This window comes from Numenius arquata, chromosome 5 (genome assembly GCF_964106895.1).
Source record: "Numenius arquata chromosome 5, bNumArq3.hap1.1, whole genome shotgun sequence".
NCBI lineage: Eukaryota > Metazoa > Chordata > Aves > Charadriiformes > Scolopacidae > Numenius > Numenius arquata.
The window spans coordinates 37,516,785-37,660,963 of NC_133580.1; the positions used below are offsets into that span (position 1 = coordinate 37,516,785).

The following is a 144,179-nucleotide window of genomic DNA, read 5'->3' on the forward strand; positions in this document are numbered from 1 at the left end:
GAGCAAACTTCACAAGGGATTCTCTGCTAGGCTGTTCTTCCAGTGTACTTTGCACTAAAATAAGTACTTCTGTTGATTGGGGAGTTCAGCCCTGTAATCAGCTGTGGAAAAAGGGTTGATGATTTACAGACTTCTGAAGGAAAACTGAAAGCAGATATCCTCTACGAGTCCAATGACTAGGTCTCAATCTCATCATTAATCTAAAACTACTCAGTGCAGTTGTGGACTGCTGCTTTTTTTTTTAAACTGGAAATAGGTTGAACTGTGCTAAAGTTTTCTGCTGTCTTCCACCCTCATTCACTTACCAGAGACTGCAGAGACACGGTTATAAACCTATGTATGAGACCGTGTAGCCTTCTCTGCTGCTGCTTTGGGAGAGACTTGTTTGTTAGCATGTTTGCATATGCAACATTTGACCAGATTTGCAGGAAAAAATTCCCAACCAGCTAACCAAGCTTATGTTGAAAGGTATTTAATATGAAACCAATGAAGTTTATGTAGGTGCAAATTAGTTGCCTGATTTCAAAAGCTGTTGTCCAGTTGCGCAGAGAACACAGGAAGATCTTAACGGAGAAAGTGACTTGTCTCTTTGAACCTCAGTTTCTCACGTGTGTGATGTGTACGCTGGTGCTTCTTGTTCCACATGGGGATTTTTAAATGTATAAACCTTTAGTGGTAGGGGCAGGTACCAAGTGTAGGGGAGGAAGGACTAGAGACAAAAGTTTTATCAGTATAGGCAAGTGCAATAGCTCTAGAAGGCATATGTACTTGGCCTTGTAATAGGGTTAAATGACTGATAGATAAGATATGGTTCAATTGTGGAAAGATTTACCTCCTAAAAAGGTTTTGTTCTGGTGTGGCAGAGCCAAAGCATGGATTTTGGAAGTAGAATTTTGAAAGGACTGCAGGAGAGGTGTATTTGTACTTGTCAGGACTATCACATAATGGAGTAATACCTTGATCGGGATTTAGCAGAGAGGAAAGGCTAAATTATTGTAAAATTTTACCATGAACTGATTAAAATAAACAATTAATTTTGTTGTTAGTGGCCTCCAAGTTCACTTCTACCCCTTCCTCCATGAAACAATGTTTTGTAAATCAATTTATCTTCTCACCTTTGGACTCGGTATGGTCAGGCTATTTGTCCTGTTCGATTGGAGTTAGTTTTACTTCACAGGGAATAATGTGATGTTGCAGTTACTGTGGCGCACTTGATCTTGCAAAATAATCAAGAAAATTTACTAATCTACTAGTATAGTAACACAATCTGCTTACCACAAGTATAATGAATATATTCTTTCTTCTACTGCTATAACCAGAGCCTGCTAACTTCAGATTGATATTTATCTTAAAAGATAGTATCTCTTCCAATTCAATTACTTTCCTTTTTTAAATAGGCATGCTGTTTTTAGGATCTACTCTGTGACCACTTAAGTTGTCAAAAGCTTTGTATTCTTTTTGAAACGTTATTACAGAGTTTGAAGTCTTTGAAGCCTACACAATCTATTAGTGTTTTGCATTACTAAGGAAATCCCAGTATCCCAAGATGCTTTCCAAACTGGAAATATTTGTTTCCTTAAGGGAGTTGATTTGATGTTAGAAATCAATCTGCACATTGCAGTCTGCTTGTTGCTGTCTTGTTACTTTTAAATTAGAGATGATTAAAAAGCCGTAGTATTTGCCACTGTGAGGATAATGTCAGTGTTCTCCCACTTCCCTTAAGCTTCTGATCCAATAGCTGGGCTAGATGCAACTGAACTTAGCTCTCGTCAACTTGATGTTTGCTGCAGGCAAGTTTTTTTCAGCTAATGATTTAAATTTGGTATTTTTGTTCTTCACTTGATGCTTTGTACAATGTGTTTATGATGACTTTGTGCAGCAGAAGTGAACATTCAGGATGAACTGTTAGACTGAATTTTACTGAGATGTTACTGTTTATCACCAAGGGATGAATGATTTTTTTTTTTTTTTGTAGTTGTTATTAAAGATGTAAGTGGCATTAATCTTGTGATTGCATGTATGTGCAGGTTTTAGTTAGAGAACATAAATGCTGGAGATTAATTTGCTGTTTAAAAGATCTTTATCAAGCAGTGGGGTAGTGTTTGTGCCTGTAATGACAAATCTAGTAAATGGACCAGGCAGGATACATGCAACATCAGCTCAAGGGAACCCTCCTAAAAGTTTTCTGTGGTTGGTAGCATAGACGTTTCTAGAGTTAACAACACTGAAGGCCCTTGCTGTTCTGTTCTAGTGCTATCTAACTCTGGAAAAGATCCAATTTGAATCAAAATGCTGGCAGCTGTTAATGACCTGTGTATATGAGAATTCCCAGTGTTGTAATTTGAATGTGCCCAAATCGGGACTTGGAAATAGTAAGAAGCTCTTAAATCTTAAGGTCCCTTCCAACTCTAACCATTCTATGATTCAATGAAATAGGACCTTAGGGGACTTTGTGCAGCAGTTGAGGGGACACACCTGCTTGTCTTCAAGACTTCTTTTACATGGGCTATATCTGTTCTTTATGTACAGTGGCTAGACTTAGGATATAGATGTGTAGGAAAAGATGTCTATGCTACGAGTGCAGACTGTAGCAGTTACCTGCTTAGGCATCTGCTGTTAACAGAGGCAGGACCTGACGGTTCAATAACATAGCAGTGGTTATAAATTCTTACATAAATGTCAATAACTAAGTAGCACTTTTGTGGAAAGAGCTTTTGTACTGGACACACAAACGTAACAGTGGCTCTGTCACTGGATGTCTTGGCATCTTGCTGTATTTTGAATGTGTGGTGAGAGATGTACTATTTCTGTTTGCTTTAGGCGTTCTTACAGCTGCAGAGAAGTAGGGCAATATTTCAGGAGTCTATAATGACCGAAGCACCAGTATGGAACCTCTACCCCAAAAAAGTATGTTTAGAGAGCTACAAGACAGAAGTATTTAAAAGAGGGGCTCGTGGTGAGGGAATGAGTACTGTCTTGAAGCTTGTGGAATAGGGTCTGAGGCTGGGATAGGAAAGATGCATGAGGAAAAAAAACTGTGAAGGCTGTGGAGGACAGAGAATTAGAACCGATTAGAGGAGAAGAGAAGGTAACAGGTTAAATGTGTGGTACATCCTAGAGCTCTGCATGCATCTCAAGAGTCTTACATGGCTGATCTTTCATTTTTATCAGCAGTCTTGAAGAAAGTCATAATCTCCCTTATTGTTGTTTACTAGCTTAAATAGTGGAGGCTGATCTGAAGTTTCCAATTCTACCCTTGGTATCATACCAGTGACAGAATTTGTCATGCGATATCTAGATGTGTAGTATCAGTTTCTTTTATTGAAATTCGTAAATAACATGCAAAGTCTACACTGAAACAACCTCTAACTTGTAAAGTCAAGCAACTCGTAAATTCCAGAATTGAGCTTGCCTCTGCTTTGTTAATTAAGTTCTCTTGCTGCACCTTATGATACCATCTTTAATTACACAATCACATTAGTTTTTCCAAAGCTGCTTGCTTCACTTCATGCACAGGACAGATCTGCTCAGAGGGTGAATCGGGGCTGTGCAGTGAAGGACACTTTTGCCTGGAGGAGGCTGCTGAACTTTTACAGCAATGGGAAGATTTCTGTTTGAAGGAGAGGGCTGACAAAGAGGAAGCGGACAGGTTTGGATTATTAGATACGGTATTAGGCAAACTACTTAGAGCAGGCTTTTTTCTAAATGGTCTCTAAGCATACAACTTGATTTTGGAGTGGTTTTTGGTAGAAGTGTTGAGCTCTCGGAGCTGCAAGCAAAAGTCACCAGAAGCAGTGCATTGAACATATAATGGTACCTACTTAATTCAGTAATAATTAAAAAAACCTCAACAGATCCTAGGCCTCTGAATTGGCTTCTCAAATCTACTTGCCTTTTTTTTTTTTTTATTATTTTTTTCCTGTGCAGGTACATCACTGATGTAAAAATAGTACTATTCATTTTTACAGGGCTGTTTATGAAGTAGCAGTGTACTGGTAGGTGCCTTCAAGTAAATGAGCATATGAAGCGAACTGTTGGCAAAGAGAGCGCTTGAAAGCGTAATGCCAGTGTGAGCTTGGAAGAGGCAGGCAGGTGAGAAGAGGGAGTGGAGTAGGGGGGCAAGGAGTAGAGAGACTTTGATAATGTTTTATAAGGGATTACTTTTGTTCCCAGTGTTGGCAGGCTCTCGTGAGCTAATTCTCACTGGTTTTGCGCAATGCTCTCTAGTGTATCTGGTTCCAGGTGGTTTACTATCTGGAGAGTAGCTTGTATGGAGCACCAACTTCGTTCTGGAAGTAGTATTACCCAAACAGATAAACCATCCAGGATTTATACTGGCTTCTCCACACATGGACTGTTTTATCTGCAAAAAGGATGAACTATATCGTGTTAATTGTAGTGCGTGAGAGTTTAGAAAACCCATAGGAAATGCATCTTATGTGCTGTAAGAAGCAAGGGTTGCGATGGAGGGGGGGGAAGGGGACTCTGATTGTGCAGCTGAATCTTGAACACATGAATTATACATACTTAGATACAGGGAAATGCATAACCATCTTTTGATTTTCTGTGTATTTTTGGACATTTTGAAAATGGCAAAAATTGCTGCTACTTTTGAGACACTTTGCGTGCTAACAGTTTCAAGAATATAAGCAGAGCACACATGCAGGGAGCAGGGATGTCCACTATAGAGAAAAGATTTTTAAGATTATATGCAGGGAAATACCTACTGTACTGGCAAAAAATTGCTATATGGGCTGTGGCAACTTATGGTACAGAAATTTCCTCATATATTTCACTAAGCCAATGAATGTCCAGGGGCCCTGGGATCCTAATGAAGACTGGAGAAAAGGAGAGCGCTTCAAAATGCGGTCTGTAATGAAAATAAAAATCGACTATGATTTATATGAGTTGTTGGAACTTGTAGTGCATTTGTTGTCTTCCTGAACTCTTTGTATGTTGGTGGTGTGGAGATTTGAGTGGGGTTTTTGGGTTTGGTTTTTTTTGGGGGGGGGGAGGGTTTGGTGTGTTGTGTGTGGGTTTGGTTGGTTTTTTTCTTTTTTTTTTGCTATGGCCCAAAATTGAATTAAATTAAAAGCATAGTTGGTTTGCAAAAGCTCATGGAGGGAAAAAAAAAAAAAAGAAAAAAAGAACTGGGGACTGTGTGACTCAAGGTGCTTGAGGGAATAATATGTTCTCTTAAGCCTCTCAAATATCTGGAAGATAATCTGCCTTTATTTTATTTTAACTTTCCCCTGCAGGTGTGCAACTACTTTAATACTCACATATCTAGGATATTAAATAATGGATGAAGAGAATGTTTCAATGTTTGGTCTTATTCTCATAGTCCTTTAATATGACATTTCAATTTATTTGACTTTGGATACATGAAGGTTTTATCTTTTATGTAGTTTGGTTTTGATTACTTTGGTATTGATACGGAGGCATCCTTCTACTTGCATATGGTGTTCTGCAGATGTTTTCAAGTGTTTATGATATGCTTTCTGACAGAAAATTTTACGTATTTGTAATTATATCTATTCATTGAAATGTTGTTTAAAAATATATGCATACCTGTACTGTTTTTTTAACCTGTATAGCCTATGCAATACTAGTTACTAAGCAACTCTGAAAAGAGACATGGTCAGATGGCAAAAATATAACGAAAATTAAAAATGTAGTGACATATGCATAAAATGTTTACTGCATGAGCTTCTGTTATGCTTATTTGTTTCTGTGGTACCTTAGTTCTGTTACTGATCTCAAAAGTTTGTGGATTAGAAACTATTATCATGAGGAAAAGTTTGAGAAGATGGTTCCATATAAGATGCTGTAAAAAATTCCATGCTCAAACTGAATTAAAAGAGAAAAGGTTTTACTGTTCTCTTTAAGTATGTTCTTTTTTTGTTATACACTATAATTTGATGTGCATAGGTATGTGTTTTGTTTTGTTTTTTTAAACAGATTTCTGTGGATACCAAAGCTCAGAACACGATATCAATCTTATCATGATGCTTGAACATCTGTAGCGAACTACAGGATTTTCAAAAGAAATCCAGCATGGCCTAGTTGGCTTGACCTTTGGAAAATTTATAATGTCCTCTGGAACCAGTATCAGCAAAAATCGGCAGGCTCCGAGCCTGCAGGGTGTTGACCCAGAAACATGCATGATAGTGTTTAGAACACACTGGGCACAGGTAATGTTAATTAGTTTTATTGATTTGAAGTAGGCTGCATTAATAGGAATTTGCTTCATTCTTACATTTGGGAAAATCCTGAGTTGCTCAGGAAAAAACATCTTTCATGCTCAATGTAGTAGATAACATTAAAACATTTTAAAATGCAAAGGTAATTGACCTTTCAAGGTATTATTAGCCGTTACTAATTACACTTTGAACTCCAGATTTGCATCTAAAAGCGAAGTGGTAGGACATGGTAATCTTTTCGAAGGCCTAGATCTTACAACTGCCTTTTCCTAGTGATTGACTGTGACTTGGACCTTGCTGCAAACTTCTGTGCTTCCTTTCCTTGTGCTGGGTGAGGCTTGCCTAGCTTTTGTAAAGCATAGCAGATGCATGGTACAAAGCTGTATGCAGTGTTGTTTATTATGGATAGATGTAGATTATGCATTTCAGCATATTCTAAAAATTGTTTGCATGTCATCAGGATTATAATTGCTTTTAGGTGAAGATGTTTTGCTCCGAGCACCGTAACATAAGGTCTTATTTGCTGCAGTAATATGAATAACTAACAGTTTATGTAAAATTGATTTCTGTACTGCTGTTTTTTGCTGGTTTTTGGCTATCCTGAGAAGCCAACCAGACGAATGCTAGTGTTTCTGAGATGTTTCCAGTGTCAGAGGAGCCATCGTTCAAGAGCCACCTTTTTTCACTTAACTCTAATGATGCTGTCATGTCAGGGGAGCTGCTGTTCCTTTACGTTTTTGTAGCAATTATCTCCACAAAAGGGCTAAAGACAGTGGTTGTTTCACAGACAAGGAGCCTTATTGATTGCATGCAGAACAGAATTTAATCCAGGGGTATAAGTGCTGGGATGACAATTGTTACTCAGTCCTAAATCTGTATTGTATGCTACAAGAGTATATGGGCATCAGCGGCCATTTGGTAGCATGTAAGATGTGGCAAGGAAAGATCAGCTCTGTGGGTTTCTGCCACTCTTACTATGGCAAGTCATCTCATTATATTGATACCCCTGAGCACAGTTACTCTGGCTGAAGAGCAGACCCTTTGATTTCAGTCCTCTGTGACAAAGAAACTTATTGGAAACATCATTGAAACTCAGTTTCTGAAGGCTAAGGGAACCTAGTTTATCCATACTCCAGAGAACCCCAAGTTTTCAGCAAAAAAAGCTTATAAAAGTGAACAAAAGCATTACATTTTGGCCTCGTACATGCCAAATGTGAAACTTTTAAATTTAGAAAGCTTGACAGTCAAAAACTGAAAGCATAAAAAGAATTTGGGCTTTTTGTGTTAAGAATTTTGATGTTTTTTTTTCCTTATAGGGATAAGTGCATATTTTTAAAAAATATATTAAAATAACAGATCTGCATTTGTTTCTCTTTAGGTTCTGAAAATCTTAGAGAAGCATGATCCTTTGAAAAACATTCAGGCAAAGTACGGGGCAATCTCACCTGACGAGGCCAGCACTGTTCAGAATTATGTGGAGCACATGCTTTTCTTACTAATTGAAGAGCAAGCAAAGGATGCCTCAATGGGGCCTATTCTGGAGTTTGTGGTCTCAGAAAACATCATGGAGAAGCTTTTTCTTTGGAGCCTACGTCGAGAGTTCACCGATGAGACAAAAATCGAGCAACTCAAAATGTATGAAATGCTAGTAACGCAGTCTCATCAGCCTTTGCTACATCACAAGCCCATCTTGAAGCCTTTGATGATGTTGCTGAGTTCCTGCTCGGGAACAGCCACTCCAACAGTGGAAACAGAGTTGGTCGTCCTCTTGAACCAGCTCTGCTCTATAATAGCCAAAGATCCTTCCATTTTAGAACTGTTTTTCCACACCAGCGAGGACCAAGGAGCTGCCAATTTCCTCATATTTTCCCTGCTGATTCCCTTCATCCATCGAGAAGGAACAGTAGGGCAACAGGCCCGTGATGCATTGCTTTTCATAATGTCTCTCTCTGCAGAAAACAAGGTTGTTGCAAACCACATAGCAGAAAACACCTATTTTTGCCCAGTAAGTTGTTCTTCAGTGCTAAAATGTCTCCTCTGTGTTCTTCTCATGCTTTTCTGTAATTTTTGATAAAGATGTAACACCTTTGTTTCTGCTAGCAGCTATTTCACAAGTTATAATACTCTTTAAGCCAGCCCTACTGCCAAACGCAATCTCGCTCCTTGTTTCCATACCAGTGCCTTGTGCTTTTGGGCCAGTGCAAGTGTTTTTGCAGTCACACAGTGAATTGAATTGGGAAACTGGTGGAAGTTATAGCAGAACTTGGTGGGAGGGAAACCTCCTCTGTCTCACTATGAGGCCCCTGTGAGATTCTGGGGGTGAAGGGAGTGGGAAATGGAAACAAGGTGTTCTGAGGCTGTTGTTTCTGGTGGCAGTGCTAGCTTAGGCGGACAATGCTTGCCACGCTATAACATCAGTTCAACAGTTAAAAAAATAAGCGTGACAATAGCATGTTATAGAAACCTTGTGTTTTTACAAGATAAAAGGGAGACTTGCTCTTTGCCACAGAATTGGATGTTTCTATGGCCATCTCGGGCAAACTACCATCTTCCTATGTTGTAGTCTGTTACAAAACTTGATAGTAGAATCATGGAATTGTCTAGCTTGGAAGGGAACTGTCAGATCATCTAGTCCATCTGTCAACATAACACTGACAAAACCATCACTAAACCATATCTCTAAGCAACACATCTACTTGCCTTTTAAATACCGCCGGGGATGGTGACTCAGCCACTTCCCTGGGCAGCCTGTTCCAGTGCTTAATAACCCTTTCAGTATAAATTTTTTTTCCTAATATCCAGTCTAAAAGCCTTGCATTGTTAGGTCTGGCAAATCACTCTTATTACATGAATAGAAAATCTTTGCTGTTAAACAAGTAAATAATCTAATTTAACAAACAAAGCTGCCTTACTGCAGTTTTGAAGCTAAAGCAGAATGAACAAGACAACATGTGCTGCTTCATGCCTTATGACAAAAATCAGTTTGAGATCTGCACCGGATGGATTCAAAACCAGATATCATTCTGTAGAAAAGTTGATCTCATGTGCCATTTTTTTGGACTGATTCTTTTATCTTCTGTGTGGCTTGCATTTTAGTTTAGTAAATGCCAGAAAAAATGAAGTGAAGGGGAATCTTACATACCTGCTAAAGCATTAGTGCATGACAGCTATTCCAGCTGTGGGTTTCTGTTTACTCAGATTGCTGTGTCCTTTAAGAAGTAGGTTTCCTTTGCCAGTTGTAAATATTGCACTGAATTTCTTGTCCTGAGAGATTCCGGTTGACCTTGTTTAATAGATGCTGCTAAAGAATGTGAACTTGATTTTCAGACTGTCCCTGAGACAGATACCATTATTGGATCCATGCTATAACTTCCATAATTACATCTTCCAATTAATTAAAAAAAAAAAAGGCAGCCTTTCTACACAGAAGATAAAAGCCAGCTATATTAACCTTCGAACAGCAGGGAGCCATGATTGACAGTCATTCTAATTAGGAAGGCTTCTTGTCAAAATGTGCTAAAATCAGACTTTCTGAACAGTAATGAGACTGGCCTAAGTCTATAATAAAAGTTTATTGCGGTGCCATAGAATTAGCTCGCTAGCACAAAGCCTCTCTTCTGAGTTTGTATGATGAGCTGAAGGAACAGGTTTTGTTCTGGTGGAAGATTCTGTAGGTGTCAGTGGCATTGCTGTGCACCACTCAAATCAGTGCAGACGTGGCCTCAGCTGCTTTGCAAAACAGCTAGCGCAGTCCTGTGCTGGTAGGAGAGGCATTTGGGTGGCACTGTGGTGATGCTGACTCTGCTTCTGGTTGGTAGCACATAGGGTTTTCTTTACCGTGCCTTATTGCATAGTACAGACATGCGCTGGGATGGGGTGTGGCCATAAATCTCTGCTGCCTCATATACCCGAATCTGTTAGATCTGTGTCAAAGTGAACCTGAAGGCTTTCTTGATACTATTTTTTGAGCTAACTTTGGCTAGCAGCTTTTTAAAACTAGGTTGTCCATGATATTAAGTATTAAAGCAAGAGGAGTTACGGCTCTGCGATGTCCTTGAAAAGTTGAGGCTGCACAGAGATAGAAAGACTATGGATGTGGGAGGAAAGGGAATTATTAAAGGGAAGGAATTGGCCAGATAGCAATTGATTATATATTAATGACACATTTTAATTATATAATGTGTCTGAGATAACAAATCATGTACTCAGTCAGTGTCTTCTGTGAGTCAAGAGAAAGTAAATAAATCAAGGAGACTGGTTTGCAGAGAGACTCGTGACTCGGTGAGAAAGAAACTGCTGGAGGTGCTGGTAGAAGTAATGAGCATGTAGGGTTCACTTGAGAAATGTTGGGAGAAGTTTAAAATAATACTGCTCTGGGTAAAAAAAAATAATAAATAAAACCAATCTTGCCCTTCCAGGATGAGAACTCATTCATTTCTTTCCCTTTTAGATTTTTTTTTAATTGATGTTTATCATTTTACTGATTAAAACTCCATAATGTAGTCTATATATGCGCGTTATTTTATATGCCTGCTTATAGAATGTGAAGAGTTCTGTGAGTGATTCCAAACAGTAATCCTGTTTTATACCATATACTTCTATGAAAATTTTCAAATGTTTTTTACCTAAAGAGGTGAAATTGCTTCCAGTGGCTACTCTCTGTCTCAGTGCTTTAGAAACATCACAAAGAGCCATTTGTGTTGTACTTTATAGCAAAAATAAGAGCTTTTTAAACCTTGCAGATTTTAGCAGCTACATCTGTCACTTCTTACCTCAGTAAGTCAGGCAAACTAAAGAATTCTTCACTTCAAGACATTGACTGATTGAGTTCACTGCTCCTTTTAGTGGAGAGCAGTATGTTTTGCTCAAGGTTGGTTTCTTGTGCTTAAGGACTAAACTTCCATATGAAGGAGAAATGTAGATAGTACACAGCTCTGAAAATCAGATTGTTTGCTGAGAGGGTAAGTATGCGTTTATGAATAGCAATTAAATTTTAAGCAGACAATGGAAAATCAAGTGTGCGTTAATTAACAGGCTACAACACAAAAGAAACACAAGTTCTGTCTTCAGAGTTTCTTCCTTCCTAGGACCGTTTGAAGCTTAGGTTTGTGAGTGTAAGCGTGTGTGTGGTTTATGTATAGGTAGTTCTTAGGCATAGTAAGTTCTTCCTAACTTTTTGCTTTGAGCTCTTCCACCATGAGAGAGAGAAAATGCAAAAAAGGTTTTGGTTATAGAAAAATGTGATTGTATAAATAAAGCTTTGCTCAACGGCTTTAGCTTCTTACTTTTTTAACATATCTCCAGCATCTTTATTTATTTATCTCTGTATATATGTGTATAAAAAAAGTAGCACGGTGTGCTAAAGCAGTGAATTTTCCACAGTATTCCCCCTCCACTTAATATTTGGCTTAATTATGTATGTCAGAATAAATCCGTCTTCAAAATTATGTGATTTAGGAATGGAAAGCATCCAGAAAGACAACCTTTGTGTAACTGGATGGGTTCGCAGTTGTAATTGGTTACGCTTGTGTATGATCAAAACCTGAATCCGCTTCCCTGAATTCTTGGTCTTTGACCTGCACATTGTCAGCTGTTTGTTTTCTAATAGATAAACCACTTGTGTTTCATCTGAGCTTTGACTGTCTAGCCCTGTAGATGCCAAGCAGCCCTTTGTAGAAAGAGGAAAGATTCTCTCAAGAGCCTGTTGAATGAGAACTAAAAAGATTTCCATCAGGCTGAGTCTCAGTGATTCCGTTAAAATGAGGATCATCTTAAAAATTCTGCTGAAGTTGTGTAAAATCATGTCGGAAGGATAGGAGTTGTAACTAATATTTAGAAAGCTTCCAGCTTGAAATAACTTTAATAATTAAAAACTTGATCTGAAACTACCAATACTCTACATATATTCAGTAAAATTTAAAAAACCTTTTTGGTAATATGCTTTTTAAATTGTAACTGAAAATACAATCTTGTGCTTCAGTGTTATATTCTACAGAAGTCATCTGTAAGCCTTACTATGGCTGGAAAAAATGTCTATACAGTAACTTATTTCAGGCTTTTTTATTTCTTCCCTTCCAAATAAATAAGAAAGGAAAAGAAGAAATTACGAATAGTTAGAATAATTTTTTTAAGAACAGCTGAGTTCAGGTGCCAAGGAATGAAAGTCAATATATATCTATGGTCTACCTGAGGCTGAATTTCATTTTTCATGATGGGGGCACTTTCCCCCTCCATTTCTAATGTTTCATATTTCTGTGTGGAAACACTTCATATAGGTGTGTGTAAGCAGTAACATTCGAGTCACCAACGAAAAATAAATGACAATGATGGCTGCTTCTGGAAGGGACTGAAGGAAGGCGTAAAATGATTTTACACCTATTTTAAAAGAAAATAAAACTTTGGAATAAAAAAAAAAAGGCAAGCTGCTTTTTCCCATCACTTTCTCCTAAATACCTCTTGAAAGAAGGATATTGTATGGAAGGCCCTTCAAAATATTCATGTCTTTCTGCCACAAGACTCTTTCAACATGAAATTAATCTCAACACTTTTATGTTATTAAAACTAGTAAGAGAAACAATTTGTGGCATTGCCATTCAAGCAGATAGACAGTTGGAAAGTCAACTTGTTTTTCTTCTATTTTTGAAATACAGGTGCTAGCAACAGGACTAAGTGGCCTCTATTCATCTTTGCCTACAAAGCTGGAAGAAAAAGGAGAAGAGTGGCATTGTCTGCTGAAAGATGACTGGCTCTTGTCACCAGCCCTTGTACAATTCATGAATTCCCTTGAATTTTGCAATGCTGTGATACAGGTAATGGAGCAGAGTTGACCTGTCCTTTTGAAGTAGGAGTTTTTTATATATTCTGCAGAAGTTTGTAAATTATAGAGTATATTTACTTCTATTAATGGCATGGACATTTAAGTTACGCTAAAGTAAGTTGCTTATAAAATTAATGCTTTGTGCTGTTTGTCCTGGTTTATAAGGATGAATTAATAGGTTCTTTAGTTTTCAGGTGACAAGTGTTTCAAATGAAAGCAGTAGAATTTTGTGGTGGCTTGATATTTCATTATATAATTGGGACGATTTTTTGTTTTAAAAAAATAAGAGTTTATTGTGTTTTAATACAACTGTTGATACTAGAAGTAAATTGAATGCCTTTACATATGGGAAAATGTAGTCTTTATATATTTAAGCATTGAAAAACATTCTGTCTTTGTCTAAGCTCTCATAATAGCATACAAAAGAAAATAGCCTGTTTTGCCTGTTGGCGAGTAATGCATAAAGAAAGCTTTCCAAACAGAATTTAGGTATATTTCTAGAAATATAAATTCATTTTAGATGGGCCTGGTTTGAATCCATTCTCTGTTCTTAATGATTATTTCTTGGCTAGACTTTTTTTTTTTTTTCTGGCTTTGATCCCTTACTACTTTTTTTTCCTCTGATCTAAACAGAAAATGAGATTTTTCTCTTTTTATGTTGTTTTTAAGGCTAGAAAACCCTATAGAACCTTTGTCCAGTATTTTATGAAGCATGATATAAATTCTACAGAAACTGTAGATTTATGTGTTACTTGAAGAAATGTGCTGTACACGATTGATAATTTAGTCACATTTACTGTTAAATAAAAGATCTTTTAGTGAGATGTGTGCAAAATACAGTAAAGCAAGTGATTGACTATTAAAGCATTGAACAAGCGAAAATAATAGCAGCTGTCATTCTTTAAATGCAATATACAAGATTTTTATCATGCATGCTTAAACATGAAAAGGAGACAATATTCATTTTGGTGTCTAAGCAGGATTTTTCTACAGATCTACATTTGCAGGAGGTCGTATTTGACACCTTTTTTTTTAAAAAAAAATTGATACAAAGGTTACCACAGACAAATTAAAGAAGAACATATTATTTTAAAACTGCTTTTCAAATAAACTCAGAATGGTTAAGGATCTTCAGCTGACATGCAGAAAGAGAAGTTTCTGACTGCTGCTTGATTGTGTCTTTATAGTCTTTCTTCAGCTGAACTGAAAGCTCAATTACTGCTGGAATTTTTGCTTTGTGCATGGAATGTTTTTCTTGGTGTGGCTTGGTCTGTGTTGACCCAAAAACTTTGGCCAGAGATTAAAAAGGGACATTGTAGCCAAGACCTCTTGCCATTTACTACTTTTTCCCTGGATCATAGCATAGGAAGGGCAACCCTTTTTCTTCCCCTGTCCGGAGTGAGGGCTACAAATTAAAGGAAGTCTGGAAAGAACTGCAAGTGAGAGAATGTATTTGTGGCCACGTGTAGGCTGTGACATTCCAGTCTATGTGAACTTCAAACAGAATATATTAACTCAGAATGCTTCTGAACGGAATTTCTTTTTTGCTTTTGTCAAATTTCTTTTAAATGCATGAATTGATAATATGAAGCATTCATTTTGTTTTCATAAGGAAAACATAATGAATGCTTCATTATAAAAGTAGATTTTTAACTTCTAATAGCAGTTTGTTTTTTAAAGCTCCTAACCAACCTATTGAATGAATAATACAGGTTTTGTTTTCATTTCTGATTGTTTTGCAATGGTTGGGAGAAGGGCATGTGAACGGTATGTTCTTATCCAATAGCTAGAGAACACTTTGGTTTACCTACTCTTGAATCATAGGAAAGCAACTGTTTTGTTGTTTTGCTTCTTGTATAAGAGGACAGGTTAACAATGGCAAATCCACCTTCAAGTGACCCTGACAAAGTTGCAATAGCTAAATTTAGAATCTCAAATCTTCCTTTGATGCATGGATATACAGACTTTTCTGTCCATCCACTCATCTTTGTCAGCATACAGGGAGATTGAAAAGCCCTGTTCTCTAAATTTGACAGGCTTACTGTAATTAAGCATAGTTTGTGTATTTCTTTGAAGGAGGAAAAATCTTTAAGAACCTGAATCGTAGGGAATGCTGGTCAGAAGGGCAAATGAACACGTCTTCTTAAATGGTCAAGGGTTTTGGTAGTGCATAATATACAGTAGTCTATGCCCCATCTGTTTTAAAATCTCGCTGGAACTGTTCTGTGTCTTTCTCTTCCCCCACCCTCTTAGGTGGCACATCCCTTGATACGGAACCAGCTTGTGAATTACATTTACAATGGATTTTTGGTACCAGTAATGGCTCCTGCGCTCCATAAGGTCAGCGGTGTATGCAAGCATGATGCAAAATAATAATGGACAAAAGCATTATGGATAATCTCTGTGTAAAAGATACTATTAAATGTACTGTCAGTAGTGACTTCCATATAACTGAGTAATTTTCTATGCTAACTTTCCATGTTTTCATTCCATACTTTTTGTTTACACTGCACAGATTATTAAGCCAAAATATAGGTACTTCTGAAAAAGTTTAAAATTCTTTTGTGAAATGAAGAACCAAAATATTTTTGTTGTGCTGGGCTGACATGTCATCAAAAAAGCAGTGACCTTTTAGACAACATTTCATCATGGCAGAAGTTTCTGTGAGGATTTTTTTTTTCCAAATGAACATTTTCCAAAAGGAATATGCCCACAAGAAAAATATTTAGTCAAGAAATATTACGCTAATGTTAGCAAAGTTCGTTTTGTTTGCTACTTCCTTATCACAGTTGGTAGAACTATTTTCATAAAGTGGAGAAGAAATGGAGTAATTGTAATCAATTTTGTAATGTATTAGGGTGCAATTTGTGTTGCTTTGTAGAAAAAAAAATCAATTTTTCTTTGAATTTTAGGGGTTATTTTTTTGCAAGATATGTCACTGATGTTGGGGAATTAATTTTTTCTTTTTGTTAGGCTGCAGGAAACTATATCTCCAACTGTTGCAGAACATGCCAATTAGCAGTCTTCATTACCCTGTAAAAAGAATACCTTGTTTGAGGAGAAAAAGTAGGAATTGCTGAAAGTAAAAATCCACCAAAAACTGCCAAGAGAGGACTAATAAATTACTTTTTGAAGGTCTACTAATTCTTACTAAGCCTGCCAAGCAGAAAGCACTGCACCTGTTCCATCTTCTGGGAGGCCAGTGAAACACTGTACCTTGGTTTCTAGTCTAGGGCTTGTCTTGGCAGTGCACACAATTCTTCATGGTAAGTAGTTGCTTACCAAGGAAGTAATAAACAGTATAGAATCTTCTTCAATTATTTGACAGACCTCAAACATTTGGGAACTTGGCAAGGGCTGAAATAAAATTTGGCTCAATCCAGATCAAGGCGGTAGCCTGTCATTGAGATCACCTCCTTACATGGGAGTAATTTTTTTTTATTTCTGTATCTTGTTTTAATCCCTTACCAAGACTGAGAAATAGAATCAGAAGTGAAAAGCTAACCAGCTTTAGGTAAAGGTTATGGATAACAAGGGAGATATCAGAATGTGACTGTGGGATTCTGGTCTTAGTGGATATTGTTTTTACCTCTGAAGTATTTAAGACAAATTTTAGGTTATTTTGAATGCTACCATGCTGCTGAGTGCCATTCTTATTGGTCAGTCATACCAACCCCATATTGGGTTGATTATTTCCCTGGTGATGTTACTTAAATCATTTAAAGCATGCTGTTCTGATTGTTTGGTTTTTTTTTTCCATGTGATGGTAACTTTGTTGAACCTCATTTATATACTCTGAAATTGGGTGAAATCATACTCTTGAAAATGGAGGTGTTGGTTGCTAACATATGTGAGTTTCAAGCCTAGATCTTTCCTGAACCCTGACATTCTGTTTGATGCCTTGTTCTTCCATTAATAAACCTTAGCTTGATTAGTCTTAAGATTGACTTTTTCCTCTTTAAAAATTTACTTATGTGTATAAACTTCAAATGCATTTAATGGAGAAGATGGATTGCACCATCTAGTGGATCTGATACAAGGCTCTCTCATATGTGAGACCAAAACTCCATAGCAAAAAGAAACAGGTGAATAGAGGCACATCTGACCTCTTTAGTCTTTCTGTGCTGTGCCTCCCATTAATTTAACAGAAAATAAATATTTTACATCTTTGTTTTGGGACAGATGTCTATGCGTTAAGACAGATAAATATGCTGTAACAGCTCTTCCATACATTAAAATAATTTCTAGTTGCCATTGAAAACATTCATGTGAAGTTAAGGAGTAGGCTTTGAAAACTGTATCATCCATTTGGGGACTTTAGGTTAAGAAAAAATTGTGAAGGGCCAAAATGAGAGAAAGGCCAGGTGCGCCATGGTGGTTTTTAAATAAGTTTTTTCATTGAACATAATATGGATCTTGATTTTTCTTTTAAACTCAATGAAGTTGGTTTGGTGTCTGAAAGTCTACTTGTGGCTGAAGATTTTAATTTCATTCCAGTCATTCAGTTTGGGTTGTTCTGTCTCGTTCTGGCTTATGAGTTCAAATACAATGAATAATGGAGCATCGTATAAATACCTGATTAGGGAGACAGATCTGTGGAAGGTTAAAGGGAGGGGTGGTAAGAAGAGATGATAATTATTGGTCCATCTTTCTAAGGTGTTCCTATGAATCTTATTTCTGGAATTTAACAGGTATGGAACAGCTGCTTCTGATAACTCTTGTTGGTAGACATGGAAGAAAGGAAGGGAGTCCAGACCTCATGTGGCATTCAAGCCTTAACATCCCATATCCAATCTGGCACCCATGGTTATACCTTAATCCAAAAATTGGAAGGGAGATGAGCTTCTGGCTCTGCTCTTGAATGACTATTGGGTAGGCATACTACTTCAGACCTGTTCTCTCTGTACTATACTCTGTTTTTTCTTCAAGTAGTAATCTTTTGAGGAAAAAATTGCTCTGCAGCAAGACAGACTTTCATTTATTGTTTGTCCAAAGACAGCTCCAGTCAAGGATGGAGACATCTAGGAAAGAAGTCTTCAATCTTTGCTGTTCTCAATGTGATAGAACTTGATTTCTGTTTAAAACAGCAGCAGCAACATAAACAAATCATGTTAACGTGACTTCCTGTCTAATCATCAAATCAAATTTAGTTGATTCAGGTATATAAAATATGCCAAAAAGTTGTACAAGCGCTGTTAGATAAATTGTGTAGCTAATACCTTATTAACTTTTAATCCCTCATGGAGTAACAGCAACATCAATTTGCCTTTGCAACTGATATATTCAGGTATGAGCAAAATGTCTGGTATGAGGTTTACTCACTTTTAGATTAAAGCTAAGCCTATATTGTAGATGATAGGTGCTGGCTGGTTTCTTCCTTACTTCTGTCTCTTCACTGAATCGCAGAATGGCTGAGGCTGGCAGGCATCTCTGGAGATTGTCCTGTCCAACACCCCTGCTCAGAGCAGGGTCAGCTAGAGCAGGTTGCTTGTGGATGTGTCCAGTTGGGTGCTGAATATCTCCAGAGCTGGAGATGGCACAACCTCTCTGGGCAGCACTGTTCCAGTGTTTGACTACCCATACAGTAGAATAGCTCTATCATCTCTGCACCTTCCCAGCAGGTGTTTGCATGCATGGATAAGCTCATGCCTGAGCCTTCTCTTCTTCAGGCTCAACATTCCCATATCTCTCAGCCTCTCTTTGCATGATAGATGCTCCCATCCCATAAGCATCTTTGTGGGTCTTTGCTGGACTTGCTCCAGTATGTCAGTGTGTCTCTTGTACTGGGGAGCCCAGCACTCTAGATGAGTCTTACCAGTATTGAGTAAAGGGGAAGGATGCCCCCCACCAGCCTGCTGGTAATACTCTTAATGTAGCCCAGGAGGCTGTGGGTCATCTTTGCTACAAGGGTGCATTGCTGGCTCTTGGCCAATTTTTTTTTCCACAAGAACCTGCAAGTTCTTTCTTGCAAAGCTGCTTTCCAGCCAGTCAGTCCCCAGTGTATGCTTGTGCCTGGGGTTATTCCTTCCCAGGCACAGGGCTTTGCGTTTGTGTTACTGAATTTCATGAGGTTCCTGTTTGCCTCTTTCTTCAGACTGTCAAGATCCCTCTGAACGGCAGCACAGCCACCCAGTCTGTCAGCTACTCCCTGTCTTGTAATATCTACAAACTTGCATGAGGGGGCACTTCATCTCATCATCTTGGTCATTAATGAAGATATTAAATGGTATTGGCCCCAGTGTAGACCACACATCACTGGCCTCTAGCTGGACTTTGCATTGCTGATCACAGTCCTTTGAGCCCAGCAGTTTTTGATCCACCTCACTGTTCATTTATCCACTGCGTTCTTCATAATTTTGTCTATGAGGATGTTGTACAAGAGACAGTCTCGAAAGCCTTGCAAGATCCATAATATCAGCTGCTCTCCATTTGTCCATCGGGCCAATCATCTTATTGTAGAAGGCTGTCAGGTTGGTCAGGCTTGATTTCCTTTTTGTAAATCCATGCTGACTGCTCCCAGTCACCACCTTCTCCTTAATATGTTTGGAAATGGTCTCCACGAGGTTTTAGTCCATGCCCTTTCCAGGAGTCGATGTGAGCCTGACCAATCTGTAGTTCCCGAGATTGTCCTTCTTGAAGACTGGAGTGACATTTGCTTACTTCTGGTCCTCAGGAGCCTCCTCTGGTTGCCACAACTTTTCAAAAACCCAGAGTGGCCTTGACAGTTGAGGATGCAACCGATCAGGCCCCACAGACTCAATATATGTCCGGTTTCTTTAAATATTCCCTAACCTGATCCCTTTCCTCTAAGGGTACGTCTTCCTTGGTCCAGACTTCTACTCTCATCTTAGGGACCTGGGATTACCGATGGGAAATCTTGACAGTAAAGACCATGCTTTTCCCATGCTTTTTCCATGTATTTTGTCACTAGGTCCCCTTCCCCATTCAGCAGTGGGCACATGTTTTTCATAGCCTTCCTTTTGCTGTTGAAGTCCTCCTCCAACTCCAGCTGGGCTTTGGCTTTCCTAATCCTTTCCCTGCACACTTAGGCAGTTTTTCCATATTCCTCTTGGGTCCCCTGTCCCTGATTCCATCTCCTATTTTTTATGTTTCAGTTTTGTGAGGAGGTCCTAGTTCGTCCATGCAGACATCCTGTCTCCTTTCCTTGACTTCCTTCTCTTCTCCCAACTTAATCCATCTGACTATCAAACAAAACTTCTGGTAAAAGTAGCATCAGAGTTTCAGTAAGTAGAATTTCAGGAAAAATAGTTCCATATTTCAATATGTGGTCCAAAGCTTTGAGATATGTATATGTGTGATCTTGAAATGTCTGTAACATTTATGGAACTATGTAGTAAGCTCTACCTTTTTTTAAAATTTTTGCAGCGTGTTTACCTATAGGTACTTACTACGTACACGGTTCAGCGTGTGAATGAAACACTACAAGAGTGTTGAGGATAGAGATGTGTTTCTATGAAAAAGTCAGGGGGTGGGGAGACCAACATATTTTGCTTGGTGTGATTTTTATGGCTTTATCTGAGGAAGCTAGTATGGAGTTGAAAAAAGAATTCACTAGTTCAGGTTTTTTTCCAGTTAAGGAAGTTTCAAATTGATGGGGCTGGCTAGCTAGCTTGAAATAACCTGTTTTTCACAGTAAGCTCTGTGACGGTTATTTACATAGCAGATAAACTGCAATGTGCTTAAATAAGCCAAACATTCTCAAGTTTATGACTCCCTAACTTCATTTCTTAAAGATAAGTATCCTAAATATAGCATGTTCTTGTAGCCTAATTTATACCTGCTCTGTGCTAGTCTGTTGTCACTTTGCGTGGGTTATCCTACCTACACGTGTAATGAGTGACTGACAAATGTGTTCATATCTCAGAAGCTGCACGTTGCTGAAGGAGTAGTCAGAGCCCAGATTTGTATCATATAGCTGGGGATATGCATTAACTGCCTCTGCTGGATAGCCCTGTCTTGGCCTTTGGTTGTCTGGAGTTTATTGTACTTTTTACAAGAGTTGCCTCCCTTACTTCGGATGTCTGAGTTTCTTGAGACATTGAAAAAAAGTGATTCAATGACATTGTTCAGGGAGCTTTGTCTTTATGCAAGGACACAAATTCCTTATTTCTGTACAAATTCAGTTAAAAACAGAAGGAATAAAATATTTTGGCCATCAAAATGCAGAGCTGAAAAAAAGTTAATTTAGTAGTTTTCTTTTTGTAGTAACAATCCATGATTTAAATTTTTGCCCAAACCATATTTTATGCTTTCTGGTGTAAGTGTCTGGGATCTGAGAAAATTAAGACTGTGGCAGAACCTGTTCTTAATTTGAGACTTATTTTTTGGTGGCATGTCAGTTACAACTTGACATTATGCAATTCTGTATGTCTTCCCTAGGTTTTAGTACTTAGGAATAAAAAAATACTTGTGAGAAGGTATAATTCTGCTCAGGCAAAGATTCATACCATTAAATTTGTGGCGTATCTCATTGGTGATTTCTTGCTTCACTTTCAAAACTAACTTTTTGGAGCTCTGTCAAAAAAATATGAGATCTTCTGGGGCCAAATTGTACAAGGGTCCAAGTAATTAAATCAAGCTAATTTTCTCTTCAGTTAAAACCTGGTTGAAATCCCAGGGTGAATCCAGAATAACCCTAATGAAGTCTAAGTTCTTCTAGAGGTCGTATTGTATTGTTTTAGGCTTAGTATATTTGGTAGTAGAAAGTGCTTATTTACCTTACACTTTTAGGTAGTTGCAGCACTTTTGTAGAAATCTGATCAATGAAATCTGTTTCAGAAGATCTGTAATATGTATATATTTTGCAGTCAAAACCATGGACTAGATAATTATGAGCCACACTGTGATATATATAAATATTATGCTACCTTTGATACAACTCAGATTGGTTATATACATCTCTTTCCTGTAAGTGTTAAATTAAATTAGAATTTAATTTTCATTTGGCTTTCAGACAATTTGGGTGACAAAAATAGCTATTCGGAACATCTTGAGTGTTTATGTAATGTGTGTTGTTTCAATTTATTGAAGATAGTGCTAAAAATTTGACAAATTATGTGATAAAAGCAAATTTTTAATGTCTTAGCATTTAGTGCTATACTACATGGCATTTAATTGCTAACTACGATATAATTATTTTTCTACTTGGAAGGCTTGCTTTAATCTGAATAATGGAAAATTGTACCAGCTTTTTAGCGTAAAACGTTGCTGTTGGCCAAGTGAACAGAACCGCTCTGTGGAAGCACTGGCACGGTCCTGTCAAAAATGCTCTGTCAAATGGACCTGGGTTACATTGCGCACTAACCCATCTAAACGAAAACCTCTAACATGGTATGCTACTGGGATAATTCAGTAATACTTGCGTGATGATTGCACAGCTCAGCTAGGGGGAAATGACCTGTAAATTATACTCCGCAGATTAGAAGGAGCATCTTTATAAATATCCTACGAGACTGTCGGTTCCCATTTAGAAATAATAGCATCTTTCACCTTGGTGAAAAGCGTTTGGACAGCTGCTGTTACAGGTACAAGCCAAGTGTTACCGGAAAACTTTGAATAGTCTTATGCTTTGGAGAAGCCCGTCAATAGCCACAAAACTTAATTTTACTGACTACGGAGTGGATATATGTTGAAGGTGCCTTTCACTTCTTGCATCAAACACTGCAGTTGAGTAGAATTTTAGCCTGGTATAAACTAGAGCCGTTTATAAACGCAGGCTGAGTGAAGTTGAAGCAGTTCTGGTTTTCTGGTTCCCTCGGTGTGCAAACTTCCTCTGTCCCTGATCCCACATGTTGCCTCTGTCTTTTGCCAGGACAACTGTTCCATTATGGGAGACTGACTGAGTTTAAAACTCACCTTTATTTCCTGGATAGTTTTAACCTGAATCAATTCCCTGAGCCAGTTCACTGTGCGGTGAATTGAGCCGTAAACCCTTCTGCCAGTATATAAGCAGGGGGCAAGAAGCTGAAAATGAAAAGAAAGGAGAAGAGAATGTGAATGGTTAGATTTTTTTTTTTTTTTTATCAGTGAGGTGGGCTTATTCAGGTTTAAACTCCTCGTGGACCTAGAGGATAAGTTCTTACTAGAACGTTCATGGTCTCTTCATAGGAAATATGAAATCCTTTTAAGGAAGGGAAATGTGAAGGAAAGGAGTAATCATGATAGCTGTATTCCTATAAGAGGGCATGAAGCTGTAAATTAGAAAATATATTGTGTGGCTCCCAAGGGAAAATAGCCAGTAATAAAGAATCAGTGCAATTGGTCTAACATAGTGAGTGTAATATATTAAACTGAACTCGCAATGACAGTAATTTCTGGCTCTTTGCTATTACTTGGCACAGTGACTTGTAAAAGCTGGATCTCTTTACAGTGTTCTGCCTCACCATCTAATCAGTCATCAGAGAAGGCAAGAAAAGATTTGTTAAAAATTATTACATAATTAGATAAGGGTATTACAAGGCTAAAAGTGGCTTTCTGTTTTCAATAATCTCTAATCAAATATCTGTCTGGCAATGAAGACTCTCAGGTAGTCCCTCTTGTAGCAGATTACATTTTAAAAAATATCTGAGGCAACCAGTTGTTATATAGAAAACCATGTGGATGAGGTTTTTAAATGGTATCTTTAGACAGACACTTTAAATTTATATGTATATTGAAAAAAAAATATTCCAACAACTTTTAATTGTTACCACTGTGGATAATGAAAATAGAAAATGTAGAATACTGGTCTGATTAATGCAGTTAATCAGGAGCAGAGATATTTGTGGTCTTTAGCATTAGTAGAAGGGATCTAATGCAAGGAATGATACTGGTGGGTTTTTATTTTTGCTTTTTGTGGCAGTGGTGGATTTTAATATTGCTGAAATATCTTTATCAAAAACATAGTTTGAAATTTACTTACTTAACAAAGGGCTTTTCTAGAAAACTACCATGTCTTAATTTTATTCATCTCCCTTTGTTATGATACTTTTCTTGATACCTGAATTATCAGGGGTGAAGAATTTTCAAATATCAGATTTGTGTATGTGTGGAAGTTTTGGCTTGTTTTTTATCATCCTTTCAAAGATGTTCAATTCTAAGGGCTAGCTAAAAGCTTACTTGGACAAATTATACTGTAATCATTGTTTACAATGATAGGAAGTTTTTGTGAGCTGCCTCAGGATCGGAGTGTAGTGGACGTGCTTGACATGGTTAGTAAATGTTTTGTTCTTTGGGAACGTTTGTTCTTTTGTTGTTTACCTAGGTACTGATTTGAATTTATTAGAGAGGATTTCCCTGCTTTCCCTAAATCTGTCTCGCGAGACATTAGATTAAGGAGAGACAACCAGCAGGTAGTCTGAATGAAGCTTAATGTCGCGGCTTTGGTATCTTAGAAAACAGAGATCTTCAATAATAACTGCACAAATTAAATGACTCTCACTTTCAACACAATGTATTATGTATAATGCAGTCTGTAGAAGAGGTTTACAGAGTTAAAAAGGGTTTTGCTAAGGCTGGATTTTGCCTAGTGTAACTGATTTCTCCAACTTCCTTCTGTAGTTAATTGCAAAAAAGCGAGTTCTCCAGAGGCTCCTTCAGAGCAGGCTAATGTGTCCCATTGAGCAAAAGGAAAATTAGCCTCATGGAGCTAAAATTAGCCTTTTTGAATACTTCTCTAGGTGCCTCAAATCTTCCGAAGTTACACTTACTGTCGGATACAGTAAAAGGGAGACACAAACCCAGAAAGCAAGGTGGCATAATCAGATATAATTGTGAAAGCACAGATGTCTGCTTGACGGCTTAATTGATCTTTTTCCTAAGCTGCATACATGGCTTTCGTTTCAAATGCCAAAAAGCAGTATTTTTATTTGATTTCATCTTGTGAGGAAGCAGAAGGATGGTATCTATGCTGGTTCGTAAGGACAAGTTGCACACAAAGGTGCAGTGAGAGAGCACTGGAACTTTTAGACCACGATAGTATTAAAATAGCTTGTACAGCATTAACTTGCCTGCTTTTTGAGTGTCGCACAGTGAGCCGTGAAATAGATCCTAGTTTCATTTCTTGCAAAAGTTTGAAGGCAGTGCATTTTCATTGAAAAATTAAGAGAGTCTTACAAATCCATTTAAATCATGATAAAACTTAGTCGTCTTCCCTCTTTCTCAGAAAATGATTAAGCAGATTCAGCAACCTCTTTCCCAAAAAGAACTAAAAATGAAGTGTAATGTGGCACCCTGCACAGAAAACCTCGATTCAAACAATTAGGATTTAACAAGGTTATAAGTAATTCCTCTGTGAACTGTTTGGGCTTGATTAATCATTGGTTGCTCCTTCTAGCTCTGTTTAGTGGTATCAGTGAAGTGCTGGCAATGGTAAACATGATTTCTTTTTTGCCTGGTCCCCAAGCTGTTTGGAGCACTGAACACACTCTCAGAATTGAACATTTCTTTTCTAAAGTAGTCTCTAGGTGGCTTTCTTCTGCTCTTTGTTTCATTCATGATATACGCTCTGAAAAGAATATGATGCATATGTAGGACGAGTTGTCCAAAGAGCATCCCTTTCAGAAAAAGGTCACTGCCCTTGTGAATCTGCTGGCTTTTCTTGCTTTCATTTATAGCTTCACTATTTTATACATATACATAGGCCCATTCCTCTGCTGTCAGCCAACATCTGTGAAACCCGCAGGCCAAGAACATGCTTCCTTTTCCCCGTAAGGGTTGAAGGAGAAGCGACACAGAGATAATGATGTATTACTTCTGTCTGGCCTTTCCTTGGCAGAGGGTTTAAACTCTTCGATGAACTGTATGCTGTCATAATGATGTCACATGATGGATTTCTGGGGCTTTGCTTTTTACAGTTTGCTGCTATAAAAAAACCAAAACAAAAAAGCTAGTTCTCAGGGCAACAGTCAACAGCTTTCATCAGAAAGCCATTCTGTTTACCCCACAAGTCCCCACACGTTTTGACTGTTGCAAAAACCAAAAGAATCTTGGCTCCAACCGGAAGCAATTCCCTTTTTTTTTTTTTTTTTTCCGCAACCCTGGCTCATTTTCTGAGCAAGTTTTTTGGTAGTTGAAACGCGTCGGTAGTCCTATAGAAAAGAGTGTGTATGTGCGTAAGCACGTTTGTTTGATCATATGTACAGCAATACAGAATTTGAGTTAGGGCTATAGCCACAGTGCTAATTCTGGCAGTTTGTAGCTTTGGGGTGCTTAACCTGGTAACTTTTTTTTTTTTTCACTTGACACTTGTGGGGGAAGGAGGAGGAATGAATTCATAAACTGTATTCTGGGTTGGAGTATATGTTAATAGATACCATTTTGTGAAAGAACTATACTCTCTTTTCTGGTTTTGGTAGCACTGAACATACAACTACAGATCTAGAAAATATGTCTGCCTGTTGCTTGCTTAGCCTTACAAAGTTCACAGATCCCGTGAATTCCTTTCACTCTTATATTTTAATGCTTGATTTTGACCAGCCTTACTGCAGTAAACCAGGAAGGTGAACTTATTTCCCATCCTTGTGAAAAATTTGACTCTTGCTACTTCACTGGTGCTTTGTGAAGTAGCAACGAGCTTGTAGCCCACTGTTTGTGTTAAGGAGGGTGTAGCTGAGTATTAGAATAAAGCCTCAGAATGAAAGTGAATCAATTCCCTTAACTTTAGAGCTTCTCTGTGCTCTCCTCATTGGTGCCTCCTCTCCATAAGGTCTGCAGGCTGTATACAGCATTCCTGTGTTCTGTGTAACCAGCCAGAAGCAGCTTGTGATCTTAAATGCTTTAAAGAGAATGTTTGCAGCATGACATTACTGTGTACGTGGCTACCATGCAGCATAATGGAACAGGGATTTTAATATTTACAGCATGTTACGTAAATGCTGCCCTTCTGAGTATTTTCTAAATCCTCTTAGCTCCTAAGTGACAGCTTTGATTCTTTTTTTTTAATAAAATCAGACTTTTCATTTATCCAGCTAAGTTTGGTAAACAAAAGATGTTTAATGCTTCCTTTCATATAGGCAGATTCTTGTATTTAAGGATTTATCTTTGTGCACTTTAAGCTTATTAGGTTCCTGGGTAACTATTTTTAAAAAGCTGACTTTGCAACAGCAGTGCATGGTGCAGAGGTGGCCTTTGGAATTTTCTGTGCTTTGCCAGTGCATACTGTGAATAGATAAGCTCCAAAGGATTGCCATAAGCAGAGCAGTGTGGGCTGTGGTATGCAAATGTCGTATGGATATTTGAAATGTTTTTTGATATACAAATAGTCAGTAGTGAAGGCTTTGGGTTTTGGCTTGTGTGTGTATGTATGTGTGTGTATATATATATATATATACACACATACTCCTTTTAAAAATTGAGTGAGATGAGGAATTGTGCTGTGGGAAAATAACAATAAGGAAAATTGTGGCAAAATTCTGGATAGCTACGGGGATTTTTTTCTTTAAAGCTCTAGAACCAAAGGTAGTTTGCACTGTGCTTTGATTGTGCTTGTCATTTATTTTTAATAAAGTGGTAGATGGAGGTATTCACAACATCTGAAAATGCTTCTGAAGGATGACAGAAGTGTGATGCAAAAGACCTGACGGGCAGAAAGGTGGTTGGGAGCTTCTAACTTGATTTGGCTCTTTGTATTTCAGTATGTGTGAGATTTGGGGTGTCAGTTTGGGGCAAGTTTTTTTTTTTTTCCTGGGGAAGCAAGACAGATAAGAAATAAGTTCAAAATGCCTGTGAGTCATTCAGAAACATACTTTTTGCAAATTTAAAAGCAAAGACCTTGATTTTTTTGTGGCAGTGTTATGTATGGAGGCCTTGAAGTGTTTGCCAGGTATACTGCAGAGGCTTGATGGATATTTTGTGTGTGCAGTATGTTTGCATTTATGTTATTTTTGCTTGTAGGTGACTGTGGAAGAAGTGATGACTACTACTGCATACCTGGATCTCTTTTTGCGTAGTGTTTCAGAGCCAGCTCTCCTGAAGATTTTCCTCCGTTTTATTTTGCTGCACCGACATGAGAATGTGCATATCCTAGATACGCTTACTAGCCGAATCAACACACCATTCCGGGTAAGACAAGCAGGAATTTCGTTCAGGTACCCAGCATGGATGTAGGTTAAGTATTTAAACAGGAGATTACATATATTCAGTATCTGTTTAACTAGGAATTTTCTCCCCCCACCCAAATGTGTGATTTCTCCACCTCCTCAATTATTTTTTGTGTGTGTGATGGCATTTATCTACCACTATACTAAGTTGATAAATGTGTGAGGTAGTTTCACGCATACAGGAAATGAGATAGAGGGAGATGAGAGCTTCTGGAAGTCTGGATTCTGTTAGATTTAAGGTAAATTTGGAAGCATTTTTATTCTGGATACTGCTGAATCAGTGCTGCTGTAGATAACTTACCCTGGGACTTATAAATATACTTGTGGTGACGAGCATTTTTGATGTTTGGAGCTTTGGCAAGCAACAAGCGTTTTCAAATAGTCCTTGTGGGAGATGATGGGAGCCCTACAAGGATGCCTCCAAATTGATCCAAGTTGTGAATTGCAGTATTGCCAATATATTGCTCAGGAATCAAGTCTGTATCGTTGTAGCACATTTGGTTAACTGTGATTGTGCCTGCTTTCTTCTTTGAGTAAAAGAGGGCACTTTCTTGCTCAAGTGATCAGATTGCTGCTTCCTGTTCTTTGCCTTCACTCCCCTGTGTAGTAAGATTTATCTCAAATTTGCAGTAAGCCCCTTCTCAGCCTAGGCACAATGCAGCACAGTGGCTGGAGAGCTACCCGACAGAGGCGGTAGAGTCACCTTTGCTAACAGTTGGATCTTCTGGCAGAAAAAATGACTACTTGTTGTGCTGGTCTACCCTTCTGAGCCTTGCTTGACTGACAGTCTCGGCAGAATCTTGTGCGATGGATGAAATAAAGAATATTGTTTTAGTCCAGGTACAAGAGAAGCCAGAACACCAGCATGTGCATTAAATTTGTGTATTAGGGACAGTAGTTTAATCTGAAATTTGTTTTGAAATGTGAGTGCATGCAAATATGGATATATGTTGCTGTTACTGCATCTCTAAGATGGATTAACTCAGAAAACTGAAACCGCTTCTGTCAACAAAAATGCAAATGCTGTTGTCTCTGCTAATCATTAATTACTGTTCCATAGGAAAACGAGATGGGAATTGTAAAGAATTCTGCAGCCCTGAGCAACTCAGGATCTCAGCCAAAATGGTTCTGTGATGCTAAATGAGTTTTCTGCAGTATAGCTTGGCCAAGTGCATAAAGCCAGAACTGCAGTCTTCTGTGTTTCCGTAGCACAAAAGCTGCATACGTTATTATTGATGAAAATACTTATTAATAATTCACCGAGTTAAACCTATATACAGACAGGTGGCCAAAAGGACTTGTAAAAATACTGTCCTCTTTGTCTCCTAAGCATATATTAAATCTTTTCTTTTTACAAAATACAAAAATAGAATGGCTTTACTAATTCAGATGATTCCTGATTTGCAATATGGTTGCAGAGACAAGTGAGAAATGTTTCCCTACAAACTGAAATTTCCTAAATACAGAAAAATTTAAGGCAGTAGTAGTTTTTTGGAACTTTTACAGCATGAACAAAAGTTAGACTTGGCTCTCAGTAAATTTCTCAGAGGAAATGGGAATTTCCCTCTGTCCTTTCATGCAAGGATCTGGCTTCTTCCAAAAGCTTATTTTGAAGCTCTTCAACTCCTGTTCCTATTAAGAACTTCAGTTCCCTTTATTTCTTCTTCTCTTGCCCTTTTACTTTCTTCATCTATTTCTGTAGACAGAAGATCTTGGACAAACTAGCACCTTCCTGGTAGCTCCTAGTACAATCAGTGGACAGTGGTGACAGCAAGAAGTTCGAGCTCCTCTTTGCTTCACTGCAAGCCAGCTCCTGAGCGTTCCTTGGTTCCCTTCTCTCTGCCCTTTCCTTTTCTCTTGTTCTCTGAGTGTTAGTTCAATGACCAAACTAGGGAAGGCAATCAAAGAAACTTTTGCTTTTCAGAGGCTGTCAAGTGAGGTTCACTTGAATTTTGCTGTTTAACTGTTCCACAAATACACCTACCAAGTAAAGGAAAATACATGTGTGTATATGTGTTTTCAAGAAATACACATATTCATCTAGTCTTGGTCACCACAGGCAGCAAATCATATTGTAGGGGAGCTGAGTTACTCATCAGAAAGAGAGAACTGGAAATGGTGAAACAAGGAGTCTTTAAGTTGATGTTCTTGAGAAGGCATGGGGTGGAGAGAGGAACGTAACAATGTGCTGCTGCAGAGCTAGAAGAGAGCATTGTGATAGTGGGAGTAAGGGGAGTGACTGCAGAGAAGAGGAGGAAATTCCATAGTGTGGAAGAGAAGCCATGCCCAGGCAGGATGCTGGATTTAATCCTGAATGAATTACAAAGGATGCCCAGTGACTGAAAAAATGAGGTAGAGAGATATCCGTAGCTTTTCCTTTATTTTGCCTTAATCTGTTTCTTTTGTCAGCTACTGAAAAGTCCAATTAATGTGATATATTAATTGTTTCAGTTTACATAATTAATATAAGGAGAGGCAAGATTTAAACACCAACTTGAAACTCTAGCAGAGGCTCAACTTCTGCTAAGTCATTCTCGCAAGGGTCAGCCTGGTCCTGGAGTCTAAGCCGCTGTGAGATACTGTTTCCAGGAGAGAGCAGTGCAGGAGAATGTGTCCAAGAAAATATGTATTAAAAGGCAGGGAGATGATGGTTCTGTGGTCCATGAAAACCCATGAAAGCGTACAGCTCATGCTTCTTCCATCTTGGACATAACTGTGTGCTCTAGCAAGCATCTGGCAGGTAGAAATATATTGTATGATAGCTTTGCAAGTGTTGTATGTCTAATTAGCGACCAAAAGCACCTGTAGAAGTCCCTGGTTCTAGGCTGTCCTAAAGCCAGTGTGAGTGTGAGATGCCTGTCACAGAAATGGGTACGATTTTTGTCTCTGCTGAGTGTGACTACTGAAATACCTAGTTAGGGCATATTTGATCAGACCTTTGCCAAAAAGGCAAGCGTGCAATTCCAATGAGGAATCCTATTTTTCTTTCCTTTCTCCTGCTCTCACAGAAGGGATCTTCACACCTTGCTATGGTTCCCAGCCGTTCAAGTGACCTATGGTGGAGGGATTTTGAACACTCCATATGGAATAGAGTCTGATAAAAATAACTTGTTTGGTCCTGGTCTATGTCAGTACGTTAAGCTATATGTATAGAAGCATTCAGTTTCTTAATGTGTAGAACACTAATCATTCGTTATATTTAGAGCAACAGAAACTTGGTGTGGATATAACTTTTCTTTCAGAAGAGACCTTTAGTTGATTCAAATTCTGTCAGAGGTAAAAACTAACACACTGTCGTGGAAGTTACAGGGTTCACTTCATACTGAGTTAAATTAATAAATTTGAATAATATTAAAGAATAATAAGGGGTAAATTACTGCTTTTTTTAAAAAATAGCTTATTTGAAGGAAAATTCTGGATTCTATTTTGTTAAAATGTAACATTACGTGTATAGCTCTAGACAACTTTAAAAAAACAAACCCATAGGGGTGCTGACAAAATGAAATATCATACTAACAGTGCCTTATAAAGCATGATGTTCCAGCAGAGCCATTTTGTAATGTAGTATGCAGGGACGATTGCAAAAGTACAATTTCCAGATGAAAAACTGACAACATTTATCGTTTTCCAGCTCTGTGTGGTCTCCTTGGCATTGTTCAGAACGCTCATTGGCTTGCATTGTGAAGATGTGATGTTACAGCTGGTTTTAAGGTAAAGCCCGAACTCCTTTTTCCATTCTTCATCCTAATTCTGGGACGTACAGTCTCTGCCTATGGATGCAGAGCTGGATGAGGGTACTCCAAGAGAGCAGAAATCCAAGCAAATACAGAGATAAGAATATTTATGATCCTGACAAAAGCCTACCAGACCTGAAGAAGTGTGATTTACCTCCTGTGATCTTCAGGAGCAAGAGATTTTTCTTGTGATTTATTTCTATAAAAGTGAGAGAAGAGAAGCTAAGAATATATTTATCACCTCCAAACTGCTTATTCCCTGCTTCTAAATGTGTAATTCTTCTCTCCTGTATGTTTTCTCTAGTGTATTATACACTGATACAAAGCTATAGACTTGTTTGCAGCTTCTGCCTTATTTCTTCTTGTTTTCCACCTCTTTGATTCCTCTCTCACTGAGAATACTGCAGGTTCCTGAACAGTTGTAGGTAGATTGTTAGGTAGTGTACCAAATGCATCGATTATTTTTGCTTTTAATTGATAGTTCTATGTGTTGCTTCAGACTACTCATAATTTTGGTGTGTGTATTAGATGAGAATTGGTTATTTGTTTGGAAATATTGGCATAACTAAATTGGGCTTTTAGCACCATAGATCACATGAATGTTTCAGATACTGTCTGTCCCTCCACCCATGGGCGTTAAAGTGAAATTCCCTAATCTCTGGGTGTTGTGCCTGGGAATGCTATTAGGACCTCTGCGAACTCCAGTATGTTGCCATTTTAACAGCAGTGGAGTGCTGTATGTAATCTTCTTTTTGTTTATTTAGGGAATCCTTTAGAATTTGTTTGCATTTTAAATGGCAAAACAGCAGTCCAGTTAACACTGAGGCTCTTAATAAAATGCTCTTAAAAAGTTGAACAAAAGCACTCTAAAGAAGACTGTGCTTCCTCTGTTCCTTGTACTCCCCATAGCTTATTCCCTCCTCTGCCTGAGAGCTCAGTCTGTACCTGGTGCATTAGAACACCTTGATGACCCTTCCCTCCTTCTTGCTGGCTGCTTGCCTGATACATGTAAACCATCTCTCTCTGGATTTCCCAAGAAAACAAATAAATTAAGGATTCTGAGACAGAGCTCATTCATAGTGGGACCAAACCACCTTGCTGGCCTTTGACATCTGCCCATCCCACACTTCCTCCATCCCTTCTTACAGCAAGTTTGCTCTGACCTGCAAAGGATTGTTCACTTCCCCATTCCGATGCCGCTGACCTCCTATCTCTGCTTGTCATGACAGTTCCTCAGTCAAACCGCAGCCTCGCAATATAACGAGTCAGGGTTTCATGCCCTTGAGAGGTTTAGAATATGCATCACTGTCAAGATTATTGTTACAGTTTCTTTTGATTTGGAGAGGGCAGGAAGGTGGGAAGGGAATTTTGTATCTGGTTGCTTTCTCCAACATGAAAGGATGATGAAGTAACGCTAGACACTGCTGTTTCAGGTATCTCATCCCGTGTAACCACATGATGTTGAGCCAGCGGTGGGCTGTGAAAGAGAGAGACTGTTACTCCGTATCTGCTGCAAAACTGCTTGCCCTGACACCGGTCTGCTGCTCCACTGGGATCACCTTGACACTTGAAAGCCAAGAAAAAGATTATATCCTATGGACAAAAGCAGCACAGACTAAAGGTAATTGGTGCTCAGGGGAAGACCAGGTCATGAACGGAGTTTGATTTGGTAGCAGCTTATGGGAGGAGGTGGGCAAGAATAAACTGAGCAAGCCCAAACTGGAAAGTTTATTTAATACCATCCATGTGTTCAGGTCTATTGAAATCTTACTTTAACAGCTATCTAACTTGAATATGCATTCATGAAAGTAATGTACAGATACATGAGTGCAACTCCTGCTGCTTCAGAGGGGTCAGTGCTGTTTTAAGGTTTGAATGCAGGCTGGTCTCTCGGACATCTTGGGTTGCAGGAATAAGTCATTATGTTTATGAGCAAATCTCTTAATCTCTATGCTTTGATCTTCCTGCCTTATTGGGTGGTTGGGACTAAAGACTCTACCTGCCATGTCCTAGTGGCTGCCTTGCTAGAGAACTTCTGAGTTGTTTTATTATGTCATGGTACAAGTAATCTTCTTTACTTTCAGATTCTGGTAGACGCTCTTCTGAATCTACTTGCATTGTGGAATATGGAAGAGCTGTGGACATCAGCTACTTGCAGTATTTGGCAGAAGCTCAAGAAGCCATCCTCCAGTGTCTGAAAGATTGTAAGGTTTGGTCAGCCTTGTATGATGGAGTAAATCCTGATCCAGACACCTTTATCCAAACGCTTGCTGAGGAGAACGGTACGGATGTGGAACACCCCATGTTTCGGCTCCAGCAAAGGACACCAAGCATGTGTAGCTCCTCTCAAGTAACTCCATTTAGTGAAAAGATGCAGTTGGAGCTAGAATGGGATGACAGCTATGACACAGGGATTTCTCCTGGTTCTGATGTGAGCTCACCGCAACCATATGATGACCTGGGAAGCGCAGAGGTGCAGCCACCTGCAGAGCCACCAAAACACATTCAAGAAATGAAAAAAAGTGCCATCATGCTCATCAAAGGATCTTACATAGAGGAATCAGACTTTCAGGATGATGTTATGGTTTACAGGTTATGTGCCCAGAAGGATACTCAAGATGATGACAACTCCAAGGAGCAAGCTTCAAATGTAGCCAGAGAACATGAGGTCCAAAGCCAGACTGTAGTCAATGGACCCCTTGCAAAGAGCCAGCTGGAAAAGGACTCGGATGAGCACAGTAAGAGAAATTCAAGCTTGACTCAAGGTGCAATGAAAGAACAAATAAACCAGAAAATGATGGAGATTGATCCACAGCCAGACTTAGAGTTGAAGCTTTCTCCTCAGGAAGCAGATCGTAACTTAAGCGTAAGACTGCTGAGCACAGATGGTGAGGATTTCATTGCACAGTATGAGAAAATTATTAAGGAACTGGATCCAAACAGTGCAAGCTTGGAGGAGCAGAAGTTGGATACTCCTGACCCTGTCTCTCCTGCGGAAGAGGAGGAGGACTTTGAGAATTTCTCAGCAGACACCCCTTCTGCGGAGAGCATTTCATCTCCCTTTGGACCAAAGGAGGATGTCTCTCCCAAGCATGCTGCCAGGAGCCAGAGTGCTCCGTTTACAGGTGGAATGTCCTGTTAATTCCATACGTAACAAATATGCAGGCAGGCACGGTGATTAAAGGTGGCCAAATGAGCTCACGCTGTGTGGCACACGGCGCAAGCATAGAGCAAGAACAGTCCTGGCACTAGTGAGGGTATTGCCCAAATAGCTGACACCGGTCCAAGGAGAGTGAGAGATCCAACGTGAAAGTAGAGCAGAGCAGTCGGTGTGGTGACAACAAATGATCGTTCCTCCGGGTTTTTTTTTTGGCTGCTCGTGTTTTGTAATTGTTTAAAACCTTGAGCAGGGGTTATGTTGTTTGTATGTGAGCGCTCCATCATTCCTAGAGAAAGCCTTTGCAGTTGAAAGGGAATTGGAGTAACTGGTCTAATATACAGAGCCCAGGTAAAGAATTTGTTTTCCTGGTGGCTTTCATCTCTGATGCCATGGATGTGGTATCACGTTGCCATGTTTTTTTCGTCTCTGCTATTTCACATTTTAGCACGCGGTGGCAGCACTGGTGCCGTGTCTGTACGTGCCTGTCTCCATGCTCTGCCCTGGCATCCTGTTCCTCCAGTGTCAGGCCTGCCCTCGCTGCTGGTGTGCTTTCCCCTCTGGTGCCAGGCAGCAATTTAAGCTTGGTCTCCGCAGACTGTCCAAGCCATTCAGGAATGACAGTGCTACCGGAGGTTAGAGTGGGCTTTTGATCTCTGCTTGTACAGCTCCTAATCTTTAATTAGGTCTCCTAGATACCACAGTAATGCAAATAATAAAAAATAATAGTGTATCTAGGTTTCCTCATCCAAAACAAGACCTCTATAAGATGGCATCTCGTTCATTTGAAAGCTGGGGGAAAACACTCATTTGTGTCCATTGAAATGCAGCCCTTTCTGGTCAGCTGCAGCCAGCATGCCTGGCACTGCTTCTTAATTGAAAAATTCAACCTGTTTTTCAATCAATTTGCTATTTTTGCTGTGGTGGCAATGTCCTTGTACCAGACACTAATCGCATTCAAAGCTTTTTGTTTCCCATTATCTGCTGTCAAATGTAGTTCAAAAACGTTGTCTCTGTCTCATTCTTCATCTAGTCCCTCCCTCTATTTGTTCCTTTCCAAAAACCCTACATCAAAACCAGCCCCCCCCCCCAAAAAAACCCTACAAGAAATCCCACAACAGAGAAAAACAAAACAAAATAATAATTAAAAAAACCCACCAAACACAAAAAGCCTTGATGTTTGCTGCCCATCCCGTGACGGCATCCCGAAACAGTGAAATCAACCAAAATCTTTATCACACACATCTACAAACATAATACAACATTCCAAATGAAATGTATTATTATATTTGAAAGACACTGCAATCTCAAATATAATAATACATTTCATTTGGAATGTTGTATTATGTTTGTAGATGTGTGTGATAAAGATTTTTGGTTGATTTCACTGTTTCGGGATGCCGTCACGGGATGGGGCTTCTCTCTGCAGAATCAAATAACCAGACAGTTTCCTACACCCAGTAAGTGTCAGCAGTGCAAAGATGCTCTCTTCAGGCCCATGAATCTATGAAGAAAAAGTCCTATTGGTGTCTATGTCCAGTTTAAAAGCATTAAACACTATCATCCCTGTTTTTCCCTGAGAAAGAAAGAATGTAGTGTTCAGAACAGGAATTTTTATTACACACACCCCACCCTCTGCCTCCCTTGCTCCCTCCCTCCTGCGCCAGTCAGTGCTTGACTTCATGGCCACATAGAGATGCACAGTCAGGCAAGGAATAATTTTTGAATTCTCATCTGTTCACCCTGTTTCTTGGGGGAAAAGTCACTCTGCCACTGAGAATTTTTTTAATATATCTTGGTAACCTCTCTTGCAGTGGCACTGCAGTAACAAGTACTGGCTTCAGCTTTACCTACTCAGTTTTGAAGTCTGACCTAGAGGAGAGAAACAGTGATATATCTCAACTCCTCCTGAAATCCCTCTTGATACAGTGGAGCTCCCACTGCACTGTGGTCCTCAGGAGCTCTGTGAAAATGTCTCCATGAATGTGAGAGGGGAAGCTGTAGGTTATGTTGGGACAGGAGAAACTGTATCTCAACAAAAGGTTTTGGGGGTTGCTCTGTTGGGTGCCCAGGCAGTGGGGGATTCCTTCAGGATGTGATATCAACATCCACTCCGCTGGCTGACATGGTGGTTGAAAGGTAGCAGCCACATAAAGCCTTGTCAACACTGGCCCTCCTACCTTTGCTCTTGTGAGTGGAGCTGTGCCGGCATTAGCCATGATAGATGAGCCTTGAGGAAATGCTAGCTTTGTACTTGCAGTCGCTATAAAAAATGATAGACTTCGACCTTTAGTGATGCTCTGTTAGGTGAAGTGGCAATGTAGACACTTCTGATTTGATCCTTACTGTTGCACTGGCCCAGAATTGATTTAGCCTCTGCCGTAGTTTACAGCAGAAATATTATATATATCTATACACTGGAACAGGCTGCCCAGGGAGGTGGTTGAGTCACCATCCTTGGATGAGTTTAAGAGTCATTTAGATGTGGTGTTGGGGGATATGGCGTAGGGAAGAACTTTGTAGAGTAGGGTAGATGGTTGGACTCGATGATCCCAAGGGTCTTTTCCAACCTAGATGATTCTATGATTAAACTGGGCTAAGCTATGCCCAGGTAGCCCAACTGGCAGCCATTTGCTAGCTGGGGGGAGCTGGAATGGGATGGGCATGCATCTTGTGCCGGGGACTAGGGTGGGATGTTCAAAGTTCGCAGTGCTGTGTCACCCAGGGATTCCTCTGTGTGGTTTCCCTCGCTTTTACACAGCCAGAATTGGTGTGGTGGGACTGGGTGTGAGATGAGGGGTGTTGCTAACACACTTGGATTAGGTCACTCGCACAGACTGCCTCAAGCATCTCACCAGCTCAACCATCTAACCACGTGTATTATTTGGTTAAAGTCACGCTCAGCTTTGCAAAGGTTTCTTAAGCTTGAACACTAAGGGTTTATGTACTTTCTTGGTAAATGCTTGTGTTTCAGTGCTTATCCCGCAGCATGAACACACAAACTAAAGCTATTATTTAATGGTGACATTTATATGATAAAGCCTACATCTACCAATGATTTCACTTATAAATCTATTTTAATGTCGTCTTTGCTTTGTGTGACTGCAGTACTGAAAATGCCTTTTCTTGTGCTGTGAACTATCACAGGTCTTGATTTTTATGTTTAGAGTAGCATTTTCCTATTTTCTTTAGAAAAGCACAGCTTTTTGATAAGTCAAGAAAGCTAGCTATCGTTTACTTTACCCAGTCCTTTCACAGAAATCAGGCATAAGTGTAAAAAGGGCAGATTCTGTTTGCGTTGGAACGAGTGGTACCGTTTCAGTTAACTTCAAGGGGAGTAGAACAGTAGACCATAACATACTGGGCTAAGTCCTTATTGGCACACGTAAAGTAGAATAGTTAAATGGCATGTTAAATATGCCATTACTGTAAACTCGTCGGCTAGCTAGCGAAAGTGTTTCTACTCACGAAAGCTTTTAACACCTCTGTTAAGTCTATTTTGTCTGTTCAGATACAGTTTGGGTTTTCTCCTTGCTGGCTTTAATTAGCATGTGGGAGGTCTGGTTTGGTTGGTTACTATGATCAAAATTGCTTTTAAATGCCTATTATCCTAGATTTTAGGATTTTATTTCTGTGAAAACAAAAGCATTGGTTTCTTCTTCTTTTCTTGCAGGCCCGTTCATCAGCGTAGTGTTGTCGAAGCTGGAGAACATGCTGGAGAATTCCTTGCATGTAAATTTGCTGCTTATTGGGATTGTTACTCAGCTGGCAAGTTATCCACAGCCTCTTCTTCGCTCCTTTCTGCTCAACACCAACATGGTGTTTCAGCCTAGTGTGCGGTCACTTTATCAGGTATTTGACCACAGGCGTTAGTCATGCCCATTGGAACAGTTATTTTTGGTGTCTCGTTAAACCTTATGTTAGTTCTTTTCATTTCCACCTGTTGCTTTCCCACCTGTCTGAGAGCCTCTCATCTCATTTCGATCTTTTAATTACGTTCGTGCAAAGAACTGGAAATTCTGTATGACCGTAACTTTTGTCGTAACTCTTATTTTAATGCGGCTACAGAAGGCCTGAGTCTGTGGCTGCGCTGGGAGCAAGGGAGGAAGAAGTAACTGTTACTGTTGTTTTGGCAGGTGCTGGCATCTGTGAAAAATAAAATTGAACATTTTGCTTCCATTGAAAAAGACTTCCCAGGTCTTCTCCTGGAGGCCCAACAGTACTTGCTTTTTCGTGTGGACATGTCTGATGCTGCAGAAGAATTGCTAACCAAAGGTAAATGTTAACCGCACTCGGAGGAGCGCTGGGTGGAACGACTCACCAGTTACCTCTCTTGTTTTCTACAGCATGATTAAAAGTAGGTTGTGGTGCGTTGTGAATATCATTAACCAGATGTACCCTTCTGACTTTAACCTGATGATGCTCTGTGGGCCACAGTGTATGGATCTATTTGGATATTCTTTGCTCTTTAGAAGCTTTTATTTGCTACAGAAAATGTCTGTTTAGAGGAGTAACAAAATCAGCTCTTGGCTCGCTGTCAGTTTGGCCGTAAACAAACTTGCTTTCCAGGCATGAGGTGAGATGGCATATGTGCATGATTTCATTTTATTTTTAGCCTGACCTTCAGCTAGTCATTGGTTCTTTTTTGATAAATGTTAGGGAGGACAGAAGTCTGGAATGAATTGGTTTCTGCAACAATTGAATAAGGCTTCATATCATGGTTTGGGATACTACTGAAGGAGATAGCCCAGTTTTCTGGCTAATATCTTTCTTGAATGAAAAACAAAATAAAAAAAAAAGTTGGGTGGGGGGGTATAAAAGCCAGGACACTTGGAGAGCAGTGGGGAGTTAAACAGGTGTCATGCCAACAAGGCAGCTTTCCAGGGGACTTCTGTAACATCTGCTGCTTCTCAAGTACAGCGCATGCTACACCTGTCTTGACAGTTACCAGTATTTGCAGGGACGCGGGGGAAGCAACTGAAAATAAGCAAAATGAAGAGTCTTACGTTCTAACTAAGAACTCTCCAGATGCAGCGAGGCAGCTGGTAGAGTTGGGGCCCTGCCCTGGGGACCTGCTTGTTCTCAGCACGCTGCTGAGCAGGCAACGTTGGGTGCAGGTTTCCCTTAAGAGTCAGCTTCCCACGCGATGGGGATGTGTCGAATTTGGTGAGAGCAGTGACCGCAGTGATTAAGAGCTGACTCAGCAACAGGGATCAAGAGAGGCTGCATTTACAGGTGTGTGGCCTACTCCTCTTTGGGTGTCATTAATAATCACCTGCTCTGCCTATGCCTCTGGGAAGTTGTTGATACTTCCCTTGGATTTCCAGGGGTGTGGAAAGCAGGACTCTTTATGTGCCATTTTAATTGTGTTTTCATTTTTCAAGGCTTTGAATAATAATTTACCTAGTTTCTTGGCAGCAAGGTATGTGTTTCTAAGGTTTGCAGTACATCTGGTCTATAAAATTATGATCTTGCTAAGGCTGCTTCTCGAAGAATTTGTCTGTGGAAGGCGCCTGCGGTAAGGAGCTGTGTATTGCAAATGTCGGTAGCATTTTAGGCTCTACATTCTGGTGCTATAGGTTAGAAAGCCTTACAATTAGATGGTATTGTAGCTAGCATGTGGGAGATGTGATTAGGAGGCAACATTTAATGTCCTGTTTTTCAGCTGCTGGCAAAAAGAACTTTTATATAATCCACTCCCGATGGCATTTATTTATGCTTCCTGTTTTACGTCAGTTTTCTTCTGTGGGCTTCAGAATTTGCCAGGTTGACTCATGCTGGTCATTATTTAGGAATTTGAAACAAGGCTGCTTAGTCACACTGTTTGTACATTTTCTTCTGCGTTGTGGCAACTGCTGCAAAGAAGGCACCTCTTGACAAATAGATGGAGAGTAAATAAATGTCTGGATAACTGCAGACTTGGTTCTCAACAAGACCGGTGATGCAAGTAATCAAACTGTGATTCTTGGGGCAAGTTGGCTCAGTAGTCCATCAACCCGTGGTAGTTCATTATATTGATTAAGAAGTGCAAGGTAGGAACTGCTACAATAATGGTAAATGAAAAAAAATAAAAATAAAATGAGGAACTCCCGGAGGACTTCTTTGCATTAGCTTGAATGCCACTTTTGAGCATCATGCAAATTAGATGTTCCTACTTCCCAATGGAAGTGGTGAGTAACCCCAAAGTTTTCTTTACAGGTCTGAGCATCACTGACCTCCTACAGAATTCACACCTGAAAGACGGAAGCCAGACTTAGTGGGGGACACAATTGTAAAACCTTAATATTCGAGAACATTTCCTTTCTCTTGACACGCTGATGGTCTCTGAAGGTTTTTGAGCAGAGATGGATGATGTGTTATTTTCTGCTCGCAGTAGTATGTGGTTTTCTTAAACAGCAGCTTGGGTTCTGGTTAGATACGTAGAGCTGTCGTGATGTAGAACCCATATGAAATGCTGCCCTTCTTTCAGTGCATTGGTAATAATACCTCCAGAGTACTCATTTTCTCAATTTCTCAATTGTATGATTCAGTTTGCATCCTGATCCTAGAAAGAAGTGGACAATCCTGGTCAAAGAAGAAAATCAAATCTCTTATCCCTAGACCAGCTTTCTGTGCTTTTTTTTTTTTTCTGCTGCTTTTTGATTTTCCCCCAATAAGCAGTTAAATCTAAATGAAAATGTGTTTAGGGAAATACATAAATTTCTATGCTTTTTGAAGGGAAGAGTTAAAAAAAAAAGCTTTGACAGTATACTAGCATTCTGGTTATATTGGCTAAACGATTTAAAAAACTTAAAATATTAATTATGAAACATTTTGATGTTAGAAAAATCTAAAAAAATCTTCAAGGGAAGCTCAAAACTTTATCTTTTCATTGTAATTCATAATTTAAGTTGTTTTTCCTCCCACAGTCAGAATTTTTCACAGAACTGAAATTCCTGTACTCTGTCTCCAGTAGATAAAAATTTGTAGAATAACAATATGAATGATTGATAAGTCTGGAGTTGGAAAGGTTTTTTGAAACAGGAGAAAACTACTACCCTGTTAGATGATTAAGATGAAATTTCCTTTCGAGTATTTGGAAGTGTACAGTAATTCCCCAGTGCCTTAGGAGAACTACAAGTAAGAAGGAAAACATGCAGAGGGGTTGGGCAGAGGGGTTGCTCTGCTGCCTGGGGTGAAGTGTCTGTGTCCAGCTGCAGGTCCCTTCAGCTGCTTGCAGAGGTTTTCCAGAAAGGGTGGTGCAACCTGAGACTGAGGTGTTTTAACATAAACTGCATGCACTTCAAGGGAAACCTCTTCCTCATGCAGCCATGTGGCGTTTGGCTTATCTGCAGTACGTGAGTCAATATGACAGTCCTTTCTTATTATTTTTTAATGATTTACTTATACAGCTCATGAGAACATCCCCTGGTAAGTTAGACGGGATTTAGGTGTCTCTACTTCTGGCCTCAATGACACCTTATGGCAGCGAGTTCTGCAAGTTAATTTTTCTTTGTAAAGTATTTATTTCCGTCAGTGTTAAATTTTGTCACCTTTGTAGTTTCACTAAATTAATTATCATTTAATTAAAGTGCATTTCTGCTTCAGGTTGAAACAAGGAGCAATTGATTGAAATTTAAGTGCTGCTGTCAGTGTAATTCCATGCGTCCTGATGCTTGAGCCCTGATCCTCTGAACTCTGGCAGCAGAGATCATATAGCAGGGCACACGGTGGTTTTCACTTGCTCTTTTTTTAACGTTTGGTTGCTTTACAGGGAGTTAAAGGTAAGCTGTAACTGTAGTTAGTGGTGTTACAGCTGTAGAAAAATCAAATTTTCAAATGTTTTTTTTCCCTTAGTTTCTAACCTGCTTCAGACTCCCACGGTGATGTGATAGCTCGGTCTCAAACCCATTTACACGGTGGTTCACGGGGAGAGGATAGAGATAGAGAAAGAGAGAGAGAAGTAAAGTCCAAACAATATTTTGATCCAAGGGAGGGCTAGAGCACAGTATCGCTTAAATTGAGCCGACTATGCTGGGTCTAGATGGGTAGATATTATCTGCTATTTCATAAGTTAAATCCATATTACGCTTTCCCTCGACTCCTCTTCTGCCCACATATTTCTCTCATCAGAGCTGGAACTGAATAATATATAACCTGGGGAAAGATAGCTAATAAAAAATGCAATATAATCAGGCCACGTAGAACTTTAAAATGTTGGATTAGTGGAGTATCTCCCTGCCTGGTCTGGGTGCTGCAAACTACAGCTCTGAACAGCACAATCCCTGTAAACTGGCTTTGGACACTGTACAAATACTCTGTGTGCTTAATATACTGAGTCTTTTTCTTTTCCTTTTCTCTCCTCTCTTCCTTGCTTTAGGTAACGTCCAGCACGGCAGCAACGCGGGGAAAGGAAGGAACATCTCTGAAGCTTACCCGGCTGTACTGCAGCCTTTCCTGGGACAGAAAGGAAAGAGAGGCCTGGCTCATCCCGGCCTTCCCGCACACGTGAGGAATGCCGTACTCGCAGCTGCCCTTTTCCCAGAGTTCCTGAAGGAGCTGGCAGCACTTGCCCAGGAACATTCCATTTTATGTTACAAAATACTAGGGGATTTTGAGGATTATTATTAGTGGGTTTTTTAAACAGGTTTTAAAAAAAACTTTTGGAGTTTAAACAGATTTTTAATGCAAAGCTGCTTACAAAAGAAGTTTATACTTCAATATTTCCTGAAAATACTTGATTCGAAGGGGGAAGAAGGAGGCAAAATGTTATTCCACCTTACCTTATTTTAGGCCTTATAATTTCCCTCTGTGCTACATAAGTTATTTGAGAGATTTCTGATACTGCTCTTATTGCAGCTTCCTACTTTATCTCCTCCTTTTTACACAGCCACCCTTCTTTAGTGTCACTGATTCCTGTTGAATTTCTGCAAAGACACTCGTAGGTTGGCTAAGAGAGGCAAACGTTTTAGCTTTTTCTGTTCCAGAAATACTCTTCTGGATAACTTGTTAGAGGACGGTTTGTTTGGAAAAACATTGTCCCATGGGGACAGTTCAGGGTATAGAAATACACACAAAACTTGCACAGACCCCCTCTACGTGAAGGGTGGTGCTTCTTCATGTCTTTGTCCTCTTCCCCTTTTCCCTTCCCTTCCCCTGAAATGGGGTTCTTACCAATCCCCATCTGAAGCCCTCTTTTTAACTAGGGGCTCAGGTTTTTTTGAATTCAAGTGATCTTATGTGTATTAAACCCATGACTAGCTGAAAGCAGGTGCTGGACCCTACACATACCATGTTGCCTTATGTTGTGGAGAGATCCGCAGTTATCAGCTGTTGGTCTTTGAAGTCAAATGAACTGTGTAAGTGGCTGTGGATTGCAGACTGCCTGGAATTTTCCTTGCAGTTTCTCAGCATTCTTTGATAACTGCTGCATTGCTACCTAAGCTCTCAAGCATGCCTTATTTAGTAAGATTTGCACAAAGTACAAAACAAAATGTTTCTATGCAAGCTGTAATTAGTACGTAGTTTGTTTTATGCTTATTTTAATAAGCTAAAGAAAGGTACTCAATATCTTTCAGTAGTATTAAAAGGACAGCAGGCTGTTTTTGTCGTCTTTTTTTTTTTTTAATGAAAAAGGTTGGCTTGCTCCTGAAAGCTGTTCTGTTCTAATGTTAATTTTTTGGGGTAAGGGAAAGTTAAATACTGTTTGTTTACTTTTAATTTAGGTGTTGACTTTTCCTAATATTGCACTTTTGGGATGGTGAGGGAAGGACCAGACTATTCACCAGCTGTAGAAAAGGAAGGAGTAACAGGGAAAGCTGTCTGCTGGTGACTAACTGCTTGAGAAAATTCTCTTCTGTGAGTAATGGGCTTCATTAGAAGAACCCAAACATGATGAATTGGTGCATCACCGCTGCATTTCATCTTATCTTAGTAGCATAATTGTGCTTCCAGTGTGCTGTAGTTGGCTACATAACGAGGGGCTTAGTTCAAGAAAGCCTTAAACCCCTTTGTCCAGGAAAGAAACTAAAAGTGACTCCAGGAAATTGGAAGAAAAAGAAACCAGAAAGAACACTTGCATACATCAGTTCTCCTGCTCGTTGTAATTCTGTAATGTGGGATGCTCCAGTTAATCGCATCCTGATTTTGAAACACATATTCACCGAGATCCCAAGGGAAAACAACACATTAAAAACAAAAAACAAAGACACTCCAGAAGAGTCTAATTAATTACAGATCAGATTCCTGTGGAATTTGCAGTGCAACTTAAGTTCCTAAATCCTTTAGATGCTTCAGAAAAGTTGTACCTTTAATCTACAAGCTGTGAGGTGCATTCGTTGTGTCAGACTGCGCTAGGCTATTCCAATGAAAGAAAACAATCCCAAAGCGTACCTCTAACAAAGTCACCTCAAGAACTTCTCTGGGTCCGTCTTCACTTGTGTGCTGCACAGTCTTCACTTCCGTGATGGCTGGGGGTCGTGTTGCTTCCTACCTGACTCTCTGGTTTGCTTTCACTTCTAAGTTGTTTATTTTTTAGGCACGATTGCATTGTCCGCCCTGTAAATCATCTACTGACCTCCACGTGGCCCTGTTTCACCTCACAAGCTTCCTTAGAAGCTGAAGCCAAGGCTGGGTTTTTCTTTTTAAATCTCAGTTGTACAGGTTTAAAAAAAGCTCTTTCTTTTTCTCTTTTCCCCTGCATTATTGTTGTAAAAGGGTGATGGGCAAATTAAGATTTTTAATTTTTTTTATTTTTTAAAACCGGTCCTAGGACATGGTGGGTTCTCCCCCCACTCCCCCGTTCCCTCTCCCACTATTACCAGGAGTGCTGTCTTTCACGCTCTACTCGCAGGCCTGGCCTGAAGGCGTTCAGGGGTGGTGTGCGTGGGAAGCGCTGTAGCGTTGTGGGTGCAGGGTCAGTGCTCGCTCTGCTCCTCACCTCTGCTGGGAGGAACTTTACGCAAGCAAAAGGAAAAAGTACCGAATAAGTGTGATGAGCTAACTTTCAGTGGTTCAGAAACAAATGCTAAGTTGCAGAAGCAATTCAGTCCTTTTTCACACAGACTGTTTAAAAAGGAATGAAAAAGAGAATTTATTTTTTTTTTAATTTTTATTTTTAAATAAAGAATTCTGCAGACCAGCACTCAAGGCAGTAAGGTTACTCTGTGAACGCTCCCTTCCCTTGGTTTCAGTCTAACAAAAGAATCTTTATTTGCTGGGTAGAAGGGATTTCTTTTGAGATTGTTAATTTTAACTGGTGTTTTCAACAAACGTACAAAGTCACGGCAGTTTTCATCTCAGCAGGTCTGTTAAGCTACATGGGGGTTTTAAAATGTGGACTGCTCAAAAAGGCACCTGTAAATTTGAGGAAGGGAAGGATTTACCTCACAAGCTGTAGTAGGGCTTATGTTCTATGTGGGGTAGGATAAAGTCAGCCTTTGAAATGTGGAGTCGTGTGGAAGACTTCTTGCTGGAAGGTCACAACTCTGTGTGTGCGCAGTCTCCCCTTGTAAACACGAAATCTGTCTCCCGGCTCCCCAAAAGGAAGAGGTGGACAAGTGCAATGAGCCCGGCTCAGGACTGTAAACATGAGGATCGTACGTGTAACCTTATGTTACGTGGTTCCTGAGCGGAGCCAGACTTGCAGCTGTGTCTTACTTGTGACAGGAGCATCATGTCCAGCGCCCAGTGAAAAAAAATATTGGCAGGATTTGCATCTTCCAGTCCTCAAAATGCAGAACCTGTGATTTAGCTTGAAAATGTTGATCTTTTGAGATTCGTTACCTCTGTGCATGTAAGTTCTTCTTCACGTTTAATAAGCTGCTTCCTTCCAATTAGATGAAGTGTTATCCCGTCTCTCACCAATGATACATCTTTTTTTCCAAAAAACCCGATATGCCTCTGGTCCAAGTGGTGGTCCAGCTGGTAGGTCCCCAGCAGACACAGCGTTGTGCTGCTCTTTCCAAGAGTAAGCAAGTGCGCTGCGGTCTCGGTTTCCCCACCCTCACGCGTGTGTGTGACTTCAGCAGTCCCTCTTCTGCGCGTTGTCTCAGCATCACTCACGAATGAAGTGTCTTGGGGTTGGCAGATCTATTCCAAAACCTGCAGGTGGTGGCTCCGTGATACCAAAGCTAAATTTCCAGTCTCCTGCTAGATGTTTCAAACTGTGAATGCCACATTTCCAACGATGTAGCCTTTGAGTGTGTTTTTAAGCTGTTATGCTGTAGCAAGGAATCTTTCTGGCAACTTCAACCTGCTATTTTTTATTTTTTGCAACCGACCTATAAAGAAGTGAACATTTTGTGTCTTAAAACAGTTGTGGTCATTCTCTTTTACCTTCAACAATTTCTGGATGCCCTGTGGATTAGTCTGAGCACACACACATATGGTTTTTATTAATTGGGCTAAAGCACTCGGCAACTTTCATTCAAAATAGCATCACCCTTTGCACGTGCTGATCTTTGGACGCGTACGGTCAGTTGCGGTTCACGTGCTGTGTAACTGGCCCTGCTTTACTGCCTTTTTATTATTGTGTTCTAGGCATTTTTCTTAAATTTGATCTTTTCCATTTGTGCCCTGAGGAAAAACATGGAATTTCAAATGAGATCACGTTGTTGGTGTTTGCAGTTTTGGATGCGAGAGATGTACTGCCTTTTTGGTCCAGGTAACTTCTGACCTGGGTTTGGAAGCGCGGAACTGAGAGCTGCTGTTCTCAGCTGTATTCCGGAGAGAGGAGAAAACTCCCAGTAGCAGGCATGGGCTGTCCCTCCCCCGGACCACATCCTTTGGAGCATCCGGTTCATAAATTACTGATTTCCTCTTTCATGGGGGTTTGTCACTTTGTGAAAAGTCTGAGGGATTCAGTGGTGTCACGCTGCTGTACCCACTTAGCGCATCCGCCTTTCAGATGCGATTTGATTTATTTATTTTTTTTTGTAAGATCAGTAAATTTCCTAGAATGGGAGAAAACACGGTGTGATCGGGGTGGAGCTCGGGCACGGCAGGGGCCGTGCTTTGGCCTGGGAAGGGGAGAGGACGGGCAGCGACCCTCGACAGCCTTTCTGCCCCCAGCGCCGCTCTAATTGCTCTTTGGCCCGGGCAGGACGCCCGAGTGGTCTGTTCGCTCCTTCCGAGAACAACATTTGCAAACAAACTCACTGCATCCCGCGGGGTCCAAGGGTTTCGGTTCAAGAGGTTAAGTTCTATTTACCCGGAGAAGTAGAGCATCTGGCGCAGCGCAGAAGCGTTCGCTGCCCTTCTGTGCGCTCTGCCTGTGCCTCGCACGAGGGGTCCCACTTCAGGAAGGTGGTTTGGTTTTTTGTTTTTTTGTTTTTTTTTTTAGCTCCTCCGAAGTCCCAGGGTTATGGAGAAAGGGATGGGAGCGGTGTGATTTCCTGCAGTTAAATCATGTCATTGGAGCATTTGAATTGGTAGCCGCAGCTACTGTTTGAGGGCAGCTTCATTTAATAAGCAATTTACTGCGCTGTATTTACTGAAATTGCTGTGTCACGCCTGCAGTTTTTGTGACGGCTCCTGTTACATTTGTAACATTTTAAGCTGCATCTGTGGTTACCAGTAGAATACTGGCATTTTCCTCTTTCTTTTCTTTCACCTCAGATAGCTCTGACACAATACGGTAATGCTGCCGCTGTGTCTGGATCTGATTTAGATAATTACAGTATGTTCTTCCTTGCACCTTTTGAGCATTATCAGCAGAAACGGAGGGTACATGACACTCGGGCTGCTTACGTTAATGAGCAAACTGAAGGAAAAACACCGCAGATTAGCAGGGGGCACTTGCCTCTGTGTGAAATGCGGTAAGAATTTACATTCCTCTCGCTCTGATCTACCGGGGACTAGAGAGAAAAAACTCAGCACACCTGAAAAATGAATATGACGGTGTCCTGGGGTCACTGTCCGAGTGGGCAGCACTGATACGTAATGTTTTGGGCCAAAACCGTGCGAAGGAGGGTAAAAATTGCTCCTGGTTAAGGTGGTGTGAGACTTGCATAAATAAGTGTTCAGCTGATAGGACGGCGGGGCCAGCTGTCAGCCAGAAAACAGCCACCGAACGCAAGCCTATCTCAGTGACTTTGCTGGCGGTGAAAGCCCAGCTCTGACTAAACATACTTTGTTTTTGAGGGGCCCCCACCTTTTCTAAACGCATTGTGGCCCAGCGTCACTGTACTTCATTTGTTATGTGCTCAGTTGGAAGCCTCTTATTTATGAATAGCAGCATTACTTGGATTCTCAAATATGTAGGTACTTAAAGTGGCGTTTTGTTGCTGACTGGGCAAATCTTCTTTTTGTTCATTGATTATAATGGTTCTTGTGTGGCAGCTGGATTAAATTAAGACTGAAGTCTCTGGGCTAAAAGCCCTGATGGAACTTTTGTGCAAAGGCTGCATTTCTCAACCAAATAACTTTCGGTGGCGCGTGGGCAGACTGCCCGCATGCAGTTACGGACTGGGGACTAAATACCTGCAAACTTACGTTTCTGACGAAGCCAATCCCACAGCAGCTGTATTTTATCGCAGTCTACTTTAAAAATAAGTAGCTTGGATTCAGACCAAAAAATAATGTGGATGAGTCAAATCCAAGACAACTAAACTGTGTCCAGCTCAGTGCTGCTGTGTCAGTTTGGCCAGAGCTCAGATGAAATGCCGTCTCCTCCTCAAAGGAGAGGGAGCGGCTCCGGGTCTCGGTGTCCCTTGCTGCAGCTTGACTCAAGGACTCGTGTCTCTCGCAGTGTCTCTCGGTGTCCAAGCCCAGCTTGCCATTGGTAACTGTGACCAGCGTCTGCTGTAACGCTCCAGAGTCACACCATCGGTTTCTGAGTTTCAGTGTGGAAAAACCTAGTGGCCTCTGAGACCAGTCTGAAAACGCGGCCTCTCGAGCTTTAGAAATGAGAAGGTAAAATATGATTTGCTGATGGTTATGCCTCCTTGGTGGGTGTCGGTGCTTTAGGTAATTAAAGTTGTGGCTGATGCGACCGTATGTCAGGAGAATTTTTGCGTCATGCTCACACAAAATGCCTGTGCATGGAGGGAGCGTTCCCTACGGTGAAAGTGTTGGCCTTCGAGCGCTCTTTAGGACTAGCTCATGGTGGTGCGACCTCTGCAGCTCTAAATACTGAACCCAGCTCTAGGATTTTCTCCAAAGGCTGTGAGGAAAAGGCAATGGATGTGGCATAAATTATTGGCTTCCTGTGTAGGTGCTGGGGTAACCTGGGGCCCAGCACAGCTGTCACCAGTCTTCTGGGGGGAAACGCCAGCAGGTGAGATGGAGTCATTTGCAGGGTGATGAGTTGGACTTCACACACACAGATAAAGGGGAGGGACAGCAAAGGTCAGGCTCCATCTTCATCTCTACGTACAACTGGTCAGCAAATGCTGCAGACAAACGGTGAAATGCCTGTACGCCCTACAGGAGCTCCTCAGGGTCTGGGATTAGGACAGTCGTGCAGAGCAGACTCCGTCAGTGCTCATGAGGATCATGCACAGCTGTGCCGCTCACTAACCTCTACCACCTTCTGCATCTGTGTGGCCTCTGGCAGCACCTGAGCATTTCTGTTGGTTTGCTTTATTGCAGGTAAAATTCAGAGCATAGGGCCTGATGTGGGGTGTGTGTTGGAGCAGAGTCAGAAGAGAAGGGGCGCTCCTGGAGGCTTTGTGTTCCCACTAAAGTCAATCCCTAATTACTGATCTGGCTTCATCCAGAAGCTCTTCTAGTTGGAGTTTGAATTTGCTATCGCAATGGGCAGAAAAAGTCACAGCAAATCACAGGTCATGACAACTTGGGATTTTCTATTTTATTGCCTTCCTCAATGCTGTTTAGCAATAGAATTGGCGCTCTCTCTGTTATCTGAGAGTTTCCAGCTTGCGGGGGGACAGGGATGACTTGTACTGAACATCCAACCCACTGCAGGCAAGCTGCTAAGCACCTAGGTCAATAAATCTTGACCTCCTGTCTGCTGTAACTTGGTTTTATGTGGCCATTACACGAAGCAGAATCCAATGAACTTTGGGGTATTTATAAACAGCGCTGCAAGGAAGATGCAGGCAGCAAGGGCAAAAAGAGGACCGGCAGGCTATTCCCTCTTCTCCCTCAGCCTCTGAGAAGGGAGTTGAGTAAACACCCCATTTGTTTTTCTTCACGTGGAAAAAGCCAAACGCTCTACACGTGGAGCATACCCCCAAGGCCGTAAATGGCGGCGAAGGTGCTGCCGAGGTCAGTGGCTGTGAAAGTGTGCAGGTAGAGAGGGGCTCAGAAGAGAAAGGGGAACGTGGCAGCGCCCCGACCCCGCGCCGCAGAAGGGGAGTGGAAAGGGGCCGCAGTGAAATCGCAGCGTGAATACTCGAGCTGTAAATTTTTTCGTTAAGGTTCCTATCATATGCTTCTATTTTTAACACAGTTAAAATTAAACTCTGCAGCCAAGGCTGAGCGCTAGAAATTCTTTCTTCAGTACTTCAGCATTGCCAGCGTCTTTTTAGACAACTTTCTTCTCCTCTTCTGCAACCTCGGCTATGGGATACTTCAGCTCTCCAGGATAGTAAGTATCATCTCTCCACCCTCAGGAGTGACCTCCTAAAGGACTTCCAGCAAGGAGTAGATGAGAGTGACACCAGACGCTGTCATGACAGCTTTTAATTTGTGAGCCTTTTCCCTGGCCCTCTGTTCGTGGACGGTTACTGCTGAAAATCTGCTCGGAACTGTCCTTAATTCACCCCGCCCAACGCTGTCGCACAGATGGCATCTGCAAGCAGGAGAGCAAGGGAGCGCTGGTGCAGCTTAAATAAGACTTGCAGGTTGGGGTCAAAGCCTCAATCTTCATTCTTGAGTTCCTCACCTCAATACAACCAGGCTTGAAACAGCCTCCTGGTCTGCAACACGGTGTGACATCGAACGCTTCATAGTGGGGCTCTGCCTTTTTATCTGGCGGACCCACCTGTCCTCTGGGGGGGTTTATTTGTCTTTACAATAGTAGGTTTTAAATTCCTTGAGGCTGCCGCTTCTGTCTTTTGATGTGCTCCATCAACTACTGCTGTACAAACGTAAACCAAAGGTGTTTTGTGCAGCACAGAGTTTCCTCGTGGAGCATTTAGAATTTGCCTTTAGCTCCATTTAGGACAGAGAGGAAGGTGGTGGTTGCATTGAGGCTGCTCGATCAGGCCCCCGGCTGGCAAAAAGGGATCCGGTGTTTTGGTTGCATTGGTTGGATGAAAGGGGCGTCAGGGTGCCTGATGAGCCCCTCGGCGCTGCTGCAGCGGGAGCCAGCCCTGCTCAGCTCTCTCATCTCTCGGTCCTAGCGCTGCCACCGCTTCAGAGTTGGTAGCTCCTATCCCCACAAATGTTAAAAATTTGACTCATCATCTCAGTCTCGCTTGACTCAAACCACTTTTTTTCTGTCAGAAAGAAACTGACCTTTTGTGTGTGTCTGCGAAAGGTTTCTTTAAAAATTTTAGAAGTGACTTTCATAACACAGTGCAAAATTTATAGACTATAGCTGCTCTTCCCTTCCTTGGAAGGGGAAGAATATTACAGTTATCCCTTTTTAATCTTTCTTGTTATCCATTGTGTCTGGCAGGTGGAGGTGAAAATAGATGGAGATTTACAGTGCATCCATTTAAAGATCTAATGCTGGACTCATCTAGAACTTGGCTCATGATGTTTAACAGATTTTGTACCATATTAGCAAAGTGTAATTACATAGGAAAGAGGGGCTAAGAAGAAATAGCCGTTAAAAAGACATTTACCAGCAGTAGCCGTGCCACAGCAGTGGAGATCCTTCCTTCTTCCAAACACAGCTTAATTCCTACTCTTCTAAATACATCCAAGGCCTCTTTTTCAGGAGGCACCCACCGGGAAGCTCAGCGCAGCACCATCAGCCTGTGCAGCAGAAAAGCATTAACCTCAGAGGAGCACCTTTGGGAAACAATCGTGTTTTTCTAAACTTGAGGGACTACCTTTAAATTAAGGTTCAAGATTTCATTGCAAAAGCCCTTGTGCCTTTTCATTTCTTGCTGCCAGGGCAAGAGTTGAACAGAATTCCAAAACTGGAAGTTTGCTGCATAATCTAAACCTTTATTGACTGAACATTTACCTGAAAACTCACACCACTTCTTGCTCACGACTTTAAAAGTGATAGTAAAAGCCTTTGTGTGAAGGTCAGGTTGCATGAAAATCAGGGGGAGGTTGGTTTGGGGATTTTTTTTGGGGGGGGGGGTTGGTTTTTTGGTGTGTTTTTTTAAGGGTCACGGTTTGATTGCACCCACGTTACTCCTTTTTGTCAGCTGTATGACTTTGGAATTGTAAAGTTATTTTTATGTGAATAACGGGTATATATTTTATTCATTAAATGTATTTGAAAACCACAGATTCTTTTTCTTTTTTTTTTACCTTCTAATTAAGAGTTCCCACTTGAACGGTGAGCCGGTTTGTACAGAACCAGCCTCCCCCAGTCCCACATGAGCGGCACGACTCAGGAGCATGAACTGCTATCAAACTAGTTTGAACTAGTGTTGCAAGCACCACATCTGCAAAAGGTGACTGAAGTCCCAGGACTGTACCTGCTGCCCTCCTGTGACACCATCTGCCCTGCAGGCACATCCTAAAGAACAATTCTGAAGAAGTGTCTAAGGTCTGAGATAAGATGTGATCTTTAAAACGTATGGCTTAGCAGCCTCCAGAAGGGATTTAAGAACTTCAAACCCCTGATACTAACTGGGATTTCTTTCCCTAGTAAATGTAAATTTGATCAGCTGCTTCTAGTTGTGTTTCCTGTTAATGGTTTGATCAGCTGTAGTGGGTTGGGACTGGGCAGTTAAGTCTAGGACCCTGGATTTGAGCGGGTACTTAAAGGGAGGAGCTGAAAAATGGAAGAGATTAAAAAAACCACACAAAAACCCCAGCATAAAATACTCCTTTGGATTCAATAGTGGAGCAGACCCTGGAATCCAGCTGAATCCCACTCAGTCTTCGTAAGTCAAAACAGCATGTTCAGTTCCTTCCACGAAGAGGTGCAGTGCCAGGTGGCAGCAGAAAGCCACATGCAGCCCTGGGCTTGGGCACGTAAGAAGGAGAAGGCAAGCAAACAATGTGACACTAATTTGTAGCTGTAGGCATGTCTGTTTGTGGCACTAGCCTCGGGCACTGAGTTAAGGAGGTAGCGACTTCCATCTTTTCCCCATCCCTCAGGAACCAGGAAGAACGATAGCAGTGGATGGTTTTTTTTTCCCTTCTGCTAGGCAGGAGGCACATGTCATCATCTTAATTACCACTAGGTGTTGTAATCATTGTTACTAGTGTGCTCTCACCAATTTACAATGAGTTGCTAGCGTGCGCCACCAGACTTTGCATTCAGGATCTGTGACCTCCCCTTCTCGCAAAAAGGCAGCTAAAAAAGCCGAGTTTACACGTGCTTTATTACAAAACTAACCCACAGAGCTCCAGCGCTCCGCCTGCTCACACACACCCCTGGGAACTTGCTTCCAGGGGCTGGGTGGAAATCACATTCCCAAACGTCACACTGAAGGGAGAGAGATGCAAATGACTGTTTCATCTCCTGCTATTCTTTTGCTCATCCGCCTTTGGCTGCAGCATCCAGGGAAGGCCAGGACGAAATGCCGCTTGGGCTACAACCAACGGTCCTGATGATGCGCGAGGAGGCACCAAAGTTCACTTGCAGCGCAGCAGACGGAATGAAGCGCGCGCTTTCTGTAGATGCTTGGGCGGTTGTTCTCTTGTGGCTACTCTGACAGCTTCTTCTCTAGTAACTGCTTCACCAGAACTGGGTTGGATCGTCCTTGTGTTTCCCTTTGTACCAGGCCGATCAACTTATTTAGAACTTTTAGATTTCCTGCCTTTATCGCCATAACCTTTAAAGAAAAACAAAACAAGAGACAGCATTGTTACGTGGAAACTGGAAATCTCACTCATTCACAGCCAGGGTACGAATAATTTTGTCCTTTGGACCGGTGTTGTAGAATGCTGTATTTTGGGCTGCTATTTATAAAAACTGCCTTCAGCTCCGCAATAAGCTCCTGCTCTGCTCCCATGAGAGAGCAGCAAGTCCCTCCAGCAGCAGGGCCTTACAACTAATAGAAAGATCGCCTTTTATTGAAAGTAAGAAAACATTTTTAGATTTTAACAGCGTCTGCAACTCGAACAGCGACTTCCTGGAAAAGAGCCAGAAAAGTGAGATGAACTTCTTTTTGCTAATAGCATCTACCTTTTTACTCACTATACCGTTCAGTTACAACAAGTAATTTGCATCGAATCACAACCTTATTGATAACATTTGTGAGATCCTTCAAGCTCAGATGTAGGTGGTTTTGTAACAGCATGTTATTTCCTTTAAGCAAGGAATCCTTTGCAAGGTGGCAGTTAATTACCTGACCAGAAATACGACCTCCTATCAGACAGTGCTTGATGCACCATCATCTGCAAAATAGCACGGGCCGTATTTAAAAGCTAAGTGACGACACTGAAAAACACATTGGAAGTGTCACTTTCAGGCATTTCTAAAGGAGATGTCACCGCTGAAAGACAAGCTTCCGGCCTTCACGTTGTTTGTGCGGCAGGGAAGACGTTCTCTACGTTGTCAGAGTTACTGGGCAAAACACGATAGCTTCAATTAAACAGGATGTCATATTTACAGACATTAAGGCAAGGATTGCGAACATATGAACCACCTACTGTGCCAACACCAAGCACAAATGCAAATATCGCTACTCACTACGGTATCCGAATTATTGGCAGTCTAAAATCTTCTCTGTAATGTCGCAATACGGAAAGGACTCTTGACTCCTGATCTGCTAGAAATCACCTACGCGGGGCAGAGCTCAGAGCAATCCAGATGCCCCACTTCTCATGGAGCACTCAGTATGGGCTTGAGCAACTGTTTGTAAGTTAGTTCATTTTAAAGAAAGTTGCTATCTACAAGCAAGGCATACTTTGTTCTTTCCCCGTCAAGTACTCAGCTAACTCTTTGGTGAGGTAAGCTCTTGCAGCAATTTAAAGCAATGAATTACAGGCCTTCAAAGCAGCTTTTGCCTTAGCAAAAATCACCTGGAAAAAGCAGGGAAGTGTGGCCCTTCTACTGCTTTCGGCTCGACTAAAACAGTGGAAAACAAGAGAGGAATTACATACTCCGAAAAAGCATTATTATTGAAATGGCAGCGTAGTTATGGACCTTCGGCTTCTGCAGTTCCCAATCAGTTCTAATGTTCTTTCTATCCACACTTGTGCTTCCGAACCAGTCTGAAAATACAGCAGCACTTTTATCAGGCTCTGCAAATGAGTCACTCTGATGGAGGTCACGCCGACCTACTGCAAAGCTCATTTTCTTTATCAAAAGCTCTTGCCGAGCTGTTAGCATCCCCCAGTGAGATCTGGGGTGGGTGGTATTGTTCTCAAAAGATGTTAATGTTTTTTTCCAAATGGCAAATGTATCTAGACAATGTTTATATTAGAAGTCAGCTATTCACTTCTGCTTTTACATTTTTGCTCCAGAGAACATATAAGCACTTGTTTTCATTTTGCTTTTTCTAAAGCAGATTTTAGACTCAGCCAAGATCCCTTCCTGCTCCTCCCCTTCACGATCAACACGGGTGGATTTTTTTTCCCCTTTTTCCCAGTTCAGACCTTGTTAGACCCAGGAGCCAGGCAGAACTGCTGCATCTTCTTCCAAGGAGATGGGGAAGAGCCAAAACCCCATCTTTCCTGCTGCTGCCACAGCCCAGCAGCAGAGCAGCCGAGCAGACAGCAGCTCTGGAGCCACTGATACCGCTGCCGCTGCCATGGGGGTCCGGCTCCTCCCCACCCCACAGCCACCATTGGGCAGGAAAGCCAGCTGGACTGGGCTCTTTGGCAGTGGAGGGAGACAGGAACACGGCAAAGAGACAGATCCAAGTAAAATTTCTGCCTTGCCAGCTCTGATACAGTCTCTAATTTCATAACTAATCTATGCCTCGCTGGCAGATAACTTCAATCTCCAGCTTCAGAACAGTTTAAGAGCGTTGCCCTAATATCACAACACATGACATAAAAATCAGAGTTATGTGGCCAGGTGGCCAGGTGAGGTTAATGGCAGTAGAGCTGGAGAGGGAAAGAGTCCCACAGTTTTCCTTTCCTGCATTAAATTTTTATGGTCTCTCAGAATGACTTAGCACATTAGCCAGACTGGTAATTTCTTCTGCTGATCATTTGGTGTGTGCTTCAATTTCCAAAATAACGTTTAGTAAAATAAGGAAGGAGAAGAAAAGCCTGATAATATCCGAGCAGTAGCTTTAATGCTCCTACACTGGCTCCAGAGTTCAAATGACAATCAAAAGGAAAAAAAAAAAAGGCCATTTCAAGCCCCTTTTTAGTGTCACAGAGTGCCAGAGTGCACAAGCTTCCCAGCACCATCATAATCACCTCATTTTCTTGTCCATCAATCACCGCCTGGCAGATCTGTTCAAGCTCTTTTTGATCCTGTATCAGTTCAAGTTTCTTTTCTTTAACAATTTCAAAAGGAGTCTTCCCTTCTCCCTTCCACAGTTCCGCAAGCACCTGAAAATCACGAGTAGCTCAGGTCAGTGTCTTACTTACCAACGTTGTTTACGTGCAGTATTTCAGTTACTATCCAAGAAGTCAGATTTTAGTTAAAGCAAGAGCACATTGTCTAAACATGAACAAACCCGGGATTTAAACCTGTGCCGCGCTGAAAGAGCTCTTGTAGCCTCCCTCTTCTTCTGCATCCTGAAATAAGACAAAGCATTTTCACTCTGTGTGAGTGCAGGTTAATGGTTCGCAACCGGTCCTCTGCAGTCTACCCCCGTACCGGGGCCTGCCCGCTACTCCCAGTGATGGAACCTGCACAAAGAAGTTTGCCCGGTGCAGCCCCCGTGTACCTTTGCTGGGAGAGGGGGGCACCGCAGCAGTGTCGCTGCCTGCAAGGCTGCCCCTCAGGCAGTACTCACCCTCATCTCACATTATTCACAAGAACTGCCTGAGAGCAGGAAGAAAATGCATTTCCATGAGCAATGTCTCTGCCCGGGAACTGGCGATTAGCTGACTATTGTACCAAGTCCAATCCCAGGTAACTCATCCCATTACCAGCCCTCATCAGCCAGCTGTAATGAGGGTACGTATGACAAAGCAGAAGAAAAATAGCGCCGAGCAGAATGAATGCAGCAGCTCCAGCCCGTCTATGCATCACCTCCAAGTACTGGAATGCTGGGTGAACCCAGGCCTCCGGAATAATCACTTGTTAATGCTAGTGTGTTTTCCTATGCTGTAGCTGGGCTATCGCCCTGGAATAAACTTGAAAGAAGAGAACATTTATAAAAAACCAATTTCCTTGGGCAGTCATTTTCTGTATTCCCTTTGCTCTTATTTCAGAGCTGTGGGAGGAGAGAAAGAAAACCATTATTAAAACAGCTGCTTGTGCTCCATCCTGAGCTGAAGATATGATTGTATGTTTGGGCCATTGCTGTGTACCAATATGGAAATGGATGTCACATCAAAATTTCAGCATTAAATACTCACTGCAGGATGAAGAAACTGGGATGGGGAGACGAGAAGGGGCCTTCAAGCCGCATGTTAAATTATCAGCAGGGCAGCAAGACAACTTAGGGAAAATGAAGCATGAGGGATGGTATCTTAACTACCCCAGCAATTTTCTTCAGCAGGAGGAATTTTCTGGTACAAAAGACCTTCAGTTAAACAATTCTGTACCCACATCAGGTATTTAAGAACCACGCATTGACACAATTCCTGCAAGAGGAGATTTGTTTGCCAGCGGTACCCCAAAGCTTTTTATGGGATCTTATCCCTCCGCTGGAGACCTTGAGAGAGGGTAATGACACGCAGCTGTACTGCGGCAGCTGCAGCTTGGGTTTTCCCCTGTAAGAGGGTTAAAGGCAGATCACAATATTAAAGGTACTGATAAGCAGTCAAAGTTACGACCGCTCTTATAGGTAAAGCTTTCAGATGTTTATATCTAAATAAATCGGTGCAGTATACAATGCCTTCTACACGATCTTCCTTCTAGTGCAGTACTTAAAAATCATCATGCCTGGAATACCCCTAGAAAGAAATCATCCAACTGAGATTCTACCTGTCTGCAGCCACTCGTCTTTTTTTTTTTTTCTGTTGCACTCCATTGCAACCCCCTCCCGCTCCTTCCCTGAGGGACCAGGCAGGAAGCTTTCTGTCCTCAAGGCCACCTGAGGCACCAGGAGGGTGCATCACCCCTCAGAAGGAGCTTTGTCCTCTTTGCACAGCACAGCCCACAGCAAAACACCCTGGAGAATCTGAAGCGCTGCACAAATCGGGGGCTGGACAACGAATAAGCCTTATCACTCTCCTGGGAAAAGGCAGATGTGATTTTTAGGACTGGCAGGTATTCAAGCAGGATGCCATGGGCTGCAGGAGGGGAAAATCTGCAACAAACAAAATCTAAGCAGCCGACCATGGCGCAGTTACCCAGGAGCAACTCGTACATCAGCCTGACTTAGATCAGGGGCAGGACAGCTTGACAGTCAGAGATCCAGCTCTGATTCCCTGCTATTCCTGTGCCAAACATCTCCTGGCACTGAGAAAAGCCTGCCCATTAGAAACCTTGAAGGCACCAGATTTTCCCTATGACATCTGCACGGTGTGTAGTTTTCAATTTGGTAACAAGCGTCTCCACTTAGCTAGTGGAGCAACAACGTTATCAAGGCCCTCGCTTGTTTACAGGTATGTAGAAAAGCAGAGAGTGATGTGGCCAAGACCTGTCAAAGATGCACTTTTAAAAATGTGTTTCTCCACTTGGCAAGGAGTACAAATCTAAAGAAAGCAGTTTAAAAAATGATTTCAACTCATTTACACAAACTGCCTGCACCAGAACAGGAGGATCAAATTATGAAGTCTCCAGAGCCAAAATGAGAATCTCAGGCCTCATTTCCATTACTGAAATCTCAGTAGTTTCTACTATTGATTCTTGTCTGAGCGTGATTAGATTTTAATGATGTTCTGCTGTCTCTACCTACATAGGCATGGCAGCAAACCATTGGTCAAGATGAATTAATCAGGACTTCCATGTCTGGCTGCCACCGGCATCATATCAAACATTTTGCAACTGGTGAATGTGCCAGCTGACTGCTGTGCCTGAGAACGCTCCAACTGGAAACCCTATCTGCAGTGATTTGCTGCCAAGGGTGGGGAGAAGCAGCAGGCAGTACCACTCCAGTCAGTCCTGTGGGCATCTCTCCTTCCCGCTGATGGAAAGCCTCGATGTCTGGCAGTTGTCCCTCAGCCTCTGACAAAAGTGAGGGGCAGGCTGGGTCCAGTCCTCCAGATGGTATAGCCATAATTGTCAAAGCAGATGGTTCTGTTTAGGTTTGTGTACTGTACTCATTTCCCTGCCATCTACTTTAAAGTAGGGGTGCCAGGTGGGTCTGTTGAAGTTATTCCTATGTGGGTGAACTGTGCAACTGCAGAAGCAAATGAGACATGGGGTCTGCTCTGCTCCATACCCTGCTACAGATCCCGGATGAATGTGTGACAAGGGTGTCCACGTGGAGCTGCTCCAGCGCGGCTCTCAGCAGCACAGGCCAGTTTCTGCTTCTCCGGCCCAGGAACCAGCCTCCTCCCACAGTGCTGTAACTCAATGGCAGGCCCCGTACTCACTGCCAGCCCTGCAAATGATGGGACAGACTGGTTTCAGCCCCTCCCACTGGGGGCTTCCAAACAGTGCCTCTGGAGTGGGCCACAGCAGGTGCCCCGATCCGGGACACGCTCACTCCACACCCCTGCATGCCGGCAGAGCTGGAAGCTGCTCCCCTTTGCACAGGCACACCAGGCTGAAACTGCTTCGGAGACCTCTGGAGTAGGATGCTATATTTGATGGCAAGTTGGGCATGAGCTCTGTAATTATCCAAGTGCTAATTATGGAAGCACACAGTGCCCCTTCCTTGGCATATGCATCCTACCATACAATGTTCTGTGTCTATAATCAGCGCTTACAGCTTTTATCTCTCTGTGTTTTAGTGCCTTATACAGCAGAGACCGAACACAGAACCTCTTAAAAAATTGAAACTGTTAAGAGCTTCCTGCAGCGACCACGTATGTGTGTGCATGTCTGCACACTCACCCCATCCAACGCTTCCATCCTTTCTCGTTGGATCTGTCTCCTACCACTGCACGTCATTCTCTCCCCCGCCCCAAGTGCTGCAATTCATCTGCTGTTGTGTATATATAGCCCTTTCTGCCCTCGGGCCATCCAGTATCTCTGCCTACTGCTGAGAATTGTTATAAACATTTGTTATTCTTCCGACATCCAGGCAACCAAAATACTTTTCTAAATGTGGCAAGGTTTCTGCAGTTTGATAGCATCACTCAGGGATGGCAAACAGTACTGTTATTTCTCTGTGTCCAATTTCAGAACAACGAGGACAACATGCACATTACAAGGAGCTGGTAATTAAACAAGAAAAGCATCTCTGAAATTCTCGACATTTCATAAGCTGTCAGAAGTGCTGGCACACAAATATATCACAAGGCAAGAAACTCCCATAGAAGAGCGTTAGTACCCTCTCTCTACCTCCACAAGGAAGCTGAGAGTTAAGACGTGAGTTCTGAAGCTTCCCTTTCAAACGCAGACACCAAACTGATGGGTGGGCCATAACCCCGCAGGCACAGAACCGCTCTGTATTCCAATGCTTTGCCTATTAATGCTTTATCTCCTTTTTGAAGCTTTTACTTTTCCAATCCAAAATTTCCAAATGCACATGCCTGAAGTCAGGCACTTAAATCCTTATTTATGACGCCTGCCACAGGCTATTCACAGGGGCAGACCAACAACAAGACCGTGTTAATTAAGAACCACATGTAACTCCAAAAAGGAAAACAACAAACCAGGAAGTTTAAGTGTCTGTCTCCAAGTAGGGTAAAGAGCCACATTTGCAACAGTTACACTTGGTTCATAACCATGCAAAAAAAAAAAAAAGTGAACCGACTTCAACCCTATTCTAAAGTTGTACTTGGATTAAATCACTATGTGCCAAAGATGGAAACCCGCCCTGTGTATTTCAGAGCTTGAAAGTAGACAAGGCAAGTTAAATATCTTCCTTGCAAGTTAAATATATTCACTAACAGTTTCACTGACGAACACCTGAGAAGAAGCAGTCATCTAATGTACTTATCTAGAGGGTAATAATTAATCTGAAAAGACAACGCATTCCACAGAAATGAGCTGGCAACAATTTCAGGTGAATGACAGATTATTCTCTATCACAAAAAACCTCCAGATTTTGTCTATAGACACAGCAGTCACCATACCCATCATAAGCAGTTCATAATTTTAGATACAAATCATCAAGAGCTGAGTTTTCAGACTGTCCTAAGCAAGATGATTTTAAAAAGGAGGAGGAACTAGCTTTACCATCAGTACTTGCTTGAGAGGTCCATGATAGAACTTGCTCCAAGAAGCAAGGATAAAAGAAAGGCCAGACTCCTCCACTTTTGACTCAGGGGTACACGAAAGCAGAACTCTTTTGCCACTACACTCAGGTGAATTATGTCCTTTTCCACATGCTAATGCTTGGGAACGTAGACCTGACTGTCCCTCAGTACCTACTAACAGATACTCTCAGTTTAACTGTAAATCCTGGATTAGCTCCCACTGGCCTTTCACTCAGATCTGACTCAAACTGTGAAACTGAGATCATGTTCAGTCTGTTCAGAAGCAGGATTTATTTAACTGACTTCAGTTCACATTGCTTAAATCTACTATTTGGCTTGTGCCCCCTTCTAACACAGAATATGCAGATCTATCTGTAAAATTATCTACACGTGTGGTGTTTTTATCTATGACATGTAGACAGTCGATACAAAATTTATCCTTCTTCAACACTCTACATAATTTCCAACTGACGTACCTGATTATAAAATTGCTACGCAAACGGAGTAAGCAGCCACAGATTCAAAGTATAGTAAAATCAAAAAGGTACTTACCTGCTTTGCTGCTGTAGAAGAGATTTCTTTTTTTTCTAAAAGGTTGAGAAGGTCAGCCATGAGAATAGAACTGACTGGGCTAGGGAAAAAAGGGACAGAAGTTACCTCAGAGAATAAGGTGAGTAATACTACATCTAGGCTACTGTTGCTTACCTAAAGATCACACAGCTTAGCATGACAAGCTAATATTTTTCCTCCCCATACACTATATTCAACTTTAGTATTGATTGCCTGATTATGCCTTACCACTCTCATACTCCAAAGAAGGCAGACTCTGATTACTACTCTTAACTACATGGTTCTCTTCTCTGCAAAGTATTTGGTTAAGTTCATTCAGCGTGACAGCATCAAGGCCTGCCTATTACTGCCTAGCCTAACGAACTTCACAGATAATAACTAAAGCAGAAGTGACACGATACTATTCATGGTACATGAGAAAAGGATCACTTTTGTTTCACTGCTGTAGTAACCAAGAAGCCTGACCTTTCCTTTACTGTGAGGGAATGTTGCTTCAAATAACTGAGTAGGACATTGAGAATCCAGCCGATCACTTTCTTCGGTTTCATCTGGGTCTGTTTTACCACATTTTCAAAGAACTCTGTTAATCCATCTTCATTCTGTTTAAGAAAAGTTAAACGCATCAAAAAAATACCACAGTGCGAACACGATTAATTATACAATTACATCCGAAGTATAAATACTCAATCTGAAAGTAAACTTGGTTTTGTGAATTCATTCTAAAGTCACAAGACTTTGGAGTAATTTTGTTAACATCACGGCAAACAAACTATGTTACATCTAGAACAGGTATATACAGCTTATCCGCCAGCCTGTTTCCATGGAACTTCCAATAAACAAGAGATCTTAACTCTTAACTCCTCCCTAAAATTAGCATTTGGGGAGAAGCTTTCTCATCTCCTCATGTGTTTTGAGTACGTATAATGTGAGAAAATATAATGCTGCAATCGAACAGGCTGTTGTGCTATCTTTTACAGAGAAGAGATTTTTCCTGAAACTGCCTACAGATTTTTCACTCTTGATCTTGCAATCACTTTTATTTATTTTGTATTGAAGGAGTAAGTTCAGCTTGCATTCACCCTTCAATGATATGGAAAGGTCATACTGTAAGAAGCAGAGTTTTATTTTTCTAGTTTTTTCAGAGAAGCTATGTAAGCTTTTCCACAGCACCCTAAATGCTCAGAAGGTATGACAGTAGGGGATTCAATTTATAGCCTAAGTGAAATCTGAGATTGTTTTTAGAAGAACAGATACTGCACAGTCTGTTAAATGCTGCGCTGTTTGTCATCAAGGCACTGATGGATCTTTAACTGTAGCACAGAACTCACTAGGTCTACTGAAGGCTGAAGAGATATTAAGTGGCAGCTTCTACCTTTTCAAGGAGGAATCCAAATCCAGCGTGCCACTGGACTTCTGCAGTGTGTGGCATAAACGCACAGGAGCGCATGCCAGCTCTCAGAAGTTGAGAGGTAACAGTTTGGAGACAGCCAAGGAGCTATTCTAAGTATACTGGCATCACAGCAAAAACATTTCCCAAGCACACACTGACTGCAGCCAGATCTCTTAACAGTTCTAAGCAGAAAGAGCACAGGTATACACTAAACCAAAGCCTAACTTTTCCACTCAAACACATCCCATCAAAAGTCTCATTTGCCCTTGTTTTTAAAGGTAATTTATCACCACCACAATACAGAATTTTAGACTTTTTCCCCTCAAAACTTTCAGGACACAAACTTCCAACATCTGTAGATATCACATTTTTCACTGGTAATGATGTATGGCTTTTGAGAAGACTGGAGACTACTGCTCTCTGCTCTGTGAAACAGAACAAAATGTACTTAGATTAATGGTTGATCTGCTGTAAAACTAGCGTGACAAAAATCAGACCCATCCCCTTTACCTTGAGACTGTGAGCAAAGAAACCAAGTTCTCAGTGCAGGAAAGCCACTGAGGCCTTTTGTGAACCAAGGTAAACCTTGTAACTCCCCCTAGTTATCCATCTAATACACACAGATCTAATTCCCTTCTTTTCCAGTGTTCTTACAAACTCAACTAGCAGTTACTTTGTAATCAAATTACGTAAAATCTAAGGCTAAATAGACTAGAGGAACAAATTTGGCTTAAAAAAAACAGTAAAGGAATGACATGATTACCAAAGTACAGTAAACTTGATTTAAAACTGCATGTGTGTTAAGTGGAATTACTAAAATGATCCATTACTAAATACTGTACTCTTTCTAATTCACCTCAGGTTTCAACAGCACAAACAAACACTGATTATTTAAACAGCAGGTTCCCTTCCACAAAAACACCTGTCCAATTTAGGTAGGAAAAAGTAAGCACGTATAAATGCTGGTTTCTTTACACATGCTGCAGGTTTTACAAACACTCCAGGCGGAGTAGGTCTGGCTACAACATCATGCACATGCAAAAAAAATATCTGCAGATGCCCCATGTCTGAATGCAGGCTACACAGCTCAGATGCAGCACGTCCAACGCTTCCATCGCGTAAAGGCTAGAGAGCCTATCTCTAGCAGTGGGGCACATTCAGATTTCTGGGTACCAACAGCCTGGCTGGAGCTACAGCTCTGACCCTGCTGCCAGACCTTTGAAAATCAAGGACAAAGATACCCAGCCTTCATATTTTAATCAGATGATTTACAAGCAGCAAGAGCAGAAAAGCCCAGGAATACTCAGAGAGACTGACACATGCTACCAGGTACCGAGCCCCATACTCAATACTCGTGCATGTAAAACCGGACATAGTCCCCAAAATTTCTTTGCATTTCGTTTTAGGTTTTTTTAAAGTGACTCTCATTTTCTGTAGCCAAAGAGTAGGAAAACCCAGCAATGCTAGACTGAAATGAGTAAGGCAGGATGTCAAAACATCAGAACGACTGACAGAAATGAAACATCTTCCTCATTTTCCTGCCATATTAGAAAAATGCGAGCATAACTTGAATAACTTCAATTTCTAGATACTGTACTTCTTGAACGTGACTTTAGTTTGTTCTGCATTTTGGTCAACTTCTTCATCCCAACTATCCCAAGTTCATTCCAACTACCAACACAGACATCCCTGTGCCTTGTGACAGATCTGAGCTCAAAACCACTGTATGCTCTAACATACTGGTTTACAGGAACGCTAACTGACTGTTCTCACTTAATTCTGAATAACATATTTTAATCTTCATAGAAGGAACACCAGAAATCTGGAATTGCAGCACCATGTTTGTGATCCAGGTCCACTTGGTGCTCCCATTACACATTAAATATGCTGTAACTTATTCATTAGAGTCCCACCGGCATGAGATCTGACATATCAGTATTTCAACCAAATGCAAATTTCTTTCTTAAACATGGTTTAAAATGATCATTTAACTGAGATGGCAAAAAAACTAGTGGTGGAGTGATTTCAAATGCTTTTTAAACAGGTTTAAAAAAATACATTATTTTACAAAATACCATGGGACATTCGGTCTGCAATGCAAACTTATGCTTTTAAAGACCAATAATGTTTCCCCAGAACTGAAGAAGAAAAACCACATCAATGTTCACAAATAAAACGTCTTTTTTTGCTTTCTTATCCCCATTTTCACCATCACAGTTCCCACAATAACCAACTGTGAGGTAGCAACTGCTGTAAAAATGTGCAAGATTGTCAGGAATAAAAAACCAGAAAATCTAGCCTATTAAAGCAGACAAGCAGAGCAGTCAAAGAAAGTTCAAACTTTTTCCCACAGCTTCTTATAAAATGATTTAAGTTCTAAAAACAAGCATAGATTCACCTGAACGCTGTCCTGTATGAGGACGGCATGTCATAAACAAAATGGTCAAAACCAGCTTCTACAGCATCCCACTTTTGACTGTTTGAAGGATTCACCAATGTAATTGTTCCACCAAAGCAATAAGCCAAAGCCCAAGTGGAGCGGCTGCTTTTATCTGAGTAAGCAGAGGAACAGTAAATGCACAGGAAGGCTTGGAATTCTGATGAGAAAGGAAGTGATCAGACTGATTTTTTCTAATGCTGTACTGTGACAACTGATGTATTTTTTAGTTGGACCTCCCCGGACTTCAGCATGCTTTTTGAAAACAAAACATCACATTAATGTCAATGCCAATACATCTTTCTTTTTTGTCTCAACAGGAAGCAAGACAAAAACATTATAATACCATAACTGGCAAAGTTGTTAGAGATCCCTTTTGACTGCAGTATTTGCCACCCTACCAGTTTACACAGCAAAGTAGAAACTGCATGCAGAAATTGAATACTCAAATACCATGGAGTCAATGAGGCTCAAAGAATTGTGTCTTTACTAGTAAGAACGGTTCTGCATGAAGAAAATCAGAAATTTCATTTATTTTTGCAATTTATACAAAACTGTCAAAAATGAAGCACTTTACACTTAAGACATTTCAGATATAAAGATATTAATAGGTAGTGCTTTTTTTCCATTTCAGTACATCTTGCAATTAGGCAAAGCAGGAGTCTTAGACTCTCAATACTGCAGCACGTACAGGCAGCTACTGTACATGAGAATAAAGCCCATGAAGCAAGCTCGGGAACTAACTCGCATGCTGAAGTATGGTATTGTTTTATTATAACTTTAGTGCATAATGTTTTCTCTAACAAGTTTGTGCAGAACAGAGATTTTGCATTTTAGAGTCATCCCTCTACCACTGCCATTTATTTAATGAGCACTCCTGGGCGCTCTAACCTGAAAGAATGCTCATTAGATTTGTGCATCTGGCCCTATCAGCAATCTTCTGCAACTCCTGATGTAAGCTTAACACAGCAACGGACATACCGTTTTCAGATGAATTAAGGTTAACTAGTCTCCTAGTGAACAGGCAAGCAACTTTTATGGAGAGTACACACGCTGACATTCTAATGCACAATAAAAGACGACCCGCACTGAAGAATGCATTCACTTCATGCATTCAAATGGATGCATTATCTTATTACAAGCTGAATCCCAAATTTCAGCTCGGAGCTCATTAATTATCTTATACATTGCAAAAAGGAGAAAAAAAAAAGTTAAAAGGGAAAAAGCAAAGGCAATAGTGGATTTCGGAGAACAGCTTGTAAGAAAGGGCAGTTGATGAGACAATTATATAGGGCTAGTTGATAGAGATGACAGAACCACACAGCAGAAACCATCAATACCAGCAAAACTCAAAGAGGGCAAGGAGTGGGTTGATGCCAAGTGAAAGGAGTGGGTGTGCTGGGTCTGGCTGGGATGGAGACTATTTTCTTAAGAGGGTGCTGTGTTTCGGACTTGTGACTAAAGCAGTGCTGACAACACACTGGTGTTTTAGCTACTCCTGAGCAGTGCCTTCTCTTTTTCCCACTCTGCCCCCCAACAGCGAGTGGGCCAAGGGTGGGCAGAAAGCCGGGCAGGGACACAACCTGGACCGCCACCTCAAACTGACCAAGGGGATCTTCCCTGCCTATATACAATGCCCTGCTCAACAAGGAAAACTGAGGGAAGGGGATTTTGGGGGAGGTAGTCTTTGCCATTGGTTGGAGACTGGCTGGGCATCAGTCTACTTGTGGGAGGTGGCCAGTGATTGCATTTGCATCACTTCTGTGTTTTCCCCTTCACTTATTTGTCTTTATCTCAAACCACGAGTTTTCTTGCTTTTGCTCTTCCAATTCTCTTCCCTGTCACCCTGGTGTGGGGAATGAGCAAGCAGCTGTGGTGCTTAGCAGCTGGCCAGGGTCAACCCATCACAGAGGGGGAGAAGAAGGAAAAAAAGTCAGAAAAAAGGGTTTAGGACCTACCTACTTTTCTGAGCTCTGTGTATTTTAATATGTGAGAAATAGGTTGATGTGAAAAAAATACGTGGATGGACAGGAATACTGACTGCAAGATCACATTTTGCAGCTTATACAATGAAACAGAAAGGTAAGAACTACTGCTGCCTCTCAGCGCCATCACTGCAGCCTCATGACTTTGCTAAGACTTATGGATCACCTTGCCCCCAAACAGTAAAAGATCTGCAACTCACTAAAATGGCACAGTACCACAAAAGCAGTTTCCCTAACAGCCTTCTTCAAAAGAAAGAACCATTTTTTCCCTGTAGAACCAGCTTCTTGTACAAGTGTATTAAATTACAGACACACAAAGGAGGAATATTAGGTAGTTAAGCTAGGTGCATTGCTCTCCCTCCATTTATAGTCAAAAGGAAAGGAACTCCTCCAGAGGACAATTTAAAGTATTTATGGTTCTGCTCTGAATCTTACTTTAAAGAAGTCTTTTTCCTTCTGTCTCCACTGATCACAGAGGTAATGAAGTCAGGACACAGTCCTAGCTTAGCTGACTATGTGAAATGTCTAATTTTGGGTGGGTATACTAACCTCCACACAGAGTTATCATTGGCAAAGAGAAATGATCCAGTTTGTATTTAAAAAGCTCAAAGTCCTTCAGAATAATTTTGGAAGTTATGAGATTTTTTGCCTTTTCCTTATTTATATCATATTTACCATGTCCATTTCTTTCTCATTCCCTCTTCTGCACCTATCCTAGGTAAATTGCATTGTGAGGTCAAAGTTGATGTTGTACAGCCATTTCATGTATTTGCCTAAGTAGGGTTTTTTTTGAAAATAATGTGGAAGCCAGATTAACAGTCATGTGAAGCTGAAAGATTTAAACTTTGGGTTTTGCTTCTGCAATCAGGAAAACACATCTATTAATTTGTTAAATACTGACAACGTGCCCAGCCTTGTACCAGACCCACAGACAAGAAGAGCAGGCACTTGCAGGCAAGGATTTGTCAGCAGGAAGTTGTACATTCGTTGCAGTCAGTCACGGGTGCATCCATGTGTAGACAGACAAGATCAATATTAAATAATAGTTATTTGACTGCATCTTGCATGAGAAACACTTCTAGGTGCACTGTGTTCATATGGTTTCTTTTCCCCACCATTCCATGCATATGGCTCCAAGGTACAAAGTATGCATCGGACATATTTCCAACTAAAAAACATCCATGAGAACTAACAGCTGGTTAATATGACATTTGTAAATCTTTTCCAAAACCGTGCAACTTTGAAGTTTCTAGGCTTATTTTAGTACTTGATCAATAGACCTACCAATAAGGCGAAGCTGTGTTCAGGAAGAATCCCATACCATTCAACAAGCTTTGCTCTCGTCACACTGGGGAGGTCAGGAAGTCTCTCATGAATCCAATCAATATTTACCACTTGCTGATGGTTCATATTAGCTGGCAAAGATTTTGCATCGTACAGAATCAAAGGAGGAAGGTTTGGCTCTGGCATAAAACTAGTAAAAATGAAGAAAAACTCCTTTAAAATTATTTTCAATCAGAAGCTAAACAAGAAGGAATAAAATTCATAGCACAAGTTTATACTTACCCAGAAGCTGTATTACTATTTCAACTAAACAAAATATTAAAAATTCCTGACTCGGTATATCACTGTTAAGTAGTAAGAGATCAGCCCCTAAACTGCTGCAAAGCCTCTGTTCTCTTTGAGTATTTGCCACCGATTGTCAAAGAGTCAAGAGGACAGGAAAGGGGTAATTAACGCTTCTGAACCCAAAATAATAATTAAAAAAATCCAGTAAAAATAGTAAGAATAGATATGGAAAAACCCACTCCTTTTGGCATCAAGTATGAATTGTGGATCTGGACAAAACCGGGAGTGGACTGTCAGGGAAAACCCCAGATTGACAGCCAACTGCCAGGAGTGATCTGGGCAGGCTGTAACCTTTTCCAGACTAACTTCAAAAACTTTGGGGAAATCTCATGCTGTGCTAAAAGCAAAGTTACTGCACTCAGCAGGGTGCCACCACAGAACAAAAGGCTCCCTTAAAGAGAAGGCCAATTCAAACCACTCGAATAACTGCGATTCAAGCAGAAATCTCACTCTTACATGATCAAATGAAGGGTTCAAAAAAAATATCAGAGTAAAGGACATTGAGCACCCTCTACATTTACTATAATAATTTCTATTTCAAATCTGCCTAAACATAGATTTTAAGTTTAATGTATAATGTACAGTGTTAAGTTACAAAAAATCTGAAAAACAGCTTAATACTGATCATAACCTTAGTAATAATCTTCCTGGTCTTTATTTGAAATATCTTAGACTCACCACTTCTGTTAGTTTTTCCTGAATTTTCTTTTGCCTTTGTTCCAATTAGTCTTGTTATTAAATAAGTCTCATGCCATCCCCTACCATAAGGAATTCACAAAACGATAACTGCCTTTTCTGCTGCATTTCTACAAACAAGAATTTAAAGAGCAGATTTAAATTTGAAGTTTGTGGCATGTTTTCCAAATACTTGTTCTGCTCTAGTAAGATCAGTGGTAGAATATAGATAGGTAGATCTAACAGGAACGCAGATATGGCAAAGCTAAGAGGCTCTGAAAGTTCTCCTGCAGAACTACAAATCCCCAGCTGGGAAGTGAACTCTGGGAGCAACAGGAAGACTGTCTCTGGGATGCAAAGCTGGGGAACTACTGGGAGGATCAGCGGTAAGATGGCCCTAATGAGGGGAGGAGGCACCCATGCACAGAGCAGGAGAAGGGGTGCCCAGAGCAATCGGCAATCCCTGAGCTGCATCACTCTTCCCCATCCCATCTAGACACCACTGTGACTCCCTCCTGTCCTTGGGCACTAAGCAGCTGTGCTGCTGCTTTGCAGCGTTGCCTCAGCACTTGTTTCCAGCAGTGCTGCTTCCCAACAGGACTCATGAGTTGTTCCCTGGCCCTCTGGCTAAATCCTTCTTGGGTGGCTGTTTATGGTTCGATGGCTGTCATCTCACACTGGTGGAAGGCAAGAAGTGCTTAGCAAGGTAACATCTTCACTAGGTCTACAAAGATTTTATGGTAGAAGCCTGTCTATGAACGCTGACACCCTTCAATAATAGTTAGGATTTTCAAACAGTGATTGTGATCTATGATCCCAGAATTTAAGCATGGAGAGGCAGGGCCTGCTGTCTGAAAATAATTTCCCTCCGTATTTTCTTCAAGTGGGAGTAATGCTTAACTCACAATATTCTTACATTTTATGTCTGCCATCCTTAAGTACACATGTACTGGCCTCAAAGTAAACCTTCAATTTACCCACGTTGAGCTAAGGCACTCCAGATTAGTTTTTGGGAAAGGTCCATGGGTTTTATAGAATCATAGAATGATTAGAGTTGGAAGGGACCTTAAAGATCATCGAGTTCCAATCCCCCTGCCATGGGCAGGGACACCTCCCACTAGACCAGGTTGCTCAAAGCCCCATCCATCCTGGCCTTGAACACCTCCAGGGATGGGGCAGAGATGAGACACATCTCTTTAGCAGATATGAGACACAGTTCTAGATCTGCACTGCTCAGACTAGCACCAATTTTGACACGTCTCTTCCCTTTCCAGTGAAAGGTAAACTTCCAATACATCCACACTATGCTGACTAACTTTATATGCTCATTCCACTGACTATACTTAAGAAATGAAATAAATTCTCAGTTACTGAAATGTTAACTTTATTTTTTAAAAAAATAATACCGATAATCCTGTTTTCCTTCTTTGTCTCTCATTGGTATAGTGCACCTGAAAGAAAAATAAAACAAGTAAGATATGGTAAGTAGTACACCACAGAATTAGCTTTATGGCAAAAACACAAAACAAAAGCTTTGCCTCATGAAGATCGGGAGAGCTTCTTAAGGCTGCTTCAAAGAATGTGTATATGTAAGAGGGCAGTCATTTTCACATGGACGCTGCTTGATATAGCACACAATCTGTTGTGAAAAAGCCTCCACTTTAAGAATATATTACTGCCTGTGAGGAGACTATGCTTGTAAACATTAGCTTCAGAAGGCAGAAGTTGAGCAATACTACATTACCTCTCCTGATTGTGCCACTAGGTATCCCTGGCACTCTAAAGCTGCTGGTCCTCCAAAATAAAAACTCACCCAAGCTTGGAATCAAAGGCTCTTGTTTCATTCAGAATTGTTCCTCCATTTTCAAGTTCTTCTATTTGCCTCTGTATTTCATAGTCTGACAGAAACAAAAGAAAAGTAATAAGCTTGTTATACTGCATTATTAGCTTTTGTACACTCCACTATTTCATTTTTCTCTGCTATGCAATAATGAAATAGTTCGTTGTTTTAACCTTAATGAAAATAAACAACAGTAGTTACAGGCAGAATTATCAGTCACTGTCTCTTTCTCCAGCACTGTTTTTACTTTGCGTGTTTTCCTCATCTCCTTTCATTCCCTTTAAATAGAAAACATTTTCTCCCAGGCACTACAGCCAAGCCATACATTCCTAGTGACCATCCTATTACCCAGGTGAGTTTTCTTTTGGAGATATAGTAATCATCCTTTCTTGCTCATACCCAAGTTGCATCTGAACTTCACACACACCATCTACCATACTCAGTGGAAAGCAAACATCTACATTGGAGGATACAGCTACTGCTAACATGTCAGTCATAAACATGCTTGGCATTGAATTATCTGCTTTATTCTTCTCGCAGGCAGAGGGTTACACCTGCAAGAAAGCTGCAGACTAACACGGCTGCTACCCCCACAGTACCCCATGCTAAGATTTATTCTGTCAGGGAGCAGAAAGAATGGAGCTGCTCCACAAGAGGGGACAGGCCATGAGCTGAGGGTGACCACAGCACAGGCAGAGCCCTCACTGCCTGGTGCAGTTACACTGCTCTGAACAGCACGTGCAGAGGCATGTGCTATTAACAGGGTCCACTGACATGCTCTGTCAAGGTGAGGGGATGAGTTGCGTACCAGGGTCCATCCAGGGAGTTCAGTCAGAAGAAGCACAAGGTTAAGTCCAGAGACAGGACTGGGAACAAGACTACGGAACAGGTCCAATGTCCATCAAAAGACAGGATTGAAAACTGGCACACCTGTGATGTAGCTCAGGCAAAGTCTGAAGGCCCCAGCCTGAGCTTAAATGGAACTTCTGGACCCATGGGCAAGGTGCATGGATGGGACACCCCGATGAAGCTAGTCAGGGCATTTAAGACTAATTACTGCATTCAGGATCCCAACCACATAAATTATCTATAATGCTCCTGTAATGAAGTAACCATCATTTACCTACTGCTTTTGCCAGGAATCGTATGCTATTGATATTCTTCACTTCAGTCCTCACTCCATAAGGCTCTCCAGGGTGATGCACAGAAACATTGGCATCCACTCTCAGCTGACCCTCTGTGAAAGGAAACTTCATCAACAGAATAGTCTGCCCTGAAAACTAGAGTAAAAACCTTGTCATGCATTAATAAACTGCATGTTATGTGCAGAGCATTAATAGCAGACTTCCATATGTACAGAAAGGAGCAACAACCACCTCATCATAACGTTCTGTTTGTGATTCCATCTCAAGACTCTGCCTCCAATCATTCAAAATTTTCTGAGAATACTATCTTTTTTTTAAAAAAAAAACCAAACTACTCAGAATTCCTCTCAGAGAAAACAGTGCAGCACAGATCCTCTAAGCCATATACGGAAAAAAGCTTCCGATTCACAGATCTTAAATAAAGGGCAGAATTAGACAACCAATTTAAAGTGGTGGATTGTGAGCTTCCATTCCTCTAAAAACAGCATAAAAATACCTTTTGGAATTACAATTTGATGGATGTACACTACCCTAGCATAGAACAGAAAAACTTACAGTTATGTTGAACAGATTTACTAAGGTGTTCTTAGAAATTTATAGCTCAAGGACAAAATGTGAGTAGTGGATTTTTTTTGTAATCTTCTTCCTCTCCTTCAAGAAACTGCAATTCCCCCCACCCCAAATTTCCCTGGCTGCCAAAAACTGATACTGAGTACAAAGTTGTATATAAAAGCATCCTGCACTTTTAGTCCAAAATGCAATAATGTCCTTAGAGATCTTTAATGACTCAATCACAAGTAACTTGCAATTGTATCTTTCTAAGTTTTTTCCCTCTAAAGACATCCCTTCTGAGGAAAAGGTTTGCCGCAGTTATTCAGCTGATGGGAATAAACAAACAGGAGAGGTTGTACTAAAAAGAAACATCATTTTTCCCATATCACACAGTGAAATCCGTAGCCTTCCTCTTTGCTTTTGGTGGTGGTTTTTTGTTTTTTTTTTTATAATTTGAAATACAGATAGAAAGAAACAAACACTTATGTTTAGATACAGTAACATTATTAAAGAGAGCGCAAAATAGTTCAGAGTTAAACCTGCGAAGACGTCTACAGCTTCAGAATGCATTCCGGTCAATAGACGTAAATTGACTAGAGAGACCTTGGTACACTTCGTAAAAGTAGGCTGGATGATAGTGCAGTAATTACCTCTGTCTTCATACAGTCTTGCCAGACATGCAAATGAGGGACAAAGGCACTGCAATGACCCAGCATCTCTTTCAAGAGAAGTGTTTTGCATGTGCTCCCTCTTTGGGGTGAAATGAGTACTTGTTCCAAAAGAGGAATAGTCTTCATTTTGAGGCATGACCTGCTTCTATTTGGATGTAGGTGTCAATGTGACAAGACAATGAAGTTAATCAGGCATAAGTGAAAGGAGAGCCAGGCCCCAAATGTTCTTAAAAAAGCTTTTTTCCTTTATGCCCACTTTAAGCCCAGCTTCTCTTCCTTGCACTTTGCAAGGAAATCGTCTTTTCATCTGTTTGTTGTTACTGAACTAACATGTGATAAAACCGGGCACTAGATTTCACTAAACACACAAATAGAATGAAGGAAAAATATGAGGATGTAAAGCCCTTATTTGAAAGAAAGTAATTATGATGTAGAAAAATCACAGTAGAAAGCTCCTAAAAACACCACCTTGAAAAAAAAAATCCAAACACTTTTAAAGGCAACTATACTGGAGGGAAAATACTCCCAACACTGGAATTCTCCCTTAAAGTCAGAAATCTCACTGTGATGAAAGACAACACAGTGCAATTCCAATGGGGTCAAATTCAGTAGTGATAAATGATGTTATATATGTATGTCCACAAAGGCCTTTGAAGAAGCATGCAAACTGGCTGCTTAATATTAACAACTGTGTTCCATTTGATATGTGTAACACTAGTGCGAGAAAAGATTCAGAGACATATATAATGTCTAGCAATTATTACTTCCCCCTACATTAAATTAGATTTGCATCACTAGCCAACATTTAACAGATCCCATTTATTGGGTGATACATGGACCACTCTGACTCAGTTCTCTAGGAGACGCATCCACTTATACTATGGACTGAATTTGTTGCCAGAACAGTGAGGCCAGCTGTCACAGGCAAAAAATATAGCTTACATTGGGAACACTAATAGGTAGCTTATAATTGGGTGTATGGGTGGAGAGGATGAATACCCAAAACGGTACTTTTGAACTCTTGAGCAGAAGCCTGCTATTTGCTAGCTGTAACCATGTGCTGGTTGTAAATTTTTGTAACATTAGGACTGAGCAAAACCGGCATGAACTGAACCCTCCAATTAATAGAGAGACAAGAGATGGAATCACCAGTTAGGAGGCTGATCACATGCTGTGCTTCTGCACAACACCTCTTGGGAAAATTGGAGCCTTATGGTTCCAGAAAGAAGAGCTGGTGCCAAAAGCAGGGGTTCCCAAAAGAGGAAGTGGTCTCAGAAAGATAGCAGTGATCTTGGTTAGAGAGATCCAGGAGGTGGGGGAGGAGCCCAAAGATCAGAGAGATGCATGAAGACAAATGCCAGGGGATGCCTAGGGACCCTGGCCTCTAACACCTGGGACCAGTACCCGCAAGCCTGCTGCACAGCACAAACCAACACAATTTTCTGGCTCACCTCCCCAGACCAGCAGTACTCTCCCCTAGCGGGGAGAGAAATTGAGACCTAGTGAACATAACGCTGGAGGGGAGGGAGAGACAGAGTGAGCAGGGTAAAAGCAGCAGTCTCATCGGTTCTTAAATTAAACCCAGCACCCATGTCTGTTATCCATGACACCAGCAAAAGTTTACTGCCTACACCAATTTTATGACTAGCTGAGGCCTGACACAACCTACAAGATGATCCATTCTCACTACTTTGTCCCGTAACTCCCATATTCTGCAACTAATCCTTACTACGGGTCTTCTGTGCTGCAGCACTATGGCAAGCAAAAGGAGGACAGACAGGGAGAAACACCACACTAACCCTGGGGACATTCCTTCCTGCCTAGGTTTATCCTGTAAAATTATTGTGTGAGGCAATATAAAATCTAGTACTGCAAATCTCTGCAGAGGGAGGCAGGCCTATAAGGACACCTGAAGCACAGCAGACATTAGGACAGGCTCTGAGGAATGTAAGAAAAACAGCTAGAAAAGGCTATGCATTATAAGCAACCACAGAGCAAAATAACCAGAAGCTGCAAAACTCCTGCAAATACAGAGAATTACTGTTAACAAGGGAACATGCCCTTCCCCCTTCTGTACCTGCCATGACTGCCTGGCTGCTCCCAAGTGTTTGAAGGATGAGCTGGAGCTCTCTGACTGCTGCAGCTGCTTCCTCCCCACAGCACATATCAGGCTCCATGACAACCTCCATGAGGCCAACTCCTATCAGGGAAAGAGACAGGAGATTTTCAACAATAGCTTTTGATCTTGGCATATTAGAGTGCAACTGGCTAAACACATGAAAGCACTTGGGCTTTTTTTGAAAAAAATAAACCCCCATGTATTATTTAGGAACTGTCACTATGGGCCTAGCTGCAGATTGCTATAAAAACTTTTCCTCCTATTTTTTTAAAGGAACAGACAAGCTGGAGACAATCCTCCGCCCTTTGATGACATGTAGATCAGAAGGACACATTCCTCTCCTGCCTTTCTCTAGGACAGCACCCATTTAAAGCCAATCTGATTCCAGATTCAAATTTATCTATCTTAAACTAATTTCGAGACAGAACTGTAAACAGATGCAGTCTAGTTTTTAGCTTTGGGATCCAGCTTTCAAAGAATAGGAGCAACCACAGGACACACCGGAGCACTGTGTCCCGGTTAGGCTAGGCCATCCAAGTTGCTGCCCATGTTGTGTGCTAATTTGGTTTATTCTGTTTATAATTTCAAAGTTTAAAGAGAAAATGTACATTTTTTCAAAGCTAATAATTAAAAGAAATGTCTGACTCATGCACTGAAAAATTCCAGCAGCTGCTCCTTCTATAGGCAAATTTGACTGACTAGGCCTCTGATTTTTTTTATTTTTTAAAAAACAGTGCATACAGTGGTAAGAGCTTAAATAGCTGAGTGGCTGTCTGTGATTGACACAGTTGTGAGCAAACTGGACCCAAGAGATTTCTAATGTGCTATTGCCAATTGCCATCAACAAACAGGAAATGGAAAGGTCCACCGGCTATTAAAAAACTCAAGTATTCCCCTGCTTCAAGGGCAATGGTCATTTTGACAAATTTTTATTTTCAAGGAGAGAGACATCAGGCTGTTTTTATTTTCACCTGTTTCCTGTCACCCATTTGCCTTTAAAGGTTCATCTTACACAGAAAGGAGAAGAAAAGAAAATTATCCAAGCCTACCAGCCCTATTCAAGTCAACGAGAGTCTGGCTCCTTGTGTCATCATGGAGACTCTTTCCACTGTCTTGCTCCAACTGAATTTGTTTAATCCTCACAGTTTTGGTCACCATCTGGCTCATTTTGTTGTCTATGCAGAGACTGTATGACAGACTTCCATTCACTGCAATAGGAACTCTTTGCTGAGTGATTTGATAGCCGGCCTGTCAACAAAATAAGCTTTATATTCAAATAAAACATTCACTTTTCAGAAAGCTGCAGCATGGCCAATTGCAAATATTACAGACTAAGAACAAAACTGAAAATGCAGTATCTTCCTTAGTGACCTATGCAAGACAATAGAACACATACACATGTAAATTCAGAAGTTATTTTGCTTAGCTGGAATGGAGGCAAGGCAGAACATGGGTCTAGAATATTTGACATAACTGTGAGAAGCTAGAGGTCTGGAAAAAATAAGAGCACTCCTCCATATAGGCAAGTATAAGATACTATAGTAATGCAGAAATAATCAATAATCAACTGCACAACCACTTGCCAAGGATGACGTAAATTTCACTGATACTGCCTTGGGGCAGGAAACGGACTAGAAGAGGTTCCTCCACAGCTGTGGTTCCGTGATCATGTTAAATGTTGTCTGAAGCCAGTTACTGTACCTCTGTCCCCAAGCTGGGACTACCACTCATCCTCCCATCAGGCCGAATATCCCCTCTTTGCCTCTTCAGAACTTTACTCATTAGAGGGGAGGAAAGGGAGAGGGAAGAGGGGTGACGGGGTGGTGTGGAAATCAAGAAAATGAGAAAGCTCAATTTCACTAATGTAGCAGTTTAAAAGATGGACGCTGCAACCCCACATAAGGCACACAGGTGAAAAATGCCATCTCATGACTGGGACTCCACTCAAAGGGGAAACTGCTACCCAGAAAAGGGGTTGCCAGTGGCAAGGTATTGGAATAACTGCAATGATGTAAAAATATAGAATTGAATCAATTACTCTGTTGAGGTAGGGTCCCCATCTTTTCTTCCTTCGTAGCCTGCTCATGACCCCAGTGGTAGACAAAAAAAAAAGCCTGCCAGATTTTAATGAATTGGGAGGAGTATTTGCATATTTTGCAGTGAGGGTGAGCTTACTCTAAAATGTAGAGATGGTGACAGTGCATCGGAACACAGAACAATGGTCTGGCCCTGTGAGCAGCTCAATTTATAAACTCAGTGAAGTGCATGACCTTCTAGCCATAATCACTATAAGAAAAATAAAATAACTGACTCTATGCAGCCTATGCTAATCACACAGCTCTTCCCATCTCCTAAAACTTCTCATTAAAACGATTTTTTTAAAGCCTGAAATAGTGAGTGACAATAAATAACAAGAATTCCATCTCCCATCCAAAGCCCCATTTTCAGGAGTAACAATAATCCCATTGTCAAACGACCCCAAGAGCTGGATTTATTTTATCTGTTCTATACAGCTCATTAGCCTAAACTCTGCATTTTATTACAGGGCTCCTGACTAGACTGTTTCACTATGAAATGGAGGTCGGGCAGTTTATTGTTAGTGCTTAAACTGCAGAAGTCAGCCAGTAGAAAGCCAGAATTACATGCTTCAAGCCAATAAAATGTGTCAGCATCTCCCTGGCCAAATGTCCATGCTAATCTGACCAGAGGATCCTGTAACTCACATCTGGAGACAACAGCAGCCAACTTGGTGCTGTACACACCTTCTTCCACCTCACTCTTCTCTAAACCCATGGATGTGGTTTCTTTCCTACAACATTCTTCCATATAGCTTCTATGCAGTAGACTGATAGCAGCAGACATCACAAGCATGTAAGAGGTTGTTCTCAGTTTAACAGCAGAAGCACTGAAGGTGCCTTGCCAACAAGTCTGTGACATTTTTGGTGTTTATGATGTGTAAAGGAATTTTCAAGTCATGTTTATTTTCTTCTATTTAACTTTTTTCTCCTTCAGGACTGCAAATGGGCTTTAAGATAGTTTTACAAGTTAAAAAAAGTATTGGCAATTCAAACTGGTAAGCTTGCATTTCACATTCCCAGTAGCTCACTACAGAGCCCCCAGCAAAAGGACCTCTTAATGGCTCACAAATATTAGCAAAGTTATCCCCAGAAATCAAATCAGTAATTATACAACATTCACATAAGAGCCACAAGTTCCCAACCTATAAGAAAACAGAACACAAATCTTTTCTGAGATACAGGTCTCCAGTGGACAATTATAACATAATTCTCTTTCTACAGTGGGAAGCAATTCTATTTTAATATGTTTTGTGCAACTTCAAAATATTTCCAATGTCTGAACAAAAGAGCAGGAGAGAAAGTAGTTTCATTAATAATATATCTCCACACATTAATCTGGGACATGAGAAATCCTCCCCTCTGGTTCTCTGGATGTCCGGGCCACCTCACCTAAAGAGAGGGTAAGCTAACGTGCCTGGTCTTTCTCAGATAAAATAGAAACAGATTCTTTCAATGCAGTTATCAGATCTTCACATCAAAATCTGAGGAAGTAAAAACTAGTGTCCTCCCTTTGACAGGTTAGTGTTAAACTGAATACCAGTACAAATAAGTTGACAGAAAAAACCCATGTTTAAAATTAGAAAGGTTTAATTTCATTAAAATAGAAAAAAAGGCTCAAAACCTGCTGCATCATGTTACAGAAGTCAGGTTCTTAATTGATTTCAATATTTCTACAACCACATCAAGTGCAGCAAAATGCACTTGACTTCCAGTGACACCTAATACCAAATAAGCTACCAACAAACCATACTGCAAAGACTCAGTTTCTCTTTTTTTTCTTTTAATTTATTGGAACTACTGACTGAGAAAGTTTTAAAGGGAAATGAAATATTTTTAGGTCTCTAAGTACACACAAAAAAGACACTATTATGTTTATACCACTGGAACCTGTGTTTGTTATACATTCACTTTAAATGAAGGACTATTATCAGACTGCTTTTACCGTAACAGACAATTAGTACTAAACACCAGGAATGGAGAACTTAAGGGGCAAAGAAGCTCCAGCTCCCAATTCAATTACATTAAGCTACTGGAATCGTGCAGCAAAGCAAGGAGTCAGCAATCAAAGCAATCATATTCAATCAGTGAGCACCAGGGTACAGCTGTCTATTCATCAGGGCACAGTGCAGCATCCTGTTGGGGTGAGCAGAACACTGACTGAACACAGGAAAAGCATCTCTTCACTCATCCCCTATTGCCATCCGTACTCCAGACTTGTCCTTTCCCAGAGCCGTAAAGGAACCAGCTATATTGCATACTTACGGGCAGATCTGCATAGAAATAGTGTTTTCTGTCAAACAAGGACTTCTTGTTTATGCTGCAGTTGAGTGCCAGGCCTGTCATCACTGCTGCTTCTACACATCTCCTGTTGAGAACCTAAAGAAACATGACACATGGTTTTGCTCAGATACTCAGTATGTAATAAATGTGTCTCCCACACATTGCCTTATATGGAGCATACATTCAATTTTGCTTGCCTTCAGCCACCATTAGATCTCTTTCCTTGTGTGGGTAGTTCTTATTCATCATTAAAGTTGTGGTAGCTACAAATCTGCAAAACTTTAAGAAGGAAAAACAAGCTATTCAGTCATTTTGTCATGCCACATAAGGAGGTGTGCACTGTTCTGGCTTGCTACTTTTGCAAACATTCCGGTACTTTTGAAGCTTCAAGGGTGTGAGACAAATCATAGCAAATGATAATTGACTTCTAACCAGCTGTCAACTCATACCAGGAACTGGAACACAGGGGATTTGCATTAGAGACTGCAGTGCCATTTCAGTAAAACACTTCACCTGTAACTACAGAACCACACTGAATTTCTGAGTTTCTACGCATAAGATTTCAATGCTTTGCTTAACCAGGATGGAATTAAGCACACTTACATGCTTTGCTAAAACAGAACCAAAGAGACATCGATTGACCCTATGCATGTCCAGTACTCAGGTAACCCATGGGATTAAGGTTCTTCTAGAAGGCCACGTGATCTGAAGACCCAGCAAGGCCTTCATGAAGATATAAACAAGTTAAACACGGTTTCTCACCATGGACCCATCACTCTCAGGGCTACACCCTTCTGTCTCCTCAGCAGGGTCAGAATCGAGAGGAAAAAGAAAATTCAACTCCTAAAAGTACTAACAAGCAATGTTTCGAAGTTGTGTTATTTTCATGTGTGCTCTCATTAATAGTTGGTTTAACTAACATCAGATGGATAAAACTGAAAAGAAAAGAAGACTGAATTTGTACAACTGACATGCTTACACTTACAGTATTTTGAAACAGGAACAGAACTTTATCCATCTTATTCTGCACTGTACAGCTGCCAAGAAGTCAATTTCCAGCAGGACCATTTAAGGGGCACATTATGTAAAAGAATCTACATGAGTTCATCTGCATTGACCAGAACATAAAAGGCTTAAATAATGTTTTCTTCAATGCTTCTGACAGTATTTATTTTTTATATTCTCCAGCCTGATTTCTGAAAACAGATTAAGCAGCTGTACATTTCCCATCATCCCATGTCTTCAGCTGGAAAAGGACTCTCTTTGCTTTACTCATCTAATATTTCAAAAATCAAAATAAGAGAAAATATGAGAAACTCTTTATATAACAGAAACTTAAAAATTGCTTATACAGACAAGAAATTAAATATTTAAGACATTTAACGAGGGAACTTTCAGATCTTTAATGTAGCTATATATGGCTAACTAGAACACATCATCTGTTCAGGCATATTTTATTTATTAAAAAATTTAAAAGATACATAAAGCAAATGAGAAATAAAAAAAAAGGAAGAACAATTTCTCTTTGAAATACTGATCTGCAGCAAAATGAACACAATTAGTCCTGACTATAATCTAAAGTTAAATCGGTAACTAGAAAATATTAATTTATTTTGTATCATAGCTGCAGTTCATTATATAGTATATGCACCTATTTTCAACCATTAAATGCTTCCAGACAGTATAACTACTTTTTTTTTTACTATTTAAGGAAGCTTGTAACAGTGCTAGTCAAATTGTTCAATGTTTAAAATACCATATTTCTAAATACACAGGCAAAATTTCCTCCTACTAAAGCCTTATGGTATGACCCTGGTCAGCTTTGCAAACTAGGGAGGACCATGACAGTCAGCCCTTTAACAAGTGGTCACCAGAAACCATCAAGGCTCCATAAGGACTGGGTAGACTCAAAACACCACCGCGTCCAAGTAGTGAACTGGTGTCTTGCTACATTTCTCAATGGTGCAGGGGTTGTGACTGATTGTAATCGGAGAATGAGACAAGACCCAACTCCTGAATTGCAGCCAATTAGAGTCTCATACCACACTCCTCAAACACAGGTGGAGTTTAGCAACTGATTACACTACAATTACTGGCTTTGACCACTGGCTCTTCAATTTTTGCTTCAAATGAGGTAGTATGTATCTTACTTACCGCCCTAAGGGATAACACTGTTTAGCGGTGAAGGAAATAATTCCCACATACATACTACTTATACTGGTGAGGAGCTTTTGCAATACTGCTCATGAACCATTTCGGTGGCTCTGGGGAAAAACTGGCATAAAAATGTGAAGCATTGATTATTTTCTATGCAGTATCACTAAGCATTTAGATAACTGTAATGTGTATGTGTCCCTGGTGTACTGGGTCATACTAGCCAAATCATTGTATATGCACCATTACTCATTCACTAGTACCACTTCCTGGGCTACTTCTCTATTGACCTCTGTGGTGACACAAGGCATTGCAAAGCAGATCTTTCCCACTATGGCACACTGAGATGTCCACCGCAACAATCTGCTTCCCCTGCCCTGTTTGACTCTAAACAAAAGAAAAAGATGACCCTCTAATTCCTCAAAAATCAAAACCTACCTGTTTAATATTGCCCCATTTCTGAAGTGACTACTACTACCCATTCTAGTGATCAAGGCTGTGTGCATAATGCAGAGCCATTTAAGCAAACTACTACTTTTCCTTCAAACAAGCCTAGCTTTTCAAATAATCTGCAGTGATAAACATCAATTCAGTATGTGAAACTTCCCATGCTAATGACCTAGAATAAGTCCCCCAAGCTTGTTTATGCAGTAAGCTGTTATTAAGTTGACAGCTTTGACTAGCACCAAAGATTTAAATTACTGGCTTGAACTGACAAGCTGCCAGTCGGGTACGTTAGCAAAGCGCTGGCCTTGAAAGAAAGCTATGTAGTTCCTGCAATAGCTACGGACAAAACACAAGAGCCTATAAAGTCTTCTTAAATATTTCTGGTCTTCTAAAGTGGAAGCATCTCTCCTAGGTACTTAAAGAAAATCCTAGAGAGCTCTCACAAAAGGAAATGTAAATAATTTGTATTGGAAACTCATGAAAAACCTTAACAATGGCATCACAACACCAGCAGCATTTCCCTTGTAGCTTCGCTATCCTGCTAGAGCACCATGGTAACTGAGCGCTAAAGGAATGAAAGAACAATCCAACCAAGATCTCTCTTTTTATGGTATTCGTCTCTTCTTTACATCTAGTTCACAAGTGGAAAGACTCCTTTTAAAAATTTATCATCTTTATTTGCAAGGTCAGTTTAGTCAACACCTTGGTTTTAAATACAAGACCATCCAATAGCTATACAAAACTCTACACAATACCTTCGATGGCATAAATTCCCACCAAGAGCATTTTTTAACAGCTTTTCCTTTAACAGCGGGTTTACTCCTTATATTAATATATTGAAGAAAGTTGGCCCCCTTTTAGGTGAAGATACATGTTTCTATATTTAGTAAATGACCATTTTTACATTTTAAAGAGAGTAGGTATGCAGCTTCTTGCTTTACTAATGAGTATTATATAGGATAATGGGGGGGGGGGGGGGCAGGGGGAAGAAGAAACATCTATATCTCTCTCCTGGAAAAAGTTTATTTTTGCTACCTTAAAAAAAAAGGTAATCTTCGTCATAACAGTGGTACCCAGGAAGCCTAAGTTACGGAACAAAGTATCCCTTGCACTAAAAACAGTAAAATCAAAACAATCCCCTGGAAATTTTAAAAGTTTTTGATTCTAGGTCACACATTTTAATAAAATCACTTTCATATTAACTGGCTACCTGAAGACTTTCATTCCTACTTATAATCATGAAGAAATCAGCATTAATCAGATTAACTACAGGACTGCTTATCTAAGAAACATTTAATTTTAGCTCCTTTTCATTCAAAATAACAGCTGGAAGAAGGAAGTAGTGCAATATACTTAGCCAGCTCTCTGTAGACCAGGCAGTAATCTTTAGAAACCTCAACAGATCTATCTAATCATATTTCCCAGTACTCCCATTTCATATCACACTGATTTTTATTGGCTTCCACTAATGGATATATTCAGTCTTCCTATTCTTGCTGTGTTAAAAGTATCAACTTGTTCCAATACATGGTTCTTTGAAGTGCAATCATGAGTTAAACTTCAAAATAAACTACTCATACCTACTTAGTCCAAATGTAATTGCGACTGTTCAGTCTGACGCTGCAGATGAGTACTTCAATGCAGTGTTCTCCCTTGGAATCTTCCCACACACACACAGAAAGCGTGACTGCCTTGTAACTATGCATGTACAGAATGTACATTACAATAAATGAAGAGCTAACCATTTCCCAAATGACCCATTTATTTCCACAGGTGTACAATCTGACCCCACTCCTCAAGCATAGAGTAAAATTTTTTTTTTTAAAAAAAAGCTAACCTAAGTCATCTCATTTGTTTGGTCTGCAGAGAGCCCACAGGTTCAAAAAACTGAGGTCTCTAATCACAGGGGAAATCTAAAAAGAAGGCCAGCTTCAATTTAGGGTCTTCTGCATTTCAGTCCAACATCTACTTGACAGCGTATTTCCTGCCCTAATATGAGCATTATGTTCTTATCCCTAAGGAAAGCGGCAAGAGAGTAAGGGAGGAAGAACCAGACATTTAAAATTAAGACCTTAGATTAGTAGAGACTTTCAGTTTAAGAAAAAATTAGTAGAGACTTTCAGTTTAACAAAATGGCAACTGAGAAGCTGAAGCAGCAAAGGAAGACTGGGGGGGTGGGGCATTAAATATACCTTAATACATTTTGTAACTATCTTTCTGCAGTTTGGTACGGAAGATATGTGCTTCTATACAAAATACATTATTATTCCTAACTTTCTCTAGTGGCAAAGTTTGATTCCGGGGATGCAGGACACACTCATTCAAGTCGTATCTTAAAACCAGGCAACTGACATTTTGAGAAGTGCTCAGCTCCTAAACACATTACTTTATGTGTACTCAAAGAATAAGAGGGCACACACTCTTGAAGCTGAAGAGCCAGTCTCAGAGCTAATTTCACAAAGCTTCGAATTGGAGGAAGCATCTTCCAGTGTCAGTGATGACCAGAAAAATTCAGCAGCACTAGGGAGAAATGCTGAGCCTTGGGAGTAAGAAAAACAGGACAGTATCACCAGATACAAAGCTATTTAAATACTGAGCAACTTCTGAGTTTCTCAGCCCTTTGAGACAGGGGTGGCTAAAAAAAAAAGAAAAATGGCAAAAAAAAACAAACAGAAGGAAAAATTATTTCAGACCACTGTGTGGGCAAAGTGCTCGATGGTCTCCATGGAATAAATTTACTTTCTGGCATGCTAGGGGAGCAGCCAACCCAGTGATCTTTGTGTCTCAGATCCCATCATCAGCAGTTAAAACCAAATAAACTTCTACTGTGCAGAACTGGCTCCAAGCAAGAGAACCCACAGGGAAGACTGAACAATGCAGTGGAAATACAATCGTTCAAGACATCCATAATCTAACACCGTGTTTCTATGGCGTTCCCATAAAGAAGTCCAGTCTTACACCCATGCCCTCCCTGTTGACAGCACAGTCTTCTGTCTGCCACATGGCTTTTTTTGACATGTCATAAGGACGCTCCCTCTCTTATGCCAGTTGAAATTTAACCATTGCTAATGTTATCTGATCCAGGAAAAGTTAAATACAGGACAATCCAGTGAAAACTCTTCACTGCTTCTGGAGGTAGGGGACTGAGCAATGGTTAAAACCTAAGTTACACATGATCAAATCCAAAGTCAAACAGAGCTTTGAGGTGGACTTTCTCAGACCTTTTTCCCCTACACTGAGCTCCACAAAAAAAGGCTAAAAAGTGCTTTTAAACATGAATAACATCTGCCTTCATCAATATAACCCTGTTGTTCAACTTGTTAAACAGAGAAAATTCAGAGCACTTAAGAGTTTATAAACCAACCCCTGCCCTGTTTATCCTTGCAGATGGTCCTTCCTTTGTAGGCTTGGTGAGGGCCAGCTCTGTGGTTTCCCAAGTTGTAACAAATTTTGACCTTCGATACACACTGTCATTTTCTATCATTTCTAAGTCTTGGCTATCTGCCCTCTGCTCTTTCTTGCAATCTTAGTGTGCCTGACAGCCCACACTAAACACACACTATAAACTCCCAGACCTTTTCTCTGACTCCCTTATTCCTTTTTCCTCCATTTGCCATCTTCTGAAACATGCTTATTTGCTCCCCAGAGCCATCTTTCCCTCCGGGCTGACCCAGATCACTTAAGAGAGCACAACATACAAATTGACAGTAAACCAGAGTGGTCTATCATGCACAGAGACAAGAATATACTAATTCAGGAAAACGATGGGCAACATAATGCAATAAGTCTTGCAAAAAGCTATTAAGAAAGCAAACTAAAATTATTTGTTTTCAACAAAGTTGTTCTGGAACAGCAGAATCAATGAAGACTAATTTCCTATAAATAATTGCCCTGGTTTGTTTTCCCTAAGCAGTGACCTCAACACTCTCTCCTCCATGATTCCTCCATCTTCTCCTCATTTCACCAAACATCCCAGATTGAGTATAAAGTGTCACAAATATCTGAACAGCAGCAGCCCAAATAAAGCTGACATCAGTGGGGAGAAGAGACTCAATTGCTAATTTCCTCTTCACGTGCTTGCTAATATATTTACAAAAACATCTACAAATTTTTTGAGGCAAATTTGGCTGAACTTGGCAGTGAAATTGCAAAACTAGCATTTCTGTATAGAAAACAATGGTTGCAGTAGCCGAATCTGCACACGTAACTAATAAACAGCAGTTGCAGAAGCTTACATAATCCTCTCAAAATCAAATACATAATCATAATACATTTAAGGTGACAAGGTGGCTGACAATCGGAGAGAACACAGAGAAATACATTAATTTCACCCCAGGAACCAATTACAGCCTAATTGCACCAAGATAAGTTTCAAACAAAATACATAAACCTGACAGTTACGCAACATTACACACGAGACAGCTAACCATGAAGAGAACAAAGACCCAGTCTACAATTATCCATCATTACTGTTGGACAATGTTTCCTAAATACCTTTCAATGAGAAAACTCTTCAGAGAAAAAATTGTTAAGAAGAATGAAGAAGGAAGATATCAGTTTGCAAAGTTAAAATGCTAAGAAATTAGTAGTACAATGAGTGTTACAGAAACTTTTGCTTCACAGAGCACAGCTTTCATACACATACATATAATATACTACCTTGGATTTCCTGAAAGGCAGTCACCTGGAACCAGACTGTTTGTCTACATACTGACAGAAAATTAAGTCAAACACTTAAGGATGCCAGAGCATATATAGTGACGGATAACAGAAGTAATAGAAATTTTGTCCCAAAAATGCACTCACGGTTTGAACTTAAAATAAAGAAATTCCCAGCCTACTAAGGAAAACTACTGCAAAAAGCTAATGTGCATTTCAGGAGCAATTTCAGACTGAATCCAGAAAGAGGGGACACTGATCTATCTAGTTGTCATGTAATGGTTGTGCTGTCCAAAAGTATCAAAGATGGCACAATAACTGCAGCAACAGAACTGTGTGAAAGAAAGGAAACAAGATACTGTAAACTCCTGCTCCCCACTAAGAAGTAAAAAAATGTCTGTATAAAGCAAAAGGTAAAGCAATAAAAAAAACAACACAAAAGGAGGTAAGAGAAAATACATAGAGAACATCACTGATGCATTGAAGGATCTACTGAAATAGGTGATAGCAAGATGTCTTATCAACTCAATGTCGTTCTAACTGGCAAGTTTACATCAGCCAGAGGGACCTGTTAAGGATGAACAGGAAATCCAACAAGAACAACAAACACAAAGAGAGCTCAATAGTTACTGAGGTGCTAAGGAGACAAAGCCCTACAGGAATTGTTAGCCTTGACAAAAAGATTAAAACACCTAGAATGAGTGTCAGAACTTCTCACAAATAAAGCAGACATAGCAAACACCAAGAGAAAACCTTACAGGGGACTCCTTCAAAGCTTGAGTGAAGAGCAACAAATGTCACCAAATACTTCAAAGCAGAGGTGTCTCCAGAAAAATGGCATTTACAGTTAAGTATGAAATAAAGTTGAGCTAAGCAACTGCAGTAACTGAGGAAGTGTAACACTTCTCAGACACCAGTGAAGGAGACTAGTTCCACAGGTAACCCCAGGGCTGTGAATGATCCTATGAAAGAGAAAGATATAGAATAAGGAACAACCTGCACCATAACCCAGCCCTGAAAATTGCCTGAAGGAGGCCTCCCTCATCTTTCAAAGACCTCTCCTGACCGGTACAACAGCATTGAACTGATTAATAGCTTGAAATTATGTAGGCAGGCTTTAATCCATCACGCACTCAGAGATGCAAGGGTCTATGAACTGCAAAGGCATTCTCAGGTTTGAAATGGTTTGAAAGCCTATTTCAATCCCCTAGTTTGGCTGGTTTTTTTTTCTAAATTATGTGGGATTTTCTTTTTAGAGGCTTACTGGGACTGGAAGTCCAGCAAGCTGGGACCATATGAGCAATAAAAGACTGTTAACCACTGATGATACAATCCATGCCACAAACCTGAATATTATCAGGAAGAGACCGCAACTGAAAGGTACCATCAATTTCTAAGAAAACATCTCCTTTTTTCCCCTAAGTACAATTCTTTCAGTTTTACTGAAAGAAGTAACAAGCAGTTAAAGTGAACCTAGACGTAAGTAAATGGTTTAACAAGCATGAACTCACTTTTTGCTCCAGGCACTGCCACTAATTTATTTTTAGAGGAGAACTCATGGATACAACACCCTAGGCATCAGGTGGTTTCAAAGAAAAGAAGAAAATTTATATAACAGAAGCTAAACCAACATGCATACAAAGATCAGAAGACTGTCCAGTTCCTCAAGAAAGGTACGTGCAATTAAAAATGTAGTTATCAAAAGTCAAGCTAAGCAGCAGGTTTTTTTCAAAGTGAAGTAGTACAAGTAGGGAGTAAATTCATATGCGTGCCAGCAGGAATGTCAAAACAAAACTGAAATCACAAGTTGGTAAAGCAGCTGTTGCAATCAAACCAGATTTAACAGGCACAGGATATGAAAAAATCTAGTTTCAAGCTGTAAAGTATAAATTCTGGTCTCAAATGCTGTTTCCATTCCAATATGTATAGCTGATAGACAGATCCACCAAGATCTCACACAAACCTCTTGGTGCCTTTGAAAGGAAATGCATTAGGTAAATTCTGTATATAAGTAACATCTAACATTCATCATTAAGTCTCATAATCTATCACCCAAGACATCTGGAAAAACACTGGGTATCTGCCACTGCCAAGGATGGATGCTGTGTCAATACAGGAAGGGGAACTAAAGCATTCTCTACATCCCCAAACTGGGTATTACCCCTGTCATGTCCCTGGGCAGCCATCTCAACAGCACAGCACTGCAGGGTGGGGAAAGCAACAGCACAATACATGCGCTCTCTGCTGCTGCACAATGTTGCAGTGACATTCCTCAGGTTTGGAGAAACCAAAGTTTGGAGTTTAAGTTGCCAGCGGTGCAATGCCAGAAGAAGCAAGGGCCAATAGCTGTTCTAGCCCCGCTTTCTTCCATGACAAGGCATATCTGGTTGCCCAACTGTCATTATACAGGTGAGAGAAGTTACAGTAGGTCCGAAATGCTTCCTTCTACACTACTTACACAGGGAAAACTAAAGGAGTTTAAAACAAGAGGATACAAAAATTTCAGTACATAATAGCACCAATGAGTTAGTCATCAAGTCCTCAAGGATGTCCAGTGGAACAGGAAAGAATTCTATATTCAGATAAAATAGTGCATCTCATATGATATTCTACAGCAGTGTTCAACACAGATTTTACTCTGTTTCTTCAGAGGTCAGAAGGCATTTACCTTTTCTACATTAGAAACAGAGCTTGATCATTACCAAGTGTTTCCGAAAACTGTGTCTTAAAAAAGATAAAGCAGATGCTGTTCACACTGTGAAGAGAATGAAATTCAAATGCATGAGAAGGTGTTAAAAATTTCAAACTACTTAAGACTGTAGGGCTAACATTCATTCAAATCTTATTAATTTAAACCTTGGTTATGTAAATCCTAGGTTATTTCTTAGTACACTTGCCTACAAAGAAATAGGATCAGACTTTCACTTTCGTCATGCAGGAGACAAACATCAAATGTGCATCTTTTGGTGTGATTAGCAACAAAGACTAAGCACAGGCAAAAAGGTTTCAGCCTTCAGCTACTAGATCTACCATCTTATTTCTGTGGCTGAGCCATAATTAACCTTTCGTCAGCCACCTCAATCATGAAAATAGATAATCATGGATAATCATCTCTTTCTGTGAGCCAGTGTTATCTTTATAAAGATTCTCAGAATTTTCAAAGAGGATAAATCAGACTGGGAGCGCAACCACCTTTATGGATCCTCAGAAGAATTTTAGATTAATCTGCAGGTATGATGTACTATATGCCATGACATGTAGCATAATACTTCTTTTATAATAGGTCCTCTGAAGACACCAAGCTAAGATCATTGTCAAGTCCATTCATCGGGTAAGAAAAAACCCAGGCCTTTGCACGTATCATTACATGAAATGTAATGTATGTAGTTCCAGAGACAGGAAAGCCTTACAGTAAGGCAATTTGAGTAAGATGCTCTCTGGTTCAGTGGTGAGGGGCTCTACCACCACAGGGCACAAAAAATGCGGAGTAGTATGGGATGCGCCATTCAGTCTCACTACTTCTAGATCTACTTTTTTAATCAAAGCTTTGCCACATCAATTTTTCTGTCTCATGCCAAACAGGAATGCACCTGCATAGCTGTTCTTGCCTTTAGCTGTCTTTCAGAGGCACATTATGAGAGCAGCATAGTGAAATGGCCATGACACAAACACTGTGATGATCCTCCTACGGCCTACTTGCAGCAGAAGCATAAAATAAGCTGTACTACAGTACAGGAAGAAAATATAAAGAGGAAAGATGGAGAAGGGCTAAACGCTTCCTTCTAGTTTCCCCTCTCATGTGCAGAGCACAGCAAAGGCTCATGCCCACATTCATTAGTGAGCCAGAAATGTATAGCAACCAGAAAAGCACCATTCTTTCTGGCCCCACCATGATAGACAACCAAATACTAGCATGGTTGTCTATCACAACCATCTCAAGGTCCCATAGTAAATTTAGATCCCTGTGACACTGAAAACTGTCCCTATAGCTCTCAGTTTATAACAGCAGTTAATTCTCTGCTATAGACAGCCCAACTACTGTATTAAACCTTTGATCCTATTTTTTTTAATTTCTCAACAAAACAGAGTCAAAAGGAAAGCCCAAATATTTACCTTCTAAAGAGACTTACAAGGCAATAATCTTAAAATTTATTAAATGTTTTTTGTTTTCTTCTTTTACAAATACTCAAAAATTTTCAAAAACTACCTTCCATCTCTCCAAATCCACCAAAATCCAATTCTGCTTCAGATACTCTTGTACAAATAAATATAGTTATTTCAAGAAAATAAGCCCATTTGATTCTAGAACAGGCTTTGGTCTCTAACATTAATTCCTGTGCAGCACGTACAATGGAAAAATAGAGATACAACTACTGCCTGAACTTTGTATCACATTCTAACATGCAAGAACATGTATTTTGTAACATTCACTTTCAACTCTATTTTCACCAGTACTACAGTGAGAAAAATCTTTCTTCTCTTTGTATAGATAAACGCATGTGGTAGAAGCTAACATGGCATCGCTACTTTTAAATTAACCTAACCTCACTGCTTTTTGCTTCTCAGGTGCAGTTATACTCTCTGCCAAAGCCCACAGGTACTGGGGTTTTCTCACAGAGGTCTTACCAAACCTCATCTGCAGAGAACTTTAACAGAGGGAAAAGCCAACCCCCCCCTCGCCCCAGATAAGTAGTAACGTATATAAAAATGAAACCCTTCATAAATACTCATTTTTGTTCATTCAAGAACAGTTTTTCTACTTGACTGAAGCTAGCATTAGACAATTTACGAGGATTTCTGTGTGTTATCAGAATATTAAGGAGAAGATCTAAAACCAAAATCTTGAACCCTTTTAAATTTTGTGACTATGAACTCCCTAACCTAGCCCTGCCCTCAAATGAAAGGAATTCATTTTCTGTGTTTAAGTCTAACTAGATTCTTCTAATACCAAATGATTGTTTAAGGTTCCCATTCTCTCCGGAAAGTTTTCAAACTTTCCATACAGTTAGATCTGAAACTCAGCCCTGAACTGCCACTGAGGCCAGAATGAAGTCCACATTTTATCAGCATCTAAACCTTACTTCCTTAGGTTTCAATACCTTTGCAAATACAGAATGAATATATCAACTCATTTATCTTTTTAAGGATCACACGGCATATATCAAGACCCTAGAAATCCAGCCATAAGTTAATTTTCAATTTCAGAAGATTATTTAATGCTGTATTATGATGATGAAAAGCTTCCAATAGATTAAAAAAAAAAAAAGAAAAACATCTGCAACTGGAATTTAAATTTGCACTGCAATAAATATACTCAGTGAAACACTTTTGCATTAAATAATTTCACCCCGATAGTCTCTGCATGCTTGTTGCATGAAGCAATGCTAAGTCTATTCAATATTTATTTTCACTATAAAGTAAGAGCTTATGTTATACTTTTTAACTGTTATTTTTATATTAGTCTTCTTAGTTTCTCAGAGAATTCTACAGCAGCACTATTAACAGCCATCACAAAGTTATAACTAAGCTGTGACTTCAAAAATCTATTACATTGTCACTAATAAGTCTTGTTGCTAAGTGCTAGCTAGAAATTCTGATTTATTATTCCACAATGTCTTACACAGACAACTTTTTTAAATAATTGTTTTGCTCTGGAAATAGGAATGCTTGACACTTTCCTAAATCAGAGACTTTGTATTTTGCTTCCTAAGTACCTCCATAGTGAGACATTCCAAATGGCAAATGACAGCTACATAAACAAACATATGGCAAAGTAACATCAAATGGCCACTCGGAAATCTAAGATGTTCTTCTCTCATAGGATTTTAAGTATCTCTCATATTTAAAGAATTTCCTGTGTGGCATACTAACCAAATACACCCACTCTGGCCTCAGAGAAATACTGCAATTCATTCAATATGTTGAAGAGACACTCCTTATTTTTTTCCTTTGCAGAGAATATCAAGTATCTGTAGTGATAACTAAGGAGTGAGTAAACTGAAAAGAAACAGTATTAGGCATCTCATGTTATCACACAACCAGAAAATAGAAAAATATGTAAAAGTAGTTCTATAGTCAAATCTTGGGAAGAACAAAATATTAGAAGCATACCCAAAGTTGTCTGACATTAATCCTGATATAAATTAAGTTGAAGTAAAACTTACTGGTAAAGTTCCTGGTAAAGAAGCATCAAAGAAAGATACCAAAGAGTTGGGAGGTGCTGCAAACTGGACTTGGGAACCAGAGAAAAGTTTTGAGTTGGAACTGATCTGTGCATGGATTTCTAGACCCACAACTGGTACCCATGGTTCGAGACTGAAAAGGAAAGACGAGAAGGGAAATACAATTTAAATATAAATTACATTATGCCCCATAAACATCTAAAAATACAAGAATTAAGAACCTTTTATTTATTCTTTTAACAAATATTAAATTATACGAAAATTGTAAACGATGTTGTAAATACATCTAAGGTGTAACAGCAAAAGTTCTGCTGCAATACTGGAGAACTTAGACTAACTGACAATATATACAGAGGGGACGGTGTGGCAGTGTTGTCTTCATTATATACAGAAAAGAATGCCGTAAAAAGAAGTGTAATGGTCTGAAACTTTTAACTTTTCCTCACATAAGAAATCTTAGAGAAATTAATGAGGCAGACTTGCATGCTGGATGAACCCTAATTTGGTACCTTGTGAAAATCACAAAATCATCATAAATATCAATTAATTCTCACGTAGTTTGATAAATCTCCAACAGACAGGTGACATAATAAATTATGTATTCTTTGTTGGCTAGTCACTTGCATGCTGGGAAAGGTGGTTCTCCAGAGCAGTGTTAGTAGCATATTAGCATAAACATTAGTAATCTGGTAATAGAGAAATCATCATTTCAACTAGAGAGCTAGTGCTCTCTGAACATACTCCACAGAATAAAGCTTCTCCATATCATCTAAAAAGTAATTGCAATTCTCACATCCATAACCTTTATATGGACATGAGAAAAAGGTCACCTTTAGAGTATGAATTGCTTGACAGTTTCTGTAAGTAATTATCTGGCCTTGTACAAATGAAGTGGCACAAATAATATTTCAGGGATGAAATCACATCTCTGTGGCAGAATACTTCAGCAGTATAAATACCCAGATAGCTATAGGAGATAAGCGAGCTATGGAAAAACATCAAACAAATACATCAAGTACACTGTTCCTTCCAAAGGTGAACATAATACATTGCCAAGATCTTAGTTCTCTGTCTGCCCTCCCAACAACTGAGGACATCCCTACAATGCAGATGCCACTTATATTCGCTGCTTTAGGAAGAATATTATCATAAAGGATTAAGGTTCAGGTGTTTAAAGGAGCTAATACATTTTCTTCTACTGAAACATACTACTTTCTTTGGCATTTTCAACTATTCATAAAAACGCCTCAAGGTTTAGGAAAAAAAGTTGGGTTTTTTTTTTTTTATTTTGGAGGCAAATTTATTTCATTGTTTCCTGCATTCTTTAGAAATGCATCCCAATCACATCATGGCATTAAAAATTACATTAGTCTTCACTTAATCAGTGTGCTTGCTTACACTCAGATAAAAAGGTATCAGTCATTGAGTCCTACTAACAACACTGATGAGAAACCTAGAGTCTCTTGCCATGTTTGTTCAAGGTTTATGTTCTAAAGAATCAGCAGCATACTTCTGCCCATGTCTGCACAACTTCACTTAGGCGATCAGCCCTGCAGAGAGAAACCTGAATCTCACCAGAGAACATAAAAGGTTGTACAGGCTGTAACTTTCAGTTGTGGCAGGAATCAAGTGCTTCATTCCAGGCACCCTGTTGGAAGCTTCACGATTTTCCACTGGAAGAGAAAGCTTCCTTTGGACCAGAATAACCCTTCAAAAAATACTTATGAAAATTGGTGCAGCCCTTGCTGCTTATACTCCGAATAGGTGAATGCTGAAGCTTTCTAATCTGCTTGTGTTATGTCCAGCTCTTATCACAACCAAACGTGTCAAAGGCACACAGCCCTAATGCTAAGACAAACACCATTTTGGGGGGGCTTGGGGAGGGTTGTGAGATAAATACATGCTGAAAAGGTGCTGCCAGCCATCAGGAAGCTGTAGATGCCTTACACCGCTCAGAAGACGGTGTTTAAAGAAGGCCTTGCTGCTACCACCACTCCGCCGACACCCAGCTCCCGCAGGCGTTGCTCTCGGGCCCAAGCCCAGTGGCCCGGAACTCTACACGGCCCTCACCCTGCAGCTTCGCCCTGAGGGCGGGATGCCCCAGCGGAGAACCACCTCCACCAACCCCTCTCCCCGCGCCGCCCCAGCACCGTACCCGCTCTTCCCCACCGGCACCGCCCCGCCTCTGGCGCTAGAGGCGGCAGCCCGTTGCCCACGGGGGGAGGGACCGGGACCCCCAGCGCCGTGCCGCCACACCCGGCGCCAAGCCCCACCGCACCCCCGCGATACCACCGCCGCCATTTTGCCTTTGCTGGCTTCTGTGGGGCTCCCGCAGCGCCCCCTGGGAAATGTAGTCCGGCGAGCGGGATGGCTAAACGGAGCGGCGGGTTGTGAGGGGAGGAGGGTGCAGAAGGACTACAACTCCCGGCAGGCTCCTCTCTTTGGCCCCGCCCTCCCCGCGCAGCCCGGCGCTTCGGGGGAGGGGAGGGGCGGGGCAGGGGGTGCCCCCTCGCGCCACATGAGGAGGGCGACCGTGGCAGGCGGGAGGTTCTGGAGAGGTGAAGGGAGCGTGGAAGGTCCCGCTGCTCCTCAGGGCTGAGGTGGGGAGCTAACTTCAGGCACACGCATTCCCGCCTTCACCAGCGGCTGGGTGAAGACCGGCTCTGCCTCACGCGGGGCTTTTGTCCCTCATCTTTGCTGTGGGAAGGCCTCCCCGGCCTTCCTGGCCCACTGTAATGGCGCCTTGTTACCAGGCAGGTGCAAGTGTTTCCCGCACGGAGCTATCCTGCCCGCCTCTTCCCAGAGTGGTGTTTTCCCCAGGCACCTGGATATGTGGTACCGTTAGTGTGGGAAGCAGCTGCACTACAATCTGAGGGAGCCTTGGGAGGCCTTGATACAGGGGTCTACAGGTCCTGTGCCTATCCTGAGACAATTAATGGTTGTTCTAGAAATGGTGGAGCAAGAGATGGTGATTGCATTTGTGTCATGTATCTGTTGTTCAAAATGCCTTATGCTCAGGTCCTCAAAGGGGTTGTGTGTGGTTTTCCTTTGGGTTCACACTGATACAAAACTAGCTGCTATTTTACGAATGGCATGTTGCAAATCCTGGGCATAAAATGATACAGTACCATGCAGTTGAAATCTTGGATCTTAACTTCGTGTATGTAGAGCAGCAAGGTCCAGTCTCTGCAGGGCCTGGGGGTGTTACTGCTGTACAAATAGATGGTAATAAAGAACACGTCCGGGGCATATCCAAGCATCTTAAATGCTGTTTATGCAGCTACATTTCACAGACAATAGAATTAACAACCTTCTGTCCTAAGCCACAGGCCTGTGGAGCTTAAATGGGAATGTACATTAGCTGTTGCTTATGTCATCTATGCTCTATGTCAGCTACTGCTAATAGAAGCTAATCAGCCACAAACATACGAGTAAAACTGATTTCTTCCAGCAGAGGACAGTGGTGCACATAAGCACTTAACGCTATCTTGCAACCTTTATACCCCCTTGTCTTCCCAAGCTCAAATATGAGATGCTGAGTGTCTCAGAATCATATGGAAGATAATTTATCCAACTAAGAAAATGTTTTATAATGGTTGTTCCACAGCACTAATTTCCTAATATATTTATATTTTAATTGAGTTACATTAACAGGAGGTTCTTTATAAGAAGAACCAGATGAGAGATACCTTCAGCAGACACTGATCTACAGTTACTTGTACAATATAGCTCAGTTTAATTAATTTTTTGCATTCTTTTTTCTTGTGGAATATCCCTTCCTTGTACATGAAAGTGTGACCAAGACAAAATTCCTTTCCAGTAAAGAAGAACTGGCCACAGGCCATCTCAGACGTTGTGGAGAACGAAAGAACATTGAAGTGACCCTTCTACTTCTCTCCTATTGTGAACCTCTTCACATACGAGATAACCTTAGTTAAAGCCTATATAGCAGTCTTGAAGCCAAGGGAATAGGTAAGAGTTTTTGACAATTTTGATGTGAAGAAACCCCCACTGTCTTTTGGACTTGGGGGGTGGGGGGGGCAATGCAATGTATTGTGAAAAGAATGCATTCCAAGCTGAAGCTTTAGTATATGATTGTTATTTCTGTAACAAATTTATTCCTTTAACAATTGTCCTCCATGAACTCTGGATTTAATTATTATTTGATATTTGTTGGGATTGACATATCATTTCAACCCAGCTATGAGGATAGCTTCTGAATATAGCTCTAAAATGTTTTTACTGGTGTAAATATGGTAAGTTTGGGATTATTTTACTTTATTTTAAGCCTGTTACCCTGATGTAGTAGAAGATTTCATAACTAATTACTAAGAAGTTAAAACCCTATGAATATTAAAATCATGTTACTTAAAGCCTTACTTTGCCTTGATTGCACAGACTTCTGCCCTTTGTGCATATTATTTAAAAGGGAGTAGATATCACAGAGGGGTTGAAATCCACTTTCTGCATCCCAAACAATTCCCTTGGAACTTTTAGCTGTATGGGTGTTGTCTTATGTAAGAGAGGAGGATTGGGAAGTGCTATTGTTTGTGATTTAAATTGTCTCAATGCCATTTTAATTCCTTTTCCAGAAAAAATCCTATTACAAAGACCTTTTTCTTTGCGGCCCTGTGCCAGTCACCAAGTAGGTAATAAATGAAAGCTCACACATCCATATACAGGAAGCTGATCAATCACAGACAAGCAGAGAATAATTGCCTTTCTCAGCAGCTTACTTGGAGGTAGGAAAGGCTACATATTTGTTCCTTATGTACCCTGGGCAGCAGCCTCTACTTTGCAGTGTGTTTATAGATCATGCTGTGGCTTGGAATAGGAAAATACCTCCAGCACTGCATAAAGATTTGTACAATGATAGTTCAGTACTATGTAGACTTCTGTTTTAGAGAGGGTAGATGCAGGGGACAGTTTGCTCTGAGTCCGAGTTTCTTATTACTGTAGGAATTTAACCAATGCCTGAGAGGAAACTGGAATTTTGTAGAGGACAGAAGCCCAACAGCATATCATGTGAGCCATAAACATGCAGTCTGTCCCATTTATTGGAAAGAAGATCCCTCTGAATTTCAGTTTATAGGGTCTGAGCTCTAAATTCTGCTTTCTTGCAAGCAACGTTTAGCACACATACTTAGTTCCTTTTGTGGGCTGTGAGATCTCCTTTTGGTATAGCGGGGAATGGGGTATTCAAGACTGCTGTGTTCACTAGATACTTCACAGGCTGCCCGTAGTGTCTTATTTCAGCATGTGAAATAAGGAACAGGCAGGAACCTCTGTTAGATTTTGAAGCAGAGGGTGTGGCTTTTGGAAGAGTAAATCTGTAGTCTATCAAATAATCAGACATTGCCTTACAGGGAAGGGTAATGAAGAGGATTGTTAAGTTTGGAAGCAAACTATGGTAAGGGATGTTTTCAAATTTTTAGGCCCCTAAGATCACCTGTGTACCTTGACAGCCTTTTTTTTTCTCTACAGGTATAAAGAGGAACATTTTATTCATTTTGTGCAACTTTCAACTAGTAAGGGCAATGATTTTCAGCCTGGACTATAGATTCAATTTGTCTATCTACCAGTAATGGGAGATGGCAAATAAAAAAAAAATGTACCTGATCTTGTAGATTGGAAAGTGGTTATTTCTCTTGACCACAGGAGACAGTATTTAGGGAGCTAATAGAACTGCCTTGTATGATCTGCTGACCATGTGTGCATGCATGCATGCGTACATGCAGTGATAGATTGGGTAATATGAAGGGCCTTATGGTTTGAGGGGTCTTGTATCAAAGTGTGTTAACGTACAAAATGGCATCAATTTCTGTTGGCAGACAGGTAGTAGTGCCATTTTACTTTATTTCATAAAATGTTACTACTCATGAATTGAAAATAAGGGCCATACTTGTCTAGAAAAAAATGTATGCACAAGCAATTTTTATAAACAGGAATGGAAATATAAAAGTAACATGCAGCTACTGATGTTACTGTAGAAGGTGAATTCACTATTCCTCAGAAGCTGTGTTATGGTAGAGAACCTGTATTTTCAGTTCAGCCAAGAGAGATTCTTGTACTATGGCTTTCTGTAATGGTTTTCACATGGCATGTCTTCTCTGGGAGTGCTGCAAGGAGCAAGTGACTGCACCTGTGATTTTTATCAGGTGTTGGCAATCTTGAAAACAAGCACTTTGGTACATAGTGTGCTCCTTGAGTCTCAAGACACTGAGTTACTTGGAAGCAAAATGGAAGCAAAAATCAGCATTTGAGGGAGTTCGGCACCACTAATCTTGTTTTATGGTGAGCCCTACTGCTAATCCTACTGTTTAATAAATTAAACTTTTATTTTTCCAGTGTGAAGTTCAGCTATTATAGGCATAAGAGATCTTCCTAGTGTATCACTGCCACATTGGTGTTGTATATTGACTAAGTTAATAGAAAATTCACATTATGAGTATATGCTACGTCTGGTATGATTTCCAGCTGCTTAGGGATTAATTTCTTTTATGTGGAAGTCAGTATCATTTACTTCCAGGGTGATCACTGGTTTTGGTTTGGACCTGTTATAATATACAGTGTTTTCTAAATGCTTGAGTTATAGTTCAGGAATCATGTTAGGTTTATATTTAGATACAGTTCAGTCTATAAGGAATATGTTTTGGTGGTGGTGGTTTTCCTTTATAGTGTGCTTTACAAGCAATGGGAACTACATTTGGAAACAGCAGAGACTAGGTTAGTGTCTAGATTAGAATCTGTAAATCTACTGTATGAATCTCATGCGTGTGCTGTCTGTGATGGAGCATGCAGAAGAAAGTGATTGATAATATTTCAGCTGATCTAAAATTTGCTAGTATGTTCTCTAATTGTATTGGCATCTGCAAGAAAGCTTTTAAAATGTCTTTCTAGCCTTTGGTTTTCACTTTACTCCATATAGTAAAGAAGAAGGAAAGACAGAGGATAAGTATGTATAAGTGATTATAATTTGTTCCTATTTCTTACTTTTTGCATTGCATTTTTATGTATTCTGTTTCTTCTGTTTACAATTTTCAACTGAAATTTCAAAGAGCTGTGTTATGTTTAAGGCCTGTTATTTCCTAAATTAAAAGCCACAACTCTTGTTGCAGGCTGTCTATGGCTTATATACAAAGTCAGGGATATAAGATTTCAGCAGCATATGCTTTCACAAAACTGGTACTCTAACAAGAACTTTCTCCCTTGACCCCAGGATAAGAGAAGGAACTAAATCCTACTGTACAAAGTACAACATTAAATTGTAACCTTTTGTTTCTGAAGTTAGCCTGACATAGTCTTGATGCTTGTCAAAGTATTTAATCTTAGACAAACTATACCTTGCAAACTGCACTTGAGGTATAGATTGTCTGTTCTGGTATCCTTTAAAATTGTTTATGGCTTCGGTTTCATATACTCTTTTATAAGATTCCAGCTGACAGCCCCACCCCAGGAAAAAATAGACACAAAGATCTATGCTAAATTTGTTAAAGAGACAAAATTTTAGTTGAACAGTCAAATCAGGCATAGGCATCAAAGTGTTTCCCCTGTCTAGGAGATGGCATTAATAATCAACAAAACCTTCAATTAGTATTGACTTCTGTGTCATGAATAAAGTGAAGGAGTTGTTTGAAAGAGTTGTCAAGCAGCGTAATGCTTGGAGTAAACCACTTATAATAATGACATTAGTTTAGTCTAAAATTAATTTTTTAATCAAAAACAATCTAAAGATAGTCTCAAGAGTTAAATCCTGTCAAGGTGCTGCTTTTCAAAGGATTTCTTTAAAACATGAGATAACTTGTAGGTTGAAGCCAATTTGAAGAGGTTATATTTTAAAAGACGAATATATTCCAGAGCCTTAGCACAGTGCTTTTAGGGGCTGCCTTTATTGTTCTTAGCACTAAGGATTGTTTTTAATTGTCTGAAGCAATAAGGATGTGAACTAAAACTGTTGACCAGATGGAACTTTGTGATTAATTACTGCACTAAAAGCACAGCAAAAATGTAAATGAAAGAAATGAATGGAAATACTGCAGATAAATGCTCAAAAGCTTTGAATAAGGTTGCAGATCCTGAAGTGAGGCAGCCCTGTCTCACCTTTTTTTTTTTCTGTGTAACAACACAGACTTTTGATTTGCTTGTTTAGGATTGCTTTATAAGGGAGTATTTATTTCAAAACTGTTTCTATATTCCTTGCCTTCAAAAGTATGCACTTATACATTGTGTTATGTGTCACCCAAGTGGGCTTGAGGAACACAGGTTGAAACCCTTATACTGCTGGATATAATGTCTTTACTCTGGGACATAATTTATTTTTTTTTTACTTATATAGCTGCACAGTTGTTCTCCTCTTGCCACAGTGCCTGGGACACTTGAAGCAAAATCTGATTTTATATTCTGCTTTTTTTTTTTTTAATAAGTTACAAGAATGTTTGTGGTGCCTGTTTGGGGTTTTTCCCGCCCTCTGTACTGCATTTATGCCATACCTACATGTTTGGTAACTTTTCTTATAGTGAAATAAAAAATGTAAACATTGCTTCCTCCTGAGAATGAGAAGAGAAAGGCAGTGCCCTTGAAATTATTCATCTCACAATTTAAATAATACTTATGCCTGTATAAATGCCAAATACTCACATAGCAAAGTGGTGAGTGAAACACAGAAGAAAGTAAACCCCACTGTTTAGTACATTAGGTGGGAGGGATGCTGTTTGGTTTGGGTTTTTTTCTGCAGACTCAGGCTCATTGCTTTTGAATTCTGGTTATGATTTCTCCGTGGACCTGGTAAAGATCGTTAGTGTGTTAGTCACAGGCATTAACTGAGAGCTTGTAAACAAGAGTCATATGGTGACAACCTGGAGAAATTAGTGCCTTTAGGTGCAAAACCGGGCAGAATACACAGAAGCAACACAAATGTATTTCCTGTTTTGTTACTTGTGTATCTACTGTCCTAATGGAAAGGACTGCTAGAAAGTTGAATCAAGTATTTCATCTTGTGTAGTTTATTCTGTCCTTGGGCTTTCTGTGGCACCATCAGTTCATGCTGACTGGTGTGAACTGCTGCCCACCAGCCTACTTCACATGGGCTGCCGACTAACTAGACTCTCTTTTATTTTGTTTTGAACTTGTGACCTGGTTGCTTGCGGGATAACTTGTCCTGATTGAAGACTCTTGGGGTGGTGTTTTGTACATACTATATCACAGAGCTTCTGTTTTCCAATTTATTCTTTAGAAAAAGTATGAATAATTGTGCAGTCTTCTGGACAACAGCTGTATGCCAGTGTATAAAATACATTGATAGTAGAATACCTCTTTTACTATTAATTCTTTTCCTTACCTTTAAAATAAGTGCTGTGTTTTGGGTTTTTTTTCATATCAGATTTGCCCCTTAAATTTCCAATTATGGAAGTGAAATTCTTTCTGTAGAAATTTTTATTAACCAATTGCTCAGTAACTGCTTTGGAACTGAGGTGCTTCAGTAACTGATTAGTAAATTGCAGTCTGAAGCCAGAATGTAAAAGGTGTTGTGTGCTTTGCACATATTGAGGCAATGGCTCATGAAGTTTTAATAAACTGGATAATGCTTGACGTTTATATTTCCTCCTTGCCTTGTCCAGTATAGCAGCATGTGCAAGGAATTCAGTACAAGGTAGCAGCAGCACAGTATGCTTTGTGTCAGAAAGCTGGATCTATAGGCCACGTTCAAATAAAACTGTCAGGAACTTTAGTAAGAGTTTGGTCTTGATCCCAAAACTGCTGCTAAAGCAAAACCAAAAGAGTTAGTGTGTGTTAGATAATTGCAATAATGCCTTTGCCTAAGGGACATAAGAGACCAGCCTTTCTAGCTTTGCCACATGCCCTTATTCACTTTCCTTTAGAAGTATTAGCATTTATAGTATGGTAGCACAGCTTTCTATCTACTCTAGTAGTAGTTTCTCCCTCCTGATGCTCACTATAGTGGCCTAAGCAGTGGTAATGGCATATGAATGCATTGCTGGCTTTTGTTCTAACAGTACTTTTGATATCTTTTCTCTCTGTCTTTTTCTGTTGCTGTGTAGATTAAGGGATTGCATAGGAAGCCTTTTTTTATCACGGTAGTATCAGTATGAGGAGAAGCGATACTCTGCTGAGTCACTAGACAATTTATATGTTTTTAATAAATATACAGAAGAACCTTTCTGCTAGACCAGGCATGCAGTAGCAACTGTGTAATGGAAGGCTATGTGACATATCTGGCCTCAATGGCGCACTTTGGATTACTGCTTCCCATGTTACTGAGATGGAGATTCAGTGAGACGCTATTTTGAATAGATATGCAGCTGCCTTATGCATGTATCAAGAGACTTTATTTTTCCAATTATGATCTGCTATCTCATGGTACTGAGATAGGAACTGTCTAGTTCAGGGAGCGTTTTATTGCTGCTGTATGAGTCATGCAAAACTTACTCGTCCTTTCAGGTCCTGAGAGGGAGAGGTTTAGCTTCCTCTTGGAGTCCTCTTCCCCAAAGCTTGTCTGTTATTTTCTTGCAATGTTCTGAAATGTGGAATTTAGCATTAATTGGAAAAAACACCACACAAAACAAATGGACAGAAATAAAACCAAATATTTCTACAGCCACACTTTCAGTGACTGGAAAACACAAAGGACAAGAGCAGTACAACAAGCTGTGCTCTGAAATATGCAGGTCCTGACATACTGTATTATAAATATGTGTATATAGTGTTTGATAATGCAAAGTAGCTTTTAACCTCAATAAAAAGAGATAAACTACCTTCCATGGTAGTTTCTGTGTGAATTTGGATGTCTTGCTTGTGGTCATGTTTACTTGGTCTTTCCCAATCACTAATTGCCTCCCAGTTTCCAGCTTTTTAATTTTAAAATCCATTTTTATTGTTATACACAGAACGCAAAGACATACATTTAGTCAGGATAATGTTACTCTAACTTAAGGAGAAGAAAGAATGAGAAAATTTCCATGAAAAACAGTCAGTGTATCTGCTAACCTCTTCAGAACTGAACACAAGATGAATTTGTTGTCTCTTTGTACCAGAGTGCTTGAAAGATTTGCAAATGCGTGGCAGTAGCATAGTAAATAAGCAGAACATTGTGAATATATCTTTCAAAGGCCAAGGAATAGCTTAAATGCTATTTTAAATTGTGGTTGATATAAAACATTTGCAGTTGGATCATGTATAGAGTAATTACTTTTGACAAGTTAATTTTGCAAGTGTCCAATTAATCTATTCATTCATAGCTTATCTCTTCAGAGTGTGGCTGTATTCACTTAGATGTTGAGGTTTGATTTTCTGTTATGCATTTAAGTATGGATCCAAATACATGTGATGTGGATTCACTGAAAGGGCAGTTCTTTGTGTTAAGAGTTTGAACCCCTCAATCCAGATCATAAGACTGGCATATATCAAGAGGGGTGTGAGATTGGGGTTTGGGGGTTTTTGGGTCTCTTTCTTTTTTAAGTAGTAGTAAGTGTTTGTTTCTTGGCTATTTTTTTTTTTTTTAAGCTGTTAAGATTAATATTCTCAGTTTTTCTTTAAACTCACTTTAATTAACAATATAAAAATAAAATTTAGGAATGTGGTTTCTTACAAATCCACTAGACATCCAAAGCTGGAACTTTAAATGGAATGCCAAATATCAAAATGTAACTTAGTATTAGAAGATAAAGAACTACTAAGTCTGTATAAATGTTATAAAGTAAATATGAAGAGAGTATGGAGTATTGAATCTTTGAGATCCCAGGATGGCAGTAGGTATTTTCAATTGATAATGGGAGCTGTTGATTCACTACAGTTGATAGAATTGGAGATAAACCAAATCAGGAGCATACTGTGATTATTCAAAAGGTTCAAGGGCATCTGTAACTTGCTTCAGTCAGTCAGGTGTTTGGCTTTTAGGAATGAACTAATAATACGCTTTAAAGATGGACTTTGGCCTCTAGAAGCTTTTAAAAAGGAACGTTAAAAAATTAGTATCCAGTGCTTATCCTCTGGGTGAACAGAGCAGGATTAGGGAACTGCCACACAATTAATCAAGCCTAGTGATTATATCAAACTGAAAACTCGAGGGACCAAACTTACTAGGCCTTGGGCAGGCAATTTACATGATCTGCCCTGGTATTAGTGAGGCAAATTCAACAAGATGTATGATAGTGATGGTAGCTAGTGTTTCCTCTCTGTCATCTATCCTGTTTTTTCACTTGCACAGAAATGTCTCTAGTGGTAATGGAACCAGGGCAAAGCATAGCTGAACCTTTATGGTTCTTTGCTGCTGACACAGAAGCTTGCACATTGCTGTTCTAAATCATGACAGACATGACAAAGCTTAGACTAATGCTTTTGGACTTGACTTTTTTTTTTTTTTTCTCTCGCAAGCCTGTTGCCCCAACCTGAGAGAGACATTGATTTAGCAGCGCCATCCCCCTTCCTTCTGCTTAAATTCACATTGGCACTCACACAGACTCAGGTACCTATGTGGCTCTTTCTAGCCAAGACTTAAGTATTTCTGAATTCTTTCAATTCCTTTGTCTGCTTTCAAACTTCAGCTATAAATGGATCTTGTCAGCAGGTTTCACACAGGGATCTAGATATCAGGCTGTATCATCCCACATACATAATTGGATTAATTTCATATCTATTCTGCAACTATCACATAGATACCTGTTTGCACGCAGCAAAAGCTTAGCTTTCCCTTGCATGGCTGGAATTAACTAACATGAGAGAAGGAGCAGGCCAGGCCAGAAGAGCACGCATCGGGAAAGATAATTGGAAGTTTTGAATGTAAGTTGGATTTCTAGGATTGATAGGTAAGCCAACCAAATTTCACTAGTGCCACCCCAGCAATGCAGCCTGTAAGCAGCAGTGATTCTTTTTCCCAGACTCTGTGTAGCTTGACTTTCTCAGAAGCTTTGCAGTCTGGAGAAGATCTTCACTCTAACTTACCAAGTGGCTCAGGATGCCAAGAAACCTTAAGGCTTCGGAGTTGATGTTCATCTCACACACTGCTATTTAAGTACCATTAACCTAGGCTTCCTAAACATGGCTTGTCTAATGCTATTTATCTACCTACTTATTAAACCAAAAAAATCTGACCTTCACTATTTGTCTGCTGGGCCATTTCTCTGAGATTAATTTTGTAAGAGATGACTGAAAATCACTTTATATATTGGCTTTCATATCCAGCTGTGGATTTATCTAGAGGATAACAGTAATATAAATCTTCCACCCAGATTTTACAGCATTGCTTCTACATTTTTCAGCACAGTTACAGTAGGTCTGGGTTCAGGTTCACATTGTTCCCTTTTGCGTCATTGCTTGTATGTGGGAAAATAATTGCAAAAAGCACAGTGTTTCAGGGTACACCTCCTTTGGCCTCTGTTTTCGTGCAGATAATGTGATAACTGCTGACCAATAATGCAAATGCATACCAGTTTTAGTATAATTACCCTTAGCTGAAGCAAGAAAGCTTCCCTAAACTCCATTCCAAGGACAGCAAAGCAGCAAACAAATGGAACTCCCATGGCCTGAATTTTAGTGGTAATAGCATTAACGATGCAAAAGAAATACATTTTGGGGGGCCTTGGAAAGAGCATTAAACCTGTGAGGATTTTCCAGGTAGAAGAGCATGTTCCAATAGTGCAGTCTTAAGCAGACTCTCCCAAAGTTGGTATGAGGGAGCCGAAAAGATGGTAAGGTTTCAGCTGAAGAAATAAAGCATTAGTGTTCCTCTGAGTGTTGGCAATGCAGGATTTCAGACAAACTGGTTAAGTACCATTGCATTAAAATGTAATTTTAAACCAACCTGATGCTCTTCTAAGTTATAACGGAAGCCAAATTGCTTCTTAACAGTCCTATATGTTTGCAAAGTGTAGGTGTGGCTGAATGTTTTCTTCCCGTAATCAGTGGCAGCAAACACAATTGTGGTGCGGTTGAAGCTTGGTTTTCATCAATGCTAGCTTAAATCAAACTTTGGTGTAATGACAACAGTGTCATTACAGCCATATAAAATAAATGTAGTCTAAGCTGGTATCCAGTCCAGAAAGTCTGTTTGTTGGGCAGATGATTTTTTGAATGGGCCGCACCTGCTCTACTGCCTAGTAGTAAACCGGTGAATGCAGTGCCTGATGTCTTATGGCTGGGGCTGTGTTCTGCTTGGACTGCTGACTTGCCACAGCAGTTATTACAGGGTGTAATAGAGTAATTGTGTATTGCATGCTGGCAATGAGTGAGTTGCATATTTGTTTTTGATGGCTAGATTCAAAGATGTTGTAACCTTCAGTTTCAGAGTTTGTTCACATATTTCATAAATGGATCATTAGTAAAATTTAGTACTCTTATTGTACTTCCTATCTTATGTCACCGCACTAGTATTTAATTAATCTTCATTTCATTAGTTATATATTCATTAGTGTAGGCAAACACTTGGGGCTGGATTCATTGTCCATGTAATGGGTGGTACAATGATTTAAATGCAGGAAAATTGCTCTCTAGAGTATTTAAGTGAGAGGGGATTCTAATTTACATATTAGGACAATTCAGGGCTAGCCAAACAGTGGCTGACAAACCATTCAACTAGACTGGAATGGAAACAGAGGGAAAATATAGCCAGCAGAGGAAATGTGGTTTATTGAAAAGTGTGTGTACGTATATGGGCCTTTAGGGAAGTCCGTTATGAAAGGGGAAGCAAGTGCCCTACCTATTTTTCCCTTCTTATGCAAGAGTCTCTGCTAGGGCGAGAAGGCCATTGTCACCTCTGCTACCAGGTCTTGGGGGCAGGCAACTTTTACCATATCTGCCATTTTTTCCACCGGCATGCCAGATGTAAACACCATCTCTCCTGCTGCAGAGAATGAGGCCTGTGTCTGTGCTTTGGTGTATTAGCACAAGCCATGACAGAGTGTAGGTCTTTGCTAATGTGCTGGACTGTGAGGAGGGCTGGCTGAAATACAGTCATGGTTTTGCCATCCTGTCTAGGATCCCAGTTGTGCTGCTTCTACATTTGCTTCAGCAGTAGAACGAGCTATTTACATATTCTGTGCCTTGGTGTAGGTATGTGAAACTAATGGCATGCTCATCCTTTCAATTCAGTGAGATTGAGGTGTAAATTACTACTCCTTATGAATATGTTGTTTGACTTTATCCTTTACAAACGTAGATGAAGTTCCAGATGCTGATAACACTATTTGTGTTGAATTGTTACCTCATTCCACAATTAATCTCAAGGATAGAGGAAAAAAAATATTGAGTCAAACCCTTCAGTCTTTTCTAACCTGGGTAATTCCTTGATTGCACAGATAATCCCATAAGATTTCATATTAACAGGGACTATTCACTTAACTGGACAAATATATCTTAAAATATTTTTTTAAAAAGCTTATAATGTAGCAAAATTTTAAGATAAAATAAGCATAAGTAGCAATCCAACTATAATATTGATTAACCTGCCATGTTTGTCCTGTATAGTTGCATGAAATATTTTAATATTCATCCTACTGGAGCCTGTAGGCATCCTGTTGGTTGTCAGTTCTTACTAGAAGATAATGAAGCTAAGAGGTTAATCAGTACAGTGGTGCAACAACTGTTTTTATAAAGAGAAAAACTCCCAGAGACTTCTCGCTAGTGTGCAATGCTTCAAATAATTATATTATTTATTACTACAGTATTTGTCCCATATGCTCCCATGCTTATTAATGCTACTGTGCTAACCATTAATAACCCTTTTCATTAACTCCCTCTTCACTACTACCTCCTCCTTCCACAAATAAATACTAGAGTTGCTAAATCATATGTAAGGGAAGGAAAAATTCTTAACCACTCTTGAGAAGTGAGTCAGGTTATCTGTTTGGTGTGCTGTGATTTACTTGACAAACGAACACAGAGAAGAAGGATAGGGCATGCAAATATTGCAGTGTTCTTGGTTTTTCACTTTTGAATTTTCTTTTTCTTAATTTCCTTTATTTCAGTTCCTAAACACAATTAGTAGGTGCATGTATGTGTCAGGTACAAGATGATGTGTATGTCTTCCTAGAATTTACATAGCTTTTCAAATTTTTTGAAAGAGAGAAATGAAGCACAGTACACTGGAGAAGCTGACAACTTTGATGTATTGCTTCTCAGCTGCAGAAATGCGTACCTTTGGTTTAGCAAGAATATTTTCAGGCCTTTACTGGCCCTCAAAAAGTCTTACAGTGGATTGTACTTCCTAAGTTATTACTTTATTCTTTAAATTACTTTTTTTCCTCACAAATTCAGGTATTTTCTATAAGATTTTTATGCAATAGATTTTTTTTTTAAGCTAATACTAGACATTGGTTTTGAGTCCTCAAAACCTGGCAGTTCTGCTTGCAACAACTTTTAGTACATGAATGAACACTTGCACTGTCCTAGGCCACAAAGTAGAGATGGGCTAAGATGGTTAACAGTTGCATGCTACAAAACACTTTGAAAAGGTAGAGAGTATGCAAAGAATCAGGAAATACACTTGGATCACAAGAAGTCATTTGTGTCTGGGCTTGTACTCTGGTGGTGTTCCTGACAGATGTTTGTCTAACCTGTTCTCAAGGACTACTAGCAATAGATATTTCCTACCTTACAGGCAACTTATTTCAGTCCTTCACTATCTTTACTAGTGCAAAACTTTTCCTAATATTTACCACAAATCTTCTTTTTGCTGCGATTAAGACTACTTTGTGTCCTATCCACAGTGAATGGGCAGAACAAATGAATCCCTTCCTCTTTGCAGCAGTCCTTTTTAATCCAGTAAGACTCTACTAGCATGTTTCCATTTTAGCTCTTAAAGCTAAATAGTCCTGTGTCTGTCTTTTTTCATATGTGATATTTTTTTAGATCTCTGATCTCTCTTCTCTTCTGAACTCTATGTTGTTTTTCCTGAAATGTCATGCCCATATGTGATTCCGTAGCTTAGCTGATGTGTTACTTGTGCTGAATAGTGTTACTTCACTTATATTTCAGCTTGTTTGTGCCTACAAATAGCGTATCTGCTTTTCTTATTGTATGGTATAAAAGAAACTTAAAATTATTTCATTCATATTTGTGATCCAATGCAACCACCACATTCTTCCGACAGAACTGATACCTAGCAAGCTGCTATCCACTGTGTGCTTTGAGCATATTTATTCCTGCTTAAGTGTACGAACTTGTGATACAAACACTTTCCAATTACTATTAGAAGTTATGTAGTTTTTCTTAACGGACTAATTGTTCTGCTTGAGAGAAGGCAGGTTCTAGCTCTTCCCGTGTAAGAGAGATGATTGCAATACAGAAATAATTTTTATGATGGTAATTGAAAAAATTAGATGGTGAGTCAGTCTTCTCTAGGGGTTTTTTCTTGGATTTAATGCTGTTGTAGTACATTTGACTTCTCAGTAGCACATTAAGATTTGTGAGTACTGTATTTTTTTCTTTTTTTTTTTCCCTCTTACTCTGAAATAGTTGGAAGGGAAGACTTGTTTTGAAAAATCTGTCTTTGCAAACTTACAAGGGTCTTGCAGTCAGAGGTGATGATCGTAAAATTTCCACAATATGGAGCAACCACAGTATGGCTTGTCCTGTCAAATCCCAAAAGTGTCTGTTAGAATTTCAGAGCCTATAGAATTTTAGCGATGTGATGGTCTCTTAAGCTAATTTTTCTGCGTTTTCATTTTCATAATGTTCCCTTATAGGACTGAAATATGAGTGCAGATTTGAATGCTAGAATATGCATGGGTTCAAAGAGTTGTTTTTGGAGAGAATCAATCCTTTGTATGGAAAACAAAAAGGTGCAAATGATAAGCAAAGAGGACTCTAATAGACTATAGATTTTTTGCAGGAAAACAAGCTCTGTCCATCTGGCTGGGGCACTTGAACTGCATGTGATAAATAGATTGTAAGACCTCCTCTGCCCAAAATTCTTGAGAAACCATCACAGTGCAACCTAGTAAGTATAGTTGACTAGATGGAAAGCACATGACCTCCTCCCAGATCATAGCATACGTAGACTTCCTTCAGAGGATCGACTTTACAAGGAGAAAGAAGAGCAGCAAGTCTTTAATGTCTTAATCAGGGAATTATTTTTAAAAATCCAAAATGCAACATCAACAAAAACTAGAGAGGAAAGACTGAAGTGGTGCTAGTTGTCACAGGAGTCTGGGAACTGTCCAAAGCTTAAAATGCTTTTTCCTTTCTCAGTAACTTGGGTATTTCCATCAGCATCTTTTTTCACTAAAAAGCTGTTATTTTGAGACCTCCATAGGGACCAAGATGTGGAACATCTTGACTGTTACTGTCCAGCTGATCCTCAGATCTGAGATGGTGATGCAGGCTCATGAGACTATGATGTGGATTATTAATATTTACTTTTGCTATTATTATTGTGATACCATGGCTTACATGAAAAAGAACTATAGCTATTGTAAAATTCAGTGACTGATTTGCATACATTGTTGCATAATTGCACCAATAAAGATTGAGGTGAGATGCAATAAATTGCCCTAGTGATGATTTTTAAAGCACCATCTGTGGCCTGATACTTCTGGGTCTTTAAAAGTGGTATTGTTCAGAAATCGGTTGTGTGGCATACAGGTGGCTCACTCTGTATTTGCCTGCTAATCAGCAGTAGCCTATGTTGGTGGGGATACCTCCACAATGAAAGGCAATGATACTTAGTGTTGGTTTTGGAGCAGAAGCACTCCCCATAGGCTATAACGTAGTGTTTTATTTTGATTGTCCATTTCCCACAAGGCCAAGTTTCCTGAAAAGGGCGAACAATAAACCAAATGCTCATTATTGGGCTTCATGTATTTGAACACAACAGAGCAATCTGATATAATTGATTCAATTCCACTAAGTAGCATATGATGATGTTGTTATTTTAGGTGCATTGGACAGGGAAAACATTAGGAAGAAAAACACTCTTGTGTCATGTCCTTATTTAGTGACCTTCAAAGCTGATGGATCTGTGTTACTGAATCTTAACCCCCCAAAAAAAAAAAATAGAAAAAAACAAACAAAAAGAACACCCGTTCCACCCAACACCCCAAAACAAACAAAAACCCCCCAATCCTTAAGAGTAAATCCTGGATCCCATGAAGACATTAGTCAAAGTTGATGTCAAGGAATCCATATTTAATTTGTATGCCTTTCCCCCCCTCAACTCCTTCTGTTAGCTGTTACTCCTTTATTGGCCCAAAATCAGCATAAATGATATTGCCTATTCTGTGCTAGTTTTAAAAAGAGAAACTAAGAGGGTGGTAGCAGAGTAGAGGGAGAAATAAGTTCCTGTTCCAGGGAATTTGAAAGTGATGATAGCATTTGACCTGTTATCTTTAAAGGGGACAGTTTGGAATGAGTTTTTCAATCGGTAGTTGTCCTTACTCTGGTAGTGAGAAATATCACCAAGAAGTGTATGTTATGCCATCAGCTAAATCTTCCAGCTCCTTAAATTAGCAGGTGCCCCCACAGGAAGCCTGCCACTTGGAAGGTGGAGAATACTTCACAGGGAAAGCAAACTTAAAATGTTCATTTTACTGTATTATTGTACAGGGGTAGTACTTACTTGTCAGTCAAGCTGGCATCATGTTGTACTTGAGTCCATGTAAAATAATTCATTGAAGTGCCAGGATGAAAAGTGTAGTTAAAGCACAGGGGCACTGTGTGGCTTGAGCACAACTCGCAAATAATGTGTATTATGGTGTGGAACATGACTATATTATCCCTGGTAATCCCAGATCTCTGTGTCCAGCTCTGGGGCCCCCAACATAAGAAGGACATGGACCTGTTGGAGTGGGTCCAGAGGAGGGCCACAAAGATGACCAGAGGTGCTGGAGCACCTCTGCTGTGAAGACAGGCTGAGAGAGTTGAGGATGTTCAGCCTGGAGAATAAAAGGCTCCAGGGAGACCTTATAGCAGCCTTCCAGTACTGAAAGTGGGCCTATAGAAGAAATAGAGAAGAACTCTTTATCAGGGAGTGTAGTGATAGGACAAGGGTAGATTTAGATTAGATATTAGGAAGAAATTCTTTGCTGTGAGGGTGTGAGATGCTGGAACATTTTGCCCAGAGAAGTTGTGGATGTCCCGTCCCTGGAAGTGTTCAAGGCCAGACTGGATGGGGCTTTGAGCAACCTGGTCTAGTGGGGGAGGTGTCCCTGCCTATGGCAGGGGGGTTGGAACTAGATCTTTAAGGTCCCTTCCAACCTAAACCATTCTATGCTCCTATGATCTCAGTATTTTGTAATTTTGGCATTTGCTGTAGCTTTCATTTAGAAGAGCAACACTTTCTTCTATCGATATCTCACCCATCCCTGCTGGGTACTTACTAGTCTGTAGTATCAGTAACATAAACGTATTTCTAGCATATGTTAATGAGATGGAATTTTATAACACTGAAGAGGAGTATTGATATGAGCTTTGAAAAAGCTTCTTCCAGTTCTGCTAGGTTTTCTTATTTATAAGGAAAATGGTTTGGATTTTTTTTTAAAAAAAAGTTCACATAGGCCCAGAGCCTATCACTGACCTGTTGAAAACTGTACTTTTAAGATGCTTCATTAATGCTAGTTAGAATTCATATTGTATAGTGCTGGTCAGCTAGAACTTAGTTACTTGAATGAAGTAGTTTCCCCCAGGCTTCCCTCCTCCCTATATGCCTTAAGATAGTGAATGAGATAAACATATGAAGAGGTCCAGAGAGGACAGTAAATTCTGAGACCTATAAAAGGTAGGATTTTTAGTAGAAGGTGTTTGTTCACCTGCATAATTGGAACTCCACTGTACTATTTGCAGTGCATTTCCTTCAGCCACAAAAGATAACTCGATACACTCTTACTTGGAAAATATTTCGTATTCCACTGCTTTCTGCCCTCAAGTTACATTTTGACTTATTTATGCTAAAGCTTGATTCAGTAGTTTTTGAAATTAGTACGCTGTTAAAAAGCATGGATGAGATTGAAGTCTATAACAAAAACTGGTGGAAAAATTCAAGGATTTCCAGAAGCAAGGTGAAATCTTCTTGTGGTTTAACCCCAGCCGGCAACTAAAAACTATGCAGCCCTCGCTCACTCCTTCCTCCACCCCAGTGGGATGGGGAGGAGCATAGAAAAAAAAAAAGATAAAACTCTTGGATTGAGATAAAGACAATTTAATTGGACAGCAACAGAAGAGAAAATAATAATAATTTTATTAAGACTATACAAAAACGAGTGAGGCACAGTGCAGTTGTTCACAACCTGGTGACTGATGTCCAGCCTGTCATCAATCAGTGATCCCAGCCCTTCAGCCAACACCCCCCAGTTTATATACCGAGCATGTTGTCATATGGTATGGAATATCCTTTTGGCCAGTTTGGGTCAGCTGTCCTGGCCATGCTCCCTCCCAGCTTTTTGTGCACCTCCTCTCTCGCAGAGCATGGGAAGCTGACAAGTCCTTGACTTAGTTTAAGCACTGTGTAGCAACAACTAAAACATCAGTGTGTTATTAACATTATTCTGGTACTAAATCCAAAACATAGCACTGTACCAGCTACTAGGAAGAAAATTAACTCCATCCCAGCTGAAACCAGGGCAAATGCCTTACAGAAATCTTTATTGCAGATAACCTTAGTTCATTGAAGAATAGAAACTATGCAAAATAGCATTAAATCCTACAATGATAAGCAGTAAGTCCTGAAGATTCTGTATTGTATAATAATTTGTCTTTAATCTTAAGAAGTGTTTTAGCTTATTTCAAGTGGTTTTGCAGTGCTTCATTTCATGTCTTTTGCTATAGGCTTGAGCCAAAACCCTTTAAAGTCAATGAGAAGATAATATTTCACCTTTACATCAATCAGCTTTGAATCCAATACTATGACTCATGAAGCTTTGTGGAGTTCTTATTACTGCACTTGACTGATAATACAATGGCCATTCAAGTAGCCAGGATTTTAAACCGATTTTGAAAAATGAAACTCTTAGCTTGCACATAGTAGAAAACAAATTTGGATTTTTTTAATGTTTTGCCTTTCTTTGCGAAGATGTTCTTTGGGTATGATTTGTACTATATCAGGCAACACTTAAACTTCAGTACCCATCTGTATTATTTTATGTGAAGATTAAATCCTTAGCTCACTTGCCTGTGCTTGTTTTTGAATGTAGCCTTTTTAGCAGTCTATAACTCAAGTAAAATAAATAGAAATGGGGAAGGAGAAGCCGAAGACTTGCAAATACTCAAATGTAAAAAAAGGCCTCTCTTCAGACTGCCACGATCAGGAAAGGCTACATTTTGTGAACAGGTTCTTTCTTAGATACCTCCATAGTGCTCAGTTCCTGTGCCTCAGAGTGTTCTGACATTCCACACATTCATGAGAAAGAAATTATTTTGCGAAAGGAACGTCGCTCACCATCAGATCAAGCTTCAGGACACTAGCAACCTGTTTTTATATGGAAAGGGTGTATGAATGAAATCCGGGCTGTGGCAACATTCCTACTAACTTCAGCACGAACTTGTTGATTTTGTCTTCCACGGCAGGATTGCTGTTTCATTTGTTCATATTTTCTCTTATACTATCTGTGGTGATGAATGCTGGGGAGATTATATTTACAACCACTCTACTGTCTGGGTTTGTGGTTTTTTTCATTTTGTCTGTCTTTTTTGCCGCTTATTAAGGTTAGTGTTCAGTAGACAGTCTAGTAGATGGGATTTCAGGCTTATATTCTTGTGTCAATCCTTTTACTTCTAGGTTAGTGTTTCAAACTCACATCAGCACTAGTATCATCTAGTTCTTCAGTAGCCAATGTGAAATATGTTGCTGATCACAGTAATATTTATAAAGGATACATTGGAAGTGGAAGCTCCTTTACTTTCTTACTTTTACCGGAGAGGTGATGTGAACAGCTTTCATGCGATATCTTGTCTACGTCTGAACTCTATGCATAAATTCAGCTTTCACAGTTTTTAATCTGTCCCCCTCAAGTTCACTACAAATTACACTGGAACTACTGGTTTTGGAACGCAAAAGGTCTACGCTATGTAAGGCTTTTAATGCTGGGGTCTGCTGTGTGCTTGTATCTGTTTTAGTAGAAACCTACAAAGCTTGAGGAGAACAGAAATCCCCCCATATATGATACAATCCAACGACTGCAGTGTGATTATATCTGTTGCATGTAATGTATGCCTGCTCATACACGCTGCACACCTTGTGTGTTCTGGCTGTTCCCCTTCTGAGTCACTGTATAATGCTTGTACAAAGCTATTCCTTGGTGCCCTTAAGAATAAAGTAAATGCAGCTTGCTTGGTTGAATGAGAAAGTGGTATTTCAGCCTTACTTAGGACTTTCTGCCATGCAATGTAAAAGTTTACTTTGACCAGATCCTTAGAAATAAGCAGAGAAGGTGTTTTGGACGGGTAATTATTAAGATGAGTTTACAGTAATGATCACAAAAACATTTCTAAACTGAACCACACCAGCTATCTGGAAGAACAAAGTTTCTTGTTCTGAATGCTGTATTAATTTGAGGGAAAGCATTGAACTTTATTTCTTTGTTCCTTTGTTTGATGTAGAAAAAGAACCTGTTGTTCCAAAAGTTGCTTTGTTTTACTAGGAGGGGAGTTCAGCGAGAGAGATGCTGAAGTTTCTGCCTGTGTTAGAATTTCATGACAGTATGTAAGCAGTTATATCTCTCCTGAGCTGTCAGTAGCTCAGAGTCTTCTACTTTGATTAGACCCATGACTAAAAAAATTACCATAATCCACTGACAGGCATGAAAAAAGCCATAATAAGACTGATAACAATGTGTCAGTTAAGAGGCTATTATATTTTACTGCCTTACTACAGCAGACTAAAAATCCATTCAAATTTACCATTGATATAACTAAAGCCTTTTAAAAATCTGCCGCCTGCCCTAGTCTTAATAATACTTATTATGCCAATGGGGGAAAGAACTAAAATATGCACCTGTTTACATGAGCATTTAGATGTCGACAGTTTTACTTCAGGCATACAGAGTACCTACAAATAGAGGGCCTTGGGTTTTTCTGTCTGTAAGCGGGAAACTTACAGGTCTGGGCTAGAAGGGAAGCACAGAACAAAGAGTATGGCTTTAAAACACTATGCAATGATGGCTCAGGCCTGCAAAGCCTTTTTTTTTTTTTGGCAACTTCACAGGATACTAGATATCTAGAAAGGGAGACGTGTTTTACTTCAATCTCTACTCCTCTTTCCTGTCAACCCCTACACAAAAAAGTTTTCAGGGTAAGTCAGTACAGGGTTTTGGAGGCCTTATGCAGATGGAGCTTTGACTGCAACTTTTAAAAAAAATTTCTTTGTATTTCAGTTGGAGATATTTTACCTGGCTGATAGATTAAACAGGACAAATTTCAGTGTTGACAAAAAAGTTGATGGCATTAGCTGTCTGCAGTTTAGGTGCAAGGCAGGTTGACCAGGAAATGTGTTGATCCTCTGGCGTCAGTTGAGCAGCTCTAGGACCCAAATTTGCAATGTGCTTTTCCTGACATCCGGTTGGAACCTCCAAAGCTGCAGGCTGTGATCAAGACACCTTGTTATATCATCTGCTACTGCCAAGAAGACCATGGCTCCATTAGCACTGTACCCCTTCTGGCAACCCTTAGTGTCTTCATTGAACTACGGAAGCCCAGCTCCCTCAATTGCTCCTTATAAATCATGTTCTCTAGGCTGCGCCCATCTTGGTGACCCTTCTCTGGATGTTCTCAAATTCTCCATATCCATCTGGAACTGGGCAGTTTCCTGTTGCTTTACCAGCACCCTATAGAGGGAGATAATAACTCCCCTTGATTTGTTGGCTGTGCTTGTGATTCAGGCAAGTACTCAGTTTGCCTTGGTCATTATGAGTGAATATTTGTAGCTCGTTTTCAGCTTGGTGTCTGCTGTATCTCACGAATTCTCTTCAACAGAGCTGAATGATCCAGCTGCTTCCCAGCATATATAGGTGCATTGGTTTATTCCACCCCAGGTGGAAAACCTTGCATTAGTCTGGATTCTCCTTGTTACTGCTCAACTGTTATTTAACAATATGGACCTCAGTATCAATCCCTGGCATATGTTTCTCACTTTTGACTGCCAACCATTGAGCAGTCGGTACTCAGCAGTACTTTTTGAGCCCAGCAGGGGCTAATGGAAACAGTTCTAATATTGACAAGCAGAGTGCATTATCTGTAGGCTTTGGTTTGTTTTGGTGAAGTTCTTGCAGTTTCCCTGCGGCTGTTACTAATTTTCTTGTCAGTCAAGAGCTAGCAGTCTGTTAGTTAAGGTTCTACTTTCTCTCGTGTTTTTAATGCACATGCACATGTGCATGCAGACTGACAGTGAGGCTCACATAGACAAAGAAATAATAAAGATCAACAACTGACATTCCCTTTGCTAAGTGTTGTCATGGCTTTTATCTAGTACGGAGAATGAGCTGAATTCTTTTCTTCTATTCCTGAATCTTCATCCTGTCCTCTCAAAACCATCCTAATTCATATCCATAATCTCCAAAAGCTTCACTCTCAGTACTCTGTCTTTCAGGATCTCATCTTTTGAACATCTGATGTCTGAATAGAAAAGCATACACCTTCTGGATGCTGGTAAGATCAGCAGATACAGAAGTATTCTACAGCTTCCCTAAACTAAGAGTGAAAAATTTTTGCCTGTCTGCTGTTTGCTTGGGCCTGTTTGTGCACCTGCTGAAGCACAATATAGCTGAAACAGAAGCCTTAGTCTTCCCTCCCAGCCATCCTCATACCTTTCCCTTGTATCCCTTGATTATGCCAGCAACCTTTCTCCTAGCCTTAGGAATGCAGTTTTGACCCACTTGTGTCAATGATAACTGCTGCTCTAAAGATCATTTCCTTAGCTCTCAGTTTAACCTCTGTCACTTCTTTCCTTGACTTCATCAACTATCTCCATCTAACCTGTCATATTAAATGTAAGATGTTTGTCTTTTGTTTTCAAGGTTCTCTACTCTCTCCCACCTATCACATCTGCTGCATTATTAGGACGTTTATTTCTGCCTTCAGTTGCCAATCACCAAACTTAAAAACTTTTAACACCTTTTCTTTTTTTCTTTTAATTCTATGATTTATTTCATAAACAGGTGCAGAGCTGCAAATTATCCTCTTTCAAACACCTCCTAAAAATGTCTTTATTTGTGGTGCTTAGAAAAGTTTACCACCACGTAAGCAGCTGTGTTATGCCGAAACCATCGTTCTTCATACTGACCAATGTTATCCTATTGTTACCTTGCATTTTCCCCTTTTGCCATCTGCCATATTTAAGTTGTGGTAGTGGACTTTTCCTTCTTCATCTTTGTTCATACAGTGCTTGAGAGAATGGCCTGAGTTGCACAGGCACCATGGTAACACTATAAAGGACAATATTTATGACTATGGCTTTCTTTTCTGTCCATAAGCCGCCACTTTGCATACCGTGTTTGCAAACTTCCACGACAACAGAGAACTTCTTCAGCAGAAGACAAGTCCATCTGAATGATGTTTTTTCTCACTTAGCTTTCCAGTTGTAAATTCACAGGTAGAGCAAAGAGGTGTCATGTGCACAATTTGTGCTCCCTGGTCTCATTAGAAACTTTGCTACAACACTGTCTTCAAACAGGTCAAATTGTTGGAAAGATTTTATGTACGCCATTCGAAAAGTATGCGTAGAAAGAAACGCTTGTACAATTCACTTGCACCGATAGCATTTTGGCCTTCCTCTTTTAATTGCAAGGCAGCATTTTAACATCTCTGCTTCTGTATGAACCCCAATGCCAGGAACAGCTAGTCAATTTGATTGCTGTCTGTCAGCCAGCGTTATCCCATTTTGCAGACTACATGAGAAAAGTGCAAGTGTGTGTTGCAGCTGCAGATGTGCCATTTAGTGGAACCCTGTGAGATAGAGCACTTCTGGAAAGCGTATTCCTTAGTTGCTGACTAGTCTCATGCTCTCTTTTAAGCTCAGAACATTAGATACATGTTTATCAGATGCTTCAGTTTCATGGCCATTCATGATGAGAGTGCAAAGTTACTCAGTGGAGCCTTATTAGAATTTGAGTCAGTTCTCATTTTCCCCCATATGCATTTGTGAATAGATGATAGATCTTCACCAAGCCTGGGATAATGCAAATCTTATACTAGATAGGTCTTAATTTTTGGCTAGGTGGTTTGCTGGTGGAAGAAGCTGACACTTGCTATTTGAAAGTGTATGTTTTGATATTCTCCAATTCCTCCTGTGTATGCTGCTTGCTGTTATATATTCTGAATCCTCTGAAGCACTGATGGAATCTCTGGAAATTATCCCCTGGACTATGGGTGCAATTGTAATTCAAATGAAATAATGGTGGTGATAATAAGACTTGATATATTCTGACTGTATGTAATACAACAGACAGTAGCTTGATATGTTTGCTATATCTGGACCTTTCTCTGTGGAAATTAAAGATTTCAATTTTTTTTTTGTAGCAGGCTGCATTTTGCTCTAGCTGTGTTCAGAATTCCACATGTATCAAAGCCTAATATGAACAAATTACAATGTTGTCATTGCAGTGCAATTTGCAGACTTCTCCCTGATTTTGAGATTGCTTTTCTCCCTCTCTCCTCTTTCTCCATTCTCTTTTTTGTTTTTTCTCCAAGGTCTTTTCCTTTCTGCTTCTGAGTGGGTGTGTTTTTTCATCTCTCACTGATTGCTTTTGGATCCAAGCCCCAAAACAGATTTATTTTTTTCTTTTTAAATAAAAATACCTGAACTTATCTAGGTTTCTTGTACTCAGAGTCTGTAGCCTTCAGTGAATGTATTCCTGTATTGAAATGAAAATAAAATTCAAATGTGAATTCTGTTGTGGCTGGAATGCACAATGTCATTATTATATTCTAGTTTTCATACTTACTAACCTATGATTTTTAGGGGCTGTGACAAGCTGCATATTAGCTGCAAGAAATGTATACTGTCATCATAATAACTTTTCTCTGCTTTAAGCTACTACTTTATTCTTCAGACTTTTTCTTGCACCATATGTGCTCTTGGAACAGATTTTCTTTGAGCTTCTTTCTATCAGTCACAGAAAGCTCCCTGTATCTTAGCATTCTTCATTCTGCCATTAGCTAGATCTTGAAAAAGCAGTGGAAATATCTTACGTGTCCCTAACCCCACCAAAATCACAAGTCTAAACTGATTTGAGTGTTGTGTTTTAACTGCACTGGATCATTCAAGAGAGATGAAAGGAGAGAAGAGGTCCTGTGAGCGAAAAACAACCTTGAGGAAAAACATTACCTGTATCTGTACAGATTAGGTTTTGTTGTTTTGAGGTCTTAGTAAATCACAGCCCAGGAGGAGCGCATATGTGGGCTATAGAGCATGGGTATATTATCAAAACAACATGGGACATATGCTTCTGAATCTGAATCCTCTCTGTGCCATCAAATGACCTTTGAGGTATCAGCTGGGCTCGGCAATGCCTGCGTGCGTTCTGCCACTGTTTGCACATCCTTTGTTAAGTCCCGTAAGTTTTCCGTCTGTTCATTTCTTCGATAGATTCCTTGAGCCAACCCTTTCATTTCTTCCAGCTGCCCAGTAACATGCTTGCCACGGCAGATGCTCTGGCTTCGTTCTTTAACACATATCCCAGATACTACCATCTTCTTTTTTTGGATAGCTTTGGAGATAAAATTTGTCAGACACGCTACTAAACTTCAACATTTGTTGTCACTTAATTCAATTTGACAGAATATCTAGTATTTTCCAGAGGTGTTTGCTTTGAAAGGATACTTGTATGTCTTTCTGTCCTTCTGTTGGATTTCTTTGTCTTGTGTTCATAAACGAGATGAATGTTTGCGATTCAGCCTGTAGATAATGGCCAAATTACGAATGACTATGAATTAAGCTGTCTGTGACTTCATTACATTATTTCCTCTGGTCATTTCCGGTGGTATCTACTATAATTCCAGAGTACAGGGATAACAGATCTTTTTGTATTCCTTTACCTCCTAATAACGTACTTGAGAGAGTAGGGTGCTGTAGTTCCTAGTATTAGCTTCATGGTGCTACACTGGGGAGGAGGGCAGAATTTGACTCTTTACTTAAGATTTTTATTTATTTTTTCATTGCCTCTTAACAACTCATAAATAAGGAAGACTTGCTGCTAATTGGAGCCACTGAGTGTGATAAATAAGCTTCTGGAACGTGTTCCTGCTGCATTAACTTGGCTGCCTTCTTGATGGTCTGCTTGTCAGTACGCCATCACTTTGCAATTGCAGGTAGCTTCTCTGGGTGTTTCAAGCAGGCAGATCAAAGCTTACTGGCATGTTTTAGTCTCTGAGCTGTATCTGCAGTGCTCTTGTATAATGGTTACTTTCCTCCAGTGTTTGGCGAACGGTGTGTTACTGCAAATGGGAATGACATTCTGCACGTGTGTAGTAGCAGCTGGAGCATGCCACAGCTTTACAGAGGTAAGGCAGCCTGGAATGCACTGGTGGAAAAAAGTTCCAAATCCAAGTGCATTTTGAGGTCATTAATGTGTCACTGGCAGCGCTATAGTTAGAGGAGGCCATTTAATTAACATTAATTGCTCACAGCTCATTGTGTGGCTCATGAAGGATTTACTGAGAAGCACCTCCTAAGATACACACAGCTACGAGGGAAGTGCATCTTCTCTCATGTACTCAAGCTCCATTTATGTACATTTTTCCATGCATGAGGCAGTGGTATCAATATTATTTTTATTTGCATAATATTTGTGGAATGTTTGAGGTATTTTAAGTCCAAGGCATGGCAGAAGAAAGGAGAGTCATGGGCAGAAGCCAGCTCCAGCATGCGTTGTGTCTTAGTGTTGCAGGGTCTTTTATTTATTTATTAAAAAGCAGGAGAGTAGAATGTCCTTTGCAGAGAGTGAGTGGATTTATCAAGTCTCTTATCTCTCCCTTCCTTCACCCTCCCTTCCCCTTTGTTCACATGCTCCTTTCAGCTCATTTTTGTATGGGTGGTTTTATTCTCTGATAGAGACTGCATTTTTTCCCCTCTTACAGCTTGTTGGCTACAAAGAGGAAGAACTGACAGGTTTGAAATAAAGGTAATGATAGGTAATGGTTCATATAACTCTGCCAGTGCAATCAGAGAAAAGCACTCAAAGCACTTTCATATGATAGCTCCAGCACAAAATAAAGTAAAGTTAGCAGGTTAAGATGAAAAAGGAAATTAATGGTGTAAAGGAAGAACTTTGCTGTTTTATTAGGAGAACTAATGAAATTTTAGGTTTAGGAATGTGCTTTTTAATATTTATTGATATCTTAATCCCATCTGTCTGCTTTTTACACCCCTTCTGCTGTTTTCCTATTTTGATTCCTATTCTGTAACTTCTAAGTTGTGGACTTGAATCCTTCTCCAATTGTGTGGACCTCTGAATAGGTCTGATGGCACAAACGGAATTGACTTTTTTCTAATTGTAGATTTTTGCCTTTTACTAGTGTGAAAAATAGCCAACAACAGACAGTAGTTATGAAAAATCTCTATTTTTGTCACGTCTCCATGTCATCTTTTCCAGTGAAAATGGGCCATGACTGCCTGTACTTCTCATAACTTTCATTGTCCTAAAATGTCAGTGGTCATATGTAATAACATCCTTTAAGTGTAGCAGTGCCTATTTGTCAATGCTCCACAAATCTTCCTTTTTAGCTTAGCCTTTCATCTTCGCATTTATATTATATTAATTTTTAAGTGGACCAGTTTGTACCAGAACTGACAACCCTGCAATGCTTTTGCTTAGCTGCATTCCAGATCTGATTACTCTACTCTTTGTTGCTGTCATTGTTTGTTGTCTTATCTTTTTTTGGACAACACAGTGTGTAGAACCAAGGTTTTATTTCTACTTGAATTATTTTTGTGCCATGGTGATCCGTGATGTATATAACTAGTGCAGCTGGTTGTGAATTTTCCGAGTTTTAACAAAAATTAAATTTCCAACCCATTAAAAGAAATTCATATTAGTAAAGGTACCATTGCTCTAGAACAGAGTAGGGAAATTCACTCTTAAACAGCTGATAGTGTAGTTATTACAATTGTGTTTAGAGTCTTTGGTCTGCCTAGTTTAGGTGAGGAACTTGCATTTTTGATGTCAAGAACAAAACTGAACCACTCCAATGGGGTGACTGAGAAGTCTCCCTAAGTTGCTTCTTCATTGAGATATTGACTATTAATCAGGTAGGTTAGTGTTTCTTGCTTTTTCTAGGCTTGTTTTCATTTGTGACTTTAAACTTAAAAAGGCCTTAGTTATATCTTAGTGTACTTGATCTTCAAAGAACTTTACTGACTTTGGATTTGATACTATGTGATGCCAAACATCCTGTAAGGTCTTGTATGCTCCTGCTTATACTTGTGCTTTCATGCTAGTTGGTCCTGTTACCTAATTAAATCATGTTCTGGCTGAGTCTCTTGATTGTAAAAATAGTTCACGTACATTATACCTTGTGGGTTCTAATAAATGCCTTTTACCATTCCCTTTTTAAATATTTCTTTTTATTTGCTACTATGTTGTCATAGCCCCCTACCCCAAATGGTTTAATTTTTTCCCCCACAAATAGCGCTTTTTCTTAGTCATCATGCTATATGATTGTTCCATTTAGCACATACTCCCAGACCAATTATTTCAGATTTTTCTACACTGAACTGCATTTACCATCTGCTGGCCTCATTACCTAAGTGATCCAAATCCTTTGGAATCTGATTGTGTTATTCTTCATTATTTGCTCTGACTCTAATTTTAGTACCATTTGAAAATCTGGAGACCTCACCATGATTGCTGTTCTGTAAACCAGTGGCATAGGCGATGGTTTGACTAATGTTAGTAAATATGTGTAACATTTCTCTTTGAAATTTTAAAGGTAAATTTTGCCCTCAAATAGACTACATTTGGTCACCAGGTATTTGGTCTTCAAAGAGCTATACAGTTAGGTTTGATCCTGCAAGGTACTACCATGTATTGCAAGGTGCTGAATGTCTTCCGCTTACACTGGTACTGTCTAGATTACATGAAACATATGAACTGATTAAGTTTCACAGTACTTTGTGAAGTGAGTGGATATTTCCCCTCTGGGGCCTCCAAGGCAGAAAGATGTGACAGGTCACAAGATGTGGTAGAAAGCAGGTAGAAAACCAGGTAGATCTCATGTCTAGAACTTGATTTACCAGTCAAAATCATCTGTCATAGTATTACGAAGTCTTGTAAGTGTTTTCCCTCCGCCTTGTCAATATTCACAGGAAAGGCACATGCCAACTATCTGTTTGAGGAGTATAAGTGTCAAATAGGTTAACTTCCATATTGATGAGTGTGTAATTTTATCCATAGTTCATTATTGATTTGATTTTGAAAATTAATTTTGTGATAGGCCTAACTGCACTTGGCAATTTTGCAAATTAAATTAACTGAAGACACCTTATATAGCAATAAGGTACCTCACAAGTTAAGTAATTAATATCCTAATATGCCCAAAATATTTGCTGCCAATCAAAAACTGTGCTTGCACACAAAAAAAACAGGCCTCCCATCCCATAACCCAAAGACTGAATTGAGGCTTTTTAAAAAGTCAAAGCCCATAATTTTTATCTTCAACTTTTATTATTTTTCAGTTCTTTTTTTTACTGTATTTAGTGTGGAATCGGAATATTGCACTCATAAGGAACCTTTCTGGCTTGTGCAGTGCTCTGCACGGAATGTGCTTTTCAGCCTGGCATTTCACTGCGGAAAGTAGTTGTCTCACTACTTGTCTTAGCATCACTGCTGAAATGTAACAGTATTGGCAAACCTTCATATAGATGTAGCTTACCCAGATTCCCCAGGGATTGTAAGCTATTCTGCCAAAATGTTCTTTTCTAGTAAAACTGAATAATTTTAGAAGTTTTTGTGTTAAAATATCCTGTTAAAAAAAAAAAATAAATAAACCACTCTAATGTGTTGAAGACTATCAATTAGTTGTAGTCTCCATGCCATAGTGAATGACTGTATGAAGTTTCCCCTATTGATTCCTCGTGGTTTTCTTGTATATAATGTGTGTGTATGTGTTTGAGAGAGTGTGTGAATATGTCAATACATGAATATGTATCAACATGCATACACAGTGTTCAAAACTGGCATGCATATCTGGGTGTATGTGTATCATGCTGGTATGAACTGTGGAAACGAGCTATAGGTCTAGTCGAAAGTGGCACAAAATATCGGTCAAACTTCTCTGATAAGCACGTTGCTTTGCTTTTGTGATAATACAATCTTTGAGGTGTTTCTACCATTAATGCTAACTACTTGCTAGTGCAAAAAATACTTTTTTTTTTTTTTCATCTACTTACATCAGGGGGAACGAAAATTACATTTATTGTCAAAAGCCTTCAAAAGGGTAAGCACAAAGTAAACTGTAGGTGAGGCTCAACTGAAATTGAGTTGATATGTCTCACTAGAATTAACTCACATGCACATATTCTCTCAATGACCTCCCGGTGTTCGCTCTTGACTGGTACTGCCCATTTTTGAAGAGTGGGACTTCAAAAGTCCCCTGTGACTGGGGGAATTCCCTTGGCAAAATGCACTTCATCCCCTGGAGTAATAAATCATGGATTTACAGGGCAGAAGGCAGTGTCACATAGACCTAAATATAGCTTTTGACTTTTAAATGTTGTCTAGGCAGGTTTGAGGAGATTGAATGATGCCTGGCACTTTGTACCATCACATTAATTGTTTGCTTTTTCCTTTTACTTACCATGAAAAACATAATTTAAAATATCTACTCAGTATATTGTAGTTTTTCATGTAATGGCACTATCAGTTTGAACAGCAGAAAAGTTAGCTATTCTTACCAGATGTTAGTTTCAAAAGGATGACTGTGGGTTTTTGCAGACTGTAAACAGGATGTCCAAACAGGTCCCATTTTTCTCTTGCACACAGAAAGCAGTAATGTGCAATAGAAGTGCCTGGCTTTCCTGTTAATACAGCAAGTTTATGAAGTTTTAGTATCTTGCAGTGCCTATGTGAAAGTGGTTTCTGGCTTCTGTGTTGATTGACAGCCAAAGAAATTATTTCCAGTCCCAAATCCAACGAGCTCACACTCCACAGTTCCACTGTGTACTGAAATACAGGCGAACATTTGTGTATGGGAGAACTAGGCATCGAGATTCATGATCTCATGAGTTAAATCCAGTTGGCAGCTGGTCACAAGTGCTGTTGCCCAGGGCTCAGTACTGGGACCAGTTCTCTTTAGTATCTTTACCAATGATCAGGACGAGGGGGTTGAGTGCACCCTCACTAAGTTTGCAGATGGCACCAAGTTGGGCGGGAGTCTTGATCTGCTTGAGGGATGGAAGGCTCTACAGAGGGATCTGGACAGGCTGGATGGATGGGCCTAGGCCAGTGGTATGAGGTTCAACAATGCCAAGTGCTGCATCCTGTACTTGGGTCACAACAACTCCATGCAGTGCTACAGGCTTGGAGAAGAGTGGCTGGAAAGGTGCCTGGTGGAAAAGTACCTGGGGGTGTTGGCTTATGGCCAGCTGAATATGAGCCAGCAGTGTGGCCAAGGTGGCCAATAGCATCCTGGCTTGTATTAGAAATAGTGTGGCCAGCAGGACGAGGGAAGTGATTGTACCTCTGTACTTAGCACTGGTGAGGCCCCACCTCCAGTACTGTGTCCAGTTTTGGGCTCCCCACTATGTGAAGGACATTGAGGCACTGAAGCATGTTCAGAGAAGGGCAACAAAGCTGGTGAGGGTAAGTCTTATGAGGAGCAGCTGAGGGAACTGAGGTTGTTTAGCCTGGAGAAAAGGAAGCTCTAGGGAGACCTTATCTCTCTCTACAACTACCTGAAAGGAGGTTGTAGCGAGGTGGGGTTGGGTCTCTTCCCTCAAGTGACAGGTGATAGGAAAAGAGGAAATGGCTTCAGGTTGTGCCAGGGGAGGTTCAGATTAGATATTAGGCAAAATGTCTTCACTGAAAGGGTTGTCAAGCGCTGGAACAGGCTGCCCAGGGAAGTGGTTGAGTTACGATCCCTGGAGGTATTTAAAAGACATGTAGACACGGTGCTTAAGGACATGGTTTAGTGGTAACTTGGCAATACTGGGTTAACGGTTTGACTTGATGATCTTAAAGGTCTTCTCCAATCAAAACAATTCTTTGATCTGGATGTGCATCTCCTCTTAAAAGCAATGTGGTATTCATAGCCCTCCATATCTGCATCATTCTATAAAAGAGCAATCTGTAGTTTCTGGGGTGGCCTGTAGGCACACCATTGCAGTTTTATGGGATAAAGAATGAAAACACAGACTACATTGGGCTGCACAGGTGTCTTTCAGTTAACTTTAAGAGCTAAAATGGCTTAATTAAAGAAATACTTCAACTTTATTTGAAACTTGAGCATATTCAAATTTGGTAATTTTTAAAAAATAATGGAAGTTTGCAGAGTGAAGCACTTGCCAAATCTTCTCCTCATCATTTTGTAAAATTCAATGATCTGATATACATCAGCAAATAAGAAATGAAAAAAGGGTCATGACGAAGAAAATTTACATTATGTTTTCCTCATTCCTGGATATGAGTCATCGAGAAGACAAATGGCCTTTATTTGATTGAAATTTAATGTAAGATTCCTTCCGAATGAACATCTTTGTCACGTTTTATCCATTGATGTACAGTACATTGAAGAACCCTTGAACTGATTTCTTTTTTTTTTTTTTAAAAAAAAAGCAATTTTGCATATAGTTAGTCATTACAGGGCATCAAGTCGTCTTTCGTTGTTTCAGGTTGTGTTGTTTTTCTGAACCCTTCCTGCTTCATGGAATAAAAATAAAAGAAAGAAGACATTAAACATGCGTAGGAGTTTATTTTCAGAACCATTTTCCCTGTAAATAATAATGTTCCTGTTAAACAGTGTTTGTTATGAATGCCAGCTCTGATGCATCGTAGGTTTTGTTATAATCTTAAATTTCATTTAACTGCTCGACTACAAACCACTACTCACCCAAATGAGCCTTATTACAGTTATAAAAAAAAAAGAGTTAAAGGAAATGAGATGTGGTATAACACTGGTGTGACAGGCAGTTTCAGGTGCTGTAGCGGCTGTACATAATGCGGTGAGCTGGGGACACTGCATGCTTTAATATCTGGTGGACTAAAGAGGTAGGATTTAGATTACAAGGTGCTCAGCATCCCCATCTTTGAGCGACACCAGTTATAGAGTGGTGAAATTTCTATTGTTTCCTGGTGGGAACTGAAAGCAGTGACTGCTTCACAGGAATAGCTCCCTCCTCTTTTTAAATGCATTCTTTTCCTTGTCTCTCAACCATAACACTTTAACTCTTTAATGAGCAATTATGCGCTGTATGGATTTGAACCACTGGCTGTAGGCAAATTGAAGATGGCATCTCAGAAAGAGGATGAGGCATTATAAACTCCTGACTTTTTTTCAGTGCCCATAGCTATTGTAGCTGAGGTCATCTAGCCAGTCAAGCAGCAAGTGCATATCACAGTTGAGGCTAACAGACAAACAAACAAAGCAAACAGATGAAGCAGCTGATAAGAGACAACCACTGAAGAAAAGAATCGCTCTTCTCAAGAATCTGCCACGATTTCATGAAGGAAGGAAGCAGTGTTTATTGTTCTTTTTTACATTTTCTTTCTTCAAGCATCGCAAGAATTCTGCCATTTCATCGTCTCACTAACACTGCCAAGAATATTCAGATACATTCAATGGATATTATACCTATAATTTTTCTTTAGCAGATCAAAAGGCAAACATCGACATGGGAATAGTGTGATTTCCTCTGAGCTTAAAGGAAAGGTCTGTCTCTTGTTGAGGAATTCATTTAAGAAAGAAATGTATTTGTCTTGAACTTTGCCTTGATGCACCTCCTCCTGACAAAGCTAGATCATTCCTCTTGGAAAAGGGGTCAGATAGGTTTTGACTCTTGGTACAGGACTGTGGAAAAACACCATGTTTGCTGCTCCTCCAAGTTAACAGGTTTCTACCTACTAGTTCTCAATAAATGCTGACCCAATTGCTTCTTTCCTGTCCTGCTTCTATGGTTCTCTTGTTTCCCTACAAGTCACAGCATTCAGTTCCATTGCATGTGATGCAGAGCTGTCTCTGCATGGCTAAACTTCCTAAAAATTTCTTCCTGAAAGAACAGAACTTTTTGTCAGGGCTCGTCAGGGCTCCTTGAACCATGTGTGATTGTCATGTGTGCCTTCACAAGGTGGGATTGATATTATCCATACATAGTGTTGCATCATCTTATGAGTTTGTTCGGTTTATTTTTTTTATTATGATGGCTGATGCAAGTTTTAGAATAGGAGAAGTTTCTGTTATAGTGAGAATAAATGTTTCAGTTTGTCTGCCTGTCCCATTTACGCTGCCTGAAATAGAACCAATGATCAAAATTGCAAGGAGGGGAAAGATGACAGCATCTTCTAACAGTGTAGTAATGTTTCCTCAGGTGCAGGTAGGGGCAAGTATCTGAGTAGTTCAGTTTCCTGCCCTTGTTAATCTCACTATTTCGTTGGAAGGAGCAGGTTGGTCAGTTTGCTGTTCTGAGCTTCACTTGCTCAAGGAAGCTGCATGAGAGGCGTGCAAAGGAAACCTGAGTACCATGGTCAGTCTAGAAGAGGAGAAAAAAATTCTGCAGTGTCTTCCCACCCCTCTCTTCCAGGATGGAAGGAGCAGTAAAGACCCACGTAAAAGGTTTCGCAACAACAATTAAAGAAATGAAGTTACTACAGAGTTAAGGAAAAGGCTATTTTGTGGACTGCAAGTCAATTAAAGACTAAGAAGCAAATGGTGAAGTCTAAGTGTAATAGTAGTCAGTCACTTCTTGGGCTGAAAAAAATAAATCAAGAAATGGATCCTCAGGAATCACCATCAGTAAGTCGGAGGAGATAAACATTGACATCTCCAAAAATGTGGTTGCTAGGCTTGTTTCAGAAATCAAACATGATGTTCTAATGGTGAGGAACTCCAGCGAGGCCTTATGAAACTTGGGGAGGGGCTGGGAGGAAGGGTGGCAGATCAAGCTTTACAGTAGATAAGTGATACGATGCATCTAAATAAAAGTAATCTAAACCATACCGACACAATGCCAAGTTCAGAACAAGCAACTGCAACACAAGGAATATCTCAGAGTCAGTTGAGAGATCTCTGAAATTGCTGGCTGAATGGGCAGTTGCAGCAGCCAAAAGAACCAGCAAAATGAGGGGGCAGGGAGGGAGGGCATTGTAGCAAGACGGGGGCAGCATCTTGGTGCTACATGAACCCCTGGAGTTTTACACATCAGGCAGTGAACTTCTGGAACATGCTGTAAGGAGTTTGTAGAAGTAGACAGTTTCAGCAGGTTCGAAAGGGATTGGATTAAATCACATACAACGGGTCAATAAATGGATACTAAAGGATTAGGCTGGGGCAGTATTAGAGGAATGGATTGCAGGCAGTGTCAGGCTTGCTTGTAGTTTCTAAATAGCATCCCCTAATGTCACTCCTGGGGATGAGACCCTGGGCTAATAGTCTGCTGCAGCAGGGCAGAGGCAAATGAGGCAGCTAGAACAAGTTGGGGACTGAACAGATGTGCCTCTGAGAGATGGAAAGGAACAGTACTAATAGGGTGCTGGGAAGCACAAATGTCATGGTGGACAGGCTGGTGGGGAAGGAGACAGGACTGTTTTGTGAGTTTGGAGGGTGGAAGGATGGGAAAAAGAGGTGGGCCAAAGATGGCAATGTGTGCAGTGGAAAATGTGCTGGTAGCAAATTTACCTTCCTCAATAAGCTATGCCTAGTGAGCAATGCTGTTTGTCTGTCTAACACATGGAATGGATCCAGTGAGGTCCAAAATGAGAGAAAGAACAAAGATGCAATGTAGTAAATCTCTAAGCTGATATACAATTTTTGATACATGGGCATGATAATACTTTAGTCTTCCAAGAAATGAAAAAAAGTAATTTTTAAAGTTAGATTGCTACTGCTAAGATATTAGGGCTCATAAATTATTCAGACAGTTACTATAGCTTAAAATGTACTTTTTGTAAGCTGCAGTAACTGACAGTTGCTGTGCCATCTGACTTATACAAAGGTGAGGAAATACATTAGAGGCTTAAACTTCCATATAAGTAATACGAAAGCTACCATGGCTGAAGATTTGTGAAAAACCTGCCAAATGCTACTAAGTGAAGAAAAACCCCAACCAAAACAGTGTTTTATGAGTTTGTTAGAGCTGACTTTCTATATCTGGCCCAAGTTGAGATGTGAGGGAAGTATTACAGCATTCAGAAAGCAGGACCATGAAGCAGAGGTTCAGATTCCTCAGAAGCATTTGATGTATTAAGTACATAGTTTCTTATCAGGGCCCCAAGCAGACATACTGAACCTCCTAGTAGCACTTGCCTGTGCTAGAGCACACCTGCTATGTTACAAATCCCAAGTTAAGTACCACAACACTCTGAAAGACTCACAAGGACATGTTAATGATAGCATTCCCAGTCCCCTGTATTAAAAGGCAGAACATTTACTGGGTTGTTCTGCATGCTAACAGTATAACATGAAGGTTCCTCCTTTTTTTTTTTAACTCCCAGCCTCTCCTGAGTTAGCTAGTGTGTTTTTGTGTTAGCTAGTGTTACTGACTTTCTCAAGTTTATGCTGTGAAGTGCTTTTGATGCTTATTATAGGAGCCCTCTCTGGACTGTGTAGTTACTTAGTTAAGTGATAGGACAGACATTCATATGACATGCTGCCTTGCCACATGCATCTTGCAGCTTTGTTTGGGTTCTGACATTGTAATTGTCTTTCCCTGCCTCTGTTCACTAACTTTGTTTTCACAGTCCTCCCTCAATTTCACCGGTCTTCCTTGATCTTGTATGTTGCTTTTACTGTTGTAAATTGCATGTGGAACTACAGGCCATTGCTACTCTCAGAGGCCAGGGAGAGAGAGAAGCAGGAATTGCAGAGAATTGTGTATTTTCTGTGGTTCAGAGCTATTCTCAGTCCTTCTGGCAACGGTGTGAGCAGCTCCCCAGTCAACACCTCCTTGACTAGACAGTCAGAAAGGAGAGCATCAATAACATTAACAGTTCTACCAGTTCTAGTTCACCCTATCAACAGCTCTGGCTGATTACTCTGCCTTCTGAGGAAAAGTAGCTATCAGAAAAGGAGGTTGTAGTCTAGGTAAGCAGAAAACACCTGTGGGGGCCTTGGGCTGTGGGCACAGTTACTGTCCATCCAGTTGAAGCCATCAGCTCTGCAGCTGATGTTTTTCTGGCCCATCTTTGCAAATAAAGTGTGAGTATCCATGACAGAGTCTGTTGCCAGTTACATTCAGCAGCCCAAATAAAGATCTCTGGCTCCTGAAGTTTCTAAGGTGAAAAGCAAACAAGGAAAAGCTGTGTCTCTTTCTCAAAGAGCATACAAAAAGAATACTTTAAAAAAAAAAAAAAAAATCTATACGTGACGTTTTCTGCTAGGGCTTTAAATTCAAGGGAGCCTGAAGTAGGTTTGTCTGTCTTTTCTAAGTCATATTAGAGTTCTTCATGGTCAACATAGTATTTTCTAGATGTTTCAGTCTCAATTCTCTGCTCAGCATCAACATCAGGGACAAAGTTTGTTCTGAGGTCTTGGACCAGATCCCAAATATATGTTGGAGGTTTTTAAAGTTTGCTCTTGTGCTCTTGAGGCCACCTGGAACAGTTGTGAAGAAGATCCAGAACATGCCTGAACTTTGGGTGCGCCTCCAGTATCAAATGCAGTATGCCGTGTCATGCTAGCGCCATGTTCCTTCTGTACAAGGAGCTTTGTACCACAGTGGAAGATTAAAAAATGAAATGCTGAGGTATTAAGTTGTGAATAAAACTACAAGCTAAGGTTATGCATGAAGCAGAGACTAGAACATTCTTTACCCGTGCCTTGTGTATGGATTTTAATCATCACAGAAGTATATGAGATATTAATAAATGTAAGTGGATTCTATTTAAAAAAAATAAATTAACTAAAAATTATGGGTTTACTCTGTAAGATGGTATTTTCCAGCTCTATTTTGAGGAAGCCTTAAAGAATTGCGTGTTCTTATCTCCCCTTCATCTAGATTCCTAAACATGCTACGGAAAAGATGGTGGTGGCCTGCTCATTTCTTCTGTACAGCATGGGGCCCATATACTCCTTTTGGAGAATGGGATGAAACAGCAAAAAGCTCCTGCAAGGGCAAAGAAAATTAGAGCTGCTAAAAGTAGGAGGTTATGTATGAGGGATATTTTTTTTTCTTGGCCTTTTTTTTACTGCTAATAGTAGATTCTGTGGGTGTACAACTGCTGACAGCCACATATAAACACTGCTGCAGAATTCCACTATCCCTGCTGCAAATTTTGGGCCTGTTGTGCTGTAATTTCAGTGCTTCTGTTTTTGTGTATCCAATTATAGATCTTATTTTGGTGTTGAAATTTCAGCAGGTGGCTATAGTAGGCACAAATCTAGCTAATTTTTATATATGGAATCATAAAAGTTAGCGGCGGAGACAAAGCAGGGTTGTAAACTGATGGTGATTTAGTCCCTTTTTTCCTATTAAAAAAAAAAAAGGCATATAAATCGTCATAGATTTGGACCTCTCTGAACGGAAAAGTTAAAATGAAATGCAAAGTACCTGTTCTCCACACATACACTAACATTGCAGATATGCAAGAAAAGATAAACAAGAGTTAATTGCATTGTAAGTGTACATAATCTCATGAACTGTTCTCCGCTGAAGTCATAATTAACCGTCTGCATGCATAGAGCTGCCCAGTAATGTTTCCTAGCAGCACTTATCATTAAGGATTTGGCATTAGGTTAGAATGGTTTACATAGAGCCAGTTAGAAATTGCAATTTTCATCAAACAGTACAGTACTTTTGTCTGTTCTGATTAAGAACAACACTTATTTTCTAGCTTAAGATGTAGTGACAAGTGTCAAAGCAATTTTTTCATTTAACAACATATTGAAGCATCAATGCTTCTGGTTACAGAGGAAAAGCATAGTCCTAATGCAACAAAAAAAGAATGGATGTAATTGTCATGCCCATAACTTGGGATTTTGGGGCAGTAAATTTTGAAAGCTACGTAATTTAAATAGTTGAATGATCTTTTTTCCTGCCTCTGGCCCCACTCCTATTAGAAGGGAAAATGATCTCCAATTTTGTGTTGCATCTTATTTTAGCTAACTAGCCAAGGGAAGTAAATGGAAAGAAATCATATTAAATTTTCTAATACCACATGCTAATTCAGAGACAGAACAAAGAAATTAAAAAATTTTTGTAACTAGTTCAAAGGTAATCTCTCTAGTGATCATGTAAAATTTAAGCTTCAGCGTGAGTATGATCATGAAATGCCTTCAGATATCAGCCCACATTACAATCTGCTATTTTGTTTTGAATGAATGTGTCGTGACTAGAAGTTTAAGTGGTAACTACAGATAAGATTGAATGCAGCACTTTAATGATATCCCTTTTCAAGTTAGCTGCTGGAAATATTTTCATTTAATTTGCTGAAGTCCATTGAGAGTATAATTTTATTTTGCTTTACATAACATTAACAAACTTGTGATGTTCAAAAGCCAGTGCCAAAATCTTAATTGAAATGGGTATTTTATTTTATTTTTTTACAGTCTTAAGCATGTTGTTTGGAAAGGAAGCATCCTGTCTGAAATAATTTTATCTTTGATCTTTAAATTCTGAGACAAATTCAGTTGGAATATTTTGCATGTGTTTCAATTGTGTAGAGTATTTGCTTTTCTATGATACTCTTTTAATATGTTGAACAGTAACGCCATTAATTTAGAAGGGCATACTTGCTGGGTTTTGTCCCAGAGCATTCATTGTCATTTTCCATAGTGGGGTGGAACTGGTTTTTATTCTTTCTCAACAATTTTAGTAAATCTCATTTGGAATACTATATTTGTGTTAGTGGTAGTGAGATCACTTCAGCTCAAGTATTTTAACCTTTATGAAGTGTATGTCTAGCTTCTGGTCTGTAGGAGTGCAAAAGTCTTCTGCAGAGGAATTGGTGTGGTTTCATCATGCAGAAATGGGATGTGTGGGAGGACAGGAACTGAAGGTTAAAATCCAAAGAGATCAAAAGAAGGATATACATATCTTTTGTTAATGTGAACTCAAATCTGAAATAGCATCTTTTTGATCCTGTAAAGGACAGGAGGAAAGCGGTGAATTGAGATGGGAGGCGCTGGCTAGGGGAGCTGGCACAGCATTTCTTCTCATTCTTTCTTTACCATCCTCTGGGACAGATGTAGGGTACAAACAGAGTCAGGCTCGCTCTGCTTATTCTCAGAGTTGGCCACACATGAGCTTGCTTTGGTGTTAAGCTAATGTGCTCTGTCTCTCACAGAGCCTTTTGAGGGCATCGTGGAAGAGCTTACACAAATCATGTCCAGTTTTGGGCCCCCTACCACAAGAAGGACATTGAGGTGCTGGAGCAGGTCCAGAGAAGGGCAACGAAGCTGGTGAGGGGTCTGGAGAATAAGTCTTACGAGGAGAGGCTGAGGGAGCTGGGGTTGTTCAGTCTGGGGAAGAGGAGACTGAGGGGAGATCTTATCGCTCTCTACAAGTACCTGAAAGGAGGCTGTAGAGAGGCGGGGGTCGGTCTCTTCTCCCAAGTTACAGATGATAGGACAAGGGGCAATGGCTTCAAGTTACGCCAGGGGAGGTTCAGGTTAGATATTAGGAAATATTTCTTTACTGAAAGGGTTGTCAGACATTGGAATGGGCTGCCCAGGAAAGTGGTTGAGGCAACATCCCTGGAGGTATTCAAGAGAGGAGTTGACATGGTGCTCAGGGATATGGATTAGTGTTGGGTGGTGTTTTGTGTGTGTTTTTTTGTTTGGTTTTTTTTTTGTTGGGTTTGGTGGTTAGTGGGTTTTTTTTTGTTTGTTTGTTTGTTTTGTGTTTTTTTTTGTTTTGTTTTTTTGTTTGGTTTTTTTGTTTGTTTAATCGGTTGGACTAGATGATCTTAAAAGGTCCCTTCCAACCTAGGTGATTCTGTGATTCTGTGAAATCTATATAAGTTCTTGTAAACGGGTCCAAAAAGGGAACCTGCACCTCTGTATTTTCTCCATGAACAGAGCTACCTGTGTATGCTGGAGCTGGGAGAGGGATGTGGAGCTGTGAAACAGATCTTGTAGTTTTCACTCAATCGAAAAATGCCACTACAACTGAAATAATTATTAAGGACTTCCGAGTATGGTTTTCAGATCAAAACCTTTAAAGAAAACTATCTGTTAAATCTACATTAGATGCTACGTTGCTCTAAGCCCATATAGTAGTGATGTTTCCCAAGTTTTATTTCATTTGATTCTTCATGCTGTACTCCTAAGTTGTTTTGTTTTGGTTTTTTTTTTTTTGAACCGAGGAATAAGGATCCACTAATTTGCAGTCCTTACTAGGACAGTTTCTTTGGGCTGTTACTTCCAAATAATCTGAGTAGCAGTTGATATATGAACCTAGTTGGCAAGGATGCCAGTGTAGCTATTTCTTGACTGTGATGCTAAGACAGTGAAAGTATTTTCATACTGGCCGGCTTTTCATTGTTATTTGCCCTAGGGTCACATTCAAATAGCTTTAAAAGAACATGGAAAGTAAATCGATTGTGCAACCAAGTTTGAAGACATAATTATTTTTTATGTAGATAGAATTTGATTACATATTATTATCTTTATTTCCCTTCAGTATTCTATATTAAATAAAAAGATTAACTGTTACATGAAAGCTGAAAAAAAACCTCACGAAAAACAAGCCCACCCCCTAATAAACCCCACCCTAACCCCTTAGACATTTTTCCAAATCAAATTTCACACCAAGATCAGTAGCAGAGAAAGATTCCTTTGCATTCAGATCAGTTACAGTCAAGGCAAAGCAGTTCTAGAGACTGGACACAACTTTGAGTTATTATTTAAATGCAGGTTCCAGAAGATGTTTTGTGACTGAAGATGACCCTCCATCTGCCCTCTCCCTTTTCTGCCTTGTTATAGATTTCTTGAAGTGTTCAGGGCATTAGACACTGAATGCTGAACATTGCTTGATGATAAACTGCAGAGCCTTTGTTTGTGACCCTGTATGAGAAGGAGTCTGAATTTGGAATAATGAAGCTCTGACCTTAAGTGTGGAGCAACACTCGTACTGCTTGCATGCCTGTGTACCTCTCTTTCTGAATGAAGTGTTCAGTGTTAGCTCTTTGAGGAAGTGAGTGGCCTCAGAAGCAACAAGGTGGTGGAAAAACCTCAGTTAAAAAAACCAACTGCATTATTAGGTCAGGGTTAGATTCTTTCACCATTATATCATAAAAAGGGGCATTAAAGTTTAGATGTTTCTAAACTCATGCCTACCAGAGCTTTTCTGAGCAAGTGGGTTCATCAGTCTTTATCATGTGGGATCTTAATTTGCAAAGTTGGCTATCTGTCTTCATGCTTTCAAGGGAAGCTTAGTTAGGTGTCCCAATTTATTAATGTGACTGCAGCCTTCAATGAAGTATTTTTGCAGGGGCCTGAGGTTATTGGATACTACATTCCCCACCTGGCTGCCCACTGGGAAAGAGAAGTCATTCAGAAAAAGATGAAAGCAAGCCAGCGCTGTTCTTTGACTTTCTTCTCTAAAAGCAGGAATGGTTTAGCAAGTCCAAAAATTTGAGTTCTCCACTTCCCATCCTTCCTGGGCAAAAACCAGGTCTGTCCCTCAGATCTTCACTCTTTCTCAGCCTTTTCTTCTGGGCATGTAACAGTAACCTCTGAAAAAGTACCTTGATGAAGTTTCCCCCATGAAAACCCCAGGGGGGGAGTAAAAGACCCCCTGAAATTGCCTTTTGCCACACTTAGAAAAGTAAGATGAGTGTATGAAAACTGTATGAAAAGCCTATATAGGGAGAATGCAAGGGGGAAGTACAGGCTTGTACCAGGAGCAGTGAAAGGCAGGAGAAGCAGCAGCATTGATGTTGCCTGGCCGACTGAAGTGGAGATGATGACTGAGATTACGAAACTTTATTGATATGAGTGCAGAATTTATATGGGTTTGCCGTAAGCATACATTACTGCTGAACTGGGACCAACACATGTATTACATTGTGACAGGGAGGCTGCAGTTTGATTTTTTGAGGAAAGACTTTTTGGGGAAAAACTATGAATGGATATATACAATTCGTAGAAATGCATGTGATGTCTTCTCTGTTGGGATTCATGTCAAGATGGCTGCAATGAGGGTCAAAAATTGCATTACTCAGTTTATAGCTGTGAGGGTTCCAGTACCATGATTGTTACACATACCGTGGATGAGGAGGGGACATTAAAAAATAACATTAGACAGACCACAAATAGAAGATATTTTTAAATGCCTTTTATTTTGTAACAGTCTTGGAATTTTGGGACCATAGAATCATGAGAGAGTATAGAAAGTATAGGTTATAATAAAACCAGTCTGTCCCCTTTATGCTGTCCTCTTTTAAGGTAGGAAAACTTCCCAATCTGCGGCGTGCTGGGAGTTCAGTACTGAGATGAGCATTTTCCTCATTGCTGCAGCCTGGGATGCTCTCACTCAACATAGAGTAGCAAGAGGTAACTGCCTTTGCTGGAATTGTGGAAACAGTGAGGAAAAGCCTTTCATCACAGACTGGAGGTGGCATATGGCTGAATTTTATGGGCTCCCTAGTATATTGTACACTGAATCTCAAGAAGAGCTCATCGTATTGATAGCACAGGCTAAGGAAAAGAGTAACAACTAAAATCGGTAGCTTTATACCACTGTGGTCCTCTTCCATCTGACAAACCCTTTTGTGCAGAAACAGGCTTTGATCAATGTCGTCCTTATATATAATGAATATAGTTCCATTTCTAGCTATGCTATCTTCCAGAAATATTTCTTCCACAACACCACCATACAATACTGGTTTTGGCTTTAAAACTGTGAATTTTCCTATTTTAAGTTGTAGAACTGTGATTCATTTTAATAAGCTATGATATCTTTGCTAACTGATACACAAGTGCATATTCAAGTTTCTCAACAATATCTTGTTTGCTGCACAGGAAATTGAACTCTGTCTTTCTATCAAGTACATGCAATCAAATATCTGACTGGGTTGACATTTTAGCCTGCTTGTACAGTATGTTCTCTGCTGCAACTCTAGGTGAAACATTCTCTACTTGGGTAGTATATCTTTGTGTTAAGCTAGGTACATGGGGGCAGGAGTAGAAGCAGCACTTGTCTTGCAAAATACGCTATTGAGCTGTATTGATTTCTCATTTAGCTGTATTGGGTGTTCACCCTGGAAATCCATCTAGGTTTCTAGTTGCTCATGAGAAGGCTGATTAGTATTATGTTATCTAATGAACGCGTATAGGCACCCAGGGCTTATGCATCTTTTATGTACTCTATGAACAAACCAGAAAAGACATCCATATGAAATAATGAACTGCCCAGCAAGTAAATCATGAAGCTTGTTAGACTGTAGAATTAAGTTATTTTTCAGTTTTTGGAAGGCAGAAATAAAAAATGGATTAGTAGTTTGATTATTTGTCTGTTTGTGTTTTAAACCAGCTATGTACTTTGAGATTCTGCAGTGTAAGATGAAACAGATGAAACATGATTTGGAAACCTGATGAATCAGGTGACATATACATGGCCAGAACGTTCAGCTCCACTTGATTTGGTCTCTGATTCAGGTTTTGTCACTATATGACCACCCAGGAGTTCCAGATTTCTGCTGAGGATTTTTCTGCCTTTCATATAACCTTTCCAAATATTTCATGAAGGCAACATTGGCCCATCTTCTTAGGAATGCTCTATTCCGCTAGCTGCTCTGGCTGAGAGACTAGATTTGTAGGCCAGTACCCTTGCCTGTCTCCATTTTACACCATGTAGCTGTCAGTAGTGGGTGTGTGGAAGCTGCTTTTTACGAAGGACAGACAGCTAGTGATGAGTTCAAGCTAAACAAAGTATTTTTCTAAAACCAAATCAACAATTACTGTTCTGGATCATAGAAAGTCAAAGTTGTTTGTTCTGAGTGCCCAAGTAAAGTGCTTTCAGAAAGAGGGGGATGGAGCACTCATATTTCTCTCTGAAATACATGAAGAATATCTTCCATTCCATCTTCCGCATTTTTCTTCACATAGTTCCTTTGATCCTTGTTGCAGGGAGTGTTCCTGATTTTCAAAGTTAAATGTCCAGTTGTGCATTTGCGTTTGTGGGAAGAGGGGAATGTTTCATTCACTGCCAAGGTATGCTTTTAGGAGTGGGAGAGTTTCATTCTGTTCCTAAGGACCGGTAGCACATCACATCAAACAGTACATGCAAATTTCCACATGTTTATCTTAATTTTAATGAGAGAATTTTGACTCAGGAATTTGTCTTAGAAATGCTACCCAAAAAAGTAGGAAAACTGGGGCATGTGCTATAATTATAACAGCATTGCAAAATGTTCTCACATTCTTTCTTCATGAAGTATGCTGAGGAGATTTTGACAAGGAAAAACAGCAGTCTAGCCTGCCATTGCGGTATTAGTCATGTAATGGCTATAAAAAGTAAATCCTTCAGTGGTAGTCTCTTCTAGATTGGACATTATCCAGTTTTTTCTAGTTTCAGATTTGTGTTAATGTCTGAGAATTTATAATTTCTTGGTTATAGTTTGCATTTCAGGAATGCTTGAGTTGGACTTTACCCTGTCTGTGTTACAATGAAAAAGATTTTCTGTTTTATTTAATAAGAGCTTTGTTGCCATTTATTAAATGAGACCTGTGCTTAAGAATACTTTTTATAAGTACTGTATTGTCACACCTTCATCTTCAAGCAATCCAGAGAGAAAGTATCAAGCAGAGAGAGTGATTCAAGGGGAGCAAGATAAGGGAGTTATTTGCAGGGACGGGGAACAGAGGGAGACAACGGGCAATCAGAGGCGTTGGTGCTGTTAAGAGAGAGATTCCTGGGATAAGC

At 40.1% G+C, this 144,179-nt stretch overlaps 2 protein-coding genes across 3 annotated transcripts; one reads left to right on the top strand and one right to left on the bottom strand.

The window, feature by feature from the left end:
- The first annotated feature begins 6,092 nt into the window (after positions 1–6,092).
- FHIP1A (FHF complex subunit HOOK interacting protein 1A) lies at positions 6,093–43,619 on the top strand. Its single transcript, XM_074147959.1, has 11 exons — positions 6,093–6,194; positions 7,582–8,208; positions 12,854–13,012; positions 15,274–15,360; positions 27,913–28,080; positions 31,750–31,829; positions 33,286–33,473; positions 33,937–34,977; positions 38,683–38,861; positions 39,146–39,284; positions 43,369–43,619. Exons 1-11 carry the CDS (start codon positions 6,093–6,095, stop codon positions 43,617–43,619), a joined length of 3,021 nt encoding a protein of 1,006 aa, XP_074004060.1.
- Positions 43,620–53,054: 9,435 nt separating this feature from the next.
- Positions 53,055–97,549, bottom strand: GATB (glutamyl-tRNA amidotransferase subunit B). Of its 2 annotated transcripts, none has more exons than XM_074147619.1 (13): positions 97,389–97,549; positions 95,216–95,366; positions 81,774–81,887; positions 78,483–78,681; positions 77,392–77,514; positions 74,070–74,183; positions 72,920–73,004; positions 72,513–72,557; positions 70,087–70,276; positions 63,456–63,589; positions 62,973–63,051; positions 57,408–57,542; positions 53,055–54,865 (listed from the first exon to the last, which is right to left on the bottom strand). In XM_074147619.1, exons 1-13 carry the CDS (start codon positions 97,532–97,534, stop codon positions 54,737–54,739), a joined length of 1,644 nt encoding a protein of 547 aa, XP_074003720.1. In that variant the 5' UTR covers positions 97,535–97,549; the 3' UTR covers positions 53,055–54,736. The 2 variants fall into 2 exon arrangements, with proteins under 2 accessions (XP_074003720.1, XP_074003721.1); XM_074147620.1 differs by having other exon boundaries at positions 54,393–54,865; positions 97,512–97,534.
- Positions 97,550–144,179: the final 46,630 nt, after the last annotated feature.

Bases quoted from the DNA above. Each gene is read 5' to 3' on its own strand.
- FHIP1A (XM_074147959.1), top strand. From the start codon at position 6,093: ATGTCCTCTGGAACCAGTATCAGCAAAAATCGGCAGGCTCCGAGCCTG. The intron at 33,474-33,936 runs GTAATTGGTGCT...CTTTACTTTCAG, and splicing joins AAAAGCAGCACAGACTAAAG to ATTCTGGTAGACGCTCTTCT. The intron at 39,285-43,368 runs GTAAATGTTAAC...TCCTTGCTTTAG, and splicing joins AGAAGAATTGCTAACCAAAG to GTAACGTCCAGCACGGCAGC.
- GATB (XM_074147619.1), bottom strand. From the start codon at position 97,534: ATGGCGGCGGTGGTATCGCGGGGGTGCGGTGGGGCTTGGCGCCGGGTG. The intron at 74,184-77,391 runs GTACAGAAGGGG...TTCCTTTCACAG, and splicing joins CAGCCAGGCAGTCATGGCAG to AGGGTCAGCTGAGAGTGGAT. The intron at 54,866-57,407 runs GTGATTATGATG...TTTTCTTTAAAG, and splicing joins TTGATGGACAAGAAAATGAG to GTTATGGCGATAAAGGCAGG.